The 132,395-nt window shown below is 41.0% G+C and overlaps 2 protein-coding genes and 1 long non-coding RNA gene across 5 annotated transcripts; 1 reads left to right on the top strand and 2 right to left on the bottom strand.

Moving 5' to 3' along the window:
* Window positions 1-1,584: 1,584 nt before the first annotated feature.
* LOC148162422 (uncharacterized) lies at window positions 1,585-3,093 on the bottom strand. The gene is made up of 3 exons (XR_015766887.1): window positions 2,996-3,093; window positions 2,431-2,734; window positions 1,585-1,748 (listed from the first exon to the last, which is right to left on the bottom strand). It is a non-coding gene; the product is annotated as an uncharacterized LOC148162422 (long non-coding RNA).
* UBAP1 (ubiquitin associated protein 1) lies at window positions 2,475-71,027 on the top strand. 3 transcript variants are annotated; one of them, XR_015766886.1, is made up of 8 exons: window positions 2,601-2,718; window positions 34,433-34,473; window positions 44,482-44,606; window positions 49,893-50,828; window positions 58,589-58,771; window positions 59,448-59,549; window positions 60,149-61,239; window positions 61,367-71,027. XR_015766886.1 is itself a non-coding variant. In XM_028115111.2 (7 exons), the coding sequence occupies exons 2-7, from the start codon at window positions 34,440-34,442 to the stop codon at window positions 60,287-60,289; spliced, it is 1,521 nt and encodes a 506-aa protein (XP_027970912.1). In that variant the 5' UTR covers window positions 2,601-2,718; window positions 34,433-34,439; the 3' UTR covers window positions 60,290-61,242. The 3 variants fall into 3 exon arrangements, 2 of the variants coding, with proteins under 2 accessions (XP_027970911.1, XP_027970912.1); XM_028115111.2 differs by lacking the exon at window positions 61,367-71,027 and having other exon boundaries at window positions 60,149-61,242; XM_028115110.2 differs by lacking the exons at window positions 44,482-44,606; window positions 61,367-71,027 and having other exon boundaries at window positions 2,475-2,718; window positions 60,149-61,242.
* On the bottom strand, window positions 61,134-110,423 carry KIF24 (kinesin family member 24). Its single transcript, XM_028115109.2, has 12 exons — window positions 109,801-110,423; window positions 106,288-106,477; window positions 100,989-101,086; window positions 96,863-97,078; window positions 91,691-91,778; window positions 80,474-80,595; window positions 79,516-79,621; window positions 73,905-73,976; window positions 71,405-71,514; window positions 64,924-67,155; window positions 63,691-63,784; window positions 61,134-62,910 (listed from the first exon to the last, which is right to left on the bottom strand). Exons 1-12 carry the CDS (start codon window positions 110,421-110,423, stop codon window positions 62,770-62,772), a joined length of 4,092 nt encoding a protein of 1,363 aa, XP_027970910.2. The 3' UTR covers window positions 61,134-62,769.
* Window positions 110,424-132,395: the final 21,972 nt, after the last annotated feature.

Raw genomic sequence — 132,395 nt, forward strand, 5'->3', positions numbered from 1 at the left:
CATAGTACTACCTAGGACTATCATTTCCTGCTTGGATTACTGCAATAATCTCTAAATGGTCTTTCTTCTTTCACCCGTGCCCTTCTTTAGCTTATGCTCAGTGTAGTAGCTAGAGTGATCCTACTAAAAAGATTATTTCCCTTCTCAGCTCACAACTCTCTAATGGCTTTCAGCTCACTTAGAGTAAAAGCCAAAGTCCTTAAAATGATCTAAAGTTTGCTGTGTGATTTAGTCCCCTGTTACCTCTCTGACTTCATCTCCCAATTATGCTCTTTGCTTACTTCATTCCATCATTGTTCCTAGAATATAGAAGGTGAACTTCCATCTCAGGGCCTTTGTACTTGGTATTCCCTTGGATTGGCATTTTCTTTTCCTAGACATCTGCAAATCTTTCACTTCCTTTACTCGGGTCTTTACTCAGATGTCACCTTTTCCTGGCCATCCTTTATAAATTTCAATCATGGATGCCTTCTATTTCCTTTCCTCTGCTTTATTTTTTCTTCTTAATCTATCACCATTATTATTAGTCATTTTCCTCTAGAATATAAGCATTGTGAGAACAGGAATTTTTTGGGGGGGTTTCTTTTATATATAGATCTATCTATCTATCTATCTATCTATCTATCTATCTATCTATCTATCTATCTATCTATCCCAGTGCATAGAACAGTGCTTGGTATACTACTGGCACTCAGTAAATGCTTATTGAATGATGAATGTAAAGTTTAATTGCTCAAGGAGTATCCGTATACCACACATGTGTACTCCTTACCTCTTTCTGATTTCTAAGCTTACATTCCCTCCTGAACATCCCTCCAGAAAATCTGCCATCATAATTTGGACAGCTGAACTCATTTTTACTTCCTTTAGCACTTCAGTAAGCCTTACTTCTGTTTCTGTTAAAAACAGACCCCGGAACTTGGCTTTTCTTCTTTATGATTTATTCTCCCATGCAGCAGGTCTCCACACGGGAGTGTTGTTGAGTCAATCCCCTAAATTTTGGTTCAGTTCATCCCCTATTCTCCATCCCTACTGTCCCTGCTTTAGTTCAGGTGTGAATCTTTTTTACTCAGTGCAGAAGTCTGCCATGTAGTCTCTAGTCCATTTTATTCACCGCTATCATTTTAATTCTCCTGATGAAGAGTTTTATTCAGCTCACTGCTCTGCCACAAACCTATCGCTGCCCATTATTTGTTGAATTAAGTTGGCAAATAATCCAGAATTGATGATTTGCTATTTTCTGCTTAACTTCCCCCTTCTGGAATCCCCACCTTCTTTTATTGTGGGTTACAACTACTGCACCCTGGGGTGCCTGGGTGGCTCAGTCGGTTAAGCAGCTGCCTTCAGCTCAGTTCATGATCCCAGGGTCCTGGGATCAAGCCCCGCGTCGGGCTCCCTGCTTAGTGGAGAGTCTGCTTCTCCCTCTCCCTCTGTCTGCCTCTCTGCCTACTTGTGCTCTTTCTTTCTCTCAAATAAATAAATAAAACCTTAAAAAAAAACCTGCCGCACGCTTTAAAATACAAATATTATCTTCTTTGGAATTTTTTTTTAATAAAGATTTTATTTATTTATTTATTTGACAGAGACACAGCAAGAGAGGGAACACAAGCAGGGTGAGTGGGAGGAGAAGCAGGCCTTCCACTGAGCAGGGAGCCGGATTCGCCCAATACGAGAACCCTGGGACCATGACCTGAGCCGAAGGCAGACGTCTAACGACTGAGCCACCCAGGCACCACTTCTCTGGAATTCTGAAGAGAAAACAGGGTTGAAGAATTAGGCATTAGAGTCTACACATTCTTTATGTACCCAGAAAGTGTAAAGATGTAAATCTTTCCTAATCTCTTAGCCAAAAGCCAATTTTTCCAGAGCAATTAATGCAACTGTTAGGCCATTATCACTCTCTGATTTTTCGTGGAGTTAACTGTTAATGCTTCGGTTTCTCTTACCAAGTAGGAACTTTTGGGAACAAAGACTCATCTCATGCAGTTATGAATCCTCTATGCACCTGATTCCAAGTGACATCCAATAAATGCAGAAGGCAGTAAATGTCTGGGATTGGGTTACCTAGTTTAAACCGCTGGATGTCACAACTGGAAGGAGATTTAGAGGTTGCCTTTCAACCCAATCTTTGTAAATGGGGGAAATGAGGCCCGTAAAGAGTGGGACTTGAACCAGATCACAGACCCGGGACCAGAAGCCAGACATTCTGATTCCCAAGTAAGTCTCATTAGTAAGTCTTTGTGCGTCCCTTCGCGATTCGAACCTCTCAGATTCTCGCCTGGGCCGCTTCACCAGCCTCTACGCCTTACCCTTTTAGTGACCCCCACCCTTCCCTTTCTTCCTTTGGGTCAGCAGGGTCCACCCACTCCAATTGCAACGGTCCAGGAATCTAGAGTTGCTGGGGAGTAGAAGAGAGATTAGCTACGTCACCGTCGGCTCCTCCCATTGGCCCAGGGAGGGTGGAGCGCGGCGCCATGACGTCAGACGCCCAAAGGGGCGGAGTGGTGAGGGGAAGGAGGAGGGAAGTAGGACTTCAACATGGCGGCTGTGGTACTGGCAGTGGGCACGGTGACGGCCTGGCCCGGGGCGGGCAGAGTTGGAGGTGGTGGCGTTCGCTTTCCCTAGGGGCCGTCAGGAGCTCAGCGGTGACCGATTCTGGGAGGCCGTCCGGCGCCAGCACGTTTCGGCTTCTGGGACGGCAGCGGCAGCGGCGTTCAGGTGAGGGGGCCTCCAGCTGGGAGAAGGGGGGGGAGAGGGGCGGAGTTGGGGGAGGGGACCAGTACCGGGAGACGGATGGGGTAGGATTCCCTGGGAAGAGGTTGGAGGCCGAGCGGGAAGAAAGGAGCTGTAGTTAAGGGGGTAGGAGGGAGAAGGGGCCAGAGAGCCGTGGCTTGGGGAGGATTATGGGAGAGAGGTCGGAGTGAGGGGACCAGAGTTGAAGGGGCGGAAGGCAGATGGGATGCGGAAAATGAGTTCGGATTAAGGGGACTAATACCTTACTGGAAGACAGGCGCAGTAGATGTGTATCTCGCTGGAGTGAGAGCTCGGTGGGAATTAGAGGATGTCGGGGAGGAGGACCCAGGTTTTAGTAAAGGCGAGTGATTGGGAGTTGAGGGTGAGTTGGGGAAGTGAGATGCAGATTTACTTCTCCCTGAGGCGTTGAGATGAGGGAAAAAGGAAACCAGAGCAGGGTGAGGGGTCTTTGGGGACATCTTTGACGTTGTCTGGCCTTCTCCAGTATGTTTATCTTGCCTCTTTTATTTCTTGGGTGAAGCCTTACCTATGCAGTCCACCTGGGCCTCAGAAACAGTCCCACATCTTTACTGTGGAACATCAAGTTACTTTTCATGTATTTGATCTCAGTTAGGGATCTCTGTCTGACCTTTGGTTGTCTCCACACGTACTTGTTTCCAGACTAGCCTCTTGAAAATGAAAATACATTTTATTTTAAGCTGAAATAAAAATTTGAATTTTTAAACACCGTAGAGTGTTAGAAAACGAGATTTGATAATTTAGTTAACTATTAAATAACTTTTTGTTTATAGCTTTGTGTTCTAATCCCACTTACTAGTGTTTTCTCTCTTTCCTCAGTTGTATTTATTAGCATTTGAGAAATTGGATAGACATGATGGATCTTTCTCTTTGGAATTTTGTCACATTTGATTGGGGGAAAGACAGGGCACTTAGTCTTTAGTGATAGCTAGTTCTTTCTAGTTAATGTCCCAGACTAGTTAAAATGAAAGTTTATGTATTATACATAAATATTCAGAGACTAAAAGAATTAGATTTTCTGCATTAACCTAAGTGGAATTTTGTAAATTAGATTTTTATTTCTAATCAGTTCTGTTCAGTTTTTCTGTTATTTATTCAACATTTAATGCCTACTGTGCGTTGCATTAAGAGTCATTCTAATTATGGAAATGGGAAAATTAATGTTTCTCTATCACTGCACAGCAAATAACTTACTAACTTGCTATGACCTCATTGGAAGAAAAAGTGTTACTTTAGAAATGATGACAATGGAAGAAAATTAAACTGTGTGGTTATAAGACGTTCCTGAATTTTGGGGCACCTGGGTGGCTCAGTTGTTAAGCGTCTGCCTTTGGCTCAGGTGCCCCTTATCGGGCTCCCTGCTCGGCAGGAAGCCTGCTTCTCTCTCTCCCACTCCCCTTACTTGTGTTCCCTCTCTCCCTGTCTCTCTCTCTGTCAAATTAATAAATTTAAAACTTTTTTTTTTAAGATTTTTATTAATTTGACAGAGGATACAGCGAGAGAGGGAACCCAACCAGGGGGAGAGGGAGAGGGAGAAGCAGGCCTCCCCGCCGAGCAGGGAGCCCGATGCAGGGGCTCGATCCCAGGACCCTGGGATCATGACCTGAGCTGAAGGCAGACGCCTAACGACTGAGCCACCCAGGAGTCCCCTCCCTTTTTTTTAAAGATTTTTTAGGGGCACCTCTCTCCCTCTCCCCCTGCTTGTGTTCCCTCTCTCGCTGTGTCTTTCTCTCTCAAATAAATAAATAAAATCTTAAAAAAAATAAAAAGTTCCTGAATTTTTCTTTGACCCATTACTTCATCATGATGTATTTTATGTGTATCTGAAAGATTTTATTTTAAAATTTTTATTAAAATAATTAAAAAAATTTTAAGTAATCTCTACATGCAATGTGGGGCTCGAACTCAACCCCAAGATTAAGAATTGCATGCTGCTCCGACTAAGCCATCTAGATGCCCCTGAAAGATTTTTTTGATTTTGATTTTAAAGACGACAGTAAGTTTCCCGATGTGATAATATTAGGTCTGTAAACAGTTCTTATCAATGGTTGTTAGTTCACATTTCTTAGACTGGCAAATGTCACTTTATCTTGTGCGTCTTTTCTTTTATATCTTGAATATGGTAAGGTACTTAAAATGAGGATTCTTGAAGTTTATTATTTATTTATTTTTAAAAGATTTTATTTATTTATTTGACAGAGACAGGGAGAGGGAACACAAGCGGGGTGTGGGGGGCGGGCGTGGGAGAGGGAGAAGCAGCCCTCCCACGCAGCAGGGAGCTTGTGGCGGGACTCTATCCCAGGACCCTGGGATCATGACCTGAGCCAAAGGCAGACGCTTAATGACTGAGCCACCCAGGTGCCCCAGGATTCTTGAAGTTTAATTCAGTGACTAAAATTCTCTGAGTATTTTCAGCATTACAAACGTATTTTCATTACCCCAGAGTATATATGCCAATATCACATTTTTCCTGATCTCTAATTAAATTGTTGAACGTTTTGAGGGTTTTTATTTTGTTTTGTTTTTAAAGTAAACTCTACGCTCAGTGTGGGCTTGAATTCATGACCCCGAGATCAAGAGTCTTGGCCTACTGACTGAGCCACCTGGGCTCTTCTGTTTTGAGGTTTTTAACATGGAGATTATTTTAAGTGTAAACCTTTTTCCCACAAGCAAACCAACTCCCCCCCCCCCAAAAAAAAAAAACCAGTACCAGGGCGCCTGGGTGGCTTGGTCGTTAAGCGTCTGACTTTGGCATAGGTCATGATCCCAGAGTCCTGGGATCAAGTCCCACATCAGGCTCCCGGCTTAGCGAGAAACCTGTTTTTCCCTCTCCCACTCTCCCTGCTTGTGTTCCCTCTCTCGCTGTGTCTCTCTCTGTCAAATAAATAAAATCTTCAGGAAAACAAAAAAACAAAAAAAAAACCAGTACCATCAATTCATTAATCAGGTAATTTTCTTTAGGCTTTTTAAGAAATGCAGAAGTTAGTATGTAGTACTTTAAATATGAAATAGCTTTTTCTGGGTGCCTGGGTAGCTCATTCGGGTAGGCAGTGACTCTTGATTTCAGCTTAGGTCATGATCTCAGGGTTGTGAGATTGAGCCCTGGATGGGGCTCCCTGTTGGGCGGGGAGCCTGCTTAAGATTCTCTCCCTCCCTCCCCCCACCCCTCTTTAAAAAAAAGGGTTTTTCTTAGAATAAAAAAACCCTTGAATCTTAGAAATCAACTGGGTTTATATTTTAGCATAGCTTGGGCATCCCTGCTTCTGTATCACGAAGATAAGTGAAAATCTTGTCTTTTCCAGAATCTAATAATTTAGGAAAGCCTTTCAGTGAGAGGAAGAAGTAAGCAGGTATTTCTCTTCTAACTTGTACTGCACAATTTTGTAATATTAAAAATAATTTGAATTAGGAGTAATATTTTCCTATGAATTGAGAGTTGTTATTTTAGACTTTAAAATTTTTAGGTGAGAGGAGCAAGACTTACAAAGGGAAGGGTGCTAACTGGGCGAAAGCTAATGAGGTAGGCATTGTTTAGCACTTTACATAATCTCTTAATCTTTGTAATGTGATTAGGTAGGCAGGTTGTGATACACATGCTTTTTAGCTGTTGAGGAAATTGAGGATCAGTGAATTTGAGTCATTTAACATTACAGAGATAAAATGGTAGAGTCTGAATTTGGACTTGAATTTGTTATACTTCAGTGCCCAAACTTATCTGTTACACCTTTGTCCCTCTTAGGCAGTCACAAGATCATTCCAATACCTATCAAGTAAATTTAAAGTATAAGCACTATTTTTAAAATAATGCCATTTAAAACTACTTGTTTTTTTTGGAATAGTAGTATAACTGGAATAATAAATAGTTCATTAAAATTGTAGTCTTTAAGATGTCATTAGTATTCTAGGAGGAAATGAATACTTGAATATTTTGTACTTAACAAAATAAACTGGATAAACTGGATAAGAGACTAAAGTTTTCTTATTTGTATTGCTGAGTCAGGTAGGATTCAGTTCATTAAGGGCCAAAATTTGTGTTTAGCAGTAGTCTGCATGTGTTCTCATAATTCTGGATTAGTCATTATCAGTTGCTTAATTGCTTACCAAACCCTTCTAGTGGTTCAGTCACTGTGAATTGGCTCATGGTAATTGTGAATCTTGTGGTTACTGAGTCAAGAGCCAGCAGTATGTTTTGGTTGCCTCACTTCCTCCACAACACTTGATATTGTCAGACTTTTAATTTTTTTTCTAACCTAGTAGACTTGAAACGAGTGACTTGGTATCAGGATGTGTTTATTGTTTTTATTAGCATTTCCTTAAGTTGAGCATCTTTTCATATGTTCATTCATTATTTGTGCTTTGTGAAGTGTATATTCAAGTTCTTTGCCTATTTTGAGTTGTTTCTCTTTTTCTGATTGACTTTTAAGACTTTTTTTTAAAGCTTTTATTTATTTATTTGACAGAGAATGCGTGTATGCGCACAAGCAGGGGGAGCAGTAGGCAGAGGGAGAGGGAGAAGCAGGCTCCCTGCTGATCAAGGAGCCTGACTTGGGGCCCCATCCCAGGACCCTGAGATCATGACCTGAGCTGAAGGCAGACACTTAACCGACTGAGCCACCCAGGTGCCCTGAAAAGTTCATAATTTTAATGAATTGAAATATTCAGCTTTTTATGGTTTGTGCTTTTTGTATCATTTAGGAAACCCTTCTCTGCTAGGCATGCTTTTTTTTTAGATTTTATTTATTTATTTGACAGAGAAATAGCGAGAGCAGGAACACAAGCAGGGGGAGTGGGAGAGGAAGAAGCAGGCTTCCCACCAAGCAGGGAGCCCGATGTGGGGCGCGATCCCAGGACCCTGGGATCATGACCCGAGCCGAAGGCAGAAGACGCCCAATGACTAAGCCACCCAGGCGCCCTTTTTTGTTGTTGTTGTTATTTATTTGAGATTTATTTATTTGTTTTAGAGAGAAAGCGCGGGAGGTGGGGAGTGGGAGAGGGAGAGAGAGAATTCCAAGCAAACTCCTCTGAGTGCGGAGCCTGACGTGGGACTTGATCACAAGATCCTGAGATCATGACCTGAGCTGAAATCGAGTTGGACACTTAACTGACTGAGCCACCCAGGTGCCCCAAGTTGTTTTTATTGTTTTAAGTAATCTCTACACCCAGTATGGGGCTCAAACTCACGATCCTGATAATCAAGAGTCACATGCTCTACTGACTGAACCAGCTAGGTGCCCTGGGGCCTAAAGTATTTTAAAGCAAATCCCAACTTTCCTGTAAATACATTATTATGAACTTCTGATAAGGATTTCTTTTCTTTTCTTTTTTTTTTTAAAGATTTTATTTATTTATTTGACAGAGACACAGCGAGAGAGGGAACACAAGCAGGGGAAGTGGGAAAGGGAGAAGCAGGCTTCCCGCCGAGCAGGGAGCCCGATGTGGGACTCAGTCCCAGGACCCTGGGATCATGACCTGAGCCGAAGGCAGACGCTTAACGACTGAGCCACCCAGGCGCCCAAGGATTTCTTTTAAAAACATAACTACCATGCTATTATCACATCTAATAATTATTAGTAATTCCTTTATAATCTAATGCCATCCATATTAAAATTTCTCTTATTGTCTTAAAAGTGTCACTTTAGGGATAGTTGGGTGGTGCAGTTGGTTAAGTGTCCAGCTATTGGTTTTGGCTCGATTGTGATCTCAGGGTCATCAGGTCAAGCCCCCAGTCAAGCTCTGTGCTCAGCTCAGAGTCTTCTTGAGATTCTTTCTCCCTCTCCCTCTCCTCCTCCCACTCGTGCTCTTACACTCTCTTTCAAATAAATAAATCTTAAAAAAAGAAAAGTGTTGGGGCGCCTGGGTGGCTCAGTTGATTAAGCGACTGCCTTCAGCTCAGGTCGTGATCCTGGAGTCCCGGGATTGAGTCCTGCATCGGGCTCCCTGCTCCGTGGGGAGTCTGCTTCTCCCTCTGACCCTCCCCCCTCTCATGTGCGCACGCTCTCTCTCTCTCTCTCAAATAAATAAATAAAATCTTTAAAAAAAAAAAAAAGAAAAGAAAAGTGTTGGGGCGCCTGGGTGACTCAGTCAGTTAAGTATCTGCCTTTGGCTCAGGTCATGATCTCAGGGTCCTTGGATCAAGCCCCACGTCAGGCTCCCTGCTGATCGGGGAATCGCTTCTCCCTCTCCCTCTGCCCCTCCCCCTGCTTGTGCTCCCTCTCTCTCTCTCATAAAATCTTTAAAAAAAAAAAAGAAAGAAAAGAAAATATTGCCCAAATACCCATAACCCAATGAACAATATGAAACAATAATTTTAAATTTTTAAAACTTTGGTATACACTTTAAATGTTAAAAATTTTGTCAAATATACCGCAAGAGAGCTGAAAAAAAATTAATTGTAAAAAGAAATAATAAATCAAGCTTGTAACCATTAGTTTACAAAAAATAGAAAAGTAAATGGGGTGCCTGGGTGGCTCAGTCGTTAAGCTTCTGCCTTTGGCTCAGGTCATGATCCCAGGGTCCTGGGATTGAGCCCCGTATCAGGCTCCCTCTCCCCCTGCCTGTGTTCCCTCTCTCGCTGTGTCTTTCGCTGTCAAATAAATAAATAAAATCTTTAAAAAAACCAAACAAACACAAGAATGGACAGATACTGAATATAGGATACCTACAGGACAAATGCCCTGGTTTCTCCAATGAATCAATCATATGAAAAGGGGGTAATTATCATAGAACAAAAAAGCCTTAGGCATGAAAGCCAAATAAGTGATAAATACGGACCTTATTTGAACTGTGAATGGCACAAATCGCTTGTAAAATGACACTTTTTTTTTAAAGATTTATTTGAGAGAGCGAGAATGAGAGAGAGAGAGTACATGGGGCGGGGGGAGGGTCAGAGGTAGAAGCAGGCTCCTCGCTGAGCAGGGAGCCCGATGCCAGACTCGATCCCGGGACTCTGGGATCATGACCTGAGCCGAAGGCAGTCGCTTAACCAACTGAGCCACCCAGGCGCCCAAAATGACACTTTTTAAAAAAGATTTTATTTATTTAAAATGGAGAAAGCAAGCGAGCAAGCACAAGCCAGGAGGAAGGGCAGAGGGAGACCCAGGGGGTCTGCTCAGGGGGGAGTCTCCTTCTCCCTTTCTCTCTTCCCCTCCCTCTGCTGTGTGTGCGTGCGCTCTCTCTCTCTCTCTCCTACTCAAATAAATAAATTTAAAAAAAGTGAAATTGTATCATCATGCTATTTCTGTTATATTTATGTTTTTGAGTACTATTCTTCTCTAAAGAACTTTCCCTTGGCAGCAGGCTTACGCTGAAGTATAGTTCCTTTTGAAAAGGGTGGATGAGTACACTTAACCATGATGAGCACTGAGTAATGTATAGAATTAATGAATCACTATATTGTATATCTGAAGCTGCTATAACACCATGTTAGCTATACTGTGATTAAAATTAAAAACAGTAAAAATAAAAAAATAGAAAGGAGGATGAATGCTTCATTCTTTTAATTAACCAATTTCAAAGTGAAGAGTTAGTGTAACAGTCTTCGCTTATGGTAACAGGCCATTTTGGGTTTTTTCTTTTTTTTTAAGTATCCATACCTAGTGTGGAGCTCAACATGGGGCTTGAATTCAACAACTGTGAGATCAAGACCTGAGCTGAGATCAAGAGTTGGACATTTAACTGACTGAGCCCCCCTTTTTTTGACCTTTGGTTTTCTTTAAAGATTTTTTTTTTTATTTGGGAGAGAGTGCACATGAGTGGGGGGGAGGGGCAAAGGGTGAGGGAAAAGCAGACTCCCCGCTGAGCAGGGAGCCTGACACGGGGCTTGATCCCAGGACCCCAAGATGATGACCTGAGCTGAAGGCAGATGCCCAACTGACTGGACCACCCAGGCGCCCCGACTGTTGGTTTTCTAAGGATCTTTTCTTTGAGTATTATCATAAACTTGTAAATTTGTATCATGTGTTTGAGCAATTATAGTCTTTTTTTAAAGATTTTATTTTTAAGTAATCTCTACACCCAGTGTAGGACTTGAACCTACAACCCGGAGATTGAGTCGCAGGTTCTATCTGTAGTCATTCTTTTTTATGCACAAGTTGTTTCATTTTTGATCAGTGGGAGCCATTTCAGGTTGGTAGCTATTTGGCATGAACTAAAAATCCCTTTTTTTTTTTTAAGTTTTATTTAAGTCATCTTTACACCCAGCATGGGCTTGGAACTCACAGCCCTAAGATCAAGAATCACATGCTCTTCCAACTGAGCCAGCCAGGTGCCCCATGAACTATAAATCTTTGAAAGGCTTCTTTCATACACAACAGATGGCCCAGGTTAATCTTATAAATTCTTTTGTATATCTGAAAACGACCATTTCTCTAAGAATTAATGCAGAACTTATATCGAGAGCTCAGAATGTGAGTGCCAGGGATGCTCATTAATACTGTCCTTGCTTCTACAAACATTTTTATTAAAATTTTTTAAAAAATTTTATTTTTGGGGTGCCTGGGTGGCTCATTTGGTTGAAAGTCTGACTTTAGCTAAGGTCATGATCTCAGGGTCATAGGATCGAGCCCTGCATCGAGCTCCCTGCTCAGCCAGGATTCTGCTTCCCCTCTCCTCCCCCACCCCCACTCGTGCACTCTCTCTGTCTCTCTCTCAAATAAATAGATCTTTAAAAAATATTTTTATTATTGGGGTGCCTGGGTGGCTTAGTTGGTTAAGAGTCTGCCTTTGGCTTAGTCATGATACTAGGGTGCTGGGATCGAGCCCCACGTCAGGCTGTCTGCTCAGTGGGGAGCCTGCTTTTCCCTCTCCCTGTTGCTCCCCCTGCTTGTGCGCGTGCTTTCTCTGCCAAATAAATAAATAAAATCTTTTTTATTTTTTATAGATTTTGTTTGTCAGAGAGAGAAAGAGCGTGTATGCACAAGCAGGGGGAGCAGCAGGCAGAGGGAAAAGCAGGCTCTCCTCGATGAGCAAGGAGCCCCAGGCAGGACTCGATCCCAGGACCCTGGGATCATGACCTAGGCCAAAGAAAGGCGCTTAGCTGACTGAGCCACCCAGGCGTCCCAGTAAATAAAATCTTTAAAAAAATTTTTTATTTTTTGTATTTTTAAGTAGGCTTGATGCATAATGTGGGGTTTGAATTCATGACCCTGAGATTAGGAGTTGCATACTCTACCAACTGAGCCAGCTGGGTACCCCTACAAACATTTTTTTAAAAATCACAAGTTCATATTGATTTTTATAATTCAGATTTAAGAACTATAGGGTTGGGGCACCTGGGTGGCTCAGTCCTTAAAGCGTCTGCCTTCGGCTCAGGTCATGATCCCGGGGTCCTGGGATCGACCCCCGCATCGGGCTCCCTGCTCCATGGGAAGCCTGCTTGTTCCTCTCCCACTCCCCCTGCTTGTGTTCCCTCTTTCACCATGTCTCTCTCTGTCAAGTAAATAAAATCTTTAAAAAAACCCCAAAACTATAGGGTTTTTACTTTTTTAATATTATACTTGTCTTTTTCTTTTTTAAAGATTTTATTTATTTAATTGACAGAGAGAGGGAACACAAGCAGGGGGAGTGTGAGAGGGAGAAGTAGGCTTCCAGCTGAGCAGGGAGCCCGATGCGGGACTCGATTCCAGGACCCTAGGATCATGACCTGAGCTGAAGGCAGTTGCTTAACCAACTGAGCCTTTTTTTCTCTCTTACATAAAATGTCTAGGTTCCTTACAATATAAAGATAATTACTTACTATATTGGGTATATACATAAAATGGTTTTAAAATGGTAATACTGATATTGCTAACAAAAAAAATATATCTGTATAATTCTTTATGTTTTTGGAACATATTACACTGCTCTGCAGTTAGAATACTGAGTTCTGAAGTCACTTGAAATGATTTTCTGTGTAGTCATCAATTTTATGTACAGTTAGGTTTATTTGTTTTAACTTGTAATCATTTAGGGATTTATAAAGTTAAGTTTTGGGTGCCTGGGTGGCTCAGTCGTTTAGCAGCTGCAGGTCATGATCCTGGGGTCCTGGGATAGAGCCCCTGCTCGGCGGGAAGCCTGCTTCTCCATCTGCCACTCCCCCTGCTTGTATTCCCTCTCTCCCTGTGTCTCTCTCTGTCAAATAAATAAATAAAATCTTAAAAAAAAAAAAAAGGAAAAGGAAAACTTGCTTGTAACCCACCATTGAAATACCCACTATTATAATACTTGTATAAAATATTTGCATAATTGGGGTGCCTGGGTGGCTCAGATGGTTAAGCATCTGCCTTTGGCTCAGGTCATGATCCCAGGGTCCTGGGATCGAGCTGCACATTGGGCGCCTGGCTTGGCGGGGAGCCTGCTTCTCCCTCTCCCTCTGCCTTTCCCGCTGCTCATGCTCGCTCTCTCTCTCTCTCTCTCTGTGTCTCAAAGGAATAAATAAAAAATACTTAAAAAATTTGCATAACTAACATTTATTGAAAACATACCATGTATGAGGATTGGTCTAAGTACTTTATATGCATTACCTTGTTTAATCTTTAAAATAATCTTATGAGATAGTTCCTATTATTATCCCTATTTTACAGGTTGGGTACCTGAAGTTCAGTTATGTTAACTTGTTCAAGGGATACACAGCTAGTAAGTGGCAGAACTGTGACTCAGACTGATTTTTTTAGTCTAAAACTTACCTGCATTACTGTGTGTTCTCTTTTCACTCTTTTCTCTGTGCTTATAAACAGTTAATTTTAAAATATATTTCATACATTTGGTTATTTTTTTTAAAGATTTTATTTGAGAGAGAGAGAGAGAGCACGAGCAGGGGGAGCAGCAAGGGAAGAAGCAGGCTCCCCGCTGAGCAGGGAGCCCAATGTGGGACTTGATCCCAGGACTCTGGGATCATGACCTGTGCTGAAGGCAGACGCTTAACCGACTGAGCCACCCAGGAGCCCTGGTTATTATTTATTCTCTTTACCGTGTCTTTTTGGGAGAAGTTTTGATGAGGTCCACTTTATTTTTTCTTTTATGGTTTGTGCTTTTGTTGTTATATCTAAGAAAATACTATCTAACCTAAGGTCAGAAAGATTTTCTTGATGTTCTCTTCTAGAAGTTTTATAGTTTTAGATTTTATAAAGTCTGTGGTCCATTTTGAGTTAATTTTTCTGTATATGATGTGAGGTGTGGATGGAGGGTTTTGTGGGTTTAAAAAAATTTTTTTTGCATGTAGATATCCATTTGTTCCAGTACCGTTTGTTGAAATTACCCTTTCTCTGTTGATTGCTTTTGCATTTTAAAAATACTTTGTGTATATGTGGGTTTGTTTTTGGATTCTGTTGTGTTAATCTACTTGTCTTTATGCCAACATCACACTTCTTGAATACTATAGCTGTATAATAAATTTTGAAATCAAAGTTTTTCAAAGTTGCTTTGGGTGTCTATGTCCTTTTCATTTGTGTATGAATTTTAAATTTAAATTTTTTTTTAAAGATTTTATATTTATTTATCTGACAGAGAGACAGCGAGAGAGGGAACACAAGCAGGGGGAGTGGGAGAGGGAGAAGCAAACTTCCCGCTGAGCAGGGAGCCCAATGCAGGGCTTGATCCCATGAGCCAAAGGCAGATGCTTAACGAGTGAGCCACCCAGGCGTCCCTGTGTATGAATTTTAGAATTAGCTTGTCAAAATATCTACAAAAATCCTGCTAGTATTTTGTTTGGGATTGGATTGAATCTGTAGGTTAATTTAGAGAGAATTGACATCTTAACAATATTCGGTATTACAACCTATGAACATGGTTTATCTCTCCATTTACTTAGGTCTTTGCTATAACTGAATGTTTGTGTCTCTCCCAAATTCACATATTGAAATCTATCCCTGGTGTGAAAGGATTTGGAGGTCAGGCCTTTTGAAGGTAATTAGGTCATGATGGAGGAACCATTATGACTGGGATTAATGTCCTTATAAAAGAGGCCCCAGAGAACTCGCTTGTCCCCTTTCACAGCCATGTTAAGTTATAGTGAAAAGACAGTGAATGAGGAAGCAGGCTCTAACTGGATGCTGATTCTGCTGGTGCCTTGATCTTGGATTTCCCAGCCTTCTAGAACTGTGAGAAATACATTTCTGGTGTTGATAAGCCAATTAGGCTGTGGTATTTTGTTGTAGGAGCCCCAGCAGAGTAAGATGTTCTTACATTTCTCTCAGCAGTGTTTTGTAATTTTCATTGTGCAGGTCTTGTACATTTTTTGTCAGATATATTCCTAAGTGTTTCATAATTTTTGGTGCTTTTGTAAATGGTGATTTTTAAATTTTTAACTTCTTTTTTTTTACAGAGAGTGAGAGCAGGTACGAGTGGGGAGAGAGGCAGAGGAGGAAGGAGAGGGAGACTCTTAAGAAGGCTCTGTGCCCATTGTAGAGCCTGACTTGGGGCTTGATCTCACAACCCTGAGATCATGACCTGAGCCAAAATCAAGAGTCGATGCTTAACCAACTGAGCTGCCCAGCCACCCCTAAAATTTTAATTTCTAATTGTTCATTGCTAGTATATAAAAATGCAATTGATTATTCTGTATTGATCTCACAGCCTCCAAATACTATTGTATAAGTTTTGTATAAGAACTCTCGTAAATTCTACTAGATTTTCTACAGACCATGTTGTGTGTGAATAAGGATAGATTTTATGTGTTTTTTCCAATCTGGATGCCTTTTACTTATTTTTCTTGTCTTATTGCACTGGCTAGAACCTCTAATAGAATGCTAAATAAATGTGAGGAATGTGGACATCCTTGCCTTATTCTTGAACTTAAGGGGAATGTCTTTTAACAGTAGGTATGGTGTTAACTGTAGGGTTTTTTTTATTTTTATTTTTATTTTTATTTTTTTAAGATTTTATTTATTTATTCATGAGAGACAGAGAGAGAGAGGCAGAGGGAGAAGCAGGCTCCCAAGGAGCAGGGAGCCTGATGTGGGACTCGATCCCAGGACCCCGCGATTGTGACCTGAGCCGAAGGCAGATGCTCAACCATCTGAGCCACCCATGCGCCCTGTAGGTTTTTTTTTAATAGATGGCCTTTATCAAATGAGGAAGTTCCCTTCTATTCTTATTTTGCTGAAAGTTCTTTTTGGAATGGGTATTGGATTTTGTCAGTTTTGCTCTTCTTGTGTTTATTAAGATAATCCTATAGTTTTTCTTTTGTAGTTTGTTAACATGGTGAATTACATTTTTTTAAAAGATATATTTAACCTATCTTGCATTTCTGGGAAAAACCTCACTTCATCGTGATATATTATCCTTTTTATATGTTGTTAGATTTGAGTTGCTAAAAAATTTTGTTGATAATTTCTGCATTTATGTTCATGAGGGATATTCTGTAATTTTCTCATAATATCTTTGTCTCTTTTGGTATCAAGGTAATGTTTCTATAATTCTTATAGAATGAGTTGGGAAGTATTCCTTCCTCTTCAGTATTCTGGAAGTATTCAGTATTTCTTCCTCAAGTGTTTGGAAAATTTCACCAGCAAAGCAATCTGGTCTTGAGTTTTCTTTTTGAGGAGGTTATAAATTACAAAGTCAATTTCTTTAATAGATATAGGGCCGTTGAGGCTATTTCTTTCTTCTTGAGTGATCTTTGGCAGTCTGTGGTTTTTAAGAAATTGGTTTATTTCTTTTTAAAAATACTTAGTTTTAGAGAGTGAGCCCTCATGCATTGCAGAAGTGGAGGGTAGGGGGAGAGGGAGAGAGAATTTTACTTTTTTGAGTGGAGGGCAGAAGGAGAGGGAGAGAGGGAATCTTAAGCAGGCTCCACACCCAGCATGGAGCCCTTTGGGGGGGGTTCTGTCTCATGACCCTGAGATCCTGACCCGAGCTGAAATCAAGAGTTGGATGCTCAACCAACTGAGCCATCCAGGCACCCCTGAGAGAGAGAATCTTTTTTTTTTTTTTTTTAAGATTCTATTTATTTATTTGACAGAGAGAGATACAGTGAGAGAGGGAACACAGGCAGGGGGAGTGGGAGAGGGAGAAGCAGGCTTCCCGCTGAGCAGGGAGCCTGACTTGGGGCTTGATCCTGGAACTCCAGAATCATGACCTGAGCCGAAGGCAGACGCTCAACCAATTGAGACACCCAGGCACCCCAGTATGCTGAAATTAAATCTTTAACCTTTATAGAGGGTTTTCTATTTGATTGCCAGGGACTCATAAGTCAGTATAAAAATATATGGGTTTCTTACTATAGGTGATGGTTTTCTGGTACCACCTTTCTTTGTTCCTTATGGTAAGTACAAGCCATTGAAATGTGGAACTATTCTTATTAATATAAGATTTAGGGGGCAGGGGGTGGCTCAGCTGGTTAGGCGTCTGCCTTCAGCTCAGGTCATGATCCCAGTGTCCTGGGATTGAGTCCTGATCGGGCTCCCTGCTCAGTGGAGAGCCTGCTTCTCCCTCTGCCCCTCACCCTGCTTGTGTTCTCCCTCTCTTGCTCTCTCTCCTAAATAAATAAATAAAATCTTAAAAAAAATAGGAAGGTGAGGAGGTGCTAGTAAACCTGGTGAGTAACTATTGCTTGTATATATTTTATTTAATCCTTATAATACCCCTTCTTAGATTCACTGTATTGTACTATTTAATTTAAGTTCTTATACTATTAATTTTGTTTTTATTGTAAGAAGAATATGTTAAGTTTTGATCAGAGATAAGTTATAACCCGTTTTGAAAGATACCTATTTGATAGATACTTATAAAGCAACTAAGATTAATTAAAAGACCTGTGTCCTTTTTGTGTCTTTTTATTATAAATCATTTCATATTAAGGTTTTTCAGTTGTAAAATGGAGAAGCCAGGTTCTGTTGTGTACATTGTACCCCCTATCTGCAGAGCATATGTTCTAAGATGCTCAGTGGATGCTTGAAACTTGGATAGTAGTGAACCGTATATATCCAGTGGTCCCCAACTTATAATGGTTCAGTTTATAATTTTTTGACTTTATGATGTGAAAGCAATATGCATTCAGTAGAAACCATACTTTGAATTTTGAATTTTGATCTTTTCCCAGGCTAGCTGTACGTGGTATGATACCTCTTATGATGCTGGGCAGTGGCAGCCAGCTACAGCTCTTCAGTTAGCCATGTGATCATGAGGGTAAACAGCTGATACACTTACAGCCATTTTGTACCCATACAGTTGTTTTTTACTTTCAGTACAGTATTCAATAAATTACATGAGATATTCAATACTTTATTATAAAATAGACTTTGTGTTAGATTATTTTGCCCATGTGTAAGCTAATGTAAGTGTTCTGAGTACACTTAAGGTAGGTTAAGCCAAGCTATGGTGTTCAGTAGGTTAGGTGTATTAAATGCGTTTTTGACTTAAGATTTTTTTCAATTTATGGTAGGTTTATTGAGATGTCACTCCATCTTAAGTTGAGGAAGTTCTGTACTATATTTTTTCTTGTACAGATGTATAATCAGTTTTATTTATTTTTAAAAAGATTTTATTTGTGTATTTATTTATTTTTGAGAGAGAGAGAGTGTGTGTGTGTGCGAGGGTGGAGGGAGGAGCAGAGGAATAGGGAGAGAGAGAATCTTAAGCAGGCTCTATGGCCAGTGCATTACCCGACGTGGGATTCGAGCTCACGACCCTGAGATCATGACCGGACCTGAAATCAATTGAGTCAGCTGCTTAACTGACTGAGCCACCTTGGTAGCCATAAAGATTTTCTTCTCTTCTCTTCTCTTCTCTTTTTTCTTTTCTTTTCAGGATTTTATTTATTTATTTGAGAGAGAGAAGGTACACACGAGCAGGGAGGAGAGGGAGAAGCAGGGTCCCTGTGAGCAGGGAGCCTGTCTTGGGGCTTGATCCCAGGAGACTGGGATCATGACTTGAGCCAAAGGTAGATGCTTAACCGACTGAGCCACCCAGGCACCCCTAAAAGTTTATTTTTAATCTCTACACCCAACATAGGGCTTGAACTCACAACCTTGAGATCAAGAGTTACATGCTCTACTGACTGAGCCAACCAGGTGCCCCATGTGTGGTCAATTTTAATTTATAAATTAGGCACAGTAAGAAATTAACAATAATAATAAACTGGAGCAATTATAACAACATATATTGTTATAAATTATGTAAATGTGGTCTCTGAATATCTTATTGTACTGTACTCCCTGTGAGGTGATAAAATGTGTGTGTGTTGAAGCGAGGTGAGTTACGTAGGCATTGTGATGTACCATTAGGTTACTGTTGACCTTCTGATGATAGATCAGAAGGAGGATCATCTCCTTCTATGAAGTTGTGCCATTTTTATATTGTTTGTTCCCTGGTGTACTGCACAATGTTCCCTTTGGGGTGAGTTCTCAAGTTTGGTGAACAAGGCTCTGTTAGTTTTTTGTTTCCATGGGAAAAACCATTCAGATTTCACATGACTCCCAACAGTCAGAATGATGTAATGCACTGAGTCTGAAGACTGCTGGAAGAACAGAAAATTTATGTTATTATTTCTCTCAGAGCAGATTCATAGCCCATGGTGTGATATTTAGCTTCTTTATATAAAATACAAGTTAACCATTTATGTCATATTGGCTACTTGTAGAGTGAAATAGGGTTATTAGTGTTAAATAATAAGCATTCTCTTCTTAAAAAAGTGGGTGTGGACTGTGTATACTTAATCATAGATTCAACAAGTGATTACATGTGCTTATGTGCTCTCATAACAGAATATGAAGGAAGTCTTGTTGTATTTTTCTTATACGTATGAGAGCATAAAAGCCACTGAAGTCTATAGTTATAAAAGAATATATCCAGACCCTTAATTCTGAAAAGGTTGTCAGATCATTTACTCCAGGTTTCTCTTTTTACAGAAGCAGTCCTGAATTCTTTTTTTCCCCCAAAGGTTTTGACAGACCCTAAACCATCCCAAATTGATGGAAGAATTAAGGCTGGAACTCATGTTTTTAACTGTCCAGGGTACTCTTTTCTCAAATTCTGGCATGAGTTGTGATGTGAATTTTGAGATAGTTGGGGAGGAGATGACATTTTTGGTTCGTTACTCCATGAAATTATTTTTTCCCCCAGTGTTAATTCACAATTTAAAGAATTGAGGGGCGCCTGGGTGGCTCAGTCGGTTAAGCATCTGCCTTCAGCTCAGGTCATGATCCCAGGGTCCTGGGATCAAGCCCCATGTCAGGCTCCATGTTCAGCAGGGTAGTCTGCTTCTTCTGCCCTTCCCTCTGCTTGTTCTCTCTCTCTCTCAAATAAATGAATAAAATATATATTTTTAAGATTTTATTTATTTATTTGAAAGAGAGAATGAGAGGGGGGAGGGTCAGAGGAAGAAGCAGACTTCCTGCCAAGCAGGGAGCCCGATGTGGGACTTAATCCCGGGACTCCAGGATCATGACCTGAGTGGAAGGTAGTCGCTTAACCAACTAAGCCACCCAGGCGCCCCTAAATGAATAAAATCTTTAAAAAAAATTGAATTGATAGGTTTGTGGCTGTATTTCCTTTTGGCACTTTTTTTTTAACATTATATATATTTTTTAAAGATTATTTGAGAGAGAGAACAAGCAGGGGGAGGAGCTGAGGGAGAGGGAGAAGCAGACTCCCTGCTGAGCAGGGAGCCTGATGTGGGGCTCTATCCCAGGACCCCGAGATAGGACCTGAGCCGAATGCAGATGCTTAACCGACTGAGCCACCCAGGTGTCCCATTAAAAAAAAAAATTTAAGTTCATTTGAGAATTTTAATTGGCTAAGATAGAGGGGGTAGGGATAAAAAAGGAGTGGTTAAGATACTGATTAAAAATTTCTAATTAATGCTTTATGTTATGACTCTCTGTTCTAACTTGTAACTAGCCATTACTTTCCTGTTCGTACGTTATGTTAGTCTCATAGGCCTTATGATTTCAGACTACTGGTAACTGCAAAACTCACTGCTTAACTTTTTCATTATAAGTACATTGTTTTGTCTAGTTGTATTTCCAAAATACATATTATTGGGGCGCCTGGGTGGCTCAGTTGGTTAAGCAACTGCCTTTGGCTCAGGTCATGATCCTGGAGTCTGGGATCGAGTCCCGCATCGGGCTCCCTGCTCGGCGAGGAGCCTGCTTCTCCCTCCAACCCTCCCCCCTCTCATGTACTCTCTTTCTGTCTCTCATTCTCACTCTCTCAAAATAAATAAATCTTTAAAAAAAAACCAAAAAAACAAAATACATATTATTTAGGAATATCAGTTATAGAATCATATTTTCAGAACGTTTAAGGGGAGATGACAAGCGAATACGAAAAGGCCTCCCCTGCTAAAGATTAGACATGGTGCTAGGTGCTGGTAGGATTAAGAGGAACCCAACATTGAGGAAAATCCTTGTCTGGATTTCCTGACCCAATTTGGAATTAGCTAGAGGTTTTTTTTTAATTTTATTTATTTGAAAGAGAGAGCAAGAGAATGAGTGTGGGGGGAGGGACAGAGGAAGAGGGAGAAGCGGGCTCCCCACTGAGTGGGGAGCCTGATGCTTGGCTGGATGCCAGGACCCTGAGATCATGCATGAGCTGAGCTGAAGGCAGATGCTTAACCAACTGAGCCACCCAGGTGCCCTGAATTAGCTAGAGTTCTTAACTGCAGTTCTCATGAAATCAGATTGGGATAGTAATTTACCTTGACAATACTATATTATCTTTTTATGTACTACATGTTGCTTTTTAAATTTGAGCAAGTTAATATTCCACTATAACCAGTTTGTATTAAACTATGTGAAATGAGCTTTGTATTGAGTCACTAGTTGCTCTTTTTTTTTTTTAAAGATTTTATTTATTCGAGAGAGAGAGAATGAGATAGCACGAGAGGGAAGAGGGTCAGAGGGAGAAGCAGACTCCCTGCCGAGCAGGGAGCCCGATGTGTGACTCGATCCCAGGACTCCAGGATCATGACCTGAGCCGAAGGCAGTCGCTTAACCAACTGAGCCACCCAGGCGCCCACTAGTTGCTCTTCTTATTGTCTTAAGTATACCATATGATTAATAACTTTGTTAAAACTTAATTTGCAAGAGTAATTAGTGAGAAAACTGGTATATTACAACAGCTTGCCCTTTTTTGTCTTGTTTTCTTTTTTTTTTTTTAAGATTTTATTTATTTATTTGACAGAGAGAGACACAGAGAGGGAACACAAGCAGGGGGAGTGGGAGAGGGAGAAGCAGGCCTCCCGCCGAGCAGGGAGCCCGATGTGGGGCTCGATCCCAGGACCCTGGGATCATGACCTGAGCCGAAGGCAGACGCTCAACGACTGAGCCACCCAGGCGCCCCTGTCTTTTGTTTTCTTAAGATTTATTTATATGAGAGAGAGTGGAAGAGGGTGCGTGCAGGCCGGGGAGGGGCAGAGGGAGAGGGAGAAAGAGAATCCTCAAATAGACTCCATGCCTAGCACACAGCCTGACACAGGGCTCAATTCCAGGACCCTGAGATACGATCTGAGCCAAAACCAAGAGTTGATGCTCAACTGACTGAGCCACCCAGGTGCCCCTATAGCAACTTGCCTTAAAATAGCCTTCGTTTTCTGGCCCCTGGGTGGCTCAGTCGCTAAGTGTCTGCCTTTGGCTCAGGTCATGATCCCAGAGTCCTGGGATCGAGCCCCGCATTGGGCTCCCTGCTCCGTGAGAAGCCTGCTTCTCCCCCTCCTACTCCCCCTGCTTGTGTTCCTTCTCTCACTGTGTCTCTGTCAAATAAATAAATAAAATCTAAAAAAAAAATAGCCTTCATTTTCTGGGGCACTTGGATGGCTCAGTCAGATGAGCATGAGACCCTTGATGTCGGGGTTGTGAGTTTGAGCCCCATGTTGGGCATAGATTACTAAAAAAATAAATAAAAATAACCATCATATTCTATTTTTTCATAGGGTAAGTATTTTGTTGGATTTTAAGTCTTATTTTTGCTTTCCATGTAGAACGAAAACAGGGATTATATATTTGGGTAGTTGCATAATGTTACTATACCTTTGGTCGATCTGGAATTTATTTTAGGATGGAGTGTGAGGGGAGCATCCAGCCTTTTTCTAGGTGGCTACCCTGTTGTTCCATCACTTCACAAATTTTATTTTTTTTTAAAGATCTTATTTATTTGTCAGAGAGAGCGTGCACACAAGCAGGGAGAGTGGCAGGCAGAGGAAAAAGCAGGCTCCCTGCTGAGCAAGGAGGTTGATGTGGGACTTGATCCCAGGACTTTGGGATCATGGCCTGAGCCGAAGGTAGACACTTAACCGACTAAGCCACCCAGGCATCCCAACACTTAACAAATTTTAAATGGCAGCTTTACTGTAGACTACATTTCCATATATTGGGTATTTTTAGGGATTTCTGTTCCCTTCCACTGACCTATGTGCCAGTATGGCAGAGCTGTTGTTATATCTTACAGTAAATATTTTAATATCTGACAGGCTAGTTTCCATAATTTTCTTCAGAATTTTCTTGGCCGCTGTTGCATATATTGTTATTTTCAGATGAACTTTAGAATCAGCTTTTCTAGTTAACAGAAGGCTGTAGTTTTCACTTTTATCATGCCACATTTATAGAGAAACTTAGGGAGAATTGATCTTAATGATGTTGTATGTCTTATCCAAGATTTATCATATGTTTTTCCAATTATGTAAATCCTCTTTTCTTTCGGTAGAGCTTTAGTTTCTTTCTTTGTATGTTAAGTTTATTTCTACTTCTTACCTTTTGTGGCACATTGTATGTTTCCATTATATTTCTTACCTATTTATTGTATACACGAAGGCTGTTTATTTCAGAATATTTCAGAATATACGTTGGAGATGCTTTGGTTCCAGACCGCCACAATAAACTGAACATCACAGTGAAGCAAGTCAAATGAATCTTTTAGTTTCTCGGTGCATATAAAAGTTATGTTTAGGGGCGCCTGGGTGGCTCAGTTGGTTAAGTGACTGCCTTCGGCTCAGGTTATGATCCTGGAGTCCCGCATCAGGCTCCCTGCTCAGTGGGGAGTCTGCTTCTCTCTCTGACCCTACACCCTCTCATGTACTCTCTCTCTCACACTCTCTCTCTCTCTCAAATAAATAAAATCTTTAAAAAAATAAAAGTTATGTTTACAGTATACTGTAGTCTATTAAGTGTGCAATAGCATTGTGTCTAAAAAAACAATGTACATACCTTAATTAAAGAGTACTTCATCGCTAAAAAATACTACCCATCATCTGAGCTTTCAGCAGCTTGCAATCTTATTGTTTGTGGAGCGTCTTGCCTCAGTCTTGATGGCTCCTGACTTAGGGTGGTAGTTGCTAAAGGTCGGGGCGGCTGTGGCAAGTTCTTAAAGTAAGCAATGAAGTTTACTGCATCAGTTGACTCTTTCTTCCATGAACAATTACTCCTTAGCATGAGATGCTGTTTGATTACATTTTACCCACAGTAGAGCTTTCAGAATTGAATCATTCCTCTCAAACCTGCCACTGCTTTATCAGCTAAGTTTATGTAATGTTTGAAATCCTTTGTCATCAATTCAGCACACATGGCGTCTCCACCAGGAGGAGATTCCATCTCAAGAAACCACTTTTTCACCCATAAGGAGCAACTTCTGCATCCATTAAAGTTTTATCCTGAGATTATAGCAATTCAGACACATCGTCAGGCTCCAGTTCTGTTTCCCTTGCTTTTTCCACCCACATCTGCACTTACTTTCTCCACTGAAGTCTTGAAATTTCAATATGTGAAAAACAGTGTGAAGTGCAATAAAGCAAAGTACAGTAAGAAGTGTGCCTATATTAATTTGTACCCAGAAACACTTTATTCTATTCTCTTATATTTGTAATAATTTTTTCAGTTTTGGGGTTTCCCTGGGAAACAGTCTATTTTCCAACTTTTTATACCTTTTAACTTTTCATCTAATGTTAAATAACAATGTTAACAGATTATGATAATAATGGACATCATTATCTTGTTCCTGTGCTTAGTGGGAATCTTCTATTTCCCCATTAGTCAGCATTCTCTGACTTTGGTATTGAGAGAGATAGTTTTCGTTGTTGCTTTTAACCTCATGTTAAGGAGATGACTATATGACTTTTCTTAGATCTGTTAACAAATGGTGAAACGTATCAACACATGCCTGGTATTGAACTATCCTAAATTCATGGACTAAATTTTTACACTTGGATGTGATGTTTTCCTATAATGTATTACTAAATTTGATTTGTGCTTTTTATTTTGAGGATTTTTTTTATCTCTAGGCATACATGTGATTTTTCTGTAATTTTCTCTTTGGCATCAATATTATGCTTGCTTTTTAAAAAAAAAAGAAAATTAGAAACTTTCCTTTTCCTGTGTTTTGGAACCATTAAAATCTCACTGCATTTAGATTTCTTTGGGGTTGCAAGAGCTCTTTGATGACTTTTTCTGTTTCCTCTGTAGTTATTGGCCTGGTTAAGATTTCTACCTCTGTGGAGTTAGTTTTGACAAATAATACTTTCCTAGAAGATCATCCATTTTATCCAGGTTCTCACATGTGTTTGCAAAGAGATAAAGCAGTGGGGCGCCTGGGTGGCTCAGTCGTTAAGCGTCTGCCTTTGGCTCAGGTCATGATCCCAGGGTCCTGGGATCGAGCCCCAAATTGGGCTCCCTGCTCAGCGGGAAGCCTGCTTCCCCTTCTCCCACTCCTCCTGCTTGTGTTCCCTCTCTCACTGTCTCTCTCTGTCAAATAAATAAAATCTTTAAAGAAGAAAAAGATAAAGCAGTGTTTGGATTATTTTAATTTCCTCTATTTTGTACACTTATTTTCTCTTTTTAAAATTAAGTTAGTTGGATGGTTTATGTTTTTTCCAAAGAACCAGCTCTTGGGTTTATTTATTAATCATTTTTCTGATTTTAATTGGTTATTTTCTGCTTATGTCCTTACTGTTTCCATCTTGTGCTTTCCTTAGATGGTCCCTATGCTGTGAATTTTTTTCTTAGTACTTTTGTTGCTGTGAATTTTCCTGATTACTACTTTAGCTGAATATTGTAGATTCTCAAATGCAATATTTTCGTTGTCATTTTCTGCAGTTTTATTTTTGGTTCCCTCTTCGATCAAGAGACAGTATAGAAATTCAGGTAGTAGGACCTTTTTGTTGTCTGATGTAATTAATTTCTAATTTTTTTTCTTGCCTTTGATTATAATTGGCTGTGCTGTTTCTGATTTTGAATATTTATTGGAATTTTCTTTGTGGCCTAGTATTTACTTAGGTTTTTGTAAAGTGTTCTGTGGGTACTTTCGGTATATTGTGCTTTCAGGGTGCTTTTGATATGATATAAATTATATTTATCTTATTAATTATGTATTTCTACTTAGTTCTTCTGTTTCCTATAGTTTTTGTTTCATGAGTGGTGATGCAGTGTTACTTGGGGCAGTTCATAATGTTAGCTTTTCATCATGGATTACATCCTTTATCATCAATAAAGTAAAACAGCTGTTACACTTCCATGAAGTCTGTAACCTTGGACCATTTGTGTGGTATTCTTACTGGCCTTAGAAACTACTGATTGAGGGGCGCTTGGGTGGCCCAGTTGTTAAGCATCTGCCTTCAGCTCGGGTCATGATTCCAGGGTCCTGGGATCGAGCCCCACATTGGGCTCCCTGCTCTGCGGGGGGCTTGCTTCTCCCTCTCCCAGTCCCTCTGCTTGTGTTCCCTCTCTTGCTGTGTCTCTCTTTGTCAAATAAATAAAAATCTTAAAAAAAAGGGGGGGTGCCTGGGTGGCTCAGTTGTTAAACGTCTGCCTTCGGCTCAGGTCATGATCTCAGGACCCTGGGATCAAGCCCCACATCAGCTCTCTGGCGGGAAGCTTGCTTCTCCTCCCATTCCCCCTGCTTGTGTTCCCTCTCTCGCTGTCTCTTTCTCTGTCAAATAAATACAAATCTTTAAAAAAAAAAACAACTGATTTATTGGGGTGCCTGGGTGGCTCAGCCGGTTAAGTGTCTGCCTTTCGCTCAGGTCATGATCCCAGGGTCCTGGGATTGAGCCCCGCATCGGGCTCCCTCCTCAGCGGGGAGCCTGCTTCTCCTTCTCCCTCTGCTTGCCACTCCCCCTGCTTGTGCTCTCTCTCTGTCTCAAATAAATGAATAAAGTCTTAAAAAAAAAAAACTACTGATTTATTCCTTTTTTATTATATTTTCTCTCTCTGGGGTCATGATCTTTCATTAGTTACATACTGTGGTGTTTCTGTTTAGTCCCCTTATAGGTATCTGGGGTATTCTTTCCTTCTCTTGCTCCCTAGGCTTTTTTTTTTTTTTCCTAATTACGGAGTGTGTCAGTCAGTAGATATGTGCTCAGTATAGAAAACCTGGAAAGCAAATAGCACAAAAGAAAAGACCAAAAGCCCCACATTGTAAACCCATCATCCAAATACAACCACCATTATAAGACTATGTCTTACTCCTATTTGTTTCCGTATTTACACAGACCTGTTCCCCTCTTTTCCAAAATTGCAGGGCCCATTAGATCTTGTTTCTGCAGGTTAGTGACTCAAATTTAGATTTTCCATTTTTGCACTCTGAAACAGTGGTGTTCAGGACAAATCCGACTGAATAAGCAGTATTCCAGCTGAATTGAAAGAAGAAATTAATGCATAAAGAAAAGCTTACTGGGGTTATTGAAATGCTCTTCAGTATGAATCTGTTTACTGTTGACCTGTGTTTTTGGCCTTCCATTTTTAGCCAAATATGCTGATGTGTAGCAGCCAATAATAAGGGAACTTAGTTTTGTAAACACAGAGCTGTGGACAGTGATAGATCCTGAAAATAGTATTTCTGGCCAGTTCTCAGACTTGAAACTGAAAGTAAGGTCTCAAACTCAGTTCAGTGTTTACAGCCATATTCTTCACTCAAAATAAGTCTAAACATTCAAAGATCTACATTTTGTGTATAGTTTACTGGTAGAGTACTTGGCAAATGGTTTATTTTCTAAGTTATATACATATATATATTTTGTATATATATATATTATATATATTTTTAGAGATTTTATTTATTTGACAGAGACACAGCAAGAGAGGGAACACAAGCAGGGCGAGTGGGAGAGGGGGAAGCAGGCTTCCCGCCGAGCAGGGAGCCCGATGGAGGGCTCTATCCCAGGACTCTGGGATCATGACCTGAGCCGAAGGCAGATGCTTAACGACTGAGCCACCCAGGCACCTGTGTATATATATATATATTTTTAAGATTTTATTCATTTGAGAGAGAGAGTACGAGGTGCGGGACGGGCAGATGGAGAGAAAGAGGCAGACTCCTGCTTCCCCTGAGGAGGAAGCCAGATGCAGGGCTTGATCCTAGGATCCTGAGATCATGACCTGAGCCGAAGGCAGGTGCCCAAACTACTGAGCCACCCAGGCGCCCCTCCAAGTTATATGTTTACCAATCTTTGTTGAGCTCTTGCTGTGTCTCAGGCAGTATGCTAGGATATCTATCTGTATAAAATTTTTTAAATAATTATATTCATTTGAGGTTATTATTTTATATGTGATATAGGAAATGGTTTCCAGACTTTTGGGTTTCATGGGCCACTAAAGTTTAAAAAGAGGGATGCAATTAATGTGGTTGCCAGCTTTTTATTTTGTCACTAAAGGACATCTTTTAGAAGTTACCATGGGGGTGCCTGGGTGGCTCAGTCACTTAAGTATCTGACTTCAGCTCAGGTCATGATCTCAGGGTCCTGGGATCGAGCCCAGCATCGGGCTCCGTGCTCACTGGGAGAGTGTGCTTGTCCCTCACCCTCTCCTTATGCCCCTCCTCCTGCTTGTACCCTCTGTCTCTATCTCAAATAAATAAATAAAATCTTAACAAACAAAATTACTGTGTATAGTAAATGATATTCTGAATACTGAATATTTAATTTGGGAACATAAATATTTTTGCTTTTCTTTATTCTAGTGTTACAGATTCATGGTATGTTTAGGGTTGGCTGTTTATTCAGTCTACTACCCTTTTACTGTTGAGAGAACTAAGACCAAAATGTCTCTGAGATCTGTGAGAAATTAAAGCTTTTTCTGATGAATTTAGTATAGCATTGTATGGACATACTAATAGTCATTACATGTGTCATTTTTGTCATATACATGTTGGTATGAATGCTAGTTGTATGGGTGTTAACTTTGTTTTTAGACTTGAAATTTGATGATTCCCAGAGCCATTTTTTTCTGTAAGAGAATTTCCTGGATTAATTTGTATCTGGGGAAATTCCTGATTGCAGCTCTTAATTGCAGTGTAATGTGTGACAGTGATAGCTTACTGAGATATTAAATTGCTATGTATTAGGAAACTTTGTAAGAATGTAATTTCATATAATAGGAATTTAATGATACAAGAAAGGGAAGAAAGAAAATGAGATCATCAATACAATTGCCTTGGGCTTTCTCTTCCCCTTGTGAAAGGGCCTGCGCCTTGGCAGGATGTTTACATTCTCTTGGTCGGTTACCCCTACCCTCCTCACCTTGCCTTTTTCCATTCCTTATCTCATGTCTTCTGTTTCTTGCACTCTGGCTTCTCCTCTCCCTGCAGTTCTGTTCTTCTTAACCTCTTTCCCTATCTCTTTTTGTTCTTGATTGTCTTTAATTAGTGATTTAAATTTTAAGTTACTGGCTTTTCTTCCTGTAGCATTTGAATTGAAGTGGCACTGAACTGGCAAAAATAGAACATTGCTGTTAAGTTCTTTGGTGCTTCAGGGAAGTCTACATTTTATTAGTGTAAAAGCTTATGCGTTAAGAATGTGTGCAAAAAAAAAGTGTTCTATTCTTATTTCTGCTTGATACTTTTCCTTTAATATATGTGTTTATATATATTTTAGTGGAAATTTATGATAACTTAGGATTTTTTTTTCCTCCTATGAGTACTTACAGTTTTATGTTGGGGGCAAATGTATTTTTTTCAGTCTTGTTTTGTGTACATTTATTACATGTTAAGTAATTCAGTCCAACTTGTAAAAACATTTTAAAACTTGTACTTGGGGCGCCTGGGTGGCTCAGTCATGTGAGTATCTGACTCTTGGTTTTGGGTCAGATCATGATCTCAGGGTCCTGAGATGGAGTCCCATGTTGGGCTCCACACTCAATTGGGGAGTTTGCTTGAGATTCTCTATCTCCCTCTGCACCACCCCCCCCCCCAGCGCATGCGGGCACACTCTCTCTCTCAAATCCTTAAAAAAAGAATCATACTTATTTTTCCATTATGTTTTTAATAATCATTTTTAATTGCATTACAACTTATTTTTTGAGTTTTCCATTATTTAATCATTTCTCCATAATTGAACATTTAGATTATAGAAGGGTATTATAAGAAATGGTTAAAATTAAATAAAATATAGGAAGTTGATAAGGAAATATAAATATATATGTATGTTTCTCACTTGATTTTTCTCCGATGTTCCAGGAAAAAAAATTGACCCTAAGTAGCTATTAAAATGCTGTTAGTCTTTGAAAGACAGTGAAGTTTTACTGCATAGCAATTAGAAAATCTTTACTGTAAGTGACCAAATATGAATTTCTTAACATTCTTAAGGTTTGGGGAAAACATGAGTTGCATTCAGTGAACTATTTTAATATTTAAAGAAGCCTCCAAGAAAATCTACATTTTATCAGCTCTATTGAGGCATATTTTTAAAGAATTTATATCCTTTTATTTAGTATATTTTAATTCTCACTTTTTATTTTTAATAGAAATTTTGCTTTGTTGCAGATAATATGCATGCTTTAACATGGGGGATAGGGGAGTTTTTTATTTGCATTTGCCTGACTAATGAATTGAACATCATCTCATGTGCTTCTTGGTTATCTGTATATCTTCTTTGGAGAATTGATTATTCATATTCTTTTGCCCATTTCTAGTTGGGTTATTTGTCTTTATTATTGAGTTGTGGAGTTATTTATGTATTCTAGATACAATCCCCTTATCACATACATCACTTGCAAATACATTTTTCTTCCATTCTCTGGGTTGTCTTTTGGTTGAACCTTTTAAAAAAAGCCATTAAGGGTCACCTGGGTGGCTCAGTTGGTTAAGCGACTGCCTTCGGCTCAGGTCATGATCCTGGAGTCCCAGGATTGAGCCCCGCATCGGGCTCCCTGCTTGGTGAGGAGCCTGCTTCTCCCTCTAACCCTCCCCCCTCTCATGTACTCTCTCTCTCTCTCAAAATAAATAAATCTTTAAAAAAAAAAACCATTAAGAATCCATTTAGGGACACCTGGCTGGCTCAGTTAGTAGAGCTTGCGACTCTTGATTTCAGGGTCATGAGTTCAAGCCCCATGTTGGGCATAGAGCCTGTTTAAAAAAAAAAAAAAATCCATTTAAAGTTGGTGAGACTTCTTAAAATATTTGTGATGTTAGCTGCTTCTGGGGATTGTTTGCAAAATTATTTTTTAAATTAGAGGCTCAAGGAGCTTCTCCCAAACCATTTACCTCTCAAAAACAGCTGCTTTTTCAAACAGCTGATATCCCACAATATTAATAAATATCAGGGACATATAGATGAAAATGCTCATTTTCTGCACCTGTCTGTCGCAGCTGTCTTTGCTGTGTGCTTAAATATTGCTTTTTTCTCAGCAGAGACTGAAGTACATTTCTACTCTATGCCTATGTGTGAAGGTTGAGACTGCTAAGAATCTTGTTTCTTGGTTTTAGGAGTCTCACTGTATTGTGGTTTATGTACATTTTGATGACCCTGTAGTGTGTACACCAATGAAATATCTGCACATATAAAAAGCTTTAATTATTTTCAGCATGGTTTGTTGTTTCTTTGAAAATTGATGATCCATATACTTTATAATTTTAACTCTCCATTAGAATTAGAATATCAACCACAATATTTAGTCCTCACATCATGCTGGAAAACTGAAACTTTTAAAGTAAAGCTTTAAAGAAATTATAAAATAAATACCTGTTTGCCATAGGATGTTCAGAAACCGTAGAGAAATGTTATGAATTATTCCCAGTTCTACCACCTAGAGGCAGCCACTTTTTAAAAAAGTTTTATTCATTTTTAAAAAGATTTTGTTTTTAAATCTCTACACCCCCCGTGGGGCTCAGATCTACAACTCTGAGATCAAGAGTCGCTTGCTCTATGGACTGAGCAAGTCATGTGCCCCTTACGTAATACTTTCTATCCTTTATAGTACGTGGCAGCTAACATTACATTTCTTTTCTTTTTTTTTTTAAAGATTTTATTTATTTATTTGAGAGAGAGAATGAGAGACAGCACGAGAGGGAAGAGGGTCAGAGGGAGAAGCAGGCTCCCCGCTGAGCAGGGAGCCCGATGTGGGACTCAATCCCGGGGCTCCAGGATCACGACCTGAGCCGAAGGCAGTCGCTTAACCAACTGAGCCACCCAGGCGCCCTAACATTACTTTTCTATTCCTATAGTTTTGCCTATTTTCTTTCTTTCTTTCCTTTTTTTAAAAGATTTTATTTATTTGACAGAGACAGTGAGAGCAGGAACACAAGCAGGGGTAGTGGGAGAGGGAGAAGCAGGTTTCCTGCTGAGCAGGGAGCCCGAAGTGGGGCTTGATCCCAGGACCCTGGGATCATGACCTGAGCTGAAGGCAGACGCTTAACGACTGAGCCACCCAGGCGCCCCTGTTTTCTATTACTATAGTTTAAGTAGAATCATATAATATGTAACCTTTAGAGCCTGGCTTCTTTCACTTACCATGATGAATTTGAAAATTGTCCATGTTGTGGTGGTGTTGTATTATATACCATGTACAATTCATCCATGTATTTAAAGATTTTATTTATTTATTTATTTTAGAGAGCGGGGGAGGAGCAGAGGGAGGGGGACAGGCAGACTCTGTGCTTAGTGTGGAGCCCGATGGGGGACTCAATGCGGGGCTCAATTTCAGGACCCTGAGATCATGATCTGATATCAAGAGTCAGATGCTCAATTAACTGAGCCACCCAGGTGCCCCTGTCTGTTCATCCATTTAAAGTGTATAGTGTTGGGGCATCTGGGTGGCTCAGTCGTTAAGTGTCTGCCTTCGGCTCAGGTTGTCCTGGGATTGAGCCCTGCGTCGGGCTCCCTGCTCGGCGGGAAGCCTGCTTCTCCCTCTCCCACTCCCCCTGCTTGTGTTCCCTCTCTCGCTGTGTCTCTCTCTGTCAAATAAATAAATAAAATCTTTATTGTTTTTTTTCAGTTTCTTTTTTTTTTTTAAGATTTTATTTAGGACCCTGGGATCATGACCTGAGCCGAAGGCAGTTGCTTAACGACTGAGCCACCCAGGCGCCCCAATAAATAAAATCTTTAAAAAATAAAAAAAATAAAGTGTATGGGGTGCCTGGCTGGTTCATTCGGAAGAGTATGAGACTCTTTATCTCACGGTCATGAGTTCAAGCCCCATGTTGAGTGTAGAGATTTAGAGATTATGTAAATAAATAAAACTTAAAAAAAAATCAGCTTGTTAATTTCTTTTAAAAAAAGCCTGTGCAGATTTTAATTCTATTGAATAATTTTCACAAGATAGGTGCAATATACTTGTCCTTTTTTTTTTTTAACCTTTCGTGGAAAGCATCAGTATGATGCCTTCCACTGTATTGTAATGCAGGCTAATAGACAACAGACCATAAATTCATATAGCTAACCTTAATTTTTTTCCTGCTTACATTTTTTTCCTTGCTTATATTTTTAAGTTTGAGGTATAAACACCATATCAAGGGCGATAGACTGACTTTTAGGTTGAAGAGCTCAGATTTGTTTAAGACAGGACTTCAGACTTAACTTTTATAGGGGCCGAAAATGCAAAGATGTGTGGTTTTATGTTTTTTTCCTTCAGTTAAAAAGTTCTTTTTAAGATTTTGTTTATTTGAGAGAGAGAGAGTGAGAGCATGAGCACAAGTCGGGGGAGGCAGAGGGAGAAGTAGACTCCCCACAGAGCAGGGAGCCTGATGCTGGGCTCCATCCCAGGACCCTGGGATCATGACCTTAGCTGAAGGCAGACACTCAACCGACTAAGCCACCCAGGCGCCTGCCCCTTCCTTCACTTAAAACATTTTTATACTAATTAAGCAGTACAGATTATATGTCATTCATTCCCCACTTACTATTAGAGTTAGTTGCCAGCAAAAGGTTCTATATTTGTATAACTGAATAAAGAGATATTTTTCTTAATCTGTTATTGACAGATTTGTAGTTTGTGTCAAGAAGGTGTTTTGTACTTTTTTCCTTTTGATAGTTCACATATAAACTGCTCAATGGCTAGTATGTTATTCTCATGTTCTCATATATGTATTCTCATACATATATACACACACATTTTAATTTTTTAATTTTTATATTCTTTATATTTTTAAAGATTTATTTGTCAGAGAGAGAGAGAGGGAGAGAGAGACTGAGCAAGCAGGGGGAGTGGCAGACAGAGGGAAAAGTAGGCTCCCCGCTGAGCAAGGAGCCCGATACAGGACTCAATCCCAGGACTCGGATCATGACCTGAGCTGAAGGCAGATGCTCAACCCACTGAGCCACCCAGGCGGCTCCACATGCACATTTTTAGAACATGCAGATTTTAGAAATGTTTAACTTTTCTCTCGATAACTAATATGTCCTCCTTTCTCCTTTCTTTTTTAAGATTTTGGGACTGAGAAGTTTGAGGATTGTGTTCTGGTTTCTTTTTTGTAGTCTCAATTTTTCATAATGATTTGTTTATATCCCCTCAGAGCATCATGTACTTAAAAATATTACTTTGTTTTTCAGGTTCTAAATGGCTTCTAAGAAGTTGGGTGCAGATTTTCATGGTAAGTGGACTGTTAGATATCATGGTTTAAGTTATGATTTGATCAGAGGATTTGAAATTACTTAACGTTGTCTAAGTAAGTGCCCCTTTTTGTTTATTTTAAATGAACAGCTTGAGAAAAGTTGTACAACAGTGTAGCATATACATTCCAATGGATTTCAGGTATTGAAGTAGATAAGTTTTAGAGTCTCTGTGATTATTGTACTTGAAACTACCAGAGGTGGATAGGGAGCCTACCTATTTTTATTGTTTTTCAGCAGTATTTTGAAGTAGTTACTTTCCCTTTCTTACTCTCTGGTCATAGCTCTTGGTCATCTCAGGTGTGAAAAGCTCTAGTATATGTGCTGCCGAAGCGAGCACAGGTGTGAAAAACTCTAAACCTTTAGTTAATACTTAATAATGTTTTGCTTTAATGTCCATCCCTGTTGTCCTCCCTCCCTGCCCCACAGTGATAGGAAGTAATTGCTACAAATAAACTGTGATCAGTAATTACAGAAATGTTAGTAATAGTAATTACAATTTTGCATTTGAAACGAATAGTTTATCATCTTTTTCTAAGATACACCTTTCAAAACTGAATACATTAATAAACTTTATTATCTGCATTTGGGAGGAAAGGAGGTGCCTAAGAAGTTAAAGTTAGATTCTCATTTCATACAGTAGAAGATAAGAATTAAATACCAGAAATATCCAAACAACACAGTTATTTTAAAAGGGTTTTTGAGGGGCGCCTGGGTGGCTCAGTTGGTTGGGCAACTGCCTTTGGCTCAGGTCATGATCCCAGGGTCATGAGATTGAGCCCCACGTCAGTCTCCTTGCTCAGTGGGGAGCCTGCTTCTCCCTCTCCCTCTGCCTACTACTCCGCCTGCTTGTGCTCTCTCTCTCTCTGTTAAATAAATAAATAAAATCTTAAAAAAAATAAAAGGGTTTTTGGGGGTGCCTGGCAGCTCAGTCAGTTAAGCATCTGACTCTTGGATTTCTGCTTAGGTCATGATCTCAGGGTTGTGAGATCAGCTATGCTTCAGGCTCCGTAATGGGCGTGGAGCCTGCTTTAAGATTGTCTCTCTCCTCTCTCTGCTTCCCTCCCCTGCCCCTTTAAAAAAATGAAGGTTTTTAAAGCTAATCTTCCATTTTTAAAATCATGTCATTATAAGAATGATTTGCCAGACCACATGACAACATATGTTGGTATGCTCTTCTGGTTGTTTGATTGTATCAGTCACCTGAATCAGTCTGCAGCAGCAGTCACTGGGATTCTAACTTGCTTATATATTTTATATAACAGTTTAATATTTTGAATTACCATTGTGCATATGCTTACATACATCAGTTGTATGTGTTTTGTTAGGTCCTTTTGGAGTTAAGTCAGTCACACTCTGGAATTTGCATTCTTTATAGCAGGTCAGGCATCAGATCTGCCAGGTAAGCTATTTCCTGTTGTCTAAGGACTATTAGACAATATTTTCAAAGTATTCAAATGATAGTAGAGAGATAGATCTGAAGTTGCCTCTGGATCACTTTTTTAAGGAAAAAGAGAGGACAGAGCAAAGGACAGAGGAAAGGCCTGGGGAGAGAAAATAGCAAAAAAAAAATTTAAGCTTATATCTTATTTCAAAAGATAAGCTATATATCTCGACTCTTTGGGAAATCCTTTTTTTAAAATTTTTTTTTAAAGATTTTTATTTATTCATTTGTGGGAGAGAGAGAGAACAAGCAGGGGGAGAGGCAGAGGGAGAGGGAGAAGCAGACTCCCTGCTGAGCAAGGAGCCCAATGTGGAACTCGATCCCAGGACCCTGGGATCATGACCTGAGCCGAAGGCAGACGCTTAACCATCTGAGCCAACCAGGCGCCTGGGAAGTCCTTTTTGACTGGAGTGAAAATAAGATGGACCCCAGGTTATGTGTTCCGGCTAAACAGTTCAGAGAGAAGATTCTAATTTTGAAGTTACCTGATCAATAACTTTATTAGAAATTCCTCCATCTCCTTACATTCCTCACCAAAATTTTGTTGTTTGAGTGAAGCATTCTACCTCCACGCCCATCGTGGGGGTTGAACTCACAACCCTGAGATCAAGACCTGAGGTGAGATCAAGAGTCAGATGCTTAACCAACTGTGCCACCCAGCTGCCCCAAGAAAAGATTTTTTTCTCTTTCTCTTTTCAGCTTCTGCTTTAAACTGCTGAGCTCCTACTTGAATTTCTATAGCTTTGAAGTTTTTAAAGAATCTTATTTTTAGATATTATGTAGCTTAAGGAATAGAAATTAAAGGAAATAGGCAAAAAATCTTAAAAAAAATATTTTTTTTTTGGGGGGGAGAATAGCAATCTTGTCAGCAACTGAGTGCAGGAAATCAAGTTTAGCCTGGTCTTACAGGGCTGAAATTAGAAAGCCAGGAAACTAAGGCTTGTACTTCCCCCATCTCTCAGAAAGCTCCATAGCCTTTCCTTACTGCTTTTCTCTGCGGGCGTGCTCCATTTTTATTCTGTTTATAGACTTGCTTTCTTGACCTACTTTTGTAGAGTGCATAGGGTGAAAAATGGCCACCCCCCCCATTATGATGCAGCTTGCTAGTTGATCTTTCAGTTTAAGTGGCTAGCATCATATAGCTCAAAGTTTTTCTGTCTTTCGGGCAAGGGAGTATCTGATTGGTACAGCCTAGCTTATAAGCCTGTGGATTGATTCTCCCTAAGGTAGGTATTATCTGACTGGTCCATTGGGGTTAGTGGGTGTGTGTGTGTGTATAATTCTTCCAGGGCATTTAGGGTGTGGACAAGGAGGTAATATCTGCTCTTGTGACTGGATATTAAATTGTTTTTTTTCTTTTTAAATATTTGGGCTGACTAGATCCTGTGCTGTGACTAGTATTTGTTTTACCTTCAAGTTCATGTTTTGTTTTTTTTTTTAAGATTTTATTTATTTGTCAGAGAGAGGGTGTGTATGCGCACAAGCAGGGAGAGTGTTAGGCTAAGGGAGAAGCAGGCTTTCCGCTGAGCAAGGAGGCCAATGCAGGACTTGATCCCAGGACCCTGGGATGATGACCTGAGCTGAAGACAGACCGCTTAACCAACTAATACATCCGAGTGCTTCCCTCAAGTTCATTTTTTTCAACTAAGGTTGAACTTCTTCCACTGTCATTAATAACTTCATATCCCTAAATAACAGAATAAGAGAATAAGCAGTTAATTCTGAAAGACCTTTAAAAATATTGTTTTTTTATATTATATAAATTGCAAACCCTTGGCTCAGTTTAAATCAGGCCTTTCTTGGAGTCTGGTGTTTTAAAATGTTAATTGTCTTTAGTTTTTAACTTACTTTCCACTTTAAGAAAAAAGTTATTTTCCGGAACAGATTTCTTATTTTTTATTTATTTATTTTTTTTAGAGAGAGTGTGTGTGTGAACGAGCATTCAAGCAGTTGGGGAGGGGGAGAGGGAGAGAATTTTTTTTTTTAAGATTTTATATATTTGACAGCATGTACAAAAAGGGAGAGTGGCAGGCAGAGGGAGAGGGAGAAGCTGGCTCCCTGTGGAACAGGGAGCCTGATGTGGGGTTCAATCCCAGGACCCCAAGATCATGACCTGAGCCAAAGGCGGATGCTTAACCAACTGAGCCACCCAGGTGCCCCTAAGTGCTTTTTGGCTTAGGTCATGATCTTGGGGTTCTGGGATGGAGCCCTGCTGAGTGGGGAGTCTGCTTCTCCTTCTCCCTCTTTCCCTCCCCCCAACTTGTGCTCACTCACTCTCGCTCTATCTCAAATAAATAAAATTGAAAAAAGTTTCAACAAACAAATTCCTCTTTTAATATCTGAGAAGATGCCTTGAGATTCTAATATAGGAAAAAATAAGTCTGTATAATCAGATAAAACTTAATAAACCTAAACTCCTTCCTTTGTAAGGCCAGGCTGTCCTATTTATGACCATTGAGCTAGCTAACTTCTGAGGGAGGTTCATTTTGCCCTTGGTTTAATTTCTCCTAGGATATTGAAATACTTTTTCTGCTGAGTGATAGATAAAGATGTTTTATTTTAAATTGTTTTTAAAGTTGATCTGTTACTGCTTTACAGTGTAATGTAAAGAAGTTGGCCATCATTTAATCATTGCTCCCCTACCCCCACCGTCTGTCAAGACTTTATCTTTCTTTTCAGCATTATTACTATGATGTGGCTTGGTGTGATTTTCTGTGTATTTATCCTGCTTGAAGTTAGCTAAACTTTTTGGATCTGTGGTTTGATATCTTTTATCACTCTGGGAAAATTTGCAGCCATTATTTCTTTTCACATTTCATCTGCCCCATTGTTTCTCTCTTGTCCTTTTGAGACTCTAATCATACATGTATTAGGCTGTTTGATATTGTCCTAAATATCTCTTAAGGCTCTGTATCATTTTTTTCTTTTTCCTTTTTTTTTTTTACCTTTGTGTTTCAGTACGGTTAATTTCTTTTGACCTGCCCTCGGGTTCTCTGGTTCTTTTCTCAGCTAAGTATTTTCTGATTATCAGGATAGCCTGGTTATGAACTATCAAAGATTTTCTTCTCTGATACTGCATTTTTCTTTTCTAGCATTGTTGCTTTGTCTCTTTCTTTTTCTGTCTCTTGTTGAAATTCCTCATCTGCTCACACATGTTCATCTTTTCCACTAGATCCACTATATATTTATTATAGTTATTTTATTTTATTTTTTTGCTTCTTTTTTTTTTTTAAAGATTTTTTTAATTTATTTATTCATGAGAGACAGAGGAGGAGAGAGAGAGAGGGAGAAGCAGAGGGAGAAGCAGGCTCCCAAGGAGCAGGGAGCCCGATGCGGGACTCGATCCCAGGACCCCGGGATCATGACCTGAGCCGAAGGCAGACGCCCAACCATCTGAGCCACCCAGGCGCCCTATTATAGTTATTTTAAACCTTTCTGATAATTTTAGTATCTTTGCTATCCCTCAGTTTGGGTCTGATGACTGGTTCCTCTCTTAATGATGGATCACATTTTCTTGATTCTTTGTGTGTCTTATTTTTGATTGAATGCAAGACATTGTGTATTAAAAAGCTGATTTTGTAGGTTATCTGGCTTTTGTTGTTGGGGTGTGAGTAACATTTTCTTGTGACTTCACATCCTGTTGCAGATATCTGTTTAATTTTATGTGTGTCTGTCTACATGTGTGTCTATTTATCGATCCATATGTCAGCTAACTTCCTTCCTTCCTTCCTTCCTTCCTTCTTTCCTTCTTCCTTTCTTTGAGGCGGGGTGCACGCACCAGCAGGGGAAGGGGGAGAGGGAGAGAATCTCAAGCAAACTAGAGCCCTGCATGAGGCTTATCTCTCAACCCTGAGATCGTGACTTGAGCAGAAAGCAAGAGTTGGTTGCTTAACCTACTGAGCTACCCAGGCTTCCCTTATAGCAAACTTAATGGCTTTAAGGTAGTGATACCTAGTTATGGAATTGTATTTTTCACTAAATTTTAAGTTTGGTCTTTACTGTTCTTTTTCAAAAACTTCCGATTTGAATCCTCAGTTTGAATTCACAGTAAAACCTGAATTAAGCATAATCTAGTTTCTACCCTCCATTAAGAATTCATCTCTCCTCTTCCCTGGAATTGTAACTTTTTTTCAGGAAAACATGCAGGTGACAAGATTGTAAGCATATCAGCAATTTAGAAAGAAAGAAAGCACAATGACGCTTTCCCAGAATTTATCCTGAGATACTACATTTTCAGCCCAGTCTCTTCCACTGTGGCATAATGCAAAGTGATGTGCAGAACCTGACTTCAAGGAACTGCCATAGCCACAGTCATCAGAGATGTACTTTCTTTCTTTATCGAAACTGAACTTAAGAAAGTGGGCTCAGACATTTTAGAAAGATAATAATAAAGACAAACTAAAAAATATTTGGGGTAAGCTGGAAATTTGTTAGTCACAGTGTTTAATTCTCTGAGCCATGTAGTTAATTGAGTTTATTGAATCTTTTTAAAAAATAAGGTGTATTGAGAAACAAGAGAAATTGCTGTCTTTAAATATATATTTTGATATATTGGATAAAAATGAATAATTCCTAAGGCATAGTCAGTTATATTTGCAAAATATATTCTTTATAATCCTCATAGCATCATCATTAATTATGCTACAGTAGTCTCTGTCCATTCAAAAGGTTGCTTGCTTTGTTGCCATCTCTTTAAATGCCTTTTTAAAAAAATATTTATTTAGCTATCTATTTTTAAAATATTTTTAAGTAATCCCTACAGTCATTGTGGGGCTGGAACTTCCAACTCTGAGATAAAGAGTTACATGCTCCACCCATTGAGCCAGCTATGTGCCCCTAAAAGATTTTTTGTTTTTAAGAGAGAGAGCTTGTACCAGGAGGTGGGATGGGGAGGGACAGAGGGAGAGGGTGAGAGAGGATCCCAAGCAGCCTCTCTGCCCAGTGGGGAGCCCTGTGGGGGCTCAATCTCATGACCCGGAGAATATGACCTGAGCCGAAATCAAGAGTTGGATGCTTAACTGACTGAGCCACCCTAAAAGATTTATTAGTTTTAAATAATCTCTACACTCAAGAGTCCCATGCTTTACCACCTGAGCCAGACAGGTGCCCCTAAATGCCTTTTTGCCCTTTATTCTTACCCCTTTCCCCAATAATCACATAACTATTGGCTCATTCCCTACTAATAAAGTTTAAAGGACTAAGACCAGGGAAAGTTAGAGGATGTGCTAAATCACCTTGGCATTGGCTTTGTTAGTGAAATGAAACTGCTTTTTTAAAAGCAGAAACCTGGGGCGCCTGGGTGGCTCAGTCGTTAAGCGCTTACCTTTGGCTCAGGTCGTGATCTCAGGGTCCTGGGATCGACCCCCGCATCGGGCTCCCTGCTCGGCGGGAAGCCTGCTTCTCCCTCTCCCACTCCGCCTGTTTGTGTTCCCTCTCTCTCTGTGTCTCTCTCTGTCAAATAAATAAAATCTTTAAAAAAAAAAAAAATTTTTGTTAGTTTTAGTGTGGATGGGTTTTCTTACATTTGTATATCATATATGCTTGTGTTATTGGTAAGATTTTTTCAGAGTGTGTGTGTGTGTGTGTGTGTGTGTGTGTGTGTGATAATTAACCTACTTTGAATGAATAAACATTCTGAAACAAAAGATTTAATTTTGTGATTGTTAACTTGCCTGTACATCTTGCCAGTACTTCTTAGAAAATGCTAGTTTCAGCTTTGTCTCCTATCAGGACACTATCTAAAGTTAAGATCTCACTTTCAGTAAAATTTGAGCACCTATTTTTATGGAAGACAGATAAAAATTTTTTTAAATTAGAACTTCGCTTTTAATTTTTTTTTTTAAGATTTTATTTATTTATTTGACACAGACACAGTGAGAGAGGGAACACAAGCAGGGGAGTGGGAGAGGGAGAAGCAGGCTTCCCGCTGAGCAGAGAGCCCGATGTGGGGCTCGATCCCAGGACCCCGGGACCATGACCTGAGCCGAAGGCAGACGCTTAACGACTGAGCCACCCAGGCGCCCCTAATTTCTATAAAGAGTTTTTAAGTGACAGAGGGTTTTAGCATTGTAACCCGTACTTGGTTATTTTGGCAAGCTGTGATGATACCTGATAGTTTGGTGGGGGAGCGCCTGCTATATTTTTATGAGTAGCCTTGACATTTTAGGTAAATCATTTTGAATTTTAATAAATATTAATTGAATGTGAGTTAAGATAGGGGTGAGAATTAAATATGAAATAAGTATAGACCATGTCTTCTTTATTTGTTCTTATTGAGCATCTTATCTGCCAGTTATTCTGCTGAGATTGGGAGGTGTAGATATGAAACATTTATCCCTTCTTAAGGGACACTCAGGTTTTCAGAGTGTCTAGGTGGAGTATAAGGAAACTGTTCTTACAGAGTGGTAAGACCTGAGGTGCTGGTATGAACTGGGTGTTCTGAGATTGAGAAGGGAGTTGTTCTGAAGCTCATTCTTAAAGGACTAGAAATAATCAAGTAAAAAAGGGTGGGAATGTGACAGGCATTGCCATCTGAGGAAATAGTACTTCTAGAGATATGACTAACTAAGAAACTTTCCTAGAGTGTTAATAATTATGGTTATTCCCCAGAAAATTTGTTAAGTTGAGCACGGTTGTGAATTTAATTTGCTCACTGAGTGGGAGATAACATAAAATGTTTCAGTTCTGGCTAGAAGGTATGGAAAAGAGAGACACCAGCCCTCAAGGGTGCAAGTAGGGGCCTTCTTTCTGCTGGAGGGTTTCAGGCGTATCAGAGCAGTATTTACCTCAGGAAATGGGCATGATGAGAACATTTCAAATATATCTTGAGTTTGTTAAGTCTTGAAATCTATTAGTTTTTAGAAAGGGAGAGAAGCTATCTTCATGGAAGAGGTGTAATTGTATTATTCTGTCCATGAGCATTCAAGAAAATATACCAGTGTGAGGCCCAGAAACAATCCTTTTTTTTTTTTTTTTTAAGATTTTATTTATTTGAGAGAGAGAGCACAAGCGGGGAGGAAAAGGAGAAGCACGTCCCCCACGGAGCAGGGAGCCCAATCAGGGGCTCGATCCCAGGACCCTGAGATCATGACCTGAGCTGAAGGCAGACACTTAATTGACTGAGCCACCCAGGTGCCCCAGCAATCCTTATTTTACTAGCCGTTAATAGTCAAAAAGTAGAAACTATTTCATTGTCCATAATGGTTCTGCCAGTAAGCCCCAGACCTCATTCAGAAAAGAAACCATGTACAATTGGGAGTGTATAGCTAGTGAAAGTCATATATTAGAGCCACTCTCGTTTTGTCTGACCCTATAAATCAGTGATAATGTCCTGGTCTTTTTGTATGATTCAGCTATTAGGCAGAGAGCCTTCAGGGAGTTAAAGCAGTTCAGTTGTGTATGGTTTATGTCTCCTGATAATCCTGTTCTGATTCCCATGGTCTTGTTTTCATTTTCGTTTTCTTTTCTTTTTTTTTTTTTAAGATTTTATTTATTTATTTGAGAGAGAGCATGAGCAGGGAGGAGGAGCGGAGGGAGAGGGAGAAGCAGACTCCTTGCTGAGCAGAGAAGCCTTATGTGGGACTTGGTCTTAGGACTCTGAGATCGTGACCTGAGCTGAAGGCAGACACTTAACTGACTGAACCCCTCAAGTACCCCTGGTTTTCCTTTTTTCATAAGTGCTGTGCTTCTTGAATATTTCCACATCTGTTGCAGGATATAGTCTTTAAAAATGTGGAGTAATTCTTTGTATTAATTAGAAATGATTCTTTCTGAAGTAGAGAACTCCTAGTCAAAGAGGTTCTTTTGTGGAGGTTCTATCGATTCAACAGTATTAAGTGCCTAATATGTATAGGTTTTGACAGTACATCAGTGAATAAAATAGACTTAAATGCTTGTCTGCAAGGAGCTTATATTCCATTGGGCCAGACAGACAATAATCTAAAAATGAATTATTTAATGTGTTAGAAGGTAATAAGTGCTGTGGGGGAAAGGATAGATGGTAACATGGGAGTACTGCAGTGAGGGTCAGATAGTTTTAAATAGGGTGGTCAGAGTAAGCCTCCTTGAGAGAGTGAAATTTGAGCAAAGACTTGAAGAACAAAGGAATAAGTCACATGAATATTTAAGGGAAGAACATTCCAGATAGAGGGAGCAGCCCCTGCAGAATTTTTGAGGTGGGTTTGACCCTGTCATGGTTGAGGAACAATTACTGTGAGTTAGAGTTAGTGCAGTGAGCAAGGAGGTGACAAAGAGTTGAGGGCAGAGGGATAGTGGGCTTTGGGGAGGCCTTTTAGGCTTCTGTGAGTACTTTGGCTTTTACACTAAGTGTAATTGAAAATAAACCCTAATAAGATCAAGTAGGCTAAAGTAGGATTTCTTCCACAGAGGTCTAGGGTCAGGAGAAGGTAAGCAGTCAGAGGAGCAAGTCTCTATAACTTCTAGTTTTAGGATAGCATAAATTAATGTTGTATCCTAGATGTAAGATAATAGCAAAACAAATAATAAAGTTCTTTGCTGATATTTTCTACTTTATTTTTGATTGTAGGGACTTTCAGTTACCTTGATGATGTCCCATTTAAGATAGGAGACAAATTCAAAACACCAGCTAAAGTTGGTCTTCCTATTGGCTTCTCCTTGCCTGATTGTTTGCAGGTGGTCAGAGAAGTACAGGTAAGTGGTAATTTTTAGTTAAAGTTTAGTGCATTTAAGAATTTGATGTATAGTGAAATAGGAAAAACAAAACATTCTCCTGTCTCTTATTTGTATTTCTTACAGCAGCTGTTACTGCTTAGCTCACATTGTCTTTGTTTCTCTCTCTGTCTCTCTCTCTCTCTCTCTCTCACACACAGACACACACACACACACACACACTTACACTTACATATGTTTATATATCTATTACAGATCTTCTGCAATCTGTTAGACTGTGTATTCCTGGGTTTCTTGTTTTGTCCAAATCCCTGCTGCCCATCTGGTCCAATCCCTGCTGCTCATTCACCTCTTTCTTTTGATGTCCTCATTATCTTCTTGGTCACTCAAAATAGGAAATATTTTTCTCTTTGCTCTGTCTCACCTTTACCACCCAGTTCATCCTTATGTGACTTTTTTTTACCTGGACTATTGCGGTAGCCTCTTTTTTTTAAAAGATTTTATTTATTTGACAGAAACAGCGAGAGAGGGAACACAAGCAGGGGGAGAGGAAGAGGGAGAAGCAGGCTTCCGCTGAGCAGGGAGCCCGATGCGGGGCTCGATCCCAGGACCCTGGGACCATGACCTGAGCCGAAGGCGGAGGCTTAACCATCTGAGCCACCCAGGCACCCCTGCAGTAGCCTCTTTAATTGGCCCTTCTGCTTGCAGCATTTTTTGGTTATTTTTCATATTGTTTCTAGAATAATATTCCTAAATTAAAGTTTTACATTGTCACATCTCTGTTAAAAAAAAAAACAAAACTGACACTAATTTACCAGTCCTTAAATCAAGTCTAGACATAAGGTTGTGGTAAAGCACCTCAGCTCATCATCTCCTCCATATCTCCTACGAACCAGGTGACTACCATTCATTGAACATACCATGTATATTACCTACCGTACTATGCTTTTTCTCATGAGCTGTTACCTCCACTTTGAGTATTTTCCTCTTTCTCACTGTACTAAAAGCTATCTATTAAAACCTGTTTATTCTTCTAGACTGTGCTTAAATGCCTTTTCAGTAGCTTCTTTCTCAACCCTCTCATCTTTAAAGCACAGTTATGTATAAGTGTATAGAATTACTTCTTGAAAGCAGCAAATAGCCTTATGTTTTCTGACTTCCTTTCTTCTCCCAGTGCACATTTATTGAGTGCCTGTTTTTGAGTGATGCTCTACTAGGGTTGGATAGAGATAAATACCTAATTCACTGTCCTCAATGAGCTTACAGTTTAGAGAAAGAGTTAAATGGGAAAACATTAAGTACACTACCTATCTAATACTTCTTCCTATGACTTAAGATTTAAAAAAATACAACTTTCTGGCAAAGGAGTTTTATTTCTGGGGGATTCTCTGAGGCACCACCATGTTACCCTAAGAAATATTTATTTTCCAGTCTATATGCAGTAGGTAATCAAATGGGAGAATTTCAGTTATATTTTTTAAAATAATAGCTTTATTGAGATATAATTCACCTTGAAATTCACCTTTTTTAGGTGTGCACGTAAGTGGTTTTAGTACATTCAGAGTGTATAACCATCATTACTGTGTGATTCCAGAGTAGTGTTGTCCTAATCCCAAAAAGAAATGCAGTGTCCATTAGCAGTCACTCCCTATTTCCCTCTCCCTCCAGCCCCTGGCAACCACTAAATCTACTTTTTGTCCCTATGGATATGCCTAGTTTGGACGTGTCATATAAATGGAATAATAGTCTTTTGTGACTGACTTATTACACTTAGCATAATGTTTTCAAGGTGTATTCATGTTGTATGAATGAAATGTTGGTACATCATTAATTTTTATGGCTTAATGTTCCATTGTACCGATACACTACATTTTGTTTTTCCATTTATTGGTTGATGGACATTTTGGTGGTTTCCACTTTTTACTTAATACTGGTGCGAACATTTGTGTATAGATTTTTGTGTGGACGTATGCTTTCAATTTTCTTGGGTATACAAGTGGAACTGCTGGGTTGTCATAGGGTAACTGTGTTTAACCTTTTGGGGACCCGCTGCACTGTTTTCCAGAGTGGCTGTACCGTTTTACTGTCCCACCCACAGTGCATGGGGGTTCCAATTTATCCACATCCTTGTCAACTCTGCTTGTCCATCTTTTTGATTATATATATCCTTACGGGTTTTGCAATGATCTCTTACTGTGGTTTGATGTGTATTTCCTTAATTACTAATGTTGAACATCTTGCATAGTTTTGAATACTGAATTGGTAACTCTTTGTGTATGGAGACTTTATTGGGCCAGAAGAGACACAGATTTCCCATATAAAGAAAGTTTTTACATTGTTCTGTTTGCTTAGTGACTTTTTTTTTTTAAGATTTTATTTATTTGTCAGAGAGAGAGCGAGCACAAGCAGGGGAAGCGGCAGGCAGAGTTGGAGAAGCAGGCTTCTTGCTGAGCAAGGAACCTGATGTGGGTGGGACTCGATCCCAGGACCCTGGGATCATGACCTGAGTCAAAGGCAGACACTTAAACGACTGAGCCACCCAGGCATCCTGCCTGGTGACTTTTTTATTGGCAGTAAGAAATGTCAGTAACCACCTCTCTGTGTGCAGGATACTACTGTTAAAATAGAATTAAAAAACACCATCTTCTTTTAATAGTTCTTACATTATTCACTGTTTCATAGACTCATCCAGAAAACTTGTTTTGAATTCCAAATTGTTGTTGTTTTAGGCTTTGCTGGGAATTTTCTATTTGATCATCATAAAGCATTAATAAGTGCATGGTACTCTCCTTACTGTATTCATAGTACCCACTAATAACAAAAGAGATTTCAGCTCCATTACTATGTGGAACAGTTGAAATATTTTTGTTCTCTAATTGCACATAGTACCTTTAAACTTTGTCTGGGTCTCCATGGGGGATTTGGGTGTGGTATTGGTGCTGGTCTCCTTTCTGTTCACAGAAGAGTCAGACCTAGAGCCCTGGACAGATAGATACCTTGATGCTTCCTATGATTTTGTCATATTTGCCCTTTCATGACAGTACAAACTTCATTTTTCAGCTAAAAACTCACCAAAATGAGCTAGTAAAACAAATAATCCTTGCAGCCTAGCTTTTATTGAATACGGTTGGTGGTGGCCACAGTAGTGGTGGGTCGCCCTTAGTGTCATCGTTTAGAGCAGAATCTGGTATCACTCATTCACGAGCTGGAATTGCCATGTAATCTTGTACAGATTTCTTAAACCCTCCAGGTCTCCATATCCTCATCTGTAAAGTGGGGATAATTAGCTTTTAATGTTGTTAGAAGGATTAAATAAAATAATGCTTTTGTAATATTTACTCTGGTTTCTGGTACTCTGTAAATATTAGATGCTGTTATTATTTGTACACTCAAACCATACTCTTATTTTTTCACTCTAATATTTCTTTTTTTTCTGTGTTCCAAGTAATTTGTATTACTTTTGTAATTAAAAAATAAAAGTCAATAAAGGTTTTACAAAAAGGGGAAGAAATTTCCAGTTGTTGAGAGTAAAACGTCAGGGACCTATGTTTTTAGGCAGTGGGAAGTTGGTTACAGCCTGTTTTTGGTGGAAGAAGCCAGATGCAAAATTGGATGTCCTCCATGGTTAGAAGGAGCAGTCTGTTCAGTGCTGTTTTTTTTTCACTACCATTAGTGGTAGAAAGAAGTGCCATGATTGCCCAGGTGCCTTTCTGGGGCCCAGCAGCTGGCTCAGCAGTATAAATGAACAACTCCTTTTTTTAAGTTTTTTTTTTTTAAGTAAGTAGGTTCCATGCTCATCGTGGGGCTTGAACTCACAACCCTGAGATCAAGAGTGGCATGCTCCACCGAGCCAGTCAGGCATCTCGGGGGGATAAGTAAACTTCCTTTTTTTGTAAGATTTTATTTATTTGTCAGAGAGAGAGAGAGTACAAGGAGGGGGAGCAGCAGGCAGAGGGAGAAGCAGGCTTCCTGCCAAGCAAGGAGCTCGATGTGGGGCTCCCCAGGACCCTGGGATCATGACCTGAGCCGAAGGCAGACGCTCAATGACTGAGCCACCCAGGTGCCCCAGATAAATAAATTTCTTGATGTGTGCATTTCCAGGCTTCTCTTGCATTGTTTGAAGCTGAAAGGCTTGGGGATGACCAGAGTTTCTTGTACTCTAAAACTCTTGTCTGGGCATGTAGGCCTCTTTCCTGTCCATCCCCGTCTTTTGTCTCTTCAGCCTTGAATGTACACACATAGATATTGTTTAGTTCTGAGGCTTTAGAGTGAACACCAAAAGTTTTGTTTTCTCTGAGGTGGATTTTGTTTTTTGTAATAGGTGTATTTTTTTTCCAACTGTGCAAATAAAATTTTTGTAAATTTAGACATACTTGAAGGTACTGTTAAGGAACTAACCATGAAGTGAATCCTTACGCGATTTGCACTGTAAAATCCTAATTTGAATATATCTTGATATCTTAATAAGCAGTTTTCCTGTATTTAGAGTACAGTCTGTTCATTATAATTTAATAGGTAGTGGTTTAATAACATAGAATCTGTAGTCATACTGCCTGGGTCATATCCAGGCTCTGACACTTACCAGCTCTGACCTTGGGCATGACTCTTGTAAACTGAAGGTAATAGTACTTACTTTAAAGGGTTGTTGAAAAGATGCAGAGAGTTAATACATAAAAAGTGCTTAGAATCTTGCCTGGTACCTCGTAAGTGCTTCTTAAATGTTAGGGGCTGTTGTTGTTGAGCACAGGCTCTATCTAGGGCATTGTGCTACTGAGAGGATCTAAAGTCCAGTAGCTGTCTGCAAGAGGCTTGTGATACTGTTGGGAGAAGTGTTTAGAAAAAAATTAAAGGTTAAGTCTATCTGTGGTCACTTGTGCTTGCCATCACCTGATAGAGACAGATGCTATGAAAGAGTTCAGAGGAAGAACAAGGCCATCAGCAAAGCTTCACAGGTGGCCACCGAGCTCTTGCCTAGCCACCAAAGAATTCTAGGAACGGAAATGGCCTGAGGGTAGAGAAGCAGAGGAAGTAGTTGGCAAAATTCCTTTGGCCGGTAATGTAGAATTAGAGGTAGTGGGAGCTCTTTCTAGATCATTTCTAGAAGTAATCTGGGAGCATAGTTTGATTAAACCGTATAAGGAGCTTAGGAAGCCTTAGTCTTCCTGACTGGGGATCATCTCATACACCTTAAATGCTGCCTTGCCAGGTTCTGTTGTGCTGGTGTGAGGAAGAATTTGCTGGAGGAATTGAGTTGGGGAGGGGCAGCCACCTGGGTTCACACGTCCTTTCTCTGCTGTATCTTTGCAGTATGATTTCTCCTTGGAAAAGAAAACTATTGAATGGGCTGAAGATACTAAGAAAATCCAAGAAGCCCAGCGGGAAGCAGAGCGCAAGGCTGAGGAAGTAGAAGCTAAAGTGAATTCTAAGAGTGGCCCAGAAGGTGACAGCAAAATGAGCTTCTCCAAGACTCACAGTACAGCCACAATGCCACCTCCAATTAATCCCATCCTTGCCAGCTTACAGCACAACAGCATCCTCACCCCGACTCGGGTCAGCAGCATTGCCATGAAACAGAAAGTTCTCAGCCCACCCCACACAAAGGCAGATTTCAATCCTGCTGACTTTGAGTGTGAAGAAGACCCATTTGATAATCTGGAGTTAAAAACTATTGATGAGAAGGAAGAGCTGAGAAACATTCTGGTAGGAACCACTGGACCCATTATGGCTCAGTTATTAGATAATAACTTGCCCAGAGGCGGCTCTGGGTCTGTGTTACAAGATGAGGAGGTCCTGGCATCCCTGGAGCGGGCGACCTTGGATATCAAGCCTCTTCACAAACCCAATGGCTTTATAACCTTACCCCAGTTGGGCAACTGTGAAAAGATGTCGCTGTCTTCTAAAGTGTCCCTCCCCCCCATTCCTGCAGTAAGCAATATCAAATCCTTGTCCTTCCCCAAACTTGACTCTGATGACAGCAATCAGAAGACAGCCAAGCTGGCGAGCACTTTCCATAGCACATCCTGCCTCCGCAATGGCACCTTCCGGAATTCCCTAAAGCCTTCCACCCAAAGCAGTGCCAGTGAGCTCAATGGGCATCATACTCTTGGGCTTTCAGCTTTGAACTTGGACAGTGGCACAGAGGTGCCAACCCTGACTCCCTCAGATCTGATCTCCCAGATGCCTTCCCTCTCTGTCTTGTCTGTGTGCACAGAAGAATCGTCACCTCCAAATACAGGTCCCACGGTAAGCCATTTAAATCCCCCTGAATTAGAGCTCTAAAGATTTCTAAATTCTGCCTAGCAGTTGCTGCCTCACATTCTTCTTTTCAGGGTTTAGGGCGAGGTGGGGCATGGCTATATTGACCTTGCTTGTGTATGTTGTTCTGGTTATTTTTCTGAGGACAAAGGATTGTAGATTTGCCCCTGGCCTGGTTATGTTCACTTGTTTCTACCCGCATCTTTTTGGTCTTTCCTTCAAAAAGATAATGTATATCATGTGTGAATGATGTTTTTCTGCCTAATCACTTTGTTCTTTTCTCTGCTGCCTTTTTTTTTTTTAAGGCTTGCTTTCTTTGTAGCTTTTTACTTACTCTTTCCTACTTTATTCATTTTTTTGAAGGTTGCTTGGTAGTCCTCATTATATCATCTTCCTGCTTTCCTCTCTCCATCTCATTGTGCCCTGAAGGTTGGTTCGTTCTTGTGTGTACCATGATTTACCTGTGTTTCTTCAGACCATGTGGTGCCTTAGTAGCTGGGAGATAAATTTGTATCAGAAGTCTGAGCAAAAAGTAGAAATTTGTCACTTTTAAACCTACAAATTTTATTTTATTTTATTTTAAGATTTTATTTATTTATTTGACAGAGAGATAGCACGAGTAGGCAGAGAGGCAGGCAGAGGGAGAGGGAGAAGCAGGCTCTCCGCTGAGCAGGGAGCCTGATGTGGGACTTGATCCCAGGACTCCGGGATCATGATCTGAGCTGAAGGCAGCCACTTAACCAACTGAGCCACCCATGCACCCCTAAACCTACAGATTTTAATCCTGCAGTTTCTTTTTTGCTTACTACTAAGAATTGTGCAGTTTTCTACAAAGGGAGGGAGAAGGGGAGGTTGGAATTCGAATTAGTGTTGAAAGATGGATTGGTAACAGAAGTTACAACTTGTTATTACCCTGAAAAAAATCTGATTTTGTCACACAAAAAAGTTGCAGGCGCAGCTAGGTTCTTTTATTTGTCATAAAGTGTAGGCTTAGTTTTTGTTGTGGTTTCAGCAGCACAGAACAATACATTATTGCATTCTAGAATAGAAATCATAGAAGTCTAAGAACTTTTTGCTATACCAGTTCACAGATATTTATTTAAAGATTTTCATTTATTTGATAAAGCACAGAGAGGGGGATAGGGACAAGTAGACTCCCTGCTGAGTGTGCATCCTGACGCGGGGGCTCTATCCAAGGACCCTGAGATCATGACCTGAGCCAGCTGAGCTACCCAGGTGCCCCCCATTCACAAGTTTTTTAAACAACAGCATATTAAGAGACTATTTAGAGCCAGAGAGGAGCCTGATTGTATTGGTGGGGTATCTGTCAGAGATTGTAATAAGCCAGTAGAAAGATGAGCCTTGGCCTGCTTTAAAGTAAGTGCAAAGTCCCAGCAACAGCCTTCTTGGTAAATGATTGTTTCTGTGTGTGAGTGCTTCTGTCATAGAGCTCACTGCTGTTTATAAACTTCTGTGGACCTTGGCCCAGATAAACTTGATAGTGCACTCTGGTGTTATCTCCTAGGAATGGGCGGGCTTCATCCTCCTACCTCCTGGTCAGTAGGATACTCTTCATGACTCATTATATGCTTTAGAGAAATTAAAAGCACTCTGGGGAAGATAAGGGATCCTCAGCCTCAAATCCCCCTTTAAAGTTACAGTAACCATTTAGAGACCAAAGCTGATGAACTAATGGCAGAGGTCGTTCTCAAATCAGAACACCTGTCACTCTGACCCACCTGATTGTGGAGTTTCTTTTGGGCCCATCCATTTCAGGGTGGGAGGGGAGTCTGCTTCTTGCTGGCCTAGGGACTTTCTGCCTTCAAGGGGCAGATAAGCCGAGCTGAAGTTCTGGTGTTTTTCTAAGGAAGTCATGGCCCTTACCCCCAAGAAGCAAAGCCTGGTTTCCATCCTGGTCCTCTATCTTAGTGAGTCTTTGAGACTCACTTAGTGAGAACCTTTCCCAGTGAACAAAGCACTTCTCCTCAGGATAGTTAGTGACTTGAGGATATGAGGAGTGGAGTGGTGGTCAAATGGGCTGTATACACCCTTTACGTAGGAGCTCTGAGGGAAATGTTCCTGGAGTTTGGTTCTTGTTGGCTGTTTTAGGCCCAGTGTTTGGGTCTCACTTTTCAGATTCTGATTTCATGTTTTACTGTATATAAACTAATCTTAGAAGTTGAGAAGTCCATAGGATCATCTTGAGAAGAATCTTGTAATGAGCCCTTCTTCTGAGACCAGCATAGAACTGCCTGACCTAGCCTTAGCCAGTCTTTTCCCACTGCATGTCAGCCTTTTGTGGTCTTTGCTTCTGCTCATTTGGTTGGGCTCATTCTGCTATTGGGTTCTTTTTCTGCAGCTATGGATATATTCCTTACTCTTCCACAGTTGCTTCAGCAAAATATTTCTGCTCCTCCCTTACATTTTTGAGTAATGAATTTACTAATTTTGGCCAATAAGCATTACAGTAGTGCCAATTTGCTTTGAAAGTATATTTAAAATAATTTTTGACCTATAGACTCTCAGCTTTTAGGTGTTAAGATCTGTTTATTCTTCTGTTGCCATTGCTTTAATACTTTCAAGTCCTCTATCTCTAGATTTTTAAAATGAATTTATTTTTATCAAAGTAATACAAGCACATTTGAATCAAGTCACATTTATTTTTTTAAAAAAAATATTAGAGACAGAGAGCATGAGAAGGGGGAGGAGTGGGGGGTGGAGAGTGGGAGGGGAAAGAATCTCGAGAAGACTCATCACGGGGTGGGTGGGGGGAGTGCACAGCCTGGACCCCAACACAGGGCGCGATCTCCTGACCCTGAGATCATGACCTGAGCTGAAACCGAGTCAGATGTTTAACCAACTGAGCCACCCACCCAGGCTCATTTATTTATTTTTGAAAATTTATTTGTTTAATATCTGCACCTAGTGTGGGGCTTGAACTCATGACCCCAAGATCAAGAGTTGCATGCTCTTCTGACTGAGCCAGCCAGGTGACTAATCAAGTCACATTTAAGAGGATTATATTGAAAAACAGTGGCTCCCTGCCACTCCTCTTCCTAACTCCAGTTTTGCTTCCTGTAGTCAAGCACTTTTAACTCTTTAAGCTATCTCTGCTGGGATTTATCTCTTGTGTTTCTAAATAAAGTGCTTGTATTGCTTTTTCTAAATTTATCGATTTTAGATGGTTTTATACTTCCTGTTATAGTTGAGGATTTAGCTCTTATTAGCCCCTCCACTTCCTTCCCATAGCCTCCATCATAATTATATCACAAATTTTGGGTAAATTAATGTTACCGTTCACATTATGATTGGGTAAACATTTATCACCAAGTTTGAATACTATGTTGTGATTACTTTCTTTTTTGCACCTTTTTCTCATAAACTCCATTTAAAAGATTTGCAGTCTTCCTCCCTTTTTTTTTTAAGATTTTTAAAAAATTTTTAAGTAATCTCTGCACCCACAACCGGAGATCAAGAGTTGCACGCTCTAGGGGCGCCTGGGTGGCTCAGTTGGTTAAACGACTGCCTTCGGCTCAGGTCATGATCCCAGGGTCCTGGGATCGAGCCCCGCATCGGGCTCCCTGCTCGGCGGGAAGCCTGCTTCTCCCTCTCCCACTCCCCTTGCATGGGTTCCCTCTCTGCCTTTCTCTCTGTCAATTAAATAAATAAAATCTTAAAAAAAAAAAAAAGTTGCACGCTCTACCAACTGAGCCAGCCTGGCACCCCTACATAGTTTCTTTGTCCTTGTTGCCAATTTTATCCAGATGCTCCAAGAGAGCCATCAAAGACCTAATAATTTTCCCAAACACATCCAAACATACTGGTTAACCTGGCAGTTTTGAGTCCTTGAATATCCAAAAATGTCTTAATTTTACCTTTATGTGTGAATAATAGTTTGGATGGATTTAGATTTCTTAGTTGAAGGTCATTTTCCTTTAAGAATTTTTTTTGGGGGGGGCACCTGGGTGGCTCAGTCTTAAACGTCTGCCTTTGGCTCAGGTCATGATCCCAGGGTCCTGGGATTGAGCCCCTCATCGGGCTCCTGCTCGGCGGGAAGCCTGCTTCTCCCTCTCCCACTCCCCCTGCTTGTGTTCCCTCTCTCGCTGTCTCTCTTTGTCAAATAAATAAATCTTTAAAAAAAGATTTTAGAGAAGCAGACTTCCCGCTGAGCAGGGAGCCTGACGTGGGGTTCAATCCCAGGACCCTGGGACCATGACCTGAGCCAAAGGCAGATGCTTAACAGCCGAGCCACCCAGGCACCCTCTAAGAGCTTTAAGGTTTAAGGACATTGTTTTTTAAAAACTTTTTTTTTTTTTTTAAAGATTTTATTTGAGGTGGGAGCAGAGAGGGAGAAGCAGCCTCCATGCTGAGCAGGGAGCCTGATGCGGGGCTCCATCCCAGGACCCTGGGATCATGACCTCAGTTGAAGGCAGACACTCAACTGGCTGAGCCACCCAGGCACCCATTAACCTTAAAAAAAAATTTTTATTTTTAAAATTTATTTTAGAGAGAGTGAGTAGGGGAGGGGTGGGGCAGAGGGAGAGGGAGAGAGTCTCAAGGACTCCATGTTGAGCACAGAGCTTGAGTTGGGGCTCAATCTCAGGACCCTAGGATCATGACCTGAGCCAAAACCAAGAGTCGATCACTTAACCAGCTGTGCCACTCAGGTGCCCCTAAACTTTTTTTATTCAAGTATAAGCTCCACTGATTTGTAGCATTCCTGTGCTTTTCTGTGTTCTTCCACCTCCCTCCCCCGCCACCATGGTTTTTTGGGATCTTAATTTTATTCATGGTGTGCCATGCCTGGTTCATTGTGCTAGGCCCCCCTGGATCCTTTCAAACTAAGGCTCAGCTTAAAACAAAAATCTGAGATTTTTTTTTTTAATTAATAGTTTCTGTTTTCTCTTTCTTTTTTGGAATTCCTATAACTGGAATGTTGGACCTCCTTGACTACTGTTCTAATTTGCTATCCTTTTCTATTTCCTATCTCTTTGTCTTGTTTAAAGAGAATTTTTTTTTTAAAGATTTTATTTATTTCACAGGGACAGACACATGAGAGAGGGAACACAAGTAGGGGGAGTGGGAGAGGGAGAAGCAGGCTTCCTGCTGAGCAGGGAGCCCGATGCGGGGCTCAATCCCAGGACCCTGGATCATGACCTGAGCCAAAGGCAGACGCTTAACGACTGAGCCACCCAGGCACCCTTAAAGAGAATTTTTTTAATTTTAATTTTTTTAAAGTAATCTCTAAACCCAACATGGTACTTGAACTCTTGACCCCAAGATTAAGAGTCACATGCTCTCCTGACTAAGCCAGCCAGGTGCCCCCTCTTTGTCTTTATGTTTTACTTTCTGGATATATCCTTGACTATCGTATAACTTTTTTTTTTTTTAAATCTCACAGCCTTTTAAATAAAATTTTACTTTATCATATCTTAAATTTCCAAGTGCTTTGTTCCCTCTTTTGGTTTGGTGTCTCAGGCTTTGTAGTCACATTTAAGAGTGAGGCACTTAAAAAAATTAACAGTGGCGGGGGGAATGTATGTGTTGGAGGGTACTTGCCAATCATTAAGCTTCACTGTAGGTTGAAGGTTACTAGGCTTTGGGAAACTCTGCAGAATGTTAACACATGAACGTTTTGGGGGCTTATAGTTGCATCCGGGAATTCTGCTTGAGGGTTAAGGAACGTTGGCGAAGGCTGGTGTGTAGACTTTTACTTAAATCCCCTTTTTGGTTCTTAAACTATCATACACTGTGCCTCATGTCCCTATTTTAGTCCCTAGAGACAGAACATCTGCCTCCTGAAGAGGATGAGGGTCAGGTGGGGAAGGTTTTGCCTGAGGGTTTTATTGTTCTGATCACTTGCTTTGTGCCCTTGCTTTATTCCAACAGTGCTTGGTGCTTCAGAATGCTGAACCCCTCTCAGGAGCTGGTGAACTGACTCCCCTTTCTCCCACTTATAACTTCATTGCTTCTGCTTAGTTACCGTGGCTCCATTAGTATTCGGTATTCTAAAATGTCATTGAAATATATTGTCCACTACTATTTCCTCTTCCTTTGACCTTAAATATATTTTTTAAAGATTTTATAAGAGAGAGCAAGAGCATGAACAGGCCGGGAGGGGTAGAGGGATCTCCACTGAGCAGGGAGTCCAACATGGGGCTTGATCCCAGGATCCTGGGATCATGACCTGAGCCAAAGGCAGACGCTTAACCAACTGAACCCACCCAGGCGCCCCTCTTTGACTTTAAATATTAATACAGTTTTGTTTTATTACCATTTTAGTGCTTTGGGGAGGGAGAATCAGGGTAACTTTGCTGTGTTAAATGAAATTCCCCCTTTGAAATCCTAATAGACCTGTTTATTCTGCAGCTGATGAGTAGAGCCCTGTAAATGCCAAGCCTAAAGCCAGGGCCTGGGAATTCAGAAATACATGTGATATGGTAACTAACCTCTGGGAGCTCACATTAACATACTGTGACGTGTCAGCAATATGAACAAACCCTGTTTGGCTGTTTGTATTCTCAAGCCCAGGTAGACCCTGTCCTTGAAGAGAGATTATCTTGGGACCTGCAAAAGTGGCCATACTGGTGTGATCCAGTCTCTTGTCCCCTGTTGTGACCCCCTAGAAATTAATGTCAGCCCTGTGATTGGGCTGCCAGGGGTGCTGCGGGTGAGATGTGTAAGAGGAAACAGTGGGCTTTAAGGCCTGTAGTCTTGATTTTTCCCAGCTGACTTTGAGGAAAGTATATGGTTATAGCTATATAATTTTGAATGTCTAAGACCAGGGGTTCCGTGCTTCCTAACCCCCTCCCCGCAAAGGAAGTAAAAATCAGTTGAAATACTTTTCCTGGTTTTCGGGACCTGGGCCAAACTGTAAAACAGCTGTGACCTTGTGCCGTGTTGGTTCGGTCCTTTGGCCTGAGTGTGAGCTGCCTTCAGGCCTTGGGTCTGAGTCATTATCAGAGGTGGTGGGAGGAGTTCATCGTGGGACTCTACCCACCAATCAGATGGAGGTTAATAGGGTCCTGATGGCAAGGAACAGGCTACCGGCAGGGCCCTGGAGTCACATACCTGTCCTTAAAGGCCCAGCCTGGTGTGGCTGGCTGATAGTCCTTCAATCTTGGCTCTGTGGGCAGGCAGCTGTGGCAGGGAACTGAGCCTTGCAGCTCATGGTGTGGGGCAGAAGTGGAGTGCCCTTAAAGCTCTGAGACCCTGAGCTGGCCATGCAGGGGAACAGTACTGTCTCTGCCCAGCCCAGGGACGGAAGCAAGAACAGAGACGTTGTCGGGAGAGAGTCCCAGAGTTAGGGGTGTTTGAGGCGAATGATCCTTTTAGGACTCTGACATACAACAGCCTTCGAAAGGGGTAATGGAGCACTGGAGAGAAATGATGGCAGCCATCTTGCCATTAGTCCCATGGGCAGGCTCAGAACTTCTCTAATTCAAGCCCAAGGGATTTGAACACAGAAGGGCATGTGGCTCTAGTATTTTCTCATTCTGTAAGCTGGGATGAGGGCAGCGGACAGCCACAATTGAAGGTGTCTTCCCAGCTTTCCCTCGCCTGGTGCTCCCTTAGCCTTCTTCAGGATGTCTGGCCAGCAACCTGGCTCTTTCTTGCAGGCGGACTGTTTGGGAGTTTGATTAGTGTCAGAAATGGCAAGCCCCTGGACTGGGCTGCTCCAGTGACATGTCTTCTGGGGCCTCAGCCTTCTTTCTTCCTGCCTGATCCTTTTGTTTCTCCACCACCAGGTGACACCTCCAAATTTCTCAATGTCACAAGTGCCCAACACTTCCAGCTGTCCCCAGGCCTATTCTGAACTGCAGACACTGTCCCCCAGTGAGCGGCAGTGTGTGGAGACAGTGGTCAACATGGGCTACTCATATGAGTGTGTCCTGAGAGCCATGAAGAGGAAAGGAGAGAATATTGAGCAGGTGAGTGATCGGTTGGCTGGGGGTTGGGGGGCTGTCAGCCTGGAGAGAGGTCCTAGACCAGTGTCCTGCTTGTATCCTAGAGCCCCATCACAGTCATAGGCCCAGCATCCTTTCTTGTGAGTTCACGGGACTCAGGGTGTTTTGTTGGGAACAGCAGCCTTAGCAGCAGTGCTTCTACTTAGGGGGCTGCTCTGGCACCCAGGCTGGAGGAAAGCCCTGGGAGTATTAGAGCCAGGGACTCTAATACTGGGACTGTTCTCTGCTCCTTCTGAGAGGGCACACTAGGCTTGAGATCCGGTCAGATGCCTCCTTCCAGAAATGTTTATCCTGTCATAGCTGCCCTGAGGTGTTCCAAAATAGGGTACTGGAGTCTTAAACCTTGGGATCATTTTCTGACTTGGGCTATTTGTTAGAATATCCTGTCGAGGCTGTGGAGTTGACATGGAGATGTGAGTCAGCTGTGACAGGAACGCCTTTGAAAAATTACTCATGTTTATAAGGGTGTGCCTACCTGTTCAGCAAGTAGTCACTGAGGTTCTGCTATGTTGGATGCAGTTCATGATACAAGATCAAGTCCTAGCTCGGTGGGGAGCAGATACCACACCTGCTGGCTTGTGTAAGACTCTTGGGAAGCACTGACAAGAGTGCTAATAGGTGCTCACCTCTTTTTCTTAAGATTCTCGACTATCTCTTTGCACATGGACAGCTCTGTGAGAAGGGCTTCGACCCTCTTTTAGTGGAAGAGGCTCTGGAAATGCACCAGTGTTCAGAGGAAAAGGTAGGACCCTTCTGCTTCACGGGAACCCTCTGGAAAGGAGGGACAAAGTAGCGTCGTCTGGCCAAGAACCCCCTTTCCCTACCAGTGACTACAGGTAGAGGTAGTCAGAATGCATTTTCTCTCAAATGTCCAGATAGGCATTTGGCTAGTTTGGGTTGTTAGGTTTGACAAAGCATTGGGTTGAAGACTATCTAGAGTCCCAGGGAAGGGAAAGGGAAATGACCTGGGTAAAAAGCTAGACTTCTGGATGATTGGGGAGATTGCTAGTCACTTTGCCTAGCCTGTTCCCTGGAGAGCAGCTGTTTCTGGGTTCAGTATCCTACCTTGGTGTGAGTGTGGATTTTGGTTAGTGGGACCCATGAGTCAGCAGGATTTGGAACTGGGCACAGTTCCTGAAGGATGAGGGTTGTAGCATCAGCCAGTCTGCCCTGGCTTCCTCCACAGCCACCACCCTCTGCTTGCTAGGGGACTTCAGAGAGAGACTCAAGGCTCTGGCAAAAGATGCACACTTCCCCAACCAGCCCCCTGTATGCACATTCCTCCACTCTGCTGTGTGGCCAGACCCCTTTCTTCAATCTTCATTCTCTTCTATCCCTTAGATGATGGAGTTTCTTCAGTTAATGAGCAAATTTAAGGAAATGGGCTTTGAACTGAAAGACATTAAGGAGGTTCTACTACTTCACAACAATGACCAGGACAATGCTCTGGAAGACCTCATGGCTCGGGCAGGAGCCAGCTGAGACCAGGCACTGCCTAGACCCTGCCATGGAACCGCCCCTGCAGGAGGCCCTGAGGAGCCCATGTGTGGGGAAGGAGAAGGGGCACACTTCCTGATTTTCTTTTGGGGGTGGAAGGTCAGGTGTGGAGACTGTGCTTGCCAGTCTCTGCACTGGGGAGAAAGGAAAGATTCGGGCATGTGAATGCCTCCAGCACTGCCCTGGCTCCTTCAATATTAAATGTATTTGTATTTTCAGAAGTGTCCTTCCCACCTTGGCCCTCCGGGGTCTGTATGTCCTCAGCCGAAACCTGGCCCAGTTGCCAAAAGGAGTCAGGGAGAGGGGGTGGGAGGGCCAGACTCAGTGCTGCTTTAGGGCTAGATGCTTCCCTCCCCTGCACTGGTGGACTGAACTCTAATCCAAGTTGAGTGCAATTGAAAAGGTTCTTCCAGGGTTTTTTTTTCTCCTTTTAACAAAGTCTGTTAGTGTTACACTGGTTCTGCAACGTCTCTGAGGTGCAAAGAATGCCCTTTCCCCATGGGGTGCTGAGTTGGCCTCGTCTGCCAGGCAGTTATCATGCTTCCCTGCCCCAGCCTGTTTCTTTTGGCTTGGTTTGAACCACAGTCCTCTGCTACCCAGGATTTTAGAGCCCCCCCACTCAAGGAAACAGTTATCAGTTTAAGAAATCATTGGCCCCTTCCCAGCATACTGAGTGGGGGAGAAACAGGCTACAATAGAGTAGCCCAGCACTAACTCCACCTCGGTTCTCCTTGGAGAACAGCCTCTCCCTCCAGCCCCCTGCTCTAGGATGACACAATGAGTTAACACCTAGTCATAGAAATCAGTCTCTTTGTTTTATATTCTGTTGTACATCATTAAAGATCTAAATACAAAGGATATACAGTCTTGATGAATCTAAAGTAATTTGCTAACTATTTTGATTCTTCAGAAAACTACTAATAAAAATCTAAAAGGTATGTCCTGCTGTGATAATTTCTTTATTGCCAAGTGCTATTTTACTGAGGGGTTGGGATGGGTGGGGAAGGGATTCCTGCTTGGATTTGCTGGGGATGAAACAGGCACTAACCATTTTCTTTTTAGTACTCTCTTCCCACTATAGGCCCGTGGGACCCAGGAGCTGGCCCTGCAGTCGGCCCTGGCTTTATAAACCTGACCTAGCTCAGTCTCTGGAACCAAGGACATGCCTTCCTGCAAGACTGACTGTGGAGGTGAGATAGCCTGGGCCTTTGGGGCAATCACTCAGAAATGAGGAAGTACCTTTTCCTGTGAGACACATCCGGCATTTATGTGCTGTGTGCCACAGGCGGGACTGGATTCAGACTGCTTCACCAGCGCTCAGTGGTGCTGCTGTAGCTGCGAGAACTAGATTCCTCCCTGAAGTTTCTTGTCCTTATACTTAATGCCATCCCACAGTCCCTCTAGTGCTCTTGGCTGGCAGTGGGTCTCATTCTTTTAGTGATATGAGGAGACGGCAGAGCCTTTGGGCCACGAAGCTGGAAAGAGGCCGCCCTCTAGTGCTCAGATCAGGCAAAGGGTGGCAGGGCTGCAGTCTCAGAAAGCCAGTCAGCCCTTCTGCTACCCTTTTAATTAAGCCCTCCTTTTGAAACCTTAAAAAGGTGTCCTTTTCCCTGTAAGAAATTTAAGTTTCCACACATTACAATAAGCATCAGAACCAAGGCTGTGACACCTGCATCTTATTTGACCCAGGGTGGCCCTAGGAAGTGGCGGACCACTTTGTATTTGTCTTGAGCTTCTTCCTGATGAAAAGATACACAGCAAGCAGAACTTGTGTGTGTATAAAAATTCTGCCTCAGTCTCAGACTGTTGACTAGAGCTCTCAGTGCCAAGATACAACTGAACACAGGCCCCTGAGAGGGAGTGGACAGCCAGGGTAATGCTGGATAAAGGTAAGGTGAGGAGATCCTCCACTTCTTCAACTTTGCCATGCGTGGGCATGGCAGGTGAGGAGTCAGGACTGCTCCAGGAGCACGAGTGCTATTAAAAGAGTAATGCAGTGATGTGGGCACAATTCAGCTATCAAAGCCCCTGAGTTCAGCATGTTTTCTTCCCCAGCTTGTGATCTCTGACCTCTAGGTTACCGCTGGCCCACCCCATCCTCTGGTCCTCAAACTCAGAAACATCCACAAGGTTATTAGACCCAAATGTGTTTTCACAGACAAGGGGTTGGTAAGACAAATTCTCTTCTAGCCCCATAGAAAAGGGAGGGGTATATTAAGTTTTTTAGGCTGCTCTGTCTTTCCCTACAGATGCTCCTGTGCTTGGAACTGAGGGACAGAGGCTTGGCCCTGAGAGAGGAGCTGGGGCCTAGTCAAGGCCATGTGTGGCTGGGGAGAGGCTAGCATGGGCAGGACTGGGGAGTGGGTTCTAGGATTTGTAAGGAGGACCTGGCAGAGGCCCCTTCAGCCCCCGGGAATTCAGCACAGGCTCCTGAGCTGTTCCATCACCTCATACTGGATCTTGTTCTAAGACACCACTGTCCTCTCAGGGGCTGTGGTCGGCCTGTGGCAGGCCAGGTACAGCTGAAGCTGGCTCCTCAGATTCTGGATGCACTTGGATTTCAGAGCCAGGATTTCATCCAACTGGGTCACAATATCTTCAAAATCCTGGAAAGGGAAACAAAGGACAACTGGAACTTTTGGTTTTGCTGGCCTTCTGTCAGGATCTGCTTTTCTAGTCCCTTTTCTTGCAGGAAGTTTTCAGAACCCAGGACCTTCCTTCAGCTGGAAAGTCTGCAGGATAGTCACTGTGGCACAGGGTGAGGGTCATTTCTCTGCATTTGAGAAACTTTTTAAGATTTTATTTTTAAGTAATCTCTAAACCCACCGTGGAACTTGAACCCACAATGCCAAGATCAAACATCACACACTTCACCAACTGAGCAAGCCAGGCACCCCTGCACTTGAGAAAATTCTATGTAGAGAGGTATTCTGCAGGGCAGAGGGATCTGTAAAAGTACCTCTGGTTGGGGGGCGCCTGGGTGGCTCAGTTGGTGAAGTGTCCGACTCTTGATCTTGGCCTTGGTCTTGATCTTGGCCTAGGTCTTGATTGCAGGGTCCTGCATTCAAGCCCTGTGTTGGGCTCCACATGGGGCGTGGAGCCTACTTAAAGTGCCTCTGGTCGGCATATGGGAGGGCCTCCAGCAAGCCAATAAGGCAGAATGGCAAAGGATAGAGGCAGGAAACATTTTAGCCTGGAAATGGGGAGTGCAGCACCATCTCCCACCTGTGTCCTTGCACCCCCTCGAGGTGTGTCAGAGGAATGGCAAGAGGAGGCCCAAGTCCTCTTAGAGTAGGACAGCAGACCCTTACCTCACATATAACCACAGCAAACTACCTGCAGGCTAATTCCCAACAGACCCTGAGTGTCTAGCCAAGGCCACTTACATTGAGAGCCAGCTGGCTCATCAAGATCTCCTCCTTGAAGCCCAGTTCTGCCATTTTATCCAGCTGTTCCTGGTGTGCTCGGATGACCACCTGCCTGGGAACACCAGAGGGGACACTGTGATCCTTTGGGTCTCCCAGGCAGCTTTCTGGGGCTGAGCCTCATTTCCAGGCCAGGAATGGCCCCTTCCCAGAATGGTCAAAGCTTTGACCAGGGCCAGCCCACCACCCCTCCTCCCCTGTCACCTGTTCTTCTCAGGACTTGTCTAGGGACTAAAGTAGACCAAGAAGATACTGGGAAAGAGGGGCTTCTTGATCTGTCCCTGCCTCCTCAGCTACACTGAGGGACAGGGATGAGTGCTGCTTCTCCCCTGCAGGAGCTTCCCTGCCAAAAGGCTCAAGGCTGTGACCACTGCAGCGGGCACACTTGGCACAAGGTGGACCCTGCTGCCTCACCTGCCATCATTTTTACTTCCTATGGGGAGTCCAGGTACCAAAGCAGGGTGTTTGAGCTAGAAACTGGAGGATCTGCTTTTTGTCGGATGCTGCTGACGGATAGAGACCATGGAGACAGCAAGATCATCTCCTGGGACAGGCAGGCTCCTCACCTGCATGTCCTTCTCTTTGTCCATGGCCCTGGCCTGAGCCCCTAGGGGCAGCCCGCACACAGCTGGCCTAGACATTGGGAGCCCTAGCGAAGGGCTGTAGTGCCTATTCCGATACACCCACCCTCTCCCCGGCCCCTAATGCTGAGGGGCTGTGCTGGATCTCTCTGCCTCCTTTCTTTCTCTATACTTTCTGTCGCACCATCCACAGCATCCTTTGGGGAAAGCAGCACAAATCATCAGTCCCTCTGATTTTGATCTTCACCATCTTGGAAGTTGCCCAGCCTGCCTTGGTTCTGAGGGCACAAGGCTGCAGCTGTTGTGTCCCTGGGCAGTACTTCCAGGAACACAGACCCAACAGAATGAAGAGGATTCTGATTTCACCACAGGTCACAGGCTTGCCAAAGGGGACAGATCCTCCCTTTTACTCAAGTCCCAGCTTTCCCAGACTCAGGGTTCACCCACCCTGGCAGGCCTGCTCCCTTGAAAAGTGGGAAAAAGCCTCTCCAGTTGTAGTATAGCTCTGATACTGAACCAATGATGGCCATTCCCAGAACAGACAGAGGTTTAAGCTGGGGTGGAAGGAGGGGTGCCAAGGGGCTCAAGTCTTGGGGAGAGTGTCCCAACTTACTGTGCAGGCCCCAGGGTGAGCTGATGCAGTGTCCCTGCAGTCTTTGGAGAGCAGCCAGGGACCAGGGGAGAGCCTGGTCTTGCTAAGCACCTTGGGATTGGCCTGTATTTGAGCCACACGATGTCCCTATTGTAGCCAGGCAACTTGACGGGGTCTCTCGGCAAACTTAGCTCCTGCCAACCAAGTCCTGTTGGATGTTTTCTTTCCTGGGCCCAAGGCTGGTCAGCCATATCACTACTTTTTGTTCGTGGGGTGATTAGAGGTGCAGGGTGGGGTCCTCCAGTATGTATGGTGGGGAAGGGCTTTCCTGGGAAACCGTGGGAGCTGCTCACCTCTGCCGCCTCAGCATCTGCATCATACTCTTGGCTACTCACATGTTCCTGGGAGGAGAGTGCAGACTCTCTGCTCTGGCAGACCTCCCCTAGGTCAGCCTCATCGATGGGCAGCTTGTCAGGTGGGTGCTGACGGATGGGTGACGGGGACAGAACTGGAAGATCACCACTCGGCTTAGTGTCAGGGGGAGATGATGAGAGCCACAAGTGCCCAGCTGCCAAACACACTGGCAGTGCCTTTTGATTACCAGATGACGCTGTGTGGCCCACAGATGGGCCCCCTGCTGCCATTAGACCGTGAGCAAGCCCATCCTGGGCCGGCTGCTCCAGGGGAACAGGGCCCTCATCATCTGCATTCTCCAGAAGGGACACAGTGAGGGGAGCCATCAGTCCAGAAGCATATTCAGAGCATGTGCCTGATTCCCCTCTACAATCTTCTTGGTAAGGGTAACTGTTTTTCATTGTTCTGGTCGCCAGAGTTGGGCTGTCTTGGTCGATTTCTCTCAGAGGTGTGCTGACTGTCTCTCTATGGTCTGGAGATCCTGGAACTGCCCCGTGGGATAGTGAGAAAATGAAACCATCTTCCTCCGTGGGGACTGAACTACCCTCTGCCTGCCCAAGAACCTCACTTTTGAAAGCGTTCTGTGTGAGTTCAAAGGCTGGGCCACCACCTATTTTCTGGCCATATACAACGTCTACCTGGGAGCAGTAAGGCTTCTCTGCCGGGTTGTCTCTGGGAGAAAGCCCCGAGGAGGTAGAATCCTCTTCTCTGCTCCAGTCCCAAGGCACCTTACCTGGGCCGTGGCCATGACTGAGTGCTGCTCCTCTGTAGTTTGTGGGGTCCCTGGAGCACATCCAGTTTCCAGTTGGACCCTTCTCAGCACCATCTGTCCTGGGGTTAAAAAGCAGACTCTGCTGCCTTTCAGCCACCTGTTCCTCAGGGCCTTGCTCCCTCTGATGAAGGAAGAATGAGCCTTCGCTGTTCTCGGTGTTTCTCTGCTTTGTGGTCCTCTGACTGGAGACGTGTGAAAAAGAATCTTCACTGAAATCGCTGTCATCAAGGTCCTCAGCTTGGGCTCCATCCTGGCTCTCGGAGTAAGAGTAGAAGGTGGGAGGGGTCTCATTCTGGAGCTGCCCCTCCAGGGGCCTGTACTGGTAGAAGAACCTTTCCAGTGGTTGGTACTTGAACTTCTGCTGGAGGAGAGGTGGCTGCTGGAACTGCTGGTGATAGAAGCGCAAGTGTTCCTCCCTCTCCTTCTGATGTGGAGGGATGTCTGTCCACGTTTCCGAGGCGGGCCTGGCCGGTGTGCTCCCCTCGCTGTGCTGACCGTGTTCTGCTAAGTGGCGGCGGCCACCAGAGGAGACCTCAGCCCGTGACACCAGCTGCTGCTGCACGGGCCGCACAGGCTGCCCTGTCTTGGACTTGGAGGGCAGCTTTCCACGCGCTGGGGCTTCTCCGGAGGCAGCCGCCTTGCTTCCCCACCTGTGGGCAGTTTTGTTGCCCATTTGATTTTTCTCAGAGCACAAGGACGCAGACTCTTCCGCCCTTTTTTTGGCTAACTGTCCAGACCGTGTGGCTCCTTTGACAGGGCTGGTCTGAACGACCCAGTCTTGGGGAAGACTCCCTCTGGATCCATGCCTTTTACCGGGAACTTTAGGTACAGGTGCAAAAGGGATGTTGGGTGGGTGGCTGGCCAGAGGATGGGCCTTCCCTCTCGTGGAGCTGGGAGCTGCCGTGAATGACTGTTGAAGCCCCAGCTTGACCTTTTTGGGAGAACACTTGTCCCCTGGCAGGGCCACAGGGGAGCTCTGAATTCGTTTTGGAGAAGAGTTTCCAGAGGTCTGATTTCTACTTGTAGCTGAAGCACAATATTTAACGCCTTTCTTTAGTTCTTTGACCCTGTAAATTACCATTTTATGTTAAATGTGTATTCTTGCATGCTCAATTCCTTTTCTATATTTTTCAAAAACCAAAGAAAAGTATTACAAAAAAGATGAGTGCAGTCTGAGAATATAAACATATACTAAACATTCTATGATCAGAGGTTTTGGGGGGCTCCTGGGTGGCTCAGTTGGTTAAGCGACTGCCTTTGGCTCAGGTCATAATCTCAGGGTCCTGGGATCAAGCCCCGCATCGGGCTCCCTGCTTGGTGGGAAGCCTGCTTCTCCCTTTCCCACTCCCCCTGCTTGTGTTCCCTCTCTTGCTATCTCTGTGTCAAATAAATAAAATCTTAAAAAAAAAAAAAAAAGTTTTGGAAATCACCTCAGTCCCATGGGATAGGCCAAGGAAGCTTCAAAAATATCTCCAGACATTGCCAAATGTCCCCTGGGAGGCAAAATCACTCCCTAGATAGAGAATAGAGAACCATGCTCTCTTCCACATGGGAACCTTAGAGAAGATGGAAAATCCAGAATTAGGTCTCTGCTAGGATTCAGTTGTCAAGATCAGTCTCTTAACTCTGTGATATTTAAAAACACTGTAAGAATTTAGAATTACAAGGAGACATCAAGTAAAAATGTGATTCTCCAGTGGTCTGAAGATTCTTCATTAAAATCCCCTGGGAGGGAGCAGTACTTCTGCTTGGGGGCTCCCATAAAATGTCTTTGCCATTGTTTTGGTTTTAATCCAATCCTTACAGGTAGCCAAATGACCCCTGTGGCTATTTCTAAAAACCAAGATCATAAGCCTGACACTGAGACTTGATTTAAATCTTCCCTTGAAGTCTGAGAGCCAAGGCAGGCAGGTAACATAGGTAAGCAAAGAGATGTAGAATGTGACTGAAGACACGTGTCCATGGGTCTTTGTTTAGGTGTTGCACTAGGGCATACATACAAGGAAATGGGCTGAGAAGAGCCACAGTCTAGATGGTTCCAGATTACTTCCTACTATAAAAATCTTAACTATTTTTGTCTCAGTAAGAGAGAAACACCAAAATTTCCCCCTAGGAGTCACAGTAAATAATTCTAGAAAGCTGAGTGCCAGAAGGAATCCTACAGGTAATTTGGGTATTGATGCTAAATGCTTCCAATGTACTCTTCCTATCCCCAAAATCACTCGTCACTGAGCTTTTCTGCTAGATCTATACCTATTAGGGGTCCAGCTGGAACTTTATTTTTAGACTCCTTAGCAACATTCTAGTATATAGAAAGAAGAAATTTTTTTTTGAAGAAAATTTTAAATCAGAATTGTTAAATAAGCAATAAAATCATTGTGTGTATAGATTACCTAAAATTAATTTCACCAGGCCTCATTTAAGCACGTAAAACAAATGGCTTTCATTCATTTTCAATAATTTATCAACTGCTTCAAATGGAAGGTAGTGTTTTTTTTTAAATATTTTATTTATTTATTTGACAGCGACAGTGAGGGCAGGAGCACAAGCAGGGGGAGTGGGAGCGGGAGAAGCAGGCTTCCTGCAGAGCAGGGAGCCCAATGCGGGGCTCGATCCCAGGACCTGGGACCATGACCTGAGCCGAAGGCAGACGCTTAACGACTGAGCCACCAGGTGCCCCCTCAAATGGAAGAGATTTCTATTACACTTTTCCTGTTCTTTTTAAAGCCAGAATTATTTCAAATATTTCAGTTATACTTAATACCTCCCCTATGGGAAAGGGTTACTTTCATCTTCCTTTACTGAGGCACTAAGAGAAATGTTTTGCTCTCTGCTCCTAATGATGAAGTTGTTACTTTAAGCAACTGATAACAATGTGATCTGAGGAGTGGGTGGGGTTATGAAACGAGATCAGTTTATCGTTATCAATTACTGAAGCTGGGTACATGGGGGTAAAGAATTTTAAGCCATATTCATTTTTTGGAAACAAGTTTGGATCATCTCATATCTTCTATATGATCTCAGTTTGAAGTAGCCTTTTTAAGATTTATTTGAGACTGAGCAAGAGAACGTGTGAGCGGGGGAGGAGAAGAAGGAAAGGGAGAGAATCTCAGGCAGACTCCACACTGAGTGCAGAGCCCGACTTGGGGCTCGATCTTAGGATCCCAAGATCATGACCAGAGCTGAAGCCAAGAGTCAGGTGCTTAACCCACTGAGCCACCCAGGCACGCAGGAAGGAGTCTTTCTCACAGCGGTGCTAGTGTGCAGGCATTAGGAAACCATGCAATAAAGGAAACCTATTTTGGGCACCTATTAATATTACTGTTGCTTAAATTAACACATTGAACGGTAACTATGTCATGCTAAGCCCTTCATAACATACTATCCTCAATGATTGCACATAACTATTGTATGGGTAGATGCTAATATTATCCCCTGTCAGATAAAACTGAAGCCCAAACCTTTTGTCCAAGACTGCCCAGTTATTTCATGGCAGAAGCAGATAGTCTTGACTACAGGGCCCACTCTTAAAACCACTTTGTGAGGTCTCTCTCTTATTTAAATGAGATAGGTACAGAGGGCCTCACCCTGCCACCCAGGAAGAGTTCCTCCTTTCATTCACAAATATTTATTGTGCATCTACTAGGTACCAAGTACTGTCTGGGCAGTAGGTAAAGTCGAGAAATAGATAAGGTTTCTTGTTTTCATGGAGCTTAAATGATAGCTCACTTTTCCTTCCCAGTGAATTTCATAAAATGCCATGGATACTAAAGATTCCTCAACAGTAATAAAAAAACAGGTCTCCCTCAAATAGTTTGTTAATCTTGGAGACAGCTTCTGGCAGACCAAAGAGAAGGATGTAAGACAGGACCAGGCAGGAAAGCAGCCAGAGGAAAGGATGGAAATGACAGCGTCTTCACCCCTGGTAGGAACCCTATGTGGCCCCGGGTAAGAGATGGGGCACGGGGGTGGGGGAACCCTGGCAGATACCAAGGTCACCCCAGAAAGAGCCCTGCCCATATAGTCAGAAGGGCTAGCTTTACTGCCAATTCCCAATAAGCCCTTTTAAAATTCCTGCCTTTCTCTGGGTTTATTTTATCCTTCTGTAACATGTCATGTCTGGGTTGATGTCTTCTGGACCTACATAGCTCTAAGTGCCTCTGCCTTGACAAGTAACATGTATTCTATCCCTTACGATTAGGGCTGAGGCCAGCAGGGAGAAAACCTTGAGCCTTCCACTCCAAAGAAATATTTCATTTCCTACTAGCCATTTAGAAGTCACTGATGGGTGCGCCTGGGTGGCTCAGGCGTTAAGTGTCTGCCTTCGGCTTGGGTCATGGTCCCAGGGTCCTGATATTGAGCCCCACATCGGGCTCCCTGCTCTGCAGGAAGCCTGCTTCTCCCTCTCCCACTCCCCCTGCTTGTGTTCCCTCTCTTGCTGTGTCTCTGTAAAATAAATTAATAAAATCTTTAAATAAATAAGTTCCTTCTCATCAAAACATTAAAAAAAAAAAAAAAAAACAAACTGGGGCACCTGGGTGGCTCAGTTGGTTAAGCGACTGCCTTCGGCTCAGGTCATGATCCTGGAGTCCCGGGATCGAGTCCCGCATAGGGCTCCCTGCTCAGCAGGGAGTCTGCTTCTCCCTCTTAACCTCCCCCCTCTCATGTGTTCTCTCTTTCTCTCTCAAATCAATAAAATCTTTTTAAAAAATCAAAAAATAAAACAACTCACTGATGGGGGCGCCTGGGTGGCTTAGTCGGTTAAGCATCTGCCTTCGGCTCAGGTCATGATCCCAGGGTCCTGGGATGGAGCCCCACATCGGGCTCCCTGCTCAGCGGGGAGCCTGCTTCTCCCTCTCCCTCTGCCTGTCGCTCCCCTGCTTATGTGCGCACGCGTTCTCCCTCTCTGTCAAATAAATAAAATCTTTAAAAAATAAAAGTCACTGATGGAATTGTCTCCTGAACCAGGAAATGTGTCCCCTTCCTCTTGTCACATTCACACTTGTAAAATGGCAAGGCCTACCAAGTCACATTCTTCAAATGACCAATTGCACATTCCCATGGTACTAGGATCACTGCCTCAAGAACAGACTTCTGGATCTCAAAATCAGATCTCTATGTGTTTCAAACACACACACACAATCAGATCTCTATGTGTTTCAAACACACACACACAATCAGATCTCTATGTGTTTCAAACACACACACACAATCAGATCTCTATGTGTTTCAAACACACACACACACACACACACACACACACACACACACACACACACACACACACACACCCCCCAATACCTGGGAGCGACTCACCGGTCAGCGTAACGCAAGGTATTCAAAGTGTGTTCGGTGGCCACGTGGCTTGGTGAGATGTTGGCAATCATGCAGGTTTTGGCATCACCAATGAAAGAATCCCTCAGGACCTGTCCAAACAGAAGGCAGCTCAATGAAGTCAGTTAACAAAGGGCATATTGACTACTTACTGTGCAGAACACTGGGCTATAGCTCCCCTCTACAGAAAGGCAGTTTACAAAGAAGAAATACAAATGAACAAAACACACAAAAAAGGTACTTCACCAACCAATCAAAGAAATTCAAACTAGTAAGAATACTAATATTTTTCACCCATAAGATTAATTAAGACTCATGACACCCTGCCGTGGTGAGAGTCTAGGGAAATGGGCATTTTTCTACATTGCTATACTATTTATGTACTGTGTACCATCAAACGGTATAAGCTTTTGAGAAGGCAGTTTGGCAATATGTATAAAAATATAAAAAATGTGCATGCTTCCATGACATATTCCTAAAGAGAACTGCTCAGTTGATTAAAAAAAAAAGTGCACATAGGATATGCATTACATTATAATAATTAGAAAATCTAGGAGTCCGTAAACAGGGAACAAACTGAGTAATTTTTTTTTTTTTAGATTTTATTTATTTGACAGCACAAGCACAGGGAGCACCAGCAGGAGAGGGAGAAAGCAGGCTTTCTGCTGAGCAGGGAGCCCAACATGGGGCTTGATCCCAGGACCCTGGGATCATGACCTGAGCCACCCAGGTGCCCTGCAAACTAAATAACTATTAACTGACTACAATACAACCACTAAAAATAATTATGTATATCTGTACTTTACACGGGAAGATCTAAAACTTATCTTTGAGTGAAAAAGGCATATAACTTCATAACTCTATAAGTAGATCTATGTGGGCAGAGAAATATCTGGAAGGATAGTTATCAAAATGTAGCAGTGATTATCACTAAGGTGGGATTTTTCAGGTACCTTTTGCCATCTTTGTACTTGTATATACATATACTGTTTGAATTACTATTATCATTATTACTTTTAAAAGATTTTTTCAAACAGTATCTATGCCTAACATGGGGCTTGAACCCACAACCCTGAGATCAAGAGTCGCACACTCCAACTGAGCCAGTGCCCCTGAATTATTTATTTATTTTTTTAAAGATTTTTTTTTTTTTTTAAAGACAGAGAGACACAGCGAGAGAGGGAACACAAGCAGGGGGAGTAGGAGATGGAGAAGCAGGCTTCCTGCTGAGCAAGGAGTCCAACACGGGGCTCGATCCCAGGACCACGGGATCATGACCCAAGCCGAAGGCAGACGCTTAACAACTGAGCCACCCAGGCACCCCGTGAATTATTATTTTTTAAATTAAATAGGAAGACATTTTCTGGGGATGGTGAACTTGTTTTAAAAAATAACAGAGCCAATGTCAGAATCTGGACTAACCACCCATAAGAAGGGTTTCCTAAGTCTCTAGTTGAAATCATGTTTGAGAAGATATAATCTAACCCACAGATCACCAGTTCTAATAAGGAGTTATAGGTTCTGCCCCAGGCCCTGTGGAGCCATTAGGTTAGCTGCACAGAGAACCTCTGCCAACAACATACAAAGACCCTCACACCTAGACTGCCGTCTATGCTAGTCTGTCCTCCACTGAGCACAGGACGTGGTGCAGAAAGGAATCGGGGGCACCCATAACTGCCTTCACAGCAGTCTGTACGTAGGGAGACCCCTCTGTGGGCCACTGTTCTGCAGCCAGTACAATGCTGAATTAGTGGTACTTTCCATTAATTAAGAAGCACATTGTCATGACAGAAAAATGGGAGGAAAAAAATTACTTACGGTTTTACCACTCAGAATAATCAGTTAACATAGACATAATTTTTTTGTGTGTGTAGTTTTTTCCCCTCATTTTGTATTTTTAAACTATACATCTTGGTCATCTTTCCTATCACTACATATCAAAAATCTATCTCGTTCGGAGTACCTGGCTGATTCAGTCGGTAGAGCACATGACTCTTGATCTCAGGGTTGTAAGTTTGAACCCCATGTTGGCTGCAGAGATTACTTAAAAATAACATCTTTAAAAAATAAGCAAAAAGTAAATTTAAAAAAACTTTAAAAAATCGTATTCTTTTTAACTCCAGGGGTTATTTTTTGTCTTCAAACACTAAGAGCTACGAAAATACTTCGTATAGCTATACCACCCCCACTTCAAAGGCTCAGAGCATTAAGTCAGAAACTTTTCTTTATATTAGAAATAAGCAGAAAGCTGTTGGGTGGTGACCAGAAGTACACTGTTGCCCTGTGAAAGCTCAGCTGCTTCATACTGCAGGCATCTCTGCCCGAGGATGCCCATCGCTGCCTAGAATGACCTGGAAGGAATGTGACTCCTTCCTCCTCCCCCCTCCCCAAGTTTAGCATCATGCCTTGGCGGCAGTGGAGGCTTTGCTGAATGAACAAATGAATGAAACGGAACAAACTCAAAGTTCACATTCAACATTACCTGAGTTAATTTGCTTTGCCTGAAGGGAGTGTGGGTGTGTTCCTGATCCAATGCGCGGATACATTCCTTCAGCTGCAAAGTGGTAGATTAACAACAAGCACATCAAATAACACATGCAAAGAGAAAGTAACAGATCAGATTTTTCTTAAATAAGCCATACTCAGACAATCCTCCAAAAGGAAGTCAAAATGCCCCAGTAGTTTCTTGTCCAATAGGAAAAATCAAGCTAGATGGGTAAACATCCTGAGTGAGCTCCCTGTGTCTGGTTAAGGGCCTCCCATGCTAAAGGCTATAATCCTAGGATTAGCCCCAACAGGGGGGGACAAACCAGGGACCTTCCCACAGGGCCCCTAGAGTCCAAGCTTATGTGGTGGCAGTTCTGGCTTGCCAGCTCCCTTTTTCTTGCCTCCTCTCATACTATTAGTAGCTATAGATGCACTTAAGTACAGAAAATCTCTATACCACTCCCCCACCTCCCTGCTCACATATGCACACCTATAGGTGTAGATTCAAGTGTAGATTCAGATAGGAGTTTCTGATAATTATTTTGAGAGAGAGCGAGAGTGTGCACTAACTTAAAGAAATCCAAAGAGGGGAGCCTGGGTGGCTCAGATGGTTAAGCGTCTGCCTTCGGCTCAGGTCATGATCCCAGGGTCCTGGGATCGAGTCCTCATCGGGCTCCTTGCTCAGCAGGGAGTCTGCTTCTCCCTCTGACCCTCTCCCCTCTTGTGCTCTGTCTCATTCTCTCTCAAATAAATAAAATCTTTAATAAAAAAAAAAGTAAACTCTATGTCCAATGTGGGGCTCGAACTCATGACCCCAAGATCAAGAGTTGCATGCTCCACTGATCGGGCCAGCCAGGTGCCCACCTGTGCTTTATCTGCATTTATTTTCTCCATCTATTACTAAGATGTGTCCTAAGGTATCAGAAAAGCCTAAGAGGTTATTTTTGGGGTCTGGGAATATTCACATTTGTTTCCATATAAATTAATGGTAATCGCTTCTTTGCCTTATGCCATTTTGGCTTACAAAAGATTTCATAGGTAAAGTTCTATTTTCAGATAGGGGGAGAAATCTGTATAAGGGAATTTCCTCTTTCATTACAAATCAATGCAATATCCCCAAACTTTACCACTGGGACAATTCTCCAAAAGGGACATAGAGGTAACCAAATCCTGGCCCTGAGTTACACCTGCCCCTTACATACTCAAATCCAAGTGTGGCCACTGAACCCTATGAGCCTTTGAGGACAATCTGAGCAATAAAATAATGATAAAAATGTATTATAATCTAGCAAATAAAATATCCACTTACTGTTATAAATAATCTAATAAATTAATTAATTGTAGGGAAAGGACAGCTCTGTCTTACACCAGAATCCCAACTAATTAATGTAAAAAGAATGATAGGAACAGGAAATCCCACCAGGTAAACACCACAGTAATTGTTGCAGGTTAAGAATCATCAATGGGTGCTAAAATAAGGCAATAAAAGTGTGATGTAAATAGGATATCTGCATAGTTTCAAACTATCTCCCCATATTTATTTATTTGAGAGAGAGAGAGCGAACAGATGCAGAGCAAGAGAGAAGGAGCACGAGCAGGGGGAGGGGCAGAGGGAGAAGCAGACTCCCCGATGAGCAGGGAGCCCCACGCAGGGCATGATCCTAGGATGTGGGGATCATGACCTGAGCCAAAGGCAGACGCCCAACCAATCCAGGTGCCCCAAGATATTTATTAATTATAAAGGGAAAATGGTTAACATTACAGTGGAGAAACCTAGCACAAACCACCTTAACTAAGTGATCAAAGTTAACATCACCAGTAATAAGACATACTGACTTCATGCACCACCTTATATGATTCACTGAGAAGGGAACAACGTATATGGTGTTCTTGCTAAAAATTGTTATCCCAGAAAACATGGGATAAACCCAAATTCACAGATAATCCGCAAAAACAAACAAAACACAAAACAAAACAAAAACAGGCAGGCCAGCACTCTTCAAAGGTGTTAAAGTCACAGATGACAAAAACTGAGGAGACTATGAGCACATGACAACTAAATGTAATATAGGATCCTGGACCCTAAAAAGGACATTAGCGGGATTATTGGTGAAATTCACACAAGGTCTATAGAATAGTTAATAGTATTGCCAATGTTGTTGTTGTTGTTCTGGTATTATACCAATGTTAATTACCTGATTTAGATCATTTTACTATGGTTATACAAGATATTAATAATATGGAAGCTGGGTGAAGGAATGCTGTGTATTTATTTTCGCAACTTTTGTAAAATCTAAAAGTATTCAAAAATTGAAAAAGTAAAAAGATGCTGATTGTCTTTATCACCTCTCTCAGCCTCGCAATTTATCCCTCACGAGGCCTGGAAATAAAGTGCCTAGCTGGAGACTTCAGTTCTGATCAAAAGGACTTAATATGGAGGGGCACAGGCAGCACGATGTAGCCGCAAAAAGGAACAAGGAAGACCTCTATATACAGCCATGTAGTGAGCTCTAGGGTACTGTTAAGTGAAAAAAGCAAAGTGTTTACAGTATGCTACCCTTTTTTTCTGAGGTGAATACAAATATATATATATTTGTGTATATATATATATATAATGCTTATCTAAGGGGAGGGAGGTAATAGGGTTGAGGGGACAAGGATGGACACTAGATTTCTTTCAATGTTCTACAGTTTTTACTTTAACTGAATGTGAAATTGGTAAGCTTAAACACATAGAAGATTTCAAGTGACTATGCAACACAATATTATGACTGTACACCTAAGTGGGATACAACCTAAGGATGAAAAGGAAATTGCAAAGAAATAGTAATCTGAATTCAGTAATCGTATTATGAAAAATATCAGCATTATTTTGAAATACACATATATTGAAGTAGAGCAAATTATATAAGTGTTGTTAGGAACTAAGAATTCTAGCATAAGAGAAAGGAGACAAAAATATAAATTCAAAAAAGTTAACCAAAAACCCTGTAATCTTAATTTTGAATTAATTTATTATTATGAGTCCCTAATGTATTTTCCTCTTGCAAAAAAAAAAAATCTATTTCCTAGCTCTGTCCAACAAAAAGGCCTAGAAGCAAGGACTAACCCAGTGGTAGTAAGCACCCCTAGCACCCTAAATGGTCTCTAAATGCCATTTCTTTCTAAAACCAAGGCTTGTTGAAGAATTAACTGGTTCAAAGTCTGGGGAAGGAAATGTACAAGATGAGCCTAGAAAATTTTGTCAGACCAAAACGTCAGGAAGCTATTAGAGACTAATAGTTGGTCAAAAAACCAGAGGAACATACTTAAAAAGGCTCCCACTGCCCAAAGATGTACAATTTAAATAGCAAAAAGAATAATAATTACAATGAGTTTATAATAATACAAAGCCAAACAAAACAGTCAATAACAACAACAAATTCACTGGTCATGTTTAGGTTACTAGGACACCAAATCATTCTGAAAACTGTTGAGTAAAGGCAAAGAATCAAGCAAGCATTTAACTTGTTTCTACTGTATGAACTATATTTCAGGATAATCAGATAATTGAGGAAAAATTCTTCTCAGCTAATAAAGAAGGAATGTTAGAATGAGAGTATCACCATTTTGGAATCCCTAATGAAACAAGATACATGTGATGCTCATCAATGGCTGGTAAACCTGTTAAATGAAAAAGTCTGATAGGAAACTCTTAACAGAGGAATTACACAGACACTTGAATCTTTCTTAAATTCTTAAAAATCACAGAGACAACCAACCAGACATTCTGTACCTCCTGATGTGTTCCTATAGGAAGTCTAAAAACTACCCATGAATTCTTGCCAAAAAACCAGAACCTCAATCTGATCAAGCTTCTAGAACAGTGCTTTCCCAATAGGAGTATGATAGCTACAAGTGCAAACCATATGTGTAATTTTAAATTTCTAGTAGCCACATTAAAGAAAAAACAAATGAAATTAATTTTTTTAAAGATTTTATTTATTTGAGAGAGTGAGCTAGAGAAAAGCATGAGTGGGGGGACAAGAGGAAGAAGCAGACTCCCCTCTGAGCAGGGAATCCAATGTGGGCTTGATCCCAGGACCCTGAGATCGTGACCTGAGCTGAAGGTAGACACTTAACCGCCTGAGCCAGCCAGGCGCCCTGAAATTAATCTTAATTATATGTTATATAATCCAATATATCAAAAAATATTTAAAAACCCAGCAAAAACATTATTTCAGCATGTAATCAGTATGAAAAAATATTAATGAGGTATTTTACCCGTTTCAAGATCCAGTGTGTATCTTACACTTAGAGCATATTTCAATTCAGATGAGCTACATTTGAAGTGCTCAGTAGCCACATGTGGCTTACAGGCCCCCTCCTGTACAGCACAAGTACAGATCTTAGCCACTTTATAGAGAACACAGAGGATAGAGTATGATGTTAAACATCAACATGAGGATGCAGTCAACCTAATCCAGAATGTTGGAAATCTTATAGGACAAGTGACCCAGTTTTATTCAACCAATACACTGATAGTAAGAGAGAGAAAAGAAGAACTGATATGGAATAAAAGAGACTATCAAAAGTAATCCAAGGGTACCGTTTGCATCTTGATTTGAACAAACTGTGAAAAGTCATTTATGGGACAACTGGAGAAATGATAGTACTTCCTGGATAATAGATATCATTACATAATTATTGGGTGCCTGCGTGGCTCAGTTGTTAAGCGTCTGCCTTCGGCTCAGGTCATGATCCCAGGGTCCTGGGATCGAGTCCTGCGTCAGGCTCCCAGCTTAGCGGGAAGCCTGCTTCTCCCTCTCCCACTCCCCCTGCCTGTGTTCCTGCTCTCGCTATCTCTCTCTGTCAAATAAATAAAATCTTAAAAAAAATAAATAATTATTTCTTAAGGTATGATAATGGCATTACAGTTATATTAAAAAATAAGAGTCCTTATCTCTTTGAGATAATGAAATACTTGTGGAAGAAATGACAGGCTGACATGATTTGCTTTACTATAATCCAACCAGGGGAAGGAAAGGGTTGGTTAGATTTTTCACATGTTGAAGCTGGGTGCAAGAATTTGGGAGATCATTATATGATTTATCTATTTTTTTATGTTTGAAAAATCAATACAATTTAAAAACTTGGTGAGAGAGAGAAAGCTTACCTAAATTAACCATTCAGCAGCTGCAGAAATACTTTTCTGCCCCTAAGGGATTGACCAGAGGAAGAGAAGACAGGGACAGAAGGGAAGAGTTGCCTAGAACTGCTAAGAATCTGATCAGGCAGCCTCCATCTCCAACCCTGGAATCCCACTGCCAGACAGAAGCGTGCCCTTACTCTGCTGATTCTACCCCACTCCACCCTGGCTGAGTAAAGAGGGGCAAAATCTACCAAGAAGGATTTTTATTTTTTTATTATTTTTTAAAGATTTTATTTGACAGAGAGAGACACAGCGAGAGAGGGAACACAAGCAGGGGGAGTGGGAGAGGGAGAAGCAGGCGGGACTCGATCCTAGGACCCTGGGATCACGACCTGAGCTGAAGGCAGACGCTTAACACCTGAGCCACCCAGGCGCCCCTCAAGAAGGATTTTTAGATCAAAGCTTTCAAACTTACAGCCAGAAGACTCTGGTTTATTTCTGCGCCTTCCATCTTTGTCTGTCTGTCTGAGTCTCTGGCGTCTGCGGCTCTTTCACTGCCAGCCAAGTCAATAAAAGAGATCCTAGAGAAGACACACAGCAGGGATAACTTCTTGGGGACTCTGCTTTATTTTTACATCAGTCAGCAATTTGGGGCAGCAGGAAGAAATTAACACTGGCCCATCCTCTGGAAAGGAAAGACATACTGGCAGCTTTCCAAAAGTATTATAAGATTCTGATCTGTTAGCCATTGCGGGCGCTGTTCACTCAGACACTTCCTTTGGTTTTAATCATTTGTGAGAAATTAATAAAATTAATAAAACATTCTTCCCATAAAGCTAAATGACTACAATGCAAATCACTTAGGTCACCAGTTAGGTAATTTTTTTTTTTTAACCACTTAGGTAATTAAACTTTTGTGGGCTGCTTTCCAGCCAAAAAAGAAGAAAAAAAGAAGAAGAAAAAAAGAAAGTTAAAAAAAAAAAAAAAAAGACTCATTACTCAGAGGTGAGATAGGCTCATCCATCAGTGTGGCAGAGTTTGCTAAGATAGCACCAGAGAAGCAATGAATGTACCCAATTGTCTTATGGCTTCTTTCAAGAAGGATAGATTAATTTTCTCTGTTTTTTTTTTTGGCCTGTAAGCTGAGATGCATTTCCTACTATTTCTTTGCTGATACTGTGTTTCACGTTAGAAGCAATCAATGTCCCTTTTAATAACTTAGGCTTGACCAACAATAGGTCATTACTTCATGGTTAATCAACTGATGGCACTTTAATACAATGATTTATTTCAGGGTTAACAAGTCTACTCTGTATCCCTGATATTTATTAAAAACTCCATGGTGGCAGAGTGTCCTGTTGTTGATAACACATATTTCAAAGTCACATTAGGGAAAGGCAGACAATGCAATTCCTTGCGTATTTCTAGCTCACCTGCCAAATGTCCTCTTGGCTGAATCTTTGATCTGAATTTGGATGATAGCATGGGAGCGGGAGGAGTCTGTGTTAACTCCAGTGGCCCCGGTGCTGCGCTCCTTGCTGCCCTTCAGAATCACCTGAAAATAAAATCCATAGGGTGATTTCCTCCAGAAGTAAAAAATCCCCCTGGTTCCTAAGGGTTGGCTGAGAGCAATAGAGACCAGGCATATAACTTTGTCAGTATACTGCACTATTTTCAGAAAGCTGCCTAAACATTAAATCATACAGAGTAAGTACCCAACAGCAATGCAAACAATGTGGAATACTAACCTTGGGGGAGAACATTCAACAGCTCAAGAGCTAATTTACTTCTTGATCTTATATATTCTTTTTAATATCTTTGATAGATTTAGCCTGACTATAATCTCCAGGGCATGACTTGTCTCCAAGGCAATGTCCCACAGTACCCATCTATCTTAGTGACAAAGGACAGAAATGTGCATCATGGAATGACTGATTACAACCACCTGTTCCATCAGGAGGCAGTCATAAAGGAGGCCCCGGCCTGATGTGTGGGAACATGGAAGTAACGAGCTATCACAATTGACACAATTGACATGAGCCCATGATTTCCCTTGAAACCAAGTGCCCCTCAAAATACGAGTAAAGACTAACTTGGGTCCCTGTAGCCCACAGGGAGAGGGGGAATAGAGGTGAAGTCTCAGGATTGGCCTCTTGCCACTGAAAACACAGCCACAAATGAACATGCTGCCCTGATTTTAGATAGAGGGAGGAGTGTTGATTACTGAGAATCAAAAAGGTGAAGAAATATTATTTGACAGAGGGGTGCCTGGCTGGCTCAGTCAGTGGAGTGTGCGACTCTTGATTTTGGGGTTGTGGGTTTGAGTTCCATGTTGGGTGCAGAGATTACTTAAAAATAAAAAAATCTTTATTAAATAAAACACTGTTTGATAGAATCTTCACAACACTCTAGATATGAAGTGAGTTCATTATATTATGCCCCAGTATATGTTGAAGAATAAAGAGGCTGAGTTGCAGGGCACCTGGGTGGCTCAGTTGGTTGAGCGCCCGACTCCTGGTTTCAGCTCAGGTCATGACCTCAGGGTGGTGGGATTGAGCCCTGGGTGGGGCTCTGCGCTCAGCAGAGAGTCCGCTTGAGATTCTCTGTCCCTCCCCCTGCTCACACTGTCCCTATATAAACACATAAAATCTTTTAAATTTTATTATGTTATGTTAGTCACCATAAATTACATCATTGGTTTTTGATGTAGTGTTCCATGATTCATTGTTTGCGTATAACACCCAGTGTTCCATTCAATACCCTCCTTAATACCCATCACCGGGCTAACCCATCCCCCGACCCCCTTCCCCTCTAAAACCCTCAGTTTGTTTCTCAAAGTCCATAGTCTCTCATGGTTCGTCTCCCCTTAAATAAATAAAATCTTAAAAAAAAAAGAGGTTGATTTGCTCACAAACAGCTGTTGTGTGACAGAACCAAATTCCATATCTAGTATGTCTGACTCTAAAGCTCATGTGGTTTCCACTATGCTGTCAGGTGCTTATGATAAATTCATTTATTTTTCAGTGAATTAACGGTAAGGGAGTCCTAACTCATTTTTTCTCAATCTTTCAAAATTTTAATTTATATTATATTGAACATAGCCACAGTTTCCAAATTAAGAGTCCAAAAGTTGCCAGAATCAAACTTCACCAATAGGCCATAAAATATCTTAACATGCAGGTACTTTTTAAAAGTTTAATATGGATGGAACCAGAGGGTATTATGCCAAGCGAAATAAATCAGTCAGAGAAAGACAATTATCATATGATCTCACTGATATGTGGAATTTAAGAAACAAAACAGAGGATCATAGGGGAAGAGTGGAAAAAATAAAACAAGACGAAACCAGAAAGAGATAAACCATAAGAGACTCTTAAATGTAGGAAACAAACCAAGGGTTGCTGGAGGGATGGGGCGGGGGAGGGAGATGTGGTAACTGGGTGATGGACATTAAGGAGGGCACATGATATAATGAACACTGGGTATTATATAGGACTGATGAATCACAGACCTGTACCTCTGAAACCAATAATATATGTTAATCAACTGAATTTAAATAAAATGTTTAAAAGATAAAAAATAAATTAAAAAAAAGTTTAATAATAAGTTCCTTCCTGGTTTAAGCAGTTGTGTTTCTAAAGATTAACTGTATATGAGATTTAGAATTGTTTTTTTTTTTAAGATTTTATTTATTTGACAGAGAGAGACACAGCAAGAGAGGGAACACAAGCAGAGGAAGTGGGAGAGGGAGAAGCAGGCTTCCCGCTGAGCAGAGAGCCCGATGCGGGGCTCGATCCCAGAACCCTGGGATCATGACCTGAGCCGAAGGCAGACGCTTAATGATTGAGCCACCCAGGCACCCCTGTACTTTATTATTTATTTATTTATTTTTTAAAGATTTTATTTATTTGACAGAGAGAGCACAAGCAGGAGAGAGAGGGAGAAGCAGGCTCCCTGCTGAGCAAGGAGCCTGATGTGGGACTCGATCCCAGGACCCTGGGATCATGACCCGGGCCGAAGGCAGCCACTTAACCGACTGAGCCACCCAGGCGTCCCTAGAATTGTACTTTAAAATCAAATTTAGAATATTTTAGATGCACTCATTTTGTAAATAATCTGCTAAAAGTATAACAGGTCTGATTTTTTTTTTTTAAGATTTTATTTATTCGACAGAGAGTGACACAGTGAGAGAGGGAACACAAGCAGGGGGAGTGGGAGAGGGAGAAGCAGGCTTCCCGCTGAACAGGGAGCCCGATGCGGGGCTCCATCCCAGGACCCTGGGATCACGACCTGAGCTGAAGGCAGAAGCCTAACGACTGAGCCACCCAGGCGCCCCTGGTGAATCTTTTTATCAAGAGAAGAACCTGTTAATTTATAACACTGGATTTTCAACTACATGGCTAGGATGTTACTGCTAATAGGAAATGAGAAGAGTGAGAGCAGTAGTCCCTTACCCTGACTGTGGCAGGTGCCCCTGGCCTGCACTGCTAAGCTCCACTGCTGGCAAGGCCATGAAAGGCATATCTGTAACTGAAGCATCTAGTTCAACTGTGCTTCCCCATCCTGGCCTCTTCCCTGTCCCTCTGACTTCATGCTGACATAGACTGTAATGCAATGATGACAATGTGTGATGTTCTTTTTATCAAACTTTTCTTTCCTTTTTCTATCAGAAAAGGAAGACATGCTTACTGTGGAAAACTTGGAAAATACAGGAAAAGTATCAAGAAGAAAATATATACCTCCTATAATCCCCGAGTTAACAAGATTTTGGTGTATTTCCTTCTAGTTTTAGGGTTCTCACATCTCTTTTGATTTGATTTTTGGTTTGTTTTTGGTCTTTTACAAGCCCTGCGAAAAGACAGGGGAGATCTGGAAATCTCTTAAATCTCTGTATTTGTGTAAACAATATGCTTGATAAGGGAAGAAACACAGAGAAGTTGGTGACTTATCCAAGGTCACATAAGTCAAATATTGTCAGGCTAGGGAAGGAAGCCAGGTGTCCTCTGCCACATGTGAGAGTACTGATGCTGCTCCTGCTGGGACACAGGGAAAGCTCTGAGAGGCCTCACAGCCATACCTAGCCAGGAACTGTGGATACGGTCAGAAACTCATAGGCTTGTTTGTGGTTCACCCCCAGGGGAGCCAAGAAAGGCTGACTTCTGGGGTTCTATTATAGAGTTTTACACTCGGTTTTCCATGCTCCTTTGTCCACCTTATCCATCATGATGCATTAGGTACCTGTGAGCATGTCTCAGAAAACCTAACGTGTTGAGGAGACCTTTCCCGACTCAATGCCTTTTAGGGAAGGCATGAAGGAGTTTCTGGTTCCGGTCATTTCCTCAGCTTCAGAAATAGCCTGCAATCGCCATTCCTTTCAGAAACTGAAATAAAGTAGCTGAACTCTGAGGAGTAAAAATGATTCAGTTTGTGAAGATCATCAGACAGACTCAAGTGCAGTGGTTAAGATAGTGAAATCTGAAGTTAGACTGTCTGGGTATGCATGCCAGCTCTGACATATGGTTGTGTGACCTTCTGCAATGAGCAAAAGTTTGCAAGTCACTTAACTTTTCAGAGCCTCAGTTTCTTATCTATAAAATGATAATCTCATAGTTTACTTATGAGAACTAAGAAAGATGATACAAGATAATACATGTAAAGCACTTAGAATCATGATTGGCACATGGTAAATTCTCAATAAATATTCATTTAAAAAAAGATTTATTTATTTTGGAGAGAAAGAGAGAGAGTGCGCATGCCAGTGTGCGAGCGGGGGGAGGGGCAGAGAGAATCTCAAGCAGACTTCCCGCTGAGTGAGGAGCCCCACACGGGGACTCGATCTCAAGACCCTGAGATCATGACCTGAGCCAAAATCAAGAGCCTGATGCTTAACCACCTGAACCCACCCAGGCGCCCCCCCCATAAATATTCATTTTAATAAAGAACATCTTTTTTTTTTAAGATTTTTTTTTTATACACCCAATGTGGGGCTCGAATTCACAACCCCAAGATCAAGAGTCACACGCTAGGGATGCCTGGGTGGCTCAGTCTTTTAAGCGTGTGCCTTCGGCTCAGGTCATGATCTCAGAGTCCTCGGAGCAAGGCCCGCATCAGGCTCCCTGCTCAGCAGGTTCTCCCTCTGCTTGTGCTCTCTCTGATAAATAAATAAATAAAATCTTTAAAAAGATAAAAAAAAAAAGTTGCACGCTGGACTGACTGAGTCAGCCAGGCACCTCAAGAACTAACATCTTTGTGTAAACTTCCAAAACTTTATTTCTTTTCACAAATGTAAAATAATCAGAGTTTCATGAGGGGAAATAGAGCTTTAGAGATCAATGTGAGATTCCATGGGCTCTCCAGTACAAGTGAATGGGGGGAAAAAAAGGGAAAGGAAGGAAGGAAGGAAAAAAGAAAAAATAAAGAGGAAAAAATAGAGAATATATTTGGGGGAAAATGCAAGTCTAGGAGCCAATAAAATTAGTGCAATCAACTTAAAAATCACTAGGCCCCCTTTTCCTCTCACTACCTCCTTCTCAAATTCCTCCTTCCATAACTAAAGTCTATTAGGCAAGTTTCTAAATCTAGGTCCTTTAGGGCGCCTGGGTGGCTCAGTTGGTTAAGCGACTGCCTTCGGCTCAGGTCATGATCCTGGAGTCCCGGGATCGAGTCCCACGTCAGGCTCCCTGCTCAGCGGGGAGTCTGCTTCTCCCTCTGACCTTCTTCCCTCTCGTGCTCTCTATCTTTCATTCTCTCTCTCTCAAATAAATAAATAAAATCTTTAAAAATAAATAAATAAATCTAGGTCCTTTAGACAAAACATGTTATGTGAGTACTGAAATGAGGACCTGCCACCAAAGAAAGTAGAGACAACTGCTGAATTCTGTTGCCTGGGAAACATTCAGGGACATTAATAAATATTATTAAAAATAGATGTGACAAATTGAGCTAGCATCACACCAAGCATTTTCTGTATGTTATCTCATTTCCTTCTCTATCACCCAACCAATCATCTACTATGATCCACATGTTTCAGGCTCAGAAAGGTAAAGGACATGCTGAAGGATATATGCCACTGGGATCCAGGTCTGTCTGGTTACGAGGCTTTAATCACTAAGCTTTCTGCACGTACACCAAAGGAGGGCTACGAGCACTTCAGCAGTATAGGCACTGTGTACACATTAAGTCTCTATCACTGGCATACAACTGAGGCTCATCTACGGAAAGCTTTCACCATGTGGTCTCTGCTACCAATTATAGCCAGGGCAACGATAAAACAGGAGACAGATTTATTAGAAGTTTGAGAATGGATACCCATAAGTATGTCAAATGGCTGTAGAAATAACTTAAAAATCTGTAAGTCTCTGCAACTGAAAAAATACTCATCAATTCCCTGACAGAAGAAACCTTGATTCCAAATCTGAGAAATGTGATGAGTCAGTGCACCTCTGTAAAGGCAGGGAAGACCTGGTGCCTGGCACCTGCACTGTTAAGATCAGGGTAGTATAATACACCTGAAGGAGGAAGGTCCTGGAAGAAGAACAATCCCGCATAAAAAACGAGGCTGCTAGTTGTGCAGGCGGGCAACAAGTGGCCATGCCTGAGGAAACCTGAAGGTGATCTGTGAGGGTGACACTCAAAGATGACACCGGACCGTGACACTTGAGCAAACACATGGGTGATACCTGAGTGAACATGAACAGTGACACCCGAGAAAGTGTGACACCTGAGTTAGTAAGTGCTGTTGTTTCGAGTCAATAAATGTTTATGAGGGTATCCATAATTGATATCAACTTTCCACCTCGATCTCAGCTGGCTTTCTTGTACACCATCATATATATTACAGACAGAGTATCGATGGTAATGAGATAACACACTGACTAACAAGAAATTTCTTTCTGCTTTTCTCAGGAAAGATAACTTAGGATAGAGCAGTGCATAAAACTCCTCCAGGGTAGAGGAAGTGATCTGACACCAGACTGCCCATAAACACAATGATGGCCCATAGCTAAGGAAAAGGGACTTCCTCCCAACATTTGCTCCTTTCCCCTTCAGTTGGTTTACTCTTCAGGGATAAAGGCATCATGGGGATCAACTCTCCTGCAACTCCCTGCCAAATAAAGGAATGTCTGGGGAGGAAGGGGCAAGAGGACCACAGCAAATAGGAGTATGAGAAACAATTTCCTTAGGACTCCACAATGGAGGGAGCTCTGGACAGGTTAAGAATGGTCAGTCTCAGGGAAGCCCCTTCAACACATCTCACGAACTTTTGTTCTTTACCTGCTTTTACAATTGCTAGAAGGGGCTCTTGGTTCTTAGGTAACTCTAAAATAGCCACACTCACGTGCTATCCTCAGGTTTTAGATCCCAGGACTCAGGAATATGATAATCACACAAATATGAGGTCCCAGCCCTTAAGCAAAATTTACCTATTTGTCCTAGCAAAAAGAAACTGTTAGAAAAAGACATCAGTGGTGGCTCACCCTGCCATTTCACACACCCAAGTCCCTGGAAGGGTGTATTGAGAAGCAGTTTTAAAGGTAGGTTTTGCCAAGTACACAGCCTGTCCTTCTAGCCTTCTCTCTTTGCCTTTAGCCAGGCTTGCTGGATATACTAAACAAATGACTATAATGGCTGCAGGCTGCATGTTAGAATCACCTGGTGAGCTTTTAAAATAATACCTACCTTCATACATTGTTGGTGGGAATATAAAATGGTGCAGCCACTTTGGAAAACAGTTTGGCAGTTCCTCAAAAAGTATGACCCAGTAATTCCACTCCTAGGCATAGACTCAAGAAAACTGAAGACATAGGTCTACACAAAAACTTGTACGTGAATGTTCATAGCGGTATTATTCATAACAGTGGTTTCTATAAAAGTGAAAACAACCTATGTCTCTATCAACTGATGAATGGATGAACAAAATATGAATAATATATCCATAATAGAATATTATTTGGTCTTAAAAATGAAGTACTTATATATGCTACAACACGGATGAACTTTGAAAATACGCTAAATGAAAGTAGCCAGGGACAAAAAGTTGCCTATTGCATGATTCCATTTATATGATATGGCCAAAATAGGCAAGTGCATTGAGAAAGAAATTAGTGGTTGCCAGGCCTGGAGGCAGAGGAAATAGAGAGTAACTGCCAAAGGTACAGAATTTCACTTTGAGGTGATGAAAATGTTCTGGAATTAGTAGTGGTAATAGCTGCACAACTTTTTGAATATTCCTTAAAAATCACTAAATTGTGTATTTTAAAAGGGTGATTATTATGATATAACTTAATAAGATATGTGGGGTGCCTGAGTGGATCAGTCAGTTAAGCATCCAACTCTTGATTTTGGCCCACCCCCATTTGTGCTCGTACTCTCCCTCATGCTCTCAAAAAAAAAAAATTATATGTATGTATACATATACATATATATATATATATATAAGCCACTGATGCATACACTTTAAAAAGGTGAATTTTATGGTATGTGACCTATATTTCAGTTTAAAATAATAATAATATCTACATCTGGACCTCACCCCAAGAGATTCTGATTTAATTGACCTCAGAGGGACTCAAGCATGCATTAAAAAGACACTGTGATGACAACAAGACAACATGCTTATGACACAAATAACTGACAAATGACTCACATCTAGAATATACAAATCAGTAATAAGAGAAAGACAGATAACCCAAAAATGAGGGAAAGAACCTAACTGGCATTCCCAAAAGATGAAACCCGTAAGATAAATTAAAAATATGCAAAGTGGGGTGCCTGGCTGGCTTAGTCGGTAGAGCATGCAATTCTTGATCTCAGGGTTGTGAGTTTGAGCCCCACATTGGGTGTAGTGATTATTTAAAAATAAAATCTTAAAATTAAAAAAAATATATGAAAAGCTACTCAATTTAATTCTCAATCAGCAAAATGCAGAAAAAAACACAATGAGATTTAATTAAATAATTCCAGACTGGTAAAAATTTTAAAGTCAACAGAAAGTGTTGGCGAGGATGAAGAACAATGGGATTGCTCATATGCCACTTGTGGTAGTGTACATAGCTTTGGACAGCAGCTGCACCACTTAGTGAATATATGCATGTCCTTTGACCCAATCATTTCACAGCCAGATATATAACCTAAAGAACTCATATGCTACATACTGGAATACATGTGTAAGGATATTCACGGTTATGTTCAGAATAGTGCCCAAAAAGAAACAATCCCAACTATCCATTAACAGAATGGTTAAATAAACTGTGGTATACTCATATGATTGAACACTATACAGCAAATAAAAACAAAATTACAGCCATATGCAAAAACATAGATGGAACTCAAAAGCATAATGTTGAGCAAAAGAAGATACTAAAAAATACAGTATGATTCTATTCATATAAAGTTTAAAAACAGGCAAAAACGAAGTTATATAGTTAATGGATGAATACATAAGTGGCAAAACTATAACAAAAAACAAGAAAGTGATTAGTGTAGGGGGCCTGGGTAGCTCAATTGGTTAAGTGGCCGGCTCTTGATTTCAGCTCAGGTCAAAAATCTCAGGGTCCTGGGATAGAGACCTGAGTAAGGGTCTGCCCTCAGTGGAGAGTCTGCTTGGGATTCTCTCTCTCTCTGCCCCTCACCCTGCATGAGCTTGTACTTTCCTTAGCGCTCTAAAAATAAATGAATAAATCTTAAAAAAAAAAAGTGATCAGCATAAATGTCAGGATTATAGAGGACTGTGACTGGAAAGTTGTATAGGGGTTTGTGGGGTGCTAAAATGTTCTATTTCTTGATCTGCGTAATTGATTATAAAGGTGCTTGTTTCTTGGGGTGTCTGGGTGGCTCAGTCAGTTAAGTGTCTGCCTTCATCTCAGGTCATGATCCCAGGGTTCTGGGATCAAGCCCCACATCAGGCTCCCTGCTTGGCGGGAAGTCTGCTTCTCCCTCTCCTCCTGGCTCGCTATCTGTCTCTCTCTCAAATAAATGAATAAAATCTTTAAAAAAAAGGTGCTTATTTCTTTATACTAAACACATTCAGGCTTTAGGCATTTTTCTGTAGAGTGCTATTTTTCACAATAAAAATGGTTAAACCGTTTTTTTTTTTTTTAACCTAAGGGGGAAAAAGCTTCCTAATGATACAATATAAAGCTAGGGTTGAGGACCACTCTATTAAAGGAAGAGTCACCAAAAGTATATTTGTACATAAGTTAATAAATCCCCAGAATGGGAAAAAATTTAAATATTTTAAACTCTGTGTGTGTGTGTGTGTTTTAATATTTTAAACTGTTAACAGGTATCTCTAGTGGGGAGCAGGGAGTTGTATATAGTAAGTTGGAGGTGGCCTTTATTTTTCTATCTTCTTATATATTTTTGTAAGGTTTATATCTAATAATGAACAAGTGTTAAAAAATAACTTTTATTATTGTTAAAGATTTTTATTCATTTGAGAGAGAGAGAGAGAGAGCACCGAGGGAGAGTGAGAGGGAGAAGCGGACTCCCCCTGACCCACTGAGCAGGAAGCCTGATGTGGGACTCGATCCCAGGACTCCAGGATCATGACCTGAGCTGAAGGCAGACGCTTAACCGACTGAGCCACCCAGGCGCCCCAAAAGATAACTTTTTTTTTTTTAAAGATTTTATTTATTTATTTGAGAGAGAGAGAATGAGAGATAGAGAGCGCGAGAGGGAAGAGGGTCAGAGGGAGAAGCAGACTCCCCGCCGAGCAGGGAGCCTGATGTGGGACTCGATCCCGGGACTCCAGGATCATGACCTGGGCCGAAAGCAGTTGCTTAACCAACTGAGCCACCCAGGCTCCCCAAAAGATAACTTTTAATAGAAGATTTAAAAATAGCTTTGAAAAAAAATACCTTTGGAAGGATATACAAAAAAACTATTAAGATTAGTTGCTTCAGTTTGAAAAGGGAATGGAAGGGATATTTTCATTGTAACTCTTGAATTTTTTTTTTAAAGATTTTATTTATTTATTTATTTGAGAGAGAGAGAAAACCAGTAGGGGGGAGAACAGAGGGAGCGGGACAGGCAGATTCCAAACTGCGCATGGAGCCCGGCACAGGGCTCCATCTCATGATCTTGAGATCATGACCTGAGCTGAAACCAAGAGTCAGATGCTCAACCGACTGAGCCACCCAGGCATCCTTGTATCTCTTGAATTTTGAACCCACATTAAAGTATTACCTCTGGGAAAAAAAAATTTTTTTTTAAAGTAATCTCTACACCTAACATGGGCTCAAACTCACAACCCTGAGATCAAGAGCCACACGCTCTACTGACTGAGCCAGTCAGGCACCCCTTACCTCTTCAAATTTTTACTTAAAGTAAGGATATTTTTCTCCAGCAGCTTTTCCTACTACCATAGAAATATATACACTGGCAGCCTGTGAAACTAGCACAAGAGTATCCCTCTCATGCATTAGGTTCTCCCACATGCTCCATGGCACTGAGACAACAACCCTGTAGAGAAGGGGGCTATCCTCTTAGAGGACTCACATTTTACAAACGTTGAAGTGGCATGCTTGTCATGGCCCTTTGGCTACATCTGAGTCCATTATATTTGCTAGATAGCAAAATGAATTCTTTCTCTGTACTTAGGCTGCTGTGGGGTTGGGGGGGAGGGGAGGTAGTAAAGAAAGAAGAGTTACCTCTAAGAGGAGCTCCACACTATCCACCTGAAGTTCTTGCAGTCCCACTATCTGTACCACGTGCTTGCTATCTTCTCTTGCAAAGAGCCTGCAGATACAAGAACACGGGTGGTATGGCAGACCTGCTATATAATGGACTTTGTTCTTGCCTCCCCAGAAACCATTCCATCATTCCCCTCTTAAGTAGCAGTTCTGTTATTTGAGTGAGATTGATATGTATCCTTACCGCCCACTCCCACAACTCCTGACCCCAGCCCTGGGCTTCAGAGATGGTCCTTGACTGTTGTAAACAAGTCAGCACCTTTGGCTATAATTAAAAGAAGGAACATATGATCCAGACCTATGCCAATCAGTGGATGGTATATTCGTGGCTTCAGTGATTGGTTCAGGACTGGATATGGGATCTCTGCTGGTCCAAGCAAAATAAAGTCCTAGTCTCTGGTTGTTAAGTGCCTAGGAGTGAGATGCTGGTACTCTTTCTTTCTGGAAGTGAAAGTATATGTGGCCCTGGGAGCAGTGGCAGCCATTCTGTATCCACTAGAGAGCGAGTTTTGGAAGCTAACATCATAGAAGGCAGAGCTGAGCAAAGAAATTGGTCCTTATAACATCCCTGAGCTCCTAAACAGACCCTAAGGCCTGATTCTCTTCTAGGCTTTCTAGTTATATGAGCCAATGACTTCGCTAAATAACTTAAGCCAGCGTAAGTGGGGTTCTACTTTATTTCCAACATAAGGTGTCTTGATATATCTTCCAAGGGAGGAAGGAAGATTTGGTGCCGTAACTGAATTTCTCAGGCCTATGTGTAAGGTTATGGTCAATTAAACCAGATGAAACCCCAGACACATCAAGGTGCACATATTAAATCTATTAGAGACTCTAAGATTATTTTTTTCCCTTAATAAGATAGTGATTTAGGTTAAGAACGGAATTCCACTTTACAGCCAAAAAAGGAAAGATTTTCTCAAAAAAATTTCTTTTTTTACAAAAGATTTAATTAATTAATTTATTTATTGGGGGAGATGGGAGGAAGAGCAGAGGGAGAGGGACAAGCAGACTCCCTGCTGAGTGAAGAGGCTGACTTGGGGGTCACTTCCATGACCCTGAGATCATAACCTGAGCAGAAACCAAGAGTCAGACACTTAACCAGCTGAGCCACCCAGGTACCTCTAAAAACTTTTTTTTCTTAGATTATGTTTCACCTCAAGTTTCCAAATTTTAACATAAGGATTGGAGGAAAATAGCTTCACCAATCCCTGTGACCTATCAGGAAACAACTATTAGAACAGTCAGGCTTCTGGAATAAAAGAAGGATCTAGCTTTCAGAGCCCTCATGTCATTCCTGAGCATACTTTCCCAGGCCCTACACGCTGAGCTCACCCCAGAAAAGTTCCTAATGGACAGCCCAAAATGTACTGCTAGATTTTTAAATCTTATAAGCAAGAAGTATATTTCTATCACTTTTTATGCAAGGGTATAAAAACAATCTAACCTCTACTTTTAAGAGTTAATTCGGGACTTCATACCTAACATAATTGCAGTTTCAACCTCCCCCAGAAATGTTTCTTAAACCCATCAATCAGAAATTTCTGATAAACACCAGTGAGGTAATCTGTCACATGGGCCCTCTCTACCCCTCCAAAGGAAATTGAGGTAATCGACCTAATAAGACCCCCTGCCCTTCCCCACAAAGGAAGGTGATCTTGCCTGGAACAATCTTTTCTTTTCTTTTGCTACTTTCTCTCTCCACCCTCCTTTCTATAAAAATCTTCCATTTTGTACAGTTCCTTGGACCTCCCCTCTACTTCCTAGATGGAATGATGCCCAATTCATGAATTGCTTAGTAAAGCCAATTAGATCTTTAAAAAAAAAAGTTAATTTGAAGATCCATAAGCTTTGGTTTCTAGCTTAAGAGGAGGACTGAGGGGGAGGCTGGGTGGCTCAGTTGGTTAAGCATCTGCCTTCAGCTCAGGTCATGATCCCAGGGTCCTGGGATTGAGCCCCATGTCAGGCTCTCTGCTCAGCGGGAGCCTGCTTCTCCCTCTCCCTGCTGTTCCCCCTGCTTGTGCTCTCTTCTCTGTCAAATAAATAGATTTAAAAAGGGAGGTGGACTGAGCATATATGTTTCTGTTCACCTTTGTCAAAGTCTTACTATTACTTTTAAGATAAAGCATAACAGCTCTAAACAAAAAGAAAGGGTGCCATCAGGAGATTAGGACATTTCAGGGGTCCCAGGAAGATAGGCAAAAGAGATATTAGCCAATTAACCAGAGATATAAAAACAAAAAGAAAACACCCACAGCCCAAGACACTTGTGGAGGAAGTGTGGGTCTTCCTAGTGAGCCCTAAAAAGAAGGTTCAAAGCCAGGAGTTAGCATATCCCATCCCCTTGACTGCAATTCAAGAATGCAAATATAAAGGGCAATATATCTGAGTAACTCATTAAAGAACCGCACTCACAAATAGCTGACTAGATATCCTGACTGTCCCTTCACCCAAACTGGATGGACGGAGACAGACAGACAGATACACACACACACACACCCCACAAGAGCTTTTATTCTAGACAGACACACACACACACCCCCCACAAGAGCTTTTATTCTAGACAGACACACACACACACACCCCACAAGAGCTTTTATTCTAGACACACACACACACCCCCAAGAGCTTTTATTCTAGACAGACAGACAGACAGACAGACAGACACACACACACACACACACACACACACACACACACACAAGAGCTTTTATTCTCCTGCCAATTGTTCTTTAAACAAAGACCCTGCAGGCAAAGCATCCCCATAAGGGAACCCGAACTACCCTCACTACCCCCTCAAGCAATAAGGACAGCCCAGAGCCAGCAAGACCCCACCCATGACTGACAAGATCAACTTGACCTTCACCACCCACCTACGTGTACCCACCAACCTTTGTCCCCTGTTTTCTTTACATAAACCTAGAAGTAAAAAAGGGAGAGGGGCGGCTGGGGTGGGGGGTGGGGTCTCGGTTAAGTGTCTGCCAGTTGGCTCAGGTCCTAATCTCAGGATCCTGGGATGGAGCCTGGCATTGGGCTCCCTGCTCAGCGGGGAATCTGCTTCTCCCTCTGCCCCTCCCCTTGCTCAGGCTCTCTCGCACTCTTTCTCAAATAAATAAAATCTTTAAAAAGGAAACCCCAAAACAACAACAAAAAACTCCCAAGAAGTAGTATTTTTGGCATGTTGGAGGCAGTCTTTCAAATGTTATGAAATGAAATGTCTTGAAATATCTTCCCAGCGCTGGCCTCACTGAAATAAATTCCTTTCTTGTTTCACCACCACTCATTTTTCTGACTTTGGATTTTTCAGTGGCTAGTAGTTGAACCTGGTCTGTTTGGGAGCCCCAGAGCCAGATGCTCTAGCATCCCAATGCCTGGCTATATTCTGACTGGAAAGGGCTCCTAAAAAAGAGTGTGGGGGCTTGAAAGAGAAGCTGTGATTGAGCTAACTTGAGGCTTCAAAACCAACAGAGAGGGTAAAAAAGAAAAGCAACTCTTCTCCAAAGCAAACCCAAAGCAGAACCCTCCTTTACTTGGCAGTTGCTATGTCAGGAATGAACTCTGAATACCTGTACATTCTCTGAATTGTGCCATACCTGAAGGTCCCCTTTTCTTTGGAATAGTCCACAGATGGTGGTCTGCCCAAGCCTAGCTGCTGTCTTCTCCAGTTTCACGACTCATTACCCTAGTGCCCCTCTCCCATGGGGGCCTGTGCTGTAATGCTCTCCCTACTGAACTGGAGCTGCTCTTCTACCCCCACCCCCCATTCCGGTGCTTGCCTGGAGCATGTGGAATGTGCACATCCTTTTGGACAGCTCTGTAGGGGCTAGGATTCCTTTGCTGGAGGCTAGTTTCTGTCACCGATTTGGCTTCCCCAGCCTTCCACTATGCTTAGCCTCAACTCTCTCCACTTGATGTGGCTGCTCCCAACACGTCACAGGTCTGGTTAATTCTGTTATGACACCCTTTTATCCATCCACCTCCCCTATTCCATCTCTCCTTATTCTCCCAGTTGGCACCTTCACAACTTCATTGCTTCCTGCTCAATTAAAGTCATCTGTTTCAACCTAAACAAAACTTTACACCAGAAAAATACAATAGGGATTTAAAGTCAGTTGACTGAATCCATTTCTAAATTACTGTATTATGTTGCAAGGGCAACAGTTTAAGAGTTACAGAACAAAAAGTCTACTGTGAAGAAGAGATTTTTTTACCGATTTCAGAAAACTACCATTAAGTTTACCCTAAGATTGAGGGGGAAAAAAAATAAGTGAAAGCAGGAAACATTATTTATAGTTCTTCCAGTGTAATAATAGGTCAAAAGAATAGGAAGGGATTTAAGTACATGTTGATATCCTCACTTCCTGAAATCATGACCTTTTTCTTTTTTTAAAGATTTTATTTATTTATTTGAGAGAGAGAATGAGAGAGAGAGCATGAGAGGGGGGAGGGTCAGAGGGAGAAGCAGACTCCCTGCTGAGCGGGGAACTTGATGCGGGACTCGATCCCGGGACTCCAGGATCATGACCTGAGCCGAAGGCAGTCGCTTAACCAACTGAGCCACCCAGGCGCCCATGACCTTTTTCATAGACCAAAAGGGATAGTCTTTTAATAAACCTTAGGATATTGATTACTAAAAAAAAAAACAGAAAAACCCAAAAAACTAATGGAAGGCTAATTTCCATTTTTCTCTAGCTGAACTAGCACTTTATTTTTATTTTTTAGTTTTTGAACTGGCAGTTAAAAAAATATTCATCTGGGGCACCTGGGTGGCTCAGTTGTTAAGCGTCTGCCTTCAGTTCAGGTCATGGTCCCAGGGTCCTGGGATCAAGCCCCACGTCGGGCTCCCTGCTCAGCAGGAAGCCTGCTTCTCCCGCTCCCACTCCCCCTGCTTGTGTTCTTGCTCTCACTATCTCTCTCTGTCAAATAAATAAAATCTTAAAAAAGAGAGAGAGAGAGAAAGAAAAACATAGTCTCTTTTAAAAAAAAAAAATTCCTGACTCAGGAGACTAATTTCACAAAAAGGCACTAATATAACAAGGCCTCACATCAAATCCCATGATTCAGTGATTCTTTCAGACTCTGGCCTAAAACAATGATCCACAAATATAGTTTCCCACTCATAATCAGTACCTTTTTCTTCTATTTAAGAGGTCATAAAGTTGTCCACAGTAGATTTCATAGAAGCTGATCCACACGAAGAGGTGCCTTCTTGGCTGGGATATTTCTAGTTGGCTGAATATATCTTTGGCAGCCAGAGCATAGAGTCCTGGGTTCTGATGAGTTCCTATCATGGTGTAGGTCTTCCCAGCACCTGTCTGTCCATATGCGAAGCAAGTGGCATTGCCTCTAGGGAAAAAAGTCATTCGTATAACATACATACGAAGAGAAATGCTAATCTACACATAGATTTTTCATGACAAAAGTCAGATAGAAACAGAACCCTGTTCATAGCTGGTAAAATTCAGCTATAAGTATACAATCCTTTAAGGAGAGGAGGGCTTTATATATATATATATATTTTTTTTTTTTTAAGATTTTTATTTATTTGACAGAGAGAGCACAAGCAGAGGGAGAGGGAGGGAGAAGCAGGCGCCCTGCTGAGCAAGGAGCCTGATGTGGGACTCAATCCCAGGACCCTGGGATCATGACCTGAGCCGAAGGCAGCCGCTTAACCAACTGAGCCACCCCAGGCATCCCGAAGAGGGCTTTATACTATAAAAACATAGGAAGAAGAACAAACATTCTCAAAGCAGTACATGAGTTTTTTTTCTTAAAGATTTTATTTATTTATTTGACACAGAGAGACACAGCAAGAGAGGGAACACAAGCAGGTGGAGTGGGAGAGGGAGAAGCAGGCTTCCCACCGAACAGGGAGCCCGATGCGGTGCTTGATCCCAGGACTCTGGGATCATGACCTGAGCCAAAGGCGGACACTTAACGACTGAGCCACCCAGACGGCCCAGTACATGAGTTTTTTAATAGAATTTTTTTTAATGGAACTGGTTATACCATAAGACAAGGACCCCACGCTCTAGAGAATTCTGAAGAAGACGATTCTGCCTTAATCCTAAAGGTAAGTTTGATGAAAGAAGTAATAGAGAATTAAAATAAATACAAGAAGTAATGGAAGACCATATGATGAACAGGGTGGTACAGACTACTCTTATAAATATTAAGTTTAGACAGAGGTAAAATCAGTATAAGAAAAATATTTGAGGAAGAACTCACAAAAGGGCTTTTTTTAAGGGTCTGTTTTCACTTTCATTAATAAATTAATGGGTTACTTGATTTTTAAGATCCCTTCTAACTCTGACATCGTGATTCTAAGTGAGAATCACTATTCTTGCATGTGGGTGGGTGTGTGCGTGGGCATGAGTGTGAAGAACTGCAGAATAAGAGTTGGGAGACTAATCTGCCAATCACATGTTTTCAGAGGAGCCAGAGGCCAAGGTTATCTGCGTACCAGAGGCCCAACTATATAGTACAGCTAGAAAGTGACCATAATGTTAAATAGTATTGACTCTTGAACAGGAATCACATGAGTTAATGATAAAAGTAGCTACCGGCACCAAGAAGAAACGTCTATGTATAGACAGAGAGGTAGGGGGATACTGGCGGTGGGCAGAGAGATGAACATGAAGAAAGGAGCCTGAAGCCAGAAAGAAACCAAAGAACGAGTAATAGCACAACAGCAAAGGAACCATGGAAGTGTGAGAAGAGATTTAATTTAATCAGATTTAAGCTGCTTGAGCGGAGACCAGTTACTCCTTGTCTTTTGAATCCAGGCTCCTGCTGTGTAGGCACTTGAACACACTGGCAAAGGCACAGTGAGGAAAAGGATTAAAGGAGGAAAATGTGAACACACTAAAGAAGATTTAGCAGAATGAGACTAAATAATTATCTACCCTATCTTCTGAACTTTTTTTTTTTTTTTTGAGAGAAAGAAAGAAAATGCAAGTGGGGGAGAGGGAGAGGGAGAATGAGAATCCCAAGCAGGCTCCATACCCAGCGCAGAGCCGAATGCGGTACTTGATCTCACAATTGTGAGATCATGACCTGAGCAGAAATCAAGAGTTGGAAGCTTAACCAAATTGAGCCACCCAGCGGCCCCATCTTCTGAATATTTTAATGATGAGCTTTCTGAAAAACAACAACAAATATGCGTATGAAAAATCTATTACCCTTTGCAGAATGGATGCATTTAACTTGTTCCTCTTTTTTAAAGATTTATCTATTTTAAAGAGAGAGAGAGCACGCATGTGCATGCAAGCACAAGCGGGGGGGGGGGGCTGCAGGTGGGGAGGGGGAGGAAGAGAATCTCAAGCAGACTCTCACAGGGAGCTCAATCTCACAACCCTGAGATCATGACCTAAGCCAAAATCAAGAGCCTGAAGCTCAACTGACTGAAACACCCAGGTGCCCCTGCACCTTTTATTTGTTCTAAATCCAAATTCTAACTTTAGAAACTTGCTCTCTTAAAAAGTATTCCCTAGATTTGGCATATAAGAAATTGAACCTGAAAGATATTTCACTTTTTCAGCCTGCTCAGAATAAAAAAAAATTTTAATGATGTCTACAAAACAATAAACAACAATAAAAAGAAAACAAAAAGACTGGACAAATGAAGTTATCTGAATGACCAATGAGCAAATGAAAAGATTCTCAATATCATTAGGCATTCGGGAAATTCAAATTCAAACCACAATGAGATCAAGTTCCATACCCATTAGATTGGCTAAAATAAAAAAGACTGACAATACCAAATATGGTGAGGATGTAGAAATGCAATTCACAGGGCACCCCTGCCCCTCCCTGCCACACATGCACATGCTCTCTCAAATAAATAAATAAATCTTAAAAAAAAAAGAAAAGAGAAAGAAAGAAATGCGATTCACATACATACATCGCTGTTGGGAATAGAAAATGGGTGTATGGAACACTGTTTGACACTTTCTTATAAACATGTACCTATCCTATGACTCCGCAATTCCCCTTCTAAGTTTCACCCAAGATAAATGAAAACATGTCCAAAAAAAAAACTTGTACAAGAATGTTTATACAGCTTTATTCACAATAGTCCCAAACTGGAAACAACCTAAATGTCCATCAATAGGAGAATGGATAAATTGTGGTATTTTCACAGAAAGGAATATTACTCAGCAATAAAAACTATGGATACATGCAACATGTACTAATATCAAAAAACATTATGCTAAGCCAAGCATAAAAGAACCTATGTGGGAATGATTCTATTTCTGTGACAATCTAGAACAGGCAAAACTAATCTATAGTGACGGAAAGCAGGTCAGTGATTATATAAGTCTGAGGGTGGAAGTGGAGATTTACTAAAAGGGGACAACAAGAGAACTCTCTGGGGTGATGGGAATGGTCTACTATCTTGTTCGAGGTATTGGTTACCTGGATATAGACAACTACCAAAACTCATCAAACCTGAATACTTCTTAAGATCTGTGCATCTAATTGTATGTGAATTATACCTCAATATATTTTTCAAATATTTTATTTATTTATTTGACAGAGAGAGACAGCGAGAGCAGGAACACAAGCAGGGGGAGCAGGAGAGGGAGAAGCAGGCTTCCCGTGGAGCAGGGAGCTCAATACGGGGCTCAATCCCAGGACCCTGGGATAATGACCTGAGCCAAAGGCAGACGCTTTAACGACTGAGCCACCCAGGTGCCCCATACCTCAATATTTTTAAAGTTATAAAAATTATTTTTAAAAAGTCAAACTACTTTGGAATCAGTGATACTAGTAGGCTGTTTGGCATTTTCTATCTATACGTGCCTATATTTCGAATAAACAACAGAAGTCCTTAGTGCCTTTTTGGTCCCATTTAATGTTTATTAAGTGTGAATAATTATTTCAAAATTTAAAAAATACATCTATGAAAAACAGATGATAGTCTCTTATCCTATCCCACTCCAAGGAAAAAAGTAATTGAGCTATAGACAGAATACATAATTCCTATTATCGAAAGTTCAAACTATAACCATTTAAACCTTTTTATTCTGAGAACTTTGATGAAATTATATTGTTGACAACATATTTTTGCTGAAAATTTCTGAATGCTTGGTGAATCCTATAGGGACAATGCACTCTTTAGAAGAGTCTAAATTCATCAGAGTAAAACACAAATTCATGTCTAATTCAAAAACTGAAAAACAAATGATATTTATAAAGAAATTTGTTATGGAAAACAGTATGAAGCAAGAGAAGCAAATAATTACTATCATACCCATTGAAAATATGCTGAATGAGTGGGTGAGTAGTCTTCATGTATACATCCCGATTGGTGCATGCTTCACCAAAGACTTCATCAAAATAAAAAACATGCTGAAAAAGAAATGTGATTTTTATAGAAGAGACATTTTCTGGATTTTCTTCACCACTATTCTAGTTAACACATACTAAAGGTGCTAGTATGTTTTTTAACTAAGTAACTGACTATGACAAACTTAGAGATAAATAAGCAATCAATAACTATCAAATGACAGGGCCTTCTTCTACTTGAGATCTCTGTAGATGTTTTTATAATATAAAAACTAAAGCACACAATTTTTGTTCTTTCTTAAGTGAAGTAAACTGATGAGTACAAGAGTGAGCCAATCCTCCTTAGGTCCAGGAGAAATGAATTCTCTAGGGATTATCTTCATAGCCCAGCTAGGGCCAGCGTATTTGAAATATGGGGGAATTCTAGAGGAAGACTTCCATTTCATAGGTTACACAGCTAAGCTTTTCTTTCCTTTTTAAAAGATTTTATTTATTTGAGAGACAGCGCACAAGCTGGGGGTAGGGGACAGAGGGAGAAGCAGATTCCCCACTGAGCTGGGAGCCCAACATGGGGCTCAAACCCAGGACCCAGAGATCATGACCTAAGCTGAACACAGACGCTTGTTAAATCAACGGAACCACCCATGTGCCCCCATAGCTGAGCTTTTAATCCCATGAACATTTATTGCTCCGTTGGTAACATGTTACCATAATTGCAGTAGACACTTCAAAGGGCCCAAAGATATAGATATTACCCTACTATTACCCCACCCCACCACCTAAAGATGTGAATCCAGATAAGTATACAAATGATTCTAAGCTAGAAAAAAATCTGACAGATAAAGTATATGTGGAATTCAAAGGAAAAACATATGCCTTCTGATTGGGAAAGACATTATGAAAAAGACTGTACACAGAAAGGGCTGAGGGGGAAGAAGAGGAATTTAAGAGTTAGAGATGGAGGCAGGGAAGATACTCCAGCCACAGGGAAAACATGGGCAACAGTCAAATCAGGAAAGCACAAGGAACATTTAGGGAACAGAGAAGATTCAGTGTGGTTAAAACATAGGATCTTGGTAGGTAGAAAGGTGAAAGAGAAGGCTAGAATAATGAGTTAGGACTATGTTGCATGGGTACTGGGACACTAGCCTTAAGGATGGAATGTTTATATTTAATTTAGCAAAGAGTGGGAAGACAATAAAAAACCTTGCAAAGGAAAGGGATGATGTGAGCCATTTTACTGGAAGATTAAACTGGCTTCACACTGTGAATGGACTAAGAACAGGAACACTGGTAATCCAGTGGTGAGTTAAGAAGTTAGGTCTAAATTCGATGATGACAAAGCAAATAAAGAGATGGATGGATGCATGAAAAATTTGGCAACTGCCTGGATATTACTTGCTGGGGAGAGAAAGTAGTCCAAGATGATCCCCAAATGAAAAATCATGTAATCTGGAAAAGGACAGAAGACCCTATTAAACTGTGTCTGGAAAGCATTAATTTAGCAGACATAATCATTTGCATAACTTAGAGGCTATTGGCAGCCCAGCTATCTCTGAGTAAAAATTCTAATTTCAAGCCTGACTGTAGCATAATAATGGCAGTCCATATATAATTAATGAGACATAAGGTCCTTTCTTCTGCTACCTCTTGGGCCTGCTCTAAATATCCAGTTAAGGGAAAATCCAGCAAAGTGAATTTGGGCCAATTTATTACATGGGTCATTCTACCCAGGTTTGATTCTGTTTTGTGTACCATTACGTTACATTAGAATAGCAGTTTGTTAGGTCATCTTAGCAGAAATTGGGGCCACAAAGTTGAATTTACCAGTTAGAAAATATTACCAAAAGCTAGAAAATAATGAATCTGTGGAGCACAATAAAGAGATCTGTGAGCTTTTAGTGGTATGAAATATGTGATACGATTTTAAGAACAATAAAATGTTTCTAACTATTGAATTTGGGTGGTAGGTACATAGGGGTTCATTATATTTTTGAATAAACTTGAAAATGGCAATAAGAAGTAAAATATATTTCTAATATTTTTTTTAGCATTTCTCAGGAAAATAAGGAAGAAAATGAACACAAGTAAATGTGGGAATTTTTAAAAATTTTCTTTTACTTCATTGAGTATATGGCTATTCTTTCTCTACTTCTATAAGTGCATGTGAATAACTTTAGCTCTTGAGTAAACACCTTAGAAAACACTTATTGATTAAAGGCATTAGTATCTTTCCTTCCAATAGGATTTAGGTACTGATTTTCCCAGTACTTCTGTAAATATCCTTAATGAAAGATATGTGAACATGCAAGATTACATTTAACATATATATTACATAAATATAATAAATGCTAGCATTACATATATATTTATATGTAAATATATATACATATATATTTAGATATCTAGATAGATATCTATATATATATTCCATAAAGTCCTTTGCATAATGTGTATTTCATTTAATCATACTTTATCAATTAGGTTGTATTAATACTCACTTTAGCCTTGTAATGATCAGAGTTCCATAATTTATTTTTAAATAAGTTTTTTCATATTATAAAAATAATATGTATTTATAAAATATCTCTGGAAAGATAGACTTAGAACAGGTAATTGTGGCTGCCTTCAAGAAGGAAATATGATTAGCAGGATGCTTTTCGCTGCATACCTTTTTTTTTTTTTAAATATTTTACTTATTTGACAGAGAGAGCACAAGCAGAGGGAGTGGCAGGCAGAGGGAGAGGGAGAAGCAGGCTCCCCACTGAGGCTGAGCAGGGAGACCGCTATGGGGCTCAATTCCAGGACCCTGGGATCATGACCTGAGCCGAAGGCAGAGGCTTAACCGACTGAGCCATCCAGGCACCCCACTGCATACGCTTCTGTATGTTTTGATTTTGAAATAGGTGAATCCATCTTACTCAAAAGTTTTTACTTTTCATATAAAAGTAACAAGCTGATTATAGAAAAATTTAAAAACATAGAAAACAATAGAGAAGAAAATCAAATTTATCTATAAATCTTACTACCCCAGAGATAGCCACTATTGACTTTTTGATATATTTCAGTACCATCTCTTTTTTCTACACATATTTCTTTATTTAAGAAGCTGGAATGAGGGGTACCTGGGTGGCTCAGTTGTTGGGCGTCTGCCTTGGGCTCAGGTTGTGATCCCAGGCTCCTGGGATCGAGCCCCGCATCAGGCTCCCTGTTCAGTGGGAAGCCTGCTTCTCCCTCTCCCACTCTCCCTGCTTGTGTTCCCTTCTCTCGCTGTGTCTCTCTCTGTCACATAAATAAATAAAATCTTAAAAAAAAAAAAGCTGGAATGAAATATATACAAATTCGTTTCCTTGTCCTTTCACATACTGATACAAAATTTAATGGTAAGTAGGAAAGCGCACTGCATGTGTATGACCGTATATATACTAAGTAACAAAAGAAGATTTGAAAGGATAGGATATTTAATTAAATGGATACATAAACCTGGTGTTTGAATTTTTGAATAAGTTTAAAAATTAAAGCCCAAAGAATCTAGGATCAATATTTATTTTCTAGGTTTGCTATGAACCTCCCTTTTCTTCTTTCCACTTAAGGAAAGAAAAGGGGGAAAAGCCCTCTCAGCACTTGTATTATGGCATTGATAGCTAAGGACTTTGACCTATGAGAACAAAGGTCCAAAGTTCAAACTGCAGAGAAAGTGCTATGAAAACCATGGGTGTTCAATAAGTATTGACCAATGGTAATGACAAAGAAGTAAGGTTATTATGTTTTGGGATAATGGAAAAATACAAAAGATAAGACAATGCTTCCTTGAGGGAATTACTGTGACAGAAGCATCATTAAGAACTTCTTGGGTAGATGGTGACTGGACAGGGCTATTGCTATGGTTATAAGTAGACATGGAACTAGATAACATTATAACTAATTGGCATTTAGGCCATCTTCAAAATAAATACCTCCCACCTAGACCTAATAGACTGTGCATTGATCAGCAGTCAATAAGGCCATTAAAGTGATTGGGTTGTTTATACAGTGGCCTAGTAATTTAGTGCCCATAGAAAGAATCAGTGGATTACTTTGAATGTTGCTGTGAAACCCAATATTGATAACCAAGAATAAGTTGAACAATGCACGTATAAAAGAGGGGGAAAGTGTTAACAATTTGACTTCAGTGTTAACATATTTATTCCAGGAGAGTAAAATCTCAGCTGATTAAAGTGAAATGCTAGCACAAAAGATTACTCACCACTTTTTTTTCTCTCTACCAGTCACTGGGTTTTGAGGCAAGAGAGCAAGAGAGAGAACAGTATGAATATAATATGAATGTTTAAGGAGGCAGACTCAGATTAAGAGAGACCTGAATTCCCAAATTTTAGCATCTGGTGGATTATCCTCTGTTTTAGATTATTTACAATTGCTTCATAATTTTAAGAGTACCTAAATTATGGTATCTTCCATCTGTGGGCCTGCTGCTTCCATAGGAGACTGAAGAGTTATTGCAAGGGTATCTATCTGCTTGAAAAAAGTTCCTTTCAATACCAAACCCTTTCTCCTTGGACTTTTTGTGATCTTTCTGGCAGGGAGTGAACATTTTCTTATGTGTCTATGTTACTAGTATTTTATTTAAATCCTTATATGTTAGATGTAAAAGTGAAATCATATTCTTGGGTTACATTTACTCACTATAAGCTACCCTATACAAAGCAGCCGGCTCAAGAGCCCAATTTCCACCAAGTTATATCTAAGCCCAAAGACAGCTGAGAATCAAAATAAGCAGTTGAGTGGCAATCTGGAACTTTGCTGCTCGAAAACATATCCTCCATTATTAAACTCCAGACTCACACTCAGAAGAATAAGTTCACACTGTGAGAGACAAGCAAGAACTGAGGCTATGGGATCATCTCTCAGTCACTCTGGGTCATGCACTCAGTGACTAGTCCTATCTACCACCAATTCACTACATTCTTTTTATCCCCTCAGTCCCCATTTTTGCCAAAGACGTATAATTACATTCATGTAAAATGTGTTAAGTGAAGGTATGATGCAATTCTATTGCCCTAGAGTGCAGAAATTACGTTATTGTTTCCCCAACTGCACTATATATTTTTAAATGAAGGCCCAGGGTATTAATGATTTATATCAGGAATGAATGCCAATACCCAAAGAAACTGAATTTTTGAATTTGTATGCTGCCATTCAAATAAAAGCAAAAAATCAACACACTTGATAATATTAGTTCCAAACACAAAAGGAAAGCATCATACCTGCAGAATATATTGTGTAAGGTCAACTGCTTCTTTCTTCTCATGAACAAGAAGAGTTTCTTTGTCTTGTACGGTAATAATATTAATTTCTCCACGACGTACCTCCCTCATGCCCAAAGGGCGTTTTCGAACACAAACTCTGATTTTCTCCATCTCAGTCCAAGGATTCTCTTTCTCTGAGGTGTTCTGTCTGATACATATTTATAAGTGGGCTTTAATTTTTAATAATAGGATAAGGCTACTTAAGAGGTCAAAGTATCAGCACATTTTGTTATTTTATATATACATTACACTTAACATATATACACACCTTACGCATATTATACATAAAATTTTCTCAGTATCAACACTTTAATATGTAACTTTACACATATTAGGTATATAGAAAGTTCTTTTATTATTATTTTTAAGATTTTATTTGACAGAAAGAGACACAGCGAGAGAGGGAATACCAGCAGGGGGAGTGGAAGAGGGAGTAGCAGGCTTCCCGTGGAGCAGAGAGCCTGATGAGGCGCTTGATCCCAGGACCCTGAGATCATGACCTGAGCCACCTAGGCGCCCCTAGAAAGTTCTTTTATTAACTAAATCCTGATTACTTCTATCTCTATCCCTAATCCAGTCCATCCTTTGTCTTGCCAACAACAAACAAAAAAACCCAAAACCCTAAGAGTTGCTCTAGCTCTAAGACTTGCGTGTTTGGCTTCCAGATGTGGTCTTCCAAAAACTTCTAATGGTGGATGTTCTTTCTATATGTCCCCCCAAATCAGGCTGGTTAATCCTCAAAATCAAACACAGTATGTTGGGACCACCCCTCCAAGGCCTTTAAAGGGCCTAAACCCAGGGGCGCCTGGCTGGCTCAGTCGTTAAAGCGTCTGCCTTTGGCTTGGGTCATGATCCTGGGGTCCTGGGATCGAGCCCCGCATCGGGCTTCCTGCTCAGCAGGAAGCCTGCTTCTCCCTCTCCTACTCCCCCTGCTTGTGTTCCTTCTCTCACTGTGTCTCTCTCTGTCAAATAAATAAATAAAATCTTTAAAAAAAAAAAAAAAACCTAAACCCATGTCTTTTACTTCCTCTCAATCCAATTATTCTTACACATTTACTGTTTTCTCTCTCTCTCTCTTTTTTTTTTTTAAAGATTCTATTTATTAGAGAGAGAGAGAGAGCACAAGCAAGGGGGAGAGGGAGAAGCAAACTCCCCATCGAGCAGGGAGCCCGACGTGGGGCTTGATCCCAGGACCCTGGGATCACAACCCAAGCTGAAGGCAGACATTTAACTGACTGAGTCACCCAGGTGCCCCCATTTACTGTTTTCTTGACCATTTAATCTAATTTTTTTTTTTTTTATCCTACCTGGGTTTACGAAATACCTTGAATTATTAGGTGGTAGGTTTCAATGTACTTTTCCTCCTAAGTATATTCTGCCCCTCCCTTTGTCTTACTTTCTTACTTCCTCTTTTTGTCCACCTGATATGTGTTTGTTAGAACATAATCCTACATTTCTTCTTCCCAGGACAATTTTATCACTGGTGCTGCCCACCACTATCACCCTTCTATTAAGATGCATTTCTTTTCTGGCTCTGACTTCAGTGAACTTATCAACCTTAACAGCTAGACTATTTAATGAAATATTCCTTGAGCTAGGGATACAAAATTCATCAGGTTTACTTACTGAGCCTAATGAGGGTATACATGCATATCTCTAATAACGGACCATTTACCTGTATAGAAATTCCTCTTGGGGTACCTGGGTGTCTCAGTCCTTAAGTGTCTGACTTCGACTCAGGTCATGATCCCGGGGTCCTGGGATCGAGCCCTGCATCGGGCTCCCTGCACCGCGGGAGGCCTGCTTCTCCCTCTCCCACTCCCCCTGCTTGTGTTCCCTCTCTCACTTTGTCTCTGTCAAACAAATAAATAAAATCTTAAAAAAAAAAAAAGAAAAGAAATTCCTCTTAACCTAAGTAACATAGGATTCTTGTAAGTAGTCTACCAGGATCAATGCCTTTGGTCCATATACTAAGAATGTCTTAGACAAGAGAAATTATTCCCTTCCTTTACACTTTAGAATTTGATTAATAGCCGCTAAAAAGCCTTTGTAATAGATTTTACACAGGATATTTCGCTATGTAACTGTTTCATATCAATTTCAATTTTCTGAGACCTCCAACTGGCTGGAAAATTACTTTTTGCCAGGATTTAAATTAGTAAAAAGGAGCAAATAAAATTTCTAATATAGTTCTATACACAGAATAGTTCTAATATAGACCATAAAGGACTACTTCAGACTTTTAAAGCATGTTTTTTTTAAGGGGGGGAGGGGGGAGAGGGAGAGAGAGAATCTTAAGCAGGCTCCATGCCTAGTGCAGAGCCCAACACAGGGCTTAATCTCACAACCCTAAAATCATGACCTGAGCTGAAATCAAAAGTCGGACACTTAACTGACTGAGCCACCAGGTGCCCCACCATGTTTTGTTTTGTTTTTTTAACCTACAGCAGACTTTTAAAAATGTACCATTTTGAGGGGTGCCTGGGTGGCTCAGTCGTTGGGCATCTGCCTTGGGCTCAGGTCATGATCCCAGGATCCTGGGATCGAATCCCACATCAGGCTCCTTACTCAGCGGGAAGCGTGCTCTCCCTCTCCCACTCCCCCTGCTTGTGTTCCTGCTCTTGCTACCTCTCTCTGTCAAATAAATAAATAAAATCTTAAAAAAAAAATGTATTTTGTTTTTCCATAATTCACCATGTATAACTTTTAAAAATAACCAAACAAATATATGTTACTTTTAAAAGAACATGTTTTCTATTATACCAATGCTGGTATTAGGGATTATTCAATATTTCAGCTCTTAGTGACCTTATTTCAACATTTATGTTAAAGCACTAGGTGAAAATAACTTATTATCACCCTATCAAAGTCTAAACTATATCAAAAGTGTCTTACTCTTTTGCAATCACCAAAATCATATGTTCTTGCAGGGCTAGAAATGAAGAAAACACTCAAAATCAGGACCACATTCCAGTGTGTGCAGGTTACCTAATTGCACGAAAGACCTACTTAATTCAGCTACATGCTCTTTGTTTTTAACTAAGCTTTAGGTCTCCTGGTTGAAGTGAATTTGATAGCCTTAAAAAAAATCCTGTGGAACGAACACACACACACACCCACACACACACACACACTTTTTCCATTGCAGAAGGCCAGTTAACTGTTTTACCTTCAAGGATGCATTAGATGTATCATGTTACACTATAATAAATAATAGAAATAGGTCTGCTAACGGAATAATAGCAGATCCTGGCAAGTAACAGCTGTTTGACATACGTGAACAATATCATCTTTCTCCCATCTGGAAAGTCCCAATTCCTCATGAACTTTCCCCCATCAAGGTACTTCTATTATTGTTGTAGAAGCTGTTCACTATAATTTTCTGTAAATAAGGGTAGTTGCTCTCAGTCATGGAGAGGCTTGCCCTTGCCTGATGTTACCCTACACCCCAAAAAAGATAAAAATAATTACCTGATACAAGATTGAGGGATTCCATAGTTATACCCTGAAACATAAGAGACTCTTTGAATAATGGGAATATCATAATCCCCCAGTAGTGGAGAAAAGTGATTTGATGAAAAGAGTGAAGTGTTAGTTTCTGTTTGCACATAGGAACCAGCAGCTGCAGCACTCAGAATTCTTGTTTTTGTAGGGGACTGGAGATCATCCGGCAGCATGTGCTCCAGCACTTTTAGGTAACTAGATTTCTGGTCATTAGCAGAAAAATCTGATAAACTGCACATCTCAAACCCATTGTTGTTGGTAATTCTGTCCTTGTTGTGAGCAGGAGAATCAAAATGCAGTTGCCTGCGAGGGCCAGATCTGGCTTCCTGAGGTTTACTGCACAGGCTGTTTGTCTGAAGAGGATGCTCTGGGCTACTGACTGCTTTATCTTCTTCCTGCATAATTTTAATGATTTTGATAAGTTGGAAGAGACGTTTGCGGTCGTTCATGTCATGTACTCCCAATTTGGAGTAGTCCTTCATTGTAACCTTGGCTAATTCATCTATTTTTTGAAGGCCAAGGGCAGTAAAATGAGGATAATACTGTGCAAGTTCAGCTTCACAAAGACATTCATACAACCAGGATGTCATTTTTTGTGAATAAGTTTCTATAAATTCTGAAAAGGAAAAAAAAAGCCATTTACTTGAAATATAGTATATATATTCCTTTAAAAAAAATGAGAATCACAAAACAAACATGCAGAAAAACCCCTTCTAGCATACCAAGTTTTTAAATATATTTTTCTTCTGAAAAAATTCAACAGCACAGTGCATAAGTGTAGATGCTTATGATGCATTTGTCGTAACAGATGTAATTCATCTGCTTAATACAAATGGAACTTCAATTGCATATATATACAGGTACATGCACATACACACACAATGCAAATCACTTACTTATTTCTAGGGAGTTCCTTCCAAGCTTGCAATATCTACTTAACACATGCCACCAACTACTGAAACCTTGTTCCCAACCACTGATTGTAGCAGGACTAATTTTAGATATTCAAGTTAATGTCAAGGCATGTTGCACAACTGTTTCCTATGATTAATGAACAAAGGCTAAGAACTCTTTCAGAATGGAAGGCAGAATTAAATAGCAAACCACAGAACTGAGATAACTCAGAGGAAATCACATTTGTATCTGCTGAGTACTGATAAAAGTTAATTGAATAAAGAAGTAAAAACATCATTAATTCAGAATCTAATTCAGGATCTAGATCATTCTAAAAGGTAGGTGAAGGTAGGTGGTTGTAGATGTTAACTTGTACAGAATATAAAACAACTGGGATAAATAAATAACCTAGGAAAGTAATACTATGGTCAAGATTTTATATGGTTGCTGGAGCACCTGACTGGCTCAGTCAGAAGTATACGTAACTTGATCTCAGGGTCATAAACTCAAGCCCAACACTGGGTGTAGAGACTACTAAAAAAATAAATAAACTTAAAAAAAAAAAGATTTTAGAGGTGCCTGGGTGGCTCAATCAGTTAAGCATCCAACTCTTGATTTCGGCTCAGGTCATGATCCCAGGGTTGTAAGCCCCACATTGGGCTCCACGCTTGGCGGGGGATCTGCTTGAGATTCTCTCTCCCACTCTGCCCCTCCCCAACTTGTACTCTCCCCTCTCTAAGACAAAATCTTCAAAAAAATAAAAAAGATTTTATATGGTCGAACATTGACATGCTTAAAAAATTTTAACACCAAGGTATTTAATCAAATACTAATAAATGATGTGTTAATAACACATAATCCTGTTCTATTATAAAGTCAGGAACCCTGAGAAATTCTCCACACCACTGTTAATCAAGTTGAAGTTCATGAAAATATTAAAAACTACATTTTCTTTCTAAAAACTGTTTTATAATTCAGTTTTCAAAATTCAGTTAATTCTTGGTAAAGCTTTTCAGGTTTTTTTTAAGATTTTATTTATTTATTTGACAGATAGAAACACAGTGAGAGAGGGAACATAAGCAGGGGGAGTGTGAGAGGGAGAAGCAGGCTTTCCGCGGAGCAGGGAGCCCGATGCGGGACTCGATTCCAGGACCCCAGGACCATGACCTGAGCCGAACGCAGACGCTTCACGACTGAGCCACCCAGGTGCCCCAAATTTTTCTGCTTTTCATTTTAATTTATATTTTGTCTTTACTCTAGGAGAAACAGAGTTCAGGGTCAGATAATAAAGGTGATTAAAGTATCATGTATAATTAACGTCGGAGGTAATGCTACTTAGAGTAAGGGAAAGGCCAAAGAAGAGGCTACACATCCTAAACTCATTCTGCCCTTTTCCATTTGTGGAAGATTTGGGGGAGTGGGGGAGGGCCACAAATTCTTTGCATGTCCTTTCACATCAAGAGGCAGTGTCCTTTTCCTCCCATTGCATCTAGGCTGGCTTTGTGACTGTTTTGCCTGACAGAATGTGGTGGAGCGACACTGTGTGACTTCCATGCCTAGGCCTCAAGAACCCTTGCAGCTTCTGCTGTTCTCTTGCAATTCTTTCTCTGCCATGTGAAGAAGCCCAACCAACAGTCATCATCAAAGACAACCATGTCAGAGACGCCACCTTAGACTATTTGGCCCCAGTGGCACCATCAAATGATTGCAGCCACATGAGTGACCCCCAGTGAGACCAGAATTACCTAGCTAGGCCTAGCCCAAATATGTGACTCACAGAACAGTGGGCAAATAAAATAGTAATTGTTTTAAATCACTTAATTTTGGGGCAGTTTACATCACAACAGTAGATAACTGCAACACTGCTTCTATGCCATTTGAAGTGTTATACCTTTGCCAGAAATGTTGCCAACCCCGTCTCCTAAAATGAGTTAAGCCCATCCTTTCAAAATAGCTCAATAGCTCTCTGCCCCACCCCCACCCCATAAAGCCTTCTTTCATTTCGCATCCTCTTCTACCATTTACCACCAAGCACCCTAAACAGTAGCTGAATCAGGCCCTTTACCAACCCCTTTACTACTATTTCTTCTACCTGGAATATGTCTTTCCCAAGAAAAACTCTACTTATAGTTTTCTTCTGTGAGGTATGCCCTAGGCAAAGGATTACTGGTATTTCCTCTGTACTTCAGTAGTAATAATAATAGCAACTAATATTGTTGAGCATTTATTATGTAGCAGGCACTGTTCTAAGTACTATGTTAAACTTCAAGCAACCCTACGAAGTAGATACATGTGCAATCTTTGGCAACTTACTCAACATCTATGAAACTCATTTTTCTCAACTGTTAAATGGGAATGTAATAGTCCCCACAGTGCCTACGATTACGATTCAGTGAGAGAATACTTGTAAAACTCTCAGCATAACACCTGGTATATACTCAGTGCCCAATAAGTGTTGGTAGTTATTACTACGATGATTTTTTTTTTAAGATTTTATTTATTTATTTGACAGAGAGAGACCACAAGCAGGGGGAGCGGCAGGCAGAGGGAGAGAGAGAAGCAGTCTCCCTCTGAGCAGGGAGCCCGATGTGGGGCTCGCTCCCAGAATCCTGAGATCGTGACCTGAGCTGAAGGCAGACGCTTAGCCACCCAGGTGCCCCATACTGTAATTTGTTTTTTTATTACTTATCTTCACCTAGCACAGAAGCTAGAACAGAATAAGCCTTCAATGTTTTGGTATGTTTTAAGTTACTCCCAAGCAGTTACATTTCCTACGTGACTCAGCCTAACCCAGAGTGACAACAGGTTAAGTGCTATGCAGTCTTCCTGTATTTCACACACCCATTCCCTTGGTGACATACCAAATTCTGATTACCATGACCTCTACTGCATTCCTTAATCAGTACCTGAAAGACTAATGTGTTCATCTTGCAATGCTTGGCTATCCCATACTATCATGAGAGGGGAAGATGCTGGAGCCAGCAGTAATCTGGATATGCAGATTAAAGCAGCCGCGGGCATACTTCTACATAAACCGCAGCATGCTGCCTTTCTGAACCCTATAGTTAGCCTACATTCTTTTGTTTTATTTCTTGCATTTTCTTTTTTCAGTGCAAAAAGGTGTTTTTATTAAAGCACAGGGACAGGACCCATGGGTAGAAAGAGCTGCTCTTTTGTTCTAAAATTAGATATGCTTTTTTGGTATCACATTCCATTTTACAAAGGTCCAACCTCCTCCTTCTTCTGGGGCAGAATCACCCTAGGAATTTAAAAATATAAAGATACTAAGTTAAGCAGCTGCCTTCAGCTCAGGTCATGATCTCAGGGTCCTGCGATCAAGCCCCGCACGGGGCTCTCTGCTCAGAGGGGAATCTGCTTCTCCCTCTCCTCTCCCGTGCTAAGAAATAATAAAATCTTAAAAAAAAAAAAAAGAATTAGTATAGGGACTGTATCCCATTAAATGGGATACTATGAAGCAATTACAGAGAATAAGTAAATTCTCAATGTATTATTGAAGAAAAAGTAAGCTCTCCAATATATTTAAAAGTGACTAAAGCAAGGTACAGAACAGTTTGTATGTTTGTAAAGGTTTGTAAAGGTACCACTTATTAAAGAGAGAGATATCTATGATAGATCTATATATTTGCTTATCAGGCATAAAGTATCTCTGATAGGATGCACAAGAAAGAGTACTGGCCTCTAGGGGGAGGGGAACTAGTTGAGAGGGCAAGTGTGGGAAGGAGATTATTATATACCAATAAATGCCAGTAGCTATTACCTTTCCTATTGCTATTTCTATTTCACTGCTGTCTCCATCACCTAGAACAGCTGTTTTTTAACTTATGAAACTATATGACCATATAATTTATTTTAAAAAATATATTCCTAGGGGCGCCTGGCTGGCTCAATTGTTAAGCGTCTGCCTTCGGCTCAGGTCATGATCCCAGGGTCCTGGAATGGAGCCTGCATGGAATGGAGCCTGCATCAGGCTCCCTGCTCCGCGGGAAGCCTGCTTCTCCCTCTCCCACTCCCCCTGCTTGTGTTCCTGCTCTCGCTATCTCTGTCAAATAAATAAATTCTTAAAAAAAAAAGAAAAAAGAAAAAAATATATATATTTCTAAATCCACCTACCTTCCTCCTTCCCAGCCTTCTCAAATTGACCTGATAAAACTACTTGTTCCTATTTTGGTGTTTTTCCCTCTAGCTTTTTATTTTTTTATGCATTTTTTTACATTGTATATAACACTGTACTCATAACCATATTGCAATCTACTTTATTTAACATAAGCATTTTCATATTGTTTGTTATAGACATGAAAAACAATTCACACAATTATAAATAATGTTTGCTGAATAGATGAATTACCCCAGGGAAATGTGATTTCTCTCTCCAAATTTCTATAGTGTTTCGATTTTAAAACTGATTGGGCACTTATTACAGACTCATATATATTTATTTATTGCCAGCCTTGTTCTAGAGATGATGTAAGGTGGCTCTGCCTTATACTATAGTGTGAATTCTTGAAGAGAAAAGTAATATGATCTGCTCAATCTAGCATTTGAGCTAGAAAGGTATGTAACAAGTATTTGCCGAATGAACACAATCTGCTTAGACAGGACAAAGAACAAACGTTCTACCATTTCTACTTTTTTAACCAAGGCAACTACATGATTACAACATTGCATGAAGCTTGCTTATGTGGCTATGGAGCCATTTTCTCTGTTTCCTAATTCTCTACAAGTCCCACCACCCAAAGTAATGGGGACAACCTCAGCGTCCTTACAACCTAGAAGAGCCTGATACCAACACAGTATCTTTACCGATGCCACCTTGAACACTTCATATAGCTAAAAAAAAAATTTTATGTAACAAGGCTAATAACATTATTTCAGCACTTGGTGCACAGTTATACTACTTTGATGATCTGATTAAACTAAAATTTATTGATATATTTTATGTCAAGAACTATGTGTAAATCCTTTATATAAACTATTTTATTCAATCTGGCTAAACCAGAATTCCATTTCATTTTTAAAGATTTTATTTATTTATTTATTTGAGAGAAAGAGAGAGCATGAGCAAGCATGAGCAGGGGGAGGGGCAGAAGGAGGATCGGACTCTGCTGAGCAGGGAGCCCAATGCAGGGCTCAATCCCAGGACCCTGAGATCATGACCTGAGCCCAAGGCAGACGTTTAACCAACTGAGCCACCCAGGCACCCCTATTTTTATTTTTATTTTTTTTTTAAAGATTTTATTTTATTTGACAGAGAGATAGAGAGCACAAGTAAGCAGAGAGGCAGGCAGAGAGGGAGAAGCAGGCTCTCTGCTGAGCAGGGAGCCCGACGCGGGGCTCGATCCCAGGACCCCAGGATCATGACCTGAGCCGAAGGCAGCCGCTTAACCGACTGAGCCACCCAGGCGCCCCTTTATTTTTATTTTTTAAAGATTTTATTTTAGAGAGAAAGAGTACACATTGGTAGGGGGAGGGGCAGAGGAAAGTGGAAGACAGAATCCTAAGCAGACACCCTCCTGAGTGAGGGAGACCTACATGGGGCTCAATCTCACCACCCCCAGATCATGACCTAAGCAGAAACCAAGAGTCAGACAACCAACTGAGCCACCCAGGTGCCCCAAGATTATTATTTTTATTTATTTTTTTAAAGATTTATTTATTTGAGAGAGTGAGAATGAGAGAGAGAGAGAGTACATGAGAGGTGGGAGGGTTAGAGGGGGAAGCAGGCTCCTCGCTGAGCAGGGAGCCCGATGCGGGACTCAATCCTGGGACTCTAAGATCATGACCTGAGCCGAAGGCAGTCGCTTAACCAACTGAGCCACCCAGGCGCCCCCAAGATTATTATTTTAAACATGTCAGTAGACTACCAAAGAGTTTAGTAGTAACTAATATAGCAGAAGATAACTGGGTTAGGAGTCAAAAAAATCCAGGATCCAGTCAGGCTCTAACAAGACTCAGATGCGATACATGGTTAAATTATTTAATGTCTCTGGGTCTCTTCAAGTTTAAAACTAGAATAATCTCTACAGGTATTGACTTGGATATGTTAAAGTGCTAGATACATGTACTGATTGTATAGCAGACAGATTCTGTAAAGCACCCACTAACTGCTTGGCAAATGGCAAGCACAGCATTTTAAAACATAAAAAATTTCAAACATCGGGGCACCTGGGTGGCTCAGTCAGTTAAGTGTCTGCCTCCGGCTCAGGTCATGATCCCAGAGTCCTGGGATTGAGCCCCACATCAGGCTCCCTGCTCAGCAGGGAGTCTGCTTCTGCCTCTCTCTCTCTGTCTACCACTCCCCGGCTTGTAAACCTTTAAAAAAAATTCTCAAACATCACAAAAATAAATAGAATTGTACCATAAACTTCCATATTAATCATCCCTAGATTCTTAAATTATCAAATTTGCCATACTTTCTTTCTCTATCCTCTTTCCTTAATGCTGAAATATCTTAAAGTAAATCCCAGATATGTCATTTTACCTCTAAATTCATTTTTAAGTGGACACTATTTTAAATGTTATATATATAACTATATTTTAAATAACTATAATGCAATTACTATACCTAATTAAAAATAATTCATGGTATCTTATATTCAGTCCATAATCTAATTTCCCCAATTATCTCAAAAATATCTTTTAAAAATATTTATCTTTAAATATATGTGTGTATATATATGTTTTTAGTGAGGTATAACTGACACACTTTTTTCAGGTGTACAATGATTCAACATACTGCAAAATGATAAGTCTACTTAACATCTGTTAAGTAGATGTTAATAGTTACCAAATTTCTTATGATGAGAACTTTTAAGACCTACTTTCTTAGAAACTTTCAAATATGCAACACAGTATTATTAACTATAGTTGCCATGCTGTACATTATACCCTATAACTTTTAACTGAAGTTTGTACTTTTTGACTCCTTTTACCCATTTCATCCACCCCCACAACTCCCACCTCTGGCAACCACCAATCTGGCCTCTGTATCTATGAGGTTGGTTTTTGTGGTTTCTTTTAGATTCCATATGGAAGTAAGATCATACAGTATTTGTCTGATTTACTTCACTTACCATAATCCCCTCAAGGTCCATCCACCCACACACTTATACATATGCACTACTTCTTTATCCATTCACCTCTTGATGGACATTTAGGTTGTTTTCATATCTTGGCCATTGTAAATAATGCTGCATATCTTTTTTTTTTTTTTAGATTTTATTCATTTGACAGAGAGAGAGATAGCGAGAGAGGGAACACAAGCAAGGGGAGTGGGAGAGGGAGAAGCAGGCTTCCTGCTGAGCAGGGAGCCTGATGCGGGGCTCGATCCCAGGACCCTGGGATCATGACCTGAGCCAAAGGCAGATGCTTAACGACTGAGCCACCCAGGTGCCCCTGCATGTATCTTTTTGAGTTAGTGTTTTCTTTGAATAAGTCCCCAGAAATGGAATTGCTGGATCATATAGTAGTTCTATTTTTATTTTTCTTTTTAAGATTTGAAAGAGAGAATCCTCAAGCAGACTCCCCCGCTGAGCATGGAGCCCTACACGGGGCTCTATCCCAGGACCCTGAGCAGACCACTCAACCAACTGAGCCGCCCAGGTGCCCCTATTTTTATTTTTTTGAGGAATGTCCATAGTGGCTGTATCAATTAACATTCCCACCAGTAGTGCACAGGGCTCTTGTTTCTCCATATCCTAGCCAGAATTAGTTATCTCTTGTCTTTTTGATAATAGCCATTCTAATAGATGTTACAGCTCAGTGTGGTTTTGATTTGCATTTTTCTGATGATGAGTGATATTAAACATCTTTTCATGTACCTGTTGGCCATCTGTATGTCTTCGGAAAAATGTTCAGATCCTCCACCCACTTTTTTTTCCAGACTGTTTATTTTGCTATCAAGTTGTAGGAGTTCTTTAAAAAATATATCCAGAATATGGGGCGCCTGGGTGGCTCAGTTGGTTAATCGACTGCCTTCGGCTCAGGTCATGATCCTGGAGTCCCGAGATCGAGTCCCACATCGGGCTCCCTGCTGAGCAGGGAGTCTGCTTCTCCCTCTGAACCTCTTGCCTCTCATGCTCTCTATCTCTCATTCTCTCTCTCTCTCAAATAAATAAATAAAATCTTTAAAAAAAAAAAAGAAAGCCAGTGATACTGGGAAATACCTTCCATTTAAAAAAAATATATATATATCCAGAATATATAAAGATTTTGTCAGAGAGAGAGAGAGAGTTCAAGCAGGGGGAGTGGCAGGCAGAGGGAGAAGCAGGCTCCCCACTGAGCAAGGAGCCTGATGTGGGACTTGATCCCAGGACGCTGGGATCATGACCTGAGCCAAAGGCAGACACTTAACAGAGTCACGCAGGCATCCCTCTTTATATATTCTGGATATTAACCCTTTATCAGATATATGATTTGCAAATATTTTCTCCCATTCAGTAGGCTGACTTTTCATTTTATTTATGGTTTCCTTTGCTGTACAGAAGCTTTTTAGTTTGATGTAGTCCTACTTGTTTATTTTTGCTTTTGTTGCCTTTGCTTTTGGTGTCAAATCCAAAAAATCATTGCCAGAACTGATGTCAAAGAGCTTACCACCTATATTTTCTTCTAGAAGTTTTATGGTTTGAGCTCTTACATTCAGTCCTTAATCCATTTTGAATTAATTTTTGTGCATTTGCACGTTGCTGTCTGGTTTTCCAACAATAAAATATTTATCTTTAAACATTTATGTATGCATGTATTTAAAGATTTTATTTTTAAGTAACCTCTACACCCGATATGGGGCTTGAACTCACAACCCCGAGATCAAGAGTTGCGTGTTCTACCAACTGAGCCAGCCAGGCGCCCCTAAACATATATGTATTTTTAAAGGTTTATTTGAGAGAGAGATAGCGTGCACGCGCGCGTACACACACACACACACACGCATACACACACGCAAGCGATGGGGGTGGGGGGTGGAGGAACAGAGGGAGATGGGGAGAGAGAATCACAAGCAGACTCCCCACTGAGCACAGAGCCAGGAGCCAGATGGGGGAGCTCAATCCCATGACCCCAAGATCATGACCAGAGCCAAAATCGAGTCAGATGCTTAACCGAGTCACCCAGGCACTCCCCCATATATATATATATAAATTTTTTTTTTAAGATTTTATTTATTTGAGAGAGAGAGGACGTGAGCAGGGGGAGGAGCAGAGGGAGAGAAAGCCAACTGAGCACCGAGCTCGAGGCAGGGCTCAATCTCACAACCCAGAGATCATGACCTAAGATGAAATCAAAAGCCCAATGCTCCAACGACTGAGCCACCCAGGCGCCCCTAAACAAATATTTTTAAAATATCTTTTTACAAAAATATTAACTCAGAATCTGAACAAGTTCCACACATTTGGTTATGTCTCTTAAGTCTTTTATCTTACACAGCAGTACCCCATCCTTCCTTTTTTTCCTTTCTATTCCTTGATTTGTTGCATAAACCAAGTATGTTCCAAGTATGAGACATACTAAAACAAAACAAAACACTATTCATTTGAAATTCAATTTTAACTAGTGTCCTGTTTTGTTTTGGCCTAATCTTGCAACCCTATATTAGAATCAAGTTCCACATTTCCGGCAAAAATACTTCACAGGTGCTACCATGTGCTTTAAAATACATCACCCAGGCGCCTGGGTGGCTCAGTCGTTACATGTCTGCCTTCGGCTCAGGTCGTGATCCCAGAATCCTGTGATCGAGCCCCGCATCAGGCTCCCTGCTCAGCAGAAAGCCTGCTTCTCCCTCTCTCATTCCCCCTGCTGTGTTCCCTCTCTCACTGTGTCTCTGTCAAATAAATAAATAAAATCTTTAAAATACATCACCCTAGGGGCTCCTGGGTGGCTTGGTCATTAAGGGTCTGCCTTCGGCTCAGGTCATGATCCCAGTGTCCTGGATCAAGCCCCACATAGGGCTCCCTGCTCCGTGGGAAGCCTGCTTCTCCCTCTCCCACTCCCTCTGCTTGTGTTCCCTCTCTCGCTGTGTCTCTGTCAAATAAATAAAATCTTAAAAAAAACACTTCTTTAAAAAAATAAATACATCACCTTCACATCAGAACATATGCAAATGTCTGCTAGAATTGCAGCCTGATTCCTTCATTCTAAAGTTCTCTCATCAGCCAATTAATCCAACGGTTTCATCCAGTGATGACTGCTACCTGCCATAATTATTTCATGAAGGGCTGCAAAATGGTGATTTTCTGAATATATCATTATTGGTGGAATTTTCCTGTAAAGATAAACTTTTTGTCAACAACTAGGGCTACTTGATTATCCAAAGCAGAGTTTGTACATGAATGCAGGAGTGGTATCTAATGAGTTCCTTTAGGATTTGGGTTTTGCCTTTTTTGGGGGGAGTAGGGTGCTTTTTAAAAATTCATTATTAACTCATGGCTGTTTTGTTGTTGTTGTTGTTTTTGCCGTTTTTTAAATATATAGTCTATGTGTTTCAATTACCTTAGTCTTTGACAGCTTCATCTTTTATATTTCCTGACCAAAACCTAAAATGAGCTTTCCGCCAAGAAGCACGTCTCTGTCTTAGAAGTAGCTGCCACTGTCCCATATCCCAGCAAGTCTTAAGCACAGAGGGCCTGAGCATTAGGGAAAGAAGGAGATCAGGAATAGCTCTATACAGCCACAACTAATCCAGAATGGTCACTACTTACTTCATACTTGAGTTACCGGATATTCTCTCTAGGTCAATTTTCAACTTCAGTGTCAACTCCAATCAATTAGTTTTGGCTTCTGGAAGTATTTATTAAGAAGGATTTTGAGTATTTTTAACCATTAATAGAATACAGGATGAGAACTGGGGGAGAGGGTATTGTCAAATCATTTCCATTTTGTTTCTTGTGCTCCTCATATATTGGAGGTTAAAAATTTACCACTGACACCTTTGTCACACTGTGATAAAATGATGTAAATAGACTTCCACAACATAAAGGTGATAGGGTACAATATCCACTAAGAAGCAAAACTATCAGACAAATAAATGGTATTAGACCAAAATTTTTAGTAAATTAAGTATTTCAAATATTTTAAGAAATTTGACCTCAAATGTCCTCTACTGCTACTAGTTCATAACATTTCAGATAAACATGACAAATGGATAAAGGAAGAGTTAGAGATCAAGGCTGACGGCTGTTGATGTTTAGTGTTTGAGCATTCCCACTACATTAACTATAGAGCAAAGTGGGTAAATAAATACATATTTATACAAATACACAAGTACATATCTGTGCTTTTTCCCCTCCTATACCCATGGTAAATAATCCAAATCTATTCAGTGTTCTTTCTTTTTAAGCCCTTATTAAAAGTTGGAATCCCCTTTTTGGGGTGTGTGTACACAGCAGTGTACAATTCCACGAATTTTGACAGTTGTATATACCTGTGGAACCACCACAATTAGAATATAGAACATTTTCATTACTTTCAAAAGATTCCTCATGCCTCTTTGCATTCCATTCTTTTCTCTGCCCCTGGCCCTGGGCAATCACTGATCTGTTTTCTGTCATTATTTATTAGTTTGCATTTTATAGAATTTTATATAAATGGAATTATACCATATAGTCTCTTCTGTATCTGGCTTCTTTCATTTAACATAATGATTTTGAGATTTATCTGTGATACACATCTTACTCCTTCATTTTCCTTAGAAGGAGAAAAACTAGAATGAATCAATGAGTGGCCCAAAGTAACATAGCTCTCAAGTAAGTTCTAAGATTGGAACTTAAGTCTTCTCATGGCTAGTCCCATGTTCTTTCCACTATTCCATCTTCCTCCTTCACAAATAGCAGCAAAGACAGCCACATTGCCATCCCCCTGCCACAACAGACCTACTATCTACACCACTCAGTGGGCCAGGAGCCTCCTGCATCTGTGCTGCAGCAGGGAATGACTCCCACCTGCCATCACCAAGAAAATTCCCTGCAAATCAGTGAAATCCAAATGGGGCCATAGGGGCAGGGTTTTGTGTGTGTGTGTGTGGGGGGGTTAATGTTTATTTATTTGAGAGAGAAGAGAGTGCATGCCAGCAGGGCGGGGCGGGGAGAGGCAGAGGGAAAGGGAGAGAATCTCCAGCAAACTTCCCCCTGAGTAGGAGCCTGACACAAGGGCTCGATCCCATGACCCTGAGATCATGATCTGAGCCAAAATCAAGAGCTGGATGCTCAACTGACTGAGCCGCCCAGGCGCTCTGATGGGCAGATTTTTGTACATAGGGCCCACTCACATTCAATGCCACAAGCATGCAGAGTTCTCTTTTGTGACACCCAGAATCTGCCAGGTCTCAGCTGTTGCGTTAACAATCAGAAATTACTCTTGAGGGCGCCCGGGTGGCTCAGTTGGTTAAGCGACTGCCTTCGGCTCCCGTCATGATCCTGGAGTCCCGGGATCGAGTCCCGCATCAGGCTCCCTGCTCAGAGGGGAGTCGGCTTCTCCCTCTGACCCTCTTTCCTCTCGTGCTCTCTATCTCTCATTCTCTCTCTCAAATAAATAAATAAAATCTTTAAAAAAAAAAAGAAATTACTCTTGGAAGAAATCCAATTGGCAGAAATTCAAACTTTCTTAACCTGGCGTTAGAAAAAATCAACTGGAAGGAATATATGCAACTTTATACACGATTAAGGAAGTTTATTCACATTCCAGGATGTGGATAAGATCCAACTATTTCACATGCTCTCTCAAACTCTCCATTCATCTACCTAAACTATGTAACTTTATCCATCTAAAGTGCCTGAAACTGAACTTGGAATCAGATTAACTCTCAGTCATCTAGCTGTGTAAACTTGGGCAAAGTCAGTTTCTGAGTTTCACTTTCCGGTCTCAAAGGATGCGGTAAGAAATTTATGTAAAACTAATTTGAAAACTGTAAAGTACTCCATAAGGATGGTACCATGCTCTCTTATTCAGCACTGATCACTATGCCTGGCATGTAGGAAGTGTTGGCTGCCTGACTAGATACAAATAGATGCACCATATGAAGACTTTTAACATTGTTAAAAGACGGTTTCTATTATTTGGTGAAAAGTTGAATATATAACATAGAATCAAAAAGTAAGGGACTACAGATACTAAAGTAGATATACTTGCAAAATATACTAATTAATAGTATGTGTAGGCTTCTATTAACTTCAAACTAGTTCATCAATGACAATTGTACAAGTACTTTTCTCTCATTGGCATAGTTAACATAAATGTCTGATTACCTATATAATGTGGAGATACTAGATGATGCTATATATTAAAAGACTAACACTTGATACAAATATAAGTCATGTGTATGCGTGGTCTTATCTGATTTTTCTTTTAATCAACTTTACTTACATATAATAAACTAGACCCACACATCAGGAGGGTAGAGTTCTATGAGTTTTGATGAGATACAATCAAGACAGTCCCATCAGTCACTTCTAAAAGTTCCTAATACACTCTTGGCTATCAATCCTCTCCTCTACCCTGGGCCCAAGGTAATCATTGACCTGCTTTCTGTCACTATAGATGAGTTGTATTTTCTAGAATTTCACATTAAATAAAATCATATAGTGTCATTGTTATTTTAGATCCATGTAACATATAGAGAAAAGAGATTTTCAACTGTGTGATTTTTCTTTTCTAGGCCTCTGGAAAAAAGTTAAAATGATATCAGTTTTCATAACTTTTTTCACTGACCTAGATGACATCTGCTAATAAAGGAAGAGATTTCTTAAATCAGTCTAATTTTTTTAAGTCAACCTGAGAAAAACAAGGAGTTCGTGAAACAAATATATAGTGTCAATGACTTGGAAAAAAATATTCCTTATAAAAACTGTTTGAAGCGATCCCATGGATAAATTGGAGATACACACACACACACACACATATATTTTTTAAAAATTTTATTTATTTGAGGGGCACCTGGGTGGCTCAGTTGTTAAGCATCTGCCTTCGGCTCAGGTCATGATCTCAGGGTCCTGGGATCGAGCACCGCATCAGGCTCCCCGCTGAGTGGGGAGCCTGCTTCTCCCTCTCCCTCTGCCCGCTGCTCTCCCTACTTGTGCTCACTCTCTGTCAAATAAATAAAATCCTCAAAAAAAAAATTTTATTTGAGAGAGAACACGAGCAGTGGGGAGGGGCAGGGGCAGAAGGAAAAGCAGACTCCCCGCTGAGCAGGGAGCCCATGCGGGGCTCCATCCCAGAACCCTGGGATCACGACCTGAGCCAGAGGCAGCCGCTTAATCAACTGAGGCACCCAGGAACCCTGGATATATTTGTTTAAATTTTTATTTTGGGGGGGCCAAGGGGTGTATGGACAGAGGGAAAGGGTGAGAGAGAATCCCAAGCAGGCTCTACACCCAGCACAAAACCCGCAGCAGGGCTTGATCTCACGACCCATGAGATCATGACCTGAGCTGAAATCAAGATCTCACAACCCCAGGATTACAACCTGAGCCAAAGACAGCCACTTAACTGACTGAGCCACCCAGGCACCCCAGTAAATAGGCTATTTTTGCTAAAAGAGTTCTGTCGTCTACGTCAAGGGGGAGACAACTGAGTAACTACCAGGAACCCAGTGGCAGGTATTAGTATTTCAAAAAGCCTGAAGAAAATATCAGAATCCACTGTTATCATCACAATTCTATAAGCAGACTATTCAATACGTCTAATAAAAGTTTCTGATTGCTATAAAAAAGTAGAAAATCTAAACCTAAGGTCTATATATTCCTTGCTAATCAGAAAAACTGGGGGAAAATGGCCCAAGTTCAAAAGCACCCAAGTTATTTTTAGTTTCCCAAATTCATGTGTCATCACATATACTTGAATTATCAAAGAGGGAATAGGAAAAAAGGGTCAATAAATCCCTCCAGGACATCAAGTTCTAACAACTTTATTGAGATATAATTCACATACCATAAAACTCACCCATTTAAAGTGTACAATTCAATAGTTTTTAGTATATTCAGAGTTGTGCAACCATCACCACAATCCAATTTTAGAACATTTTTATCACTCTAAAAGAAACCTCTACCATTAAATTTTAGATATTACATTAACATCTAAAAGGGAAAAGCTCTTCCCCTAAAGCTTTCACTTCTATAATTATCAAAACCAAAGTTAACCATGGAAGAAACTGAGAAAATGTACTGAAATTTTCTGTAGAAATTTGAGCTGCGGGGGTGCCTGGCTGGCTCAGTCAGTAGAGCATACGACTCTCAATCTCAGGGTCGTGAGTTAAAGCCCAAGTTGCGCATGAAGTCTACTTTATAAAAAAATGCACATGCTGAACACTTATTTAGACTCTTCAAGCAGAGAATGAAAATCTCAAGAGCTTTACTTGAATAAATTAGAAAGGCATAACGAACATGTTCTAAGTGGGTGTGATGGCTATAGTTTTTAAAAAGTAATTCAAGGGGTGCCTGGTTGGCTCAGTCAGTACAGCATATGACTCTTGATCTTGGGGTTGTAAGTTCAAGCCCCAGGTTGGATGTAGAGATTACTTTAAAAAAAGGGGGGGAGGTAGGGGCACCGGGGTGGCTCAATCAGTTAAGTGTTTGCATTTGGCTCAGGTTATGATCTTGGGGTCCTAGGATGGAGCCCCATTCTCAGGCTCTCTGCTCAGCAGGGAGTCTGCTTCTCCCTCTCCCCTTGCCACCCCCTGCCCCCGCTCTTGCTCTCTTTCAAATAAATATTTTAAAAAACTAAAAATAAATAATTTAAAAAGAGTAATTCAATATTAGCTTAATAACAGATAAACCAAAACCCTTTTATTCAGATGCTTAGGAACCATATTATTATTTAAAAAATTTTATTTGACAGAGAGCAAGAGAGCACAAGCAGGGGGAGCGGCAGAGGGAGAAGCAAGCTCCCTGGTGAGGGTGAGCAGGGAGCCCAATGCGGGGCTCAATCCCAGGACCCCGGGATCATGACCTGAGCCGAAGGCAAACGCTTAACCGACGGAGTCACCCAGGCACCCCTCCTTATATATCTTACATAAAATATATTTGTCTGTTTAGAAAAAGAAAAAAAAGTCTGACTCACTTGTACATGGACTTCAGGGTATTAAATAATCTTTCTGTTATTTTGATAATGGTTAATTAAATGATTCCCCTTTAAAGGGTATTTATTTATATTATAAAAAATACAGTGAAGAGGAAAGTAAAATGTGGTTTAGGGTAGTTTTTAGAGTAGCTGAAAACCTGCATGTGTTCATAATCTTTTTAAAAGAAAAATATTCAAATTGATTACAGAAAAATTCACGTTCCCAAATTAAAAAAATTCCCTGCATTCAATAAAATTTCAAATTATTTATTTTCTAACATACCTTATTTATTTATTTGAGAGAGTAGGAGAGTGAGAGAGAGCGGGGGGGGTGGGGGGGCAGAGGGCGAGGAAGAAGCAGTCTGCCTGCTGAGCAGGGAGCCACCCGCAGGGCTCGATCCCACCACCATGAAATCATGACTTGAGCCGGAGGCAGACACTCAACTGACTGAGCCACCCAGGCACCTCAAAATTTCAAATTATTTATGCTAAGCAACTCCTGAAACAACTAAGAGTTCATAAATGCCAGAATTATTCAGATCATTTGTGAGGAAATTAAAAAAACACAAGCACACAGTAAACAGAACTTAAATGTAACTAATCCTATATAGAACCTGACAAATAACACCTTACAAAGTTCTTTAAATGACCATTAAGTTTTGGGGCGCCTGGGTGGCTCAGTCAGTTGAGCGTCTGCCTTCGGCTCAGGTCATGATCCCAGGGTGCTGGGATCGAGTCCCTTATCAGGCTTCCTGCTCAGCGGGGAGTCTGCTTCTCCCTCTCTGTTCTCTCTCAAGTAAATTAAAAAAAAAAATCTTTAAATGACCATTAAATTTTAAGTAAATATTTCTGTATGGAAAAAAAATTTTTTTAAAGATTTTATTTATTTGACAGAGAGAGACACAGCGAGAGAGGGAACACAAGCAGGGGAAGTGGGAGAGGGAGAAGCAGGCTTCCCGCTGAGCAGGGAGCCCGATGTGGGGCTCGATCTCAGGACCCTGAGATCATGACCTGAGCTGAAGGCAGACACTTAATGACTGAGCCACCCAGGTGCCCCTGGAAAAGCTTTTAAAAAGGCTCATTTAGCAAGTTACATTTATGAAATGTGAAAGGATAATATCTACTTCTAAATATGATTTTATTCTATTAGGGAAAAAGTTCTTAACGAAATGGCAGAGAACATATGGTTCTTGAAAAAAAGAAAAGAGAGGGGCAGTGAACCAGGTTATCTTCACCAGGGGAAAAGAAGTGTGGAAGAAAAGAACAGAATAAATTAGAGAAGGCAGAGCTATGGAGAACTTTCAGAATCAAGAATCATGGAGCTAGGGGTACCTGGGTGGCTCAGTCATTGGGCGTCTGCCTTCGGCTCAGGTCGTGATCCCAGGGTCCTGGGATCGAGCCCCGCATCAGGCTCCCTGCTCAGCGGGGGGCCTGCTTCTCCCTCTCCCACTTCCCCTGCTTGTGTTCCCTCTCTGTCTCTGTCAAAAAGTAAATTTAAAAATCTTTTTTTTTAAAGATTTTATTTATTTATTTGAGAGAGAACAAGAGACACAGAGCATGAGGTGAGAGGGAGGAGGGTCAGAGGGAGAAGCAGACCCCCCACTGAGCGGGGAGCCCGATGTGGGACTCGATCCCAGGACTCCAGGATCATGACCTGAGCTGAAGGCAGTCGCTTAAGCAACTGAGCCACCCAGGCGCCCTAAATTTAAAAATCTTAAAAAAAAAATCATGGGGCTAAATCAGTAATACTGAAAAACAGGTTTGACATAATCCTATGAAGTTGAGCCTTCATATATCATAGAACCAAGCAACTCAATTCCTAGGTATACACCCCACAAAATGTTTGCACATGCTTTAGGAGGCACATACAAATATGTTCATAGCTACACTCTTCACAAGGGCCAAAAGCTGAAAATAACTTGAATGTCTAATTGGCTGGAGAATAAATAAATTTGGATATATACATATAATGGAATATTATACAATAGTGATAAAAGAACTACAGCTACATTCAGTAGTTTATCAAATCTCAGAAACATCATGAGAAAAACAAATCCTAGAAAACTGTTTTTAATTTATAAGGTTCAAAAGCAAGGACATCCAATGTATTATTTAGGCATCTAAGCACAAAACGTACAATAGCGGTTACCTCTGAGGAGAGAGCAGGGAAATGTGCAACAGGAGGAGAACACAGGGAGATCATGTGCTAGGTCGTGGATATTCATTTTGTATTATGCTTTATAACTTGCATATGTTTCACACTTATTCTTTGGTATGCACCACATTGTATTTCTATAAGATTAAAAAAAAAAGAAAGAAAAGGAATTCTACAGCTAGCCAGGTCAATAGAAATCATCTAGTCAACAGCTGATCTAATCTAGAATATTTAGCACATGAAAGATTCCTTCATACCTTGCAGTTTGGCTTACAGAGCGTTTAAAATTTTTTTAGAATTAGTTGCACTATTTAAAAATCAAGAGCAATTAAAAATAATCCAGTTTCTACTTTTCTGGAAAATTAAAAGATAGTTACATTGGGCCTACTACAATAAGTCAACAGATGAAAACTGAGTTGTGTCTGCTCTCTTTAGAATAGCATATATTACCCTATACACCATGGTCTCTCTGCTCCTGGTTCCTTTATGCCAACCAACCAACTTTATTTTATTTACATTAATTGGTTAGCCCTGGGGGCATTTGAGTTTGAGAGCCAGGATGTAGTCCAAAACTTTCATTTTATGTGGTAACTAAAGCTCTGAATGATTAAGTGACTTGCCCAAGGTCACATAGCTTTGGTAGGCTAAACCTCCATGGCTTCTTCAAACATCTTCCTATTTTCCACTCTCTATATACTCAATTATGTATGTTTTAAACAAATATGCTGTTCTTGAAAGTAAGGGACTACACAGGAAGGTTAGCATGCATTAGAGCATATTACACTCTAATTATTATTATAGTAGTATGAAAACAAAAGGACTAAAATTGTTTTCTTTTTTTTTTTTTTTTAGTAGGTTCCATGCCCAGCATGGAGCCCAACATGGGATTTGAACTCAGCACCCTGAGATCATGACCTGAGCTGAGATCAAGAGTTAGATGTCCAACTGACTGAGTCACCCCAATGCCCCAACTAAAATAGCTTGATTGCCAAGAAATATTTCTTCCCCTGAGTTCCCCTAAATTCTAACAATGACCACTTTTAAATATATATAAAACAACTTTACTGAGATCTAATTCACATAGCATACAACTCACCCACTTAAAGTGAATTCAGCAGCTTTTAGTGTATGTTCACATCCTAAACCTCCAGCCCATCCAGCTGTAGGACACATTAACAATGATCACTTTTTAGGGGATTGCTAACAAAGTCACTGGGGTCTACTGTACCATTAGAAATGTATACAATACAAACCCAACATTTTCAATCAACTTTCATTAAAATGTTTCTGTACCCCATGTTAGGCATAAGGTCCCTAATAATAAGTAATTCAGTATTATCATTGGAAGATTAAAAGGTGGATGAGAGTATACTTTTCCCCCAAGGGAGTTAGTTATTTCAAACTCTAGGGATTATTCTATTTATAGACTAGTGATCTCAACAGAAGACAAGTGATACTAAACAACTGCTCAAAACAACAGCTGCAAAGGAATGAGAATATATGACACTTAATGGAATTCTTAGGGCTAGATGTGGACTTTGGGATACTAATCATGTGAGTTATACCCAAAAGCAGTTTTTGAGAGATTCTTTTTTCAGTGGAAAAAGAAAAGTTTCAAGTTTATGGTTAAGTAGTTAATACTTTGCAATTACTCCAATTCCTTTCAAAAGCCCCACTATGAGCTTATTAAATTTCTTAGTTTGGTAAAAAGCATGGAAGCAATCACCTAAAAATAAACATAAGAAAATTGTTGAACCCAGTTATCTGAAAACAATATAAGTATTACTCTCTCTAAATACAGAGGCTTAATTTTTAAAGAATTTCCAGGAATAGATGGTAACCAGTGTTGGGTTTAAATTCAGTGCTTTAATTTTAAAATCCTGGTCTAATCTAATTGTAAATTATCATTTGCAGATTTTTGCCATTTTGCAGTTATAAAATACTTTCAACAAAATATATCTTCATGCGTTTCATTGAAAAAATAACTATTATAATCAGTTTTTTTTTTTTTTTTAAGATTTTATCTTTAGGGGCATCTGGGTGGCTCACTCGGTTGATTGGCTGACTCTTGTTTCCTGCTCTGGTCATGATCTCAGGGTCCCAGGATGGAGCCCTGTGTGCGGCTCCACGTTCATCAGGAAGTCTGAGGATTCTCTCTCCCTCTCCCTTTGCCCCTCCCCCAAGCTCATGCACGTGCGTGCACTATCTAATGAATAAATAAATCTCAGGGGAAAAAAGATTTTATTTTTAAGTAATCTCTACACTGAACATGGGGCTCGAACTTACAACCCTGAGATCAAGAGTCACATGCTCACTGACAGGCTCCAGACTGCCAGGCTCCCCTATCATAATCAGTCTTTATAAATTACTAAATTACTAAAATGATATAGATTCTTTTATTCAAAGTTACATCCTTTTGGGTACTGTGGCCACAATGGCACCAGGAATTATTTCTAAAGGATGATGCTGAAGGTTCAACATCCATAAATCAATCAATGATACACTACATAAATAAAAGAAAGGACAAGAACCGTACGATCCTCTCAGTAGATGGAGACAAAGCACCGGACAAAGTACAGCATCCTTTCTTGATTAAAACTCTTCACAGTGTATGGATAGAGGGTACATACCTCAATATCATAAAAGCATCTATGAAAAACCCACAGAGAATATCATTCTCAATGGGGAAAAACTGAGAGCTTTTCCCCTAAGGTCAGGAACACGGCAGGGATGTCCACTATCGCCACTGCTGTTCAACATAGTACTAGAAGTCCTAGCCACAGCAATCAGACAACAAAAAGAAATAAAAGACATCCAAATCAGCAAAGAAGAAGTCAAACGCTCACTCGTTGCAGATGATATGATATTTTATGTGGAAAACCCAAAAGACTCCACCCCAAAACTGCAGGATATAAAAATCAATGCACAGAAATCAGTTGCATTTCTATACACCAACAACGAGACAGAAGAAAGAGAAATTAAGGAGTCAGATCCCATTTACAACTGCACCCAAAACCATAAGATACCTAGGAATAAATCTAACCAAAGAGGCAAAGGATCTGTACTCAGAAAACTATAGAATACTCATGAAAGAAATTGAGGAAGACAATGGAAATGGAAAAACATTCCATGCTCACAGATTGGAAGAACAAATATTGTTAAAATGTCTATGCTACCTAGAGAAATCTACACATTCAATGCAATCCCTATTAAAATACCATCAACTTTTTTCACAGAACTGGAACAAATAATCCTAAAATTTGTACGGAACCAGAAAAGACCCCAAATAGCCAGAGGAATGTATGATCCTCAGAGGACAGCCAGAGGAATGTTGAAAATAGCCAGAGGAATGTTGAAAAAGAAAACCAAAGCTGGTGGCATCACAATTCCAGACTTCAAGTTCTATTACAAAGCTGTAATCGTTAAGACAGTATGGTACTGGCACAAAAACAGA

Source organism: Eumetopias jubatus, unplaced genomic scaffold, assembly GCF_037043125.1.
Source record: "Eumetopias jubatus isolate StellerSeaLion01/CBP00866 unplaced genomic scaffold, mEumJub1_p1.0 scaffold_15, whole genome shotgun sequence".
Taxonomy (NCBI): domain Eukaryota; kingdom Metazoa; phylum Chordata; class Mammalia; order Carnivora; family Otariidae; genus Eumetopias; species Eumetopias jubatus.

What these genes read in the sequence shown, in the direction of transcription:
- UBAP1 (XM_028115110.2), top strand. Translation starts at nt 2,475, where the DNA reads ATGACGTCAGACGCCCAAAGGGGCGGAGTGGTGAGGGGAAGGAGGAGG. An exon ending in GCAGCGGCAGCGGCGTTCAG is followed by an intron (nt 2,719 to 34,432) that starts GTGAGGGGGCCT and finishes TTTGTTTTTCAG; the next exon opens with GTTCTAAATGGCTTCTAAGA. An exon ending in ACCAGTGTTCAGAGGAAAAG is followed by an intron (nt 59,550 to 60,148) that starts GTAGGACCCTTC and finishes TCTATCCCTTAG; the next exon opens with ATGATGGAGTTTCTTCAGTT.
- KIF24 (XM_028115109.2), bottom strand. Translation starts at nt 110,423, where the DNA reads ATGACATCCTGGTTGTATGAATGTCTTTGTGAAGCTGAACTTGCACAG. An exon ending in ATCCCTCAATCTTGTATCAG is followed by an intron (nt 106,478 to 109,800) that starts GTAATTATTTTT and finishes AATATGTATCAG; the next exon opens with ACAGAACACCTCAGAGAAAG. An exon ending in TTACACAATATATTCTGCAG is followed by an intron (nt 101,087 to 106,287) that starts GTATGATGCTTT and finishes TTTCTTTTTCAG; the next exon opens with CATGTTTTTTATTTTGATGA.